General features: G+C 40.0%; 8 protein-coding genes and 1 long non-coding RNA gene across 12 annotated transcripts; 5 read left to right on the top strand and 4 right to left on the bottom strand.

Moving 5' to 3' along the window:
• Positions 1-4,075: 4,075 nt before the first annotated feature.
• On the bottom strand, positions 4,076-14,803 carry LOC131691557 (uncharacterized). 2 transcript variants are annotated; one of them, XM_058978070.1, is made up of 7 exons: positions 14,453-14,803; positions 14,320-14,397; positions 13,175-14,262; positions 12,939-13,118; positions 12,159-12,882; positions 11,939-12,099; positions 4,076-4,868 (listed from the first exon to the last, which is right to left on the bottom strand). In XM_058978070.1, the coding sequence occupies exons 2-7, from the start codon at positions 14,380-14,382 to the stop codon at positions 4,301-4,303; spliced, it is 2,784 nt and encodes a 927-aa protein (XP_058834053.1). In that variant the 5' UTR covers positions 14,383-14,397; positions 14,453-14,803; the 3' UTR covers positions 4,076-4,300. The 2 variants fall into 2 exon arrangements, with proteins under 2 accessions (XP_058834053.1, XP_058834051.1); XM_058978068.1 differs by having other exon boundaries at positions 14,320-14,803.
• A 7,481-nt stretch (positions 14,804-22,284) lies between these two features.
• On the top strand, positions 22,285-23,679 carry LOC131691567 (SAGA-associated factor 29-like). The gene is made up of 2 exons (XM_058978085.1): positions 22,285-22,490; positions 22,555-23,679. Exons 1-2 carry the CDS (start codon positions 22,452-22,454, stop codon positions 23,386-23,388), a joined length of 873 nt encoding a protein of 290 aa, XP_058834068.1. The 5' UTR covers positions 22,285-22,451; the 3' UTR covers positions 23,389-23,679.
• Positions 23,680-27,620: 3,941 nt separating this feature from the next.
• On the bottom strand, positions 27,621-44,919 carry LOC131691569 (polyadenylate-binding protein 2). The gene is made up of 5 exons (XM_058978086.1): positions 44,736-44,919; positions 44,209-44,289; positions 43,605-44,146; positions 43,316-43,471; positions 27,621-28,358 (listed from the first exon to the last, which is right to left on the bottom strand). The coding sequence occupies exons 2-4, from the start codon at positions 44,287-44,289 to the stop codon at positions 43,432-43,434; spliced, it is 663 nt and encodes a 220-aa protein (XP_058834069.1). The 5' UTR covers positions 44,736-44,919; the 3' UTR covers positions 27,621-28,358; positions 43,316-43,431.
• Positions 44,920-49,538: 4,619 nt separating this feature from the next.
• LOC131691558 (RNA polymerase II subunit A C-terminal domain phosphatase) lies at positions 49,539-52,405 on the top strand. The gene is made up of 7 exons (XM_058978071.1): positions 49,539-49,822; positions 49,953-50,238; positions 50,300-50,544; positions 50,607-50,788; positions 50,843-51,234; positions 51,293-51,659; positions 51,718-52,405. The coding sequence occupies exons 1-7, from the start codon at positions 49,602-49,604 to the stop codon at positions 52,248-52,250; spliced, it is 2,226 nt and encodes a 741-aa protein (XP_058834054.1). The 5' UTR covers positions 49,539-49,601; the 3' UTR covers positions 52,251-52,405.
• LOC131691571 (small ribosomal subunit protein uS17m) lies at positions 52,310-53,089 on the bottom strand. Its single transcript, XM_058978088.1, has 2 exons — positions 52,861-53,089; positions 52,310-52,806 (listed from the first exon to the last, which is right to left on the bottom strand). Exons 1-2 carry the CDS (start codon positions 52,966-52,968, stop codon positions 52,447-52,449), a joined length of 468 nt encoding a protein of 155 aa, XP_058834071.1. The 5' UTR covers positions 52,969-53,089; the 3' UTR covers positions 52,310-52,446.
• Positions 53,090-61,959: 8,870 nt separating this feature from the next.
• LOC131691573 (large ribosomal subunit protein eL29-like) lies at positions 61,960-62,656 on the top strand. The gene is made up of 4 exons (XM_058978090.1): positions 61,960-62,071; positions 62,200-62,255; positions 62,308-62,372; positions 62,426-62,656. Exons 2-4 carry the CDS (start codon positions 62,219-62,221, stop codon positions 62,552-62,554), a joined length of 231 nt encoding a protein of 76 aa, XP_058834073.1. The 5' UTR covers positions 61,960-62,071; positions 62,200-62,218; the 3' UTR covers positions 62,555-62,656.
• A 292-nt stretch (positions 62,657-62,948) lies between these two features.
• LOC131691561 (E3 ubiquitin-protein ligase TRAIP-like) lies at positions 62,949-64,600 on the bottom strand. Its single transcript, XM_058978076.1, has 3 exons — positions 64,345-64,600; positions 63,535-64,288; positions 62,949-63,475 (listed from the first exon to the last, which is right to left on the bottom strand). The coding sequence occupies exons 1-3, from the start codon at positions 64,455-64,457 to the stop codon at positions 63,014-63,016; spliced, it is 1,329 nt and encodes a 442-aa protein (XP_058834059.1). The 5' UTR covers positions 64,458-64,600; the 3' UTR covers positions 62,949-63,013.
• Positions 64,601-65,165: 565 nt separating this feature from the next.
• On the top strand, positions 65,166-68,462 carry LOC131691560 (selenocysteine-specific elongation factor). Of its 3 annotated transcripts, none has more exons than XM_058978074.1 (3): positions 65,166-65,187; positions 66,670-66,775; positions 66,852-68,462. In XM_058978074.1, exon 3 carries the CDS (start codon positions 66,888-66,890, stop codon positions 68,460-68,462), a length of 1,575 nt encoding a protein of 524 aa, XP_058834057.1. In that variant the 5' UTR covers positions 65,166-65,187; positions 66,670-66,775; positions 66,852-66,887. The 3 variants fall into 3 exon arrangements, with proteins under 3 accessions (XP_058834057.1, XP_058834056.1, XP_058834058.1); XM_058978073.1 differs by having other exon boundaries at positions 65,168-65,187; positions 66,847-68,462; XM_058978075.1 differs by lacking the exon at positions 65,166-65,187 and having other exon boundaries at positions 66,672-66,743.
• Positions 68,463-103,975: 35,513 nt separating this feature from the next.
• On the top strand, positions 103,976-105,129 carry LOC131691577 (uncharacterized). The gene is made up of 3 exons (XR_009305805.1): positions 103,976-104,574; positions 104,809-104,919; positions 104,992-105,129. It is a non-coding gene; the product is annotated as an uncharacterized LOC131691577 (long non-coding RNA).
• The last annotated feature ends 5,939 nt before the right edge of the window (positions 105,130-111,068 follow it).

The raw sequence follows: 111,068 nt of genomic DNA, 5'->3' as shown, positions 1-111,068 counted from the left end.
GTTCCTCAAACGGCAATACCAACACATTTAAATCTTCCCTGCGTCGCACTCATGTTTCATCAATTCCTATTCAATAAATATTATCGCGTCGGATTGTCTGGAAGTGTGTAGCACTTCGCTTGTCATTGTATTGCGCATCAAATGAAGTGAACACTATGTGGACAAAGACGAGGTTCGATTTTCTCTACACGACCTATTCCGTATTTGAAGATCGGCTCACACTCGGTTAGCTTCAAAGCACAGTCAGAAAAAAACGACTCGGAATAGTGGTGGGGTATTTCGGCTGGTGTTAAATTGAAATTTCTTTTCCATCACGGACGTTAACAGCAAGGTAGCGACTGCACAAAACATGAACAGTCCTTCCCGTCATGTACGGGAAGCAAGACCTATGGTTTGGATCCACGTATCCGAACCGAGGGTCCAGTTCCAGACACTTGTCTGGATCTAAGCACCAGGTCTGGGTCTGGTTCAGGTCCGGACTTGGTAGGGGGAAAAGGGGATGGGCTAGATCCGGGTACTGATCCGGATCCGGGTACTGGTCCAGATCCGGGGACTGCTTCGGATCTGGGCACTGATCTGGATCCGGGAGGTCCGGATCTGGCAGCTAGGCCGGATCCGGAAACCGCCTAAACTTTTTTATTCCATTATCCAACCTACCCAGTAAAAAATCCATAATTCTGGCCGGTTTCTGCCAATATTGGGGCAGATTCCAGCCTAAATTTGGTCAGAGATCCGCCAGGATTCCGGTTGGTTTGACTCGGTACTAATACTATCATAGAAATCGACCGAATTAACCTACATCCGAACAGAGCCGAGGTTGACACATACTGAAAAAGTGTTTGATTGTGTGATGCGCATACATGAACAGCAACCGAAATTCGCCATTCCACCGTTTACTACCTTTGCGGGAATATGAGTTTAATACCGCAATGCGCAATTGCGTGGTCAGTTACCGAAAAGACAATAGAATCTTACCTAAAAGTAATAAAAACATACCCGTCGGATTTTGGGTGCATTGTTCTAAAACCTGGCGACGTCCGATGGCAGAGAAGAATCATTGTTGGCAGCAATGTTGCTCTTCTTGGATGTATGAGCTCAAAAAGGTCATCACAAGAAAATAACCCATGAGACCGAAAATAAATAAAAAAATAAAATAAAGAGAAGAGTTAGTATTGTTATTGAGTATTAATAATATGCCGATTTTTTTCGAGAGTTGTCCTACTGGAACTGTAGAGCTAATTGATTTAATTAAGGCATGGACCTAGATTTCTGGAATCGGGGATAGAGACTTCCGGACGCGAACGATTCATGAATGTGCGAATGCGGGGGACTGTAGGTTCACGCTTGAGACTGCGTTTGAGTGATTACAAGTGCCGAGACGTTCATATTATCACCGGGATGTTATAATGTCTGGAAGAGCGCGAGTATAGGTTGCGTGGATGGTCGCGAAGGGCTCAAGCATTTTGATATTTTTTTTGTCGCGTGTATGTGACTTTGCATTCGATTTTTATGTAGTTTCGCGCGAACACGGGCATTTGGAGGTTCACTCTCGAGACCGGGATTGTTAATTTATAAGTGCTAAACCATTCACTTAGTCACCAGGATGTTATACTTTTTGCGAGATCGTGGGTGTAGTCGTGCGTGGATGATCGAGAAGGACTCGAGCGTTTGTATGTGGACGTTTTTGTCGTGTGTGCTAGTATGTAACTTCGCGTGGACACATTATTTTTATAAGCGTGTGGCCATTCGCATGTTCGCGTATTCTTCAACGATCGCACATGGACGTCTTGTCTAGTTTTTATTTCTATTGGTCCAACTAAAGGCATGAATTTGGGCTGCTATGATCAAGGGCGGAGACTTCCGGACGTGACCGATTCATGATTGCGCGAGCTTAGGTTCTTAGGTTCCAACGTTCACCTAATCAATCGGGGTGTTTGAATATTGGCGAGATCGCGGGCGTTCGTATTTGTGACCAGGTTTGTGTTATCGCGTAGGCCACGTTTGTACGTTTGGAATGAGGTGCCTGCAGAGAGAATTGGGCCCTAAACCCACATTGTATATTATTTGACCATGGCAGTGGATAATAAAGGTCGCCAAGTTAAGTACTAAAATTGATCACAATGTAGCTTAACTAAAAAGAAAATAATCGTATCCCAAGTTTATGTGATATAACCACTGTAATACTGCTTTGGTGGAAAAGCCCCCGGACCGCATCAAGGTACAGTATCATGCCGAGGGCTTTTCATATTTTTCCAAAAAATTATATTTGAATGCTGTTAATAAAACTGTGTAAGAACAATATTTCTAAGTGAATTGTACACAAACCGAATGAACAAAGTCTGCAACACATGTTTGGACCTAATTTGTCGGTAATAAAAAATTATAAACCTAGAATTTTCGGCAAATGGATATCTATTACTTGTAGTGATCGGTGAATGGTACTCTAGAAATGTTGGGCTTTTCGGCTATTTTGCACTGTCTGCCAATTCTTTTCCAAACTTGCGTATTTTTTTATTGATAGTTGATTAAATATTCTAGTTGAAAACGAAGATCGAATTGAAATGCCTTTAACATTGTTTTTTAAAGAGCGTTGGAAGTAGAAATCGCTGTTAATTGATCGGTAGATGGGTCTTGCACGGTACTCAACATTCGTTTCCGAGCTCTCGATCGGTGAAGTAAATAGTGGAATAGCTGAACACGCCGCTATATAAGCTAAGTTTTGTTTCATTTTCTTATCCCCCGATCGGTCGCTACTTTTTAGATCCCTTTCCCCTGAATTATTGTGGGTTTAAAATAAAAAAAATAGACTTCACCTAAATCTAGGCTGAAGTTGCCCTCAAATACAAAATGGTGCACTCACCTTAACCATACTGCAGCAGTACCTGCCGAGATCACAAAACGCGACAGGGGGATGCTGCAGATGATGCGTTTCAGATCGCCCGTGTTACACGATCACGAATGTTGGGTACCAGGTAATGCAAGACCGTGCAAGAAAGGTCACCTCCCTTCTCCTTTTCCTCCCTTCATACTTCATCGGTTCCACCTTTTAGCGTTGCGCAGTTCTCTTCTCTCGCCACAATCTTCTTTTCCGTGTTGCACTTTCTCGTCTCCCCCTTTTCCGTTTTGCACCTTTTCCAGCAAGAAACTACTTTTCAGTGCCGCACTCTTTTCCGACTCGCACATAGTTGTTTGCTCCTACAATCTTCTGTTCCGCGTTGCACTTTCCGGTTTCCCTATTTTCCGTTTCGCGCTTGACTTTTCTTGCCACAAACTATTTTTCGCCCTTCTCAGTTTCACTATTTCGGTTTCGCACTTCCTTTTTCTGCTACAATCTTCTTTTCTTACGGCGATGCCTCTAGCCCCTGCGCGGTCGGTTTCCGCGGTTCTTCAAGCCCTGGTGGGACAACAGCAATTCTATACCGGAGAGCAACTCACCGCACCTTTCGCGCTGCCTTCACCAACGCACGACTATCGAGCTAAGCAATACTCATGAAGCTCCGTTCTCCCTTTTTTTCCAATTCTGTTTATTTTCCGTCGGCCTATTTCCGCTACGAGGCCAAACACCGACGCCAGAGAGGTGACACTTCCACTATCTGGATTGGATATCGACCCATCAACTCATGGACCGGGGGACCAACGGCTTTACTTCCCTTCCGAAGGAAGGCGTGACCTCAGATTTTTCTCACATCTGAAAAATCTCAACGACCTCGATTGGGATTGAACCCAGACCAACTGGGGTGGGTGGCGGTCACGCTTACCACCCAACCATCGGCGCCGTCTCTTCTCCCTTTTGACATTTCTTCCACGCCTGGTATTTTTTGTCGGTAAATCTTTTGCTTTTCAAGCAAGCATATAGTTGGCACACCTTCATCGATAGCGTGTGCTAACGACGCTTACATCAAATACCCCAAAGAAAGTTTTTGTCAAAATCAAAGCTGACCCAAACTCTATTTTTCTGTTTGTAAACCTGTTAGAACAGACCGTAGTGAGAAATTGGAGCAGTTACTAAAATAATCCTATGGAGCAAGCATTTGTTCATTTTTTTCTTTTTGTTTCTTTAGTTACATGACTACTGTTTCAATAAATATTTATTTTATTTAATCGGATGAGTTATCCAGCTTTCAATATGTACAAACCAAAGGTTTTACAACTTCATTCTCACCCGCTTCTAAAAATTTTAATCACTATCGGAAAGCACGAGACCCTGCGTGTTTATTTTGGACCAGTCTTGTAACTGTTCCCGTAAACAAATATTAAAATCACTAGAAAAACTTTGTTCAACAATAAGATTCTGCTGGGCTCACTCGAACGAGATCTGTCGTTTTGCCTTCAGTATACTGCTAGAGGATATTGCAGCACCGACGAGCAGTTTAGTTCCTTTTGCTTGGGCGCCACCACCTTTATTGTCAGCATAGGGACTAAGGTTTTTTTGATCCTTACCAGAAAACGAAACTTGTTTCTGGGCAGATTTGTGTCGTTGTTCACTATCAATGTTTTCGCGAAGGGCTGTGTTGTCTGAAGTAGTTAGCTCACACGATGCAGCATTCGATGCCCCACTTTGGCGTAGCGATGACTGTGACAATTGGTTTAGGAACTCCGAGCTTTGCGAGAATATCGAACTCTGACTTAACAGCAGTTGTTGACTGGAGGAAGCACAGAGCGACGTATCTATTGAATTCTCGGAAATGAGAAGCGATGTCGAGGCACTTCGTTTCACCAACTGCTGGCGTTGTTCATACTCTTGCGGAGCGATGTAGCCGTGTAGTTTAGAGGTGTTCTTCACGTTCATGATGCGTGTTTTTTCTTTAAGGTAAATATCGTCAACACTGCGACCTTGAATTACATCGTACACGTGCTTGTTGGCTAACCTGAAAACATGTAGAACGCATTAGAAAATGTAGTTCTATAACTTTAACACAAAACATCGTGATTATGCATGATTGAGCTCTCCTTGAACATCAATCTACTTGGTTAAAAAATTTGTTTCTTAGTTAAAAAAGCTTTGCAAAAATTGGCCCATCAATACGGTTGATTACACTAGCTTACAAAGACATCAAAAACCCAATATATGACCTCCATTTTCGATATAAAATCGTGTCCTGAATCCGAAAAAGAACTTAAAAAAAACTTTATGATAGAACAATTTTGCAATTAAAGGAAAACCAATAAACCTGGAGTAAATCAACAAAACATAAAAAAATACTGCAAACTGGAATTTCAAACATGTTTTTCGTATCAGATCGTAGGGATCCGCAAGAACCCTGGGAGGTTTTGGAGGAGTCCGTGGTGTGATTAAAGTTGAAAACCGGTGATCTTCGCATGAGAAGAGCTGCCCGCCAACCAGATTGTGAAAAGAAAATTCCCATAAAGGAATAATACCTAGCCTTGAAAAAATGTGCAGGAAAGTGAGGTCGATGTATATTTATTTGTTGCATCTGCGCCAACATACCCCTTGGTCCCAATGGTGGTTGCTTAAAAGCGATACATATTTAGACAATATTTTAGCTTTTATCGAATTCCTCGTCAATTGGGATCTTTAATTTGGAAAAATTGTGTCAGTTTTTCATATGTACTGATAGCGGGTGTCTTAACGAGTACACTCATATTTTTTTCTTCGAAACCAGGTGGAACAGTTATAGTTAAGTCAGTCCTGGTACGGGTCAGGTGGATAGTTTGGGTAATGGCTGGGCTAATCCATGCGGACGACATGCACTCCGTAGGAGAAGAAGGGATGATGGACGGGGATGGGTATGAAAGGTTTGTTGAGCGTAATGCAGTGTTTCAAAAATCACTCCAATCAGCATGCGTTGAAAAAACCATAGTTTGACAAATCATTAAAATCCATGATTTCATCACTCATGGTTTTTTTGGCTCCTGAGGAGTGAAAACCGCCAAGGAGTGAAAACAGGTTGCTAGATTATAATTGCAGCATACAGTTTAAAAGCCCGAGCTCAATTTAGATTTTCAATTTTTATTTTATCAAGCACAAAAGCAAAACAGATCATGGCGAAGGCTTCTTTTCGATAGACCTCGAAGGTCATTTAGTGCTATTTTAGCTATAAGTCGAATTACACCAAAAGAACGCGCTGAAATCGTAGCGCTTTACATTGAAAACGATCGTTCAGTAATAGGGTTGCCACCTCTGGAGAGGTTTTGATCCGGAGATTTTCACAGACCGGCGAAGGAGGGGGGGGGCGGATTTTGGGTGGAACTAGAGAGAAATTTGGATCAAAGCGATTGCTAGCATGTTAGAGCAGTTTAATTGCTTTTTATTACTACGTTAGAGTAAAGCTGTAAATTGTTCACGTTTGAGAACGATTTTTTCGGTTTAATCAGGTGTAGTATTTCACTTCCCCGACTAAGTGTATAGAATATAAAAGCACCAGCTACTCTCGCTGTGGAGGAGTGGAACGAGCATTGCTCTTCTTCACAACTAACAGGAAAAGGCGAGCAAAGGAGGCAGGCAGCGGTATCGCATGGGAAGCGCTTTGTGGTGTCGGTTATTCATCACCAGAGGTCGCAACAAAGGGGTAAAACTCACCTTTCAAGCCAACAGTTAAGGGTCGCTGCAGGAGTAGCAACAACACCGGAAGAACTCGATGTTGCTTTAGCCAGTTGGATTGGAACAAATCTGCCATACCTTGGTGCAGCACCACTAACAGTGAAGTGATTTGGTAAAATTGCAGCAAAATAACTTTGTTACACCATTTGGAGCGACTTAGTGGGATGCAACATTTCAATTGTAGCATGTAGCGAAAAATTACTTTCCTTAATTTGGAGTAAATTTGATTTATTTTTCATTCATTGCTTTGTGAAAGAAATCAGCAATATTTGGTGAACTCATCCTCGCCACCTTGAAACGAAGAGTTAGTCGGACAAAATAAATCTGAACCAGAGTAATAGTTAACTTAGACTTATAAAATATTTTGTAAAGAATAAAATAATTCCACAAAAATTGAAATTGCGCTTCTTCTTACCAAACCCGGAGAAATTGATGTAAAACCCGGAGGCCCGGAGATCGCTTCCGAAAACCGGAGTCCCCGGGTCAAACCCGGAGGGGTGGCAACCCTATTCAGTAATGAAAACTTCACCCTTTCCGGCGGAGTAAATTAACAAAATTGTCGAATTTGGGGGAGACAAAACCCACACGTTATACATCAAACACCACTGCACGACCAGAAAGTAACTGTTTTGGCCGGAGTCTGCTCCAAAACAATCATCGGTCCTTATTTTTTCAAAGAGGGAGAGACCATCGACAACGCACGCTACCGTTGGATTTTAGCGCACTTTGTCTGTCCACAAATGCAGAAAAAAGGTCTGAAAACTTATATTTTCAACAAGACGGGGCACCTTGCACACCGCAATCAAGTTCTTGCAGAGCAAATTCCCAGGACGCGTTGTCTCAAAAAATGGTGATTTGGAATGGCCTCCTCGTTCTCCGAATACGGTGCCAGACTTTTCTGTGGGGTTACTTGAAAAGTAAAGCGTATTCTAGCAATCTTAAGTACCTTGACGAATTCAAAGCTAATATACGAGCTGAAATTGCTGCGATTAAGCCCAATTTCATGCAAAATGCCCGCAAAAGAAACGCGTATATCATATGGGGGTGGTTATTTAATCGACGTTGAATAATAAACCTTGTTTATAATAAATGTCATAAAATATCCTAAAAAAAACTTGTTTACTTCTGAAAACGGCTAAAAATGGCGGAGTTGTTCAATGTTGTAAAAGGATACATCCAGCTGCCGCACCCTGTACCTTCTGCTGGGGTAATTGAGAAATTAAACATACAAATCTTGAAGACTTTGTTAATACAAAGTTTGAAATTAAATTCGGTCTATAAGCGGCGACAGAACAAGAATCACAAACCGGAGTGGACAGGAGGAGCCAAAACCAGGAGTGAAAACCAAAGAGTCAAAACCCACTTGGATTGCTTTGATTTTTTTACTCACTCCCAGAAACGTGCACGGAAACGAAAAACTACCTAAAATTGAGTTCCTTTGACTCAATCTCGTGGTATCGTGAGGGAACTTAAAATTAGGTAAACCGTGTTGAAGGTAGTTTCCATTTAACCACGGCAAAAATTACAACTCATTGATAGGTATTTTATACTCAAATTTAAGTTGAATTTACCTAATTTTGAGTATACCCCAAACAACTCAAAAGTACCTTCCTCCACGGAAGACATCGACTGAGTCGAATCTCTCGTTCTGTTTTGACAACACTCTAATAAGTGCGAAAGCGACGCACAACTCAAAAGTAAGTTAAAAGAACTTATTCTGCAGGTTGTTTTATTTAACCGTGTGCATAACAATGATTGGTTTCCACCGCTCCTTTGGAAACAGGCTCCTTGGTGTGAAATGTGTAGTTTATTTGTAATGTTAAGTCATTTAGTATGTCCGTCCATAAGTCAGTACAGTGCTTATCTGTCTGGGTTAGCGTGGGTGTTTACTAATTGTGTAAAAGTGTGATCGCTAAAGGCTCGAGCATTTGAATGCTAGCGTGTCTCTAACTTTGCATGTATAATTTCTATTTTAGATTCGTGTGGCCATTCGCATATTCACGTGTGTTCTTGAACGATCGCGCGCGGACCGTGAATCTGATAATTAATTTTTAGTGTATGGTAGAGAGACGTGTGGTCTGGTGAATATGAGCATCATTCTTGATTGGTCCAACTGAAGGCATGAGTCCAGGCTGATCGAGAGTAGAGAATTCCGAACGTAGTCGGTCTATGATCACGCGAGTGGTGGGTTAATTCTTGAGACCGCTGTTGTAAAGTTATAGGTGCTGAAAAGTTCCCTTAAGCAGGGGAGTGTTTGAATGTTAGCGAAATTGTGAGTGTACATGGGAGAATATACAATTGATTGCGTTAGTATTAGAATGAACCTAACTTAAGATATAGTAATAAAAGGAAAAATAACATGCCGAATGTTTCTTTTTTTAGGTCACTGACCGTGCATTGAAGAATGCCCAAAAACTCTGAACTAGGCCCCGTCGACTAGTCTGTCGGGCATTTGGAGGTTCACTCTCGAGATCGGGATTGTTAATTTATAAGTGCTAAACCATCCACTTAGTCACCGGGGTGTTATGCTTTTAACGAGATCGTGGGTGTGGTCGTGCGTGGATGATCGCGAAGGACTCGAGCGTTTGTATGTGGACTTTTCTGTCGCGTGTGCTAGTATTTATGTAACTTCGCGTGGACACATTATTTTTATAAGCGTGTGGCAATTCGCATGTTCGCGTATTTTTCAATGATCGCGCGTGGACGTCTTGTCTAGTTTTTATTTCTATTGATCCAACTAAAGGCATGAATTTGGGCTGCTAGGATCAAGGGCGGAGACTTCCGGACGTGACCGATTCATGATTGCGCGAGCTTAGGTTCTTAGGTTCCAACGTTCACCTAATCAATCGGGGTGTTTAAATATTGGCGAGATCGCGGGCGTTCGTATTTGTGACCAGGTTTGTGTTCTCGAGTAGGCCACGTTTGTACGATTGGAATGAGATTTTTAGTGCATTTGAGAGAATAAGCAATTTGTGTTAGTGAGTGTTATCATGGATCTAATTGAAAATATAGCAACAAAAGAAGGGTACCTGCAGAGAAAATTGGGCCCTAAACCCACATTGTATATTATTTGACCATGGCAGTGGATAATAAAGGTCGCCAAGTTAAGTACTAAAATTGATCACAATGTAGCTTAACTAAAAAGGAAATAATCGTATCCCAAGTTTCTGTGATATAATCACTGTAATACTGCTTTGGTGGAAAAGCCCCCGGACCACAAGGTGCAGTATCATGCCGAGGGAGTAAACTCATATCATTTTTAAACCTTAATTATTCTTTTCTGATTTTTAAATTAAAAAAAAAAACAAATGAAATTCAACCAGCAAGCTGACAGTGGTCCTACGAAATGACGTATCTGCAAATATCTCGTTCGCCTCATTTTTAACCGGGACAACACCCCGCACAGCATGATCTGGTACTTTTGCGCTAGCAGCCTGCCATCCCAAATTTCATCTGCAAACTATGGTAGATCTTATGAGGCAACCTATAGAGTCGTGCAAGTCGCATGGGTTTGGATGTGTTATTGTCCTAAAAGGAAACAAACTAAAAAATATTTTTTTCAATAGTTTTGGATTTAAAAATAGAAAAAGGATTGAGACATTAACTCACGGTGCTAATCTGCATCAGAAAATGCCTTAACCCGCACACCCCTAAAGATCCCTATTGGAAGTCAAATAGCGTCGCCAGACTTCAAAATATGTTGAAGTCTGGAGACAGCGCTCTGACGGCCATAGTTCGTTCTCTTCAAAGGTAATTGCATGAGACAATTATTACGTAGAGCTCGAATGCGTGCTTGAAATTCCAGGCGTCTTGGGATTGTATAGCAATCCACTCTGGCAGACAGTATGCCCGAGATGAACAGGACTCGAGGGCAGTTCATTACTGATGCTGAGTATCAAACTGTATGAACTGACAACGGTTTTCATAGCTCGGTTTCTGGAATCTGTTTCGATTGTCTACTAACGATACGTTCGCGTGTCTTAGGTCAATCAAAATCCGAGGACGGATGTGATGGGACGATTTCACTGGCAGTCCTTGCAGATAGTAATAAGTTTGTATATACCTCTGCCTGGAAAACTGTAGGTCACTTTCGCATTGATATCGCTTCTTTAATTCGTGGTCCTTAGACTCCCGAGCCAGTTAGCTCCGCCATTTTAGAACCACCCGTATAGAATTATATTGCACCTTGAGGTAGTATGGGACCCCCTACATCCCATCTGACGATCAACTATGTGGATCTCATATGAGATATCGAAATTCGGTTTAGCCTCCATTTTATCTTGAACTGTAGTCATGACAGGGTTTAGTTTGAGTTTACTGCACGCCCACAGTGCTGTTGTTGCTTTATTAACGGCGTATGTCAGGTGCGAGTTCCAAATCAGTTTTTTGTCTAGGATAACACCTAGGTGTTTCGCTTCTTTTGCGTAGTTGATTGTAGTTCCATTGAGCGTTGGGGGAACCAACTTCAGTTTTTTTCCTATTGGAAAACGATCTTATCCAAACCAATTTTAAATAAAAGGCCTATCACCCAGAACGAACGCTATTAATTTGTTTTTGATTCTGATGTTTAGTTTCCAAGATATTAAGATATTAGTTTTAAATTTTAAAATAAAACCGTGCGAAATTATTTTTTATCCCTTTATGGGCAACTAGGGCCGAGGGTGGTGGCTAGCGGGTTTCATACATCCTTGACCTGACGGACGAAGCTATGGTGCCTTGAACACAGGCAACGCATATCTAAGGCCATCATTGAAATGATAAGTTCTGCGTTTGAGATGGACTTCTCCCGGTTGCCAGACGAATACCTGTAATTATTGCGTGTGACATTGTATGTAGTCTAATTATGAGTCATGTGGTGGTGTATGCGTGGAAGGTGTGTTTTAGCGTTCGAGTCCAGGGGTGCATATATGTCTGTTGTGGATGCTCACTAATTGTGTAATAAAGTGATCGCGAAGGGCTCGAGCGTTTGTATGTTAATGTTTTTCACTTGCGCTAGCGTGTGTAATTTTGCGTGCATAGATTCGATGTTATAATCGTGTGGTTATTAGCATATTCACATGGATTCTTGGATGATTGCGCACGGAACGTGAGTTTCATGCCTAATTTTTATGATATGATACAGATGCTAGAAGAGTAAGGGGCGACATTATGGAACCATTTCGAATCGACTTTTTCATACAAGCTTGCATACAATAAACCTTTCGTTTCGAGATGCACAATGCCACCCCAGTTTTCCCATACAAAATAGATTTTACTTCACTCCGTTTGTGTCTGTGACATTACTTACCTATTGTTTTAAAGCTATAATTTGAGTTTAATTGAACCAGGGAACTGACCAAATTGTCACACATTATCTTGAATTGTTCAAGTACATACCTCAGTAACTTTTCGCTGGTGCTCGACACCGATTGATCATTGAATTCCAGGAACAATCGCTTTACCACACGAGCCAGATTGGAAGCACACTGTTTGAACCTCTCGTGCTTCACTGTTATCTGTTTGATTTGCAATGCTTGCGACACCGCCCACAGTAGTTTCTACAATAAAACCAAATTAGCAAACGACCTTTAATTACCATAACTCTACCGAATAAAACCTTTTTGTGATTCTCCGTCAACACAGTCACCGGCCGATTGCCTGAATCCGGAAATGTAACTTCCGAGCAGGCTCTGAAAAGCGTCTTGCCGCAAAACGCAGTTTCCGAAACGCTTTTCGTATTCAGATTTTGAGAACTAACGCAAAAACTTTGACTGCGGGCAAACTTCAACGACCTGGGCGTCAAATCTTCCTCGTTAATAGTCAAATCTTTACGAGCATTTTTACTTAACCTGTCGCTGTCATCGTCATCTAACGATCGTTTCCGCTTTCCTCCCGGTTCATTCGCATCCACTGGCTCACCGCTTACCTCCTTCAGCATGTCAATGTTATTGGCGGACCCGTATCTTTGCGAGTCCATTAACGATTCCTTGGCGAATAAATTCGTTCTACCGCCCGAGACTGACGAAAATCGATGTGCTCGTTTTGGAGGCGAAAATAAAGCTCGTTTTGATTTTTGAACTCGATTAGCTACACAGGATCTTACTGAGCTAGTTGTGCAAGATTCTTGCTTAGTACTTTGACCATTCGGCGGACTTTGAAATAAAACTCTCTTTGAGGTTTCTCTGCTCACTATTGATTGTGGTTGTTTGGCCAACGGTAAAGTAAGAGTACGCTTTTTGGAAGAAGAACCAGGTGTTTTTCTGCGACTAGGAGTCCTTCGTCGGCCAGTAGCTCGACGTTTCGGAGTGCGTCCTTTGTTTTTGCGGCGGTTATCAGATTTTCTATGATAAAAGCTAGTGATAGAATTTGCATGTTTCAACAAAAAAAGCGAACTTACTTAGACTCGAGTAGAATTTGACGATTGCATAGTCGGTTTGAGCTCAGTTGACTGGACGAAGTGGACGGCGAAGCTACCGTAGCAGATCCCCCTGAGCTGTTTAGAAGATTGGCCGAGGAGAACACTGCACGACGGCGGGCCAAATGACTAAGGCGGCTTCCCGGAGACTGATTAAGCATTCTAAAAAATAAAAACGTTCCTTATACATTTGACATGTTCAACATTTGTACACTCACTTCAGCCGTAAGTTGCGTTTTTTAGCTGCGGAAGGTGAACGAGACACGTTGAAAGTTGAACTAGTCTCGGCACCGATGTAACGATCAACGAACTTCAACCCAAGTAATTCGATTTTTTCCGTAACTACCGATCGATTATAGTAAAGTCCGTGTGCTCTTGCTTTCAATAGCTCGGGCCATTCCATTTGAAATAGCTCAGAGGGCGTATGGGTTGGTTTGCTAAGACAAGAGGCAAAACGTGGCTTCGGGTCATCTGTATTAGATGATGTCGCAATGATTTCATCATTGCGATAACACAGACGCGCTTCGTGTTCCTTGTACAGGTTTAGCATCTGATTAAAATCGATCTGTGAATATGTAACAGACGGAGGAGGCAATATTCCAGACAGCGACGATTGCATACGTTTTAGCACCATCCGTTCAATGTTGTCTATTGGATCGACACAACTAATGTTGCTTAATGCCATTAATTTGAATGGTGCATCTTCTCCTTGATTAACATCTGTATCCGTTTTTGAGTCATCATCATCGCTGCTATCAGCGTTGTCATTTTCGGCAAAAAGGTCCGGCGATTTCTCGTTGTTATATATCATCAGAGAACTGTTTTCTTTTGTGAGAACCTCGAAAGATTCGTTTAATTTATCTTTACAAACTTTATCGTTACTGACAATCTCTTCAACTGCGATCCCTGATCCTGCTTGCGAAGAACTAGCTTTCAATTGAACACTAAGGCTGGCAATCTTTCCGTTAAAGGAAAGATCTTGAGTGGAAATCTCGTGTTCGTCATCTCCAGAATCACCTGACGAGATTTTGTGATCTACTGCGTTACAACTATCTTCAGCAGAAAGAATACCAACAATTCTAACCTGCTTCTGGTCCTCTGAATCAATGAAATTCTTCTCTTTGGCTGTAGTCAATGGGCATTTATCGTCGCCTTGATTGAGAAGACTTTTAATCTTGCTTTCGATGTAGTTTGAATCCAATACTACAGCTTTGGAAGGATCAGTGTTCAATACCGAAGCTGCTTGTTTATTAAATGTTTCTGAAGAATTGGTACCCGAATCTGATTGTTCACTGGTTTTATTCACCTACAACCAACACACAAACGTAATATACTTAAATCGATTGTTGTACAAAATACCTACCGCTGCAATTTCTTCGATGGACTCATTATTACTCCGATTCAAATCATTACTTTTTGTGATCATCTTTGAATTAAAATCCTAAAAGCGAGATTGGTTGTTACCCTCTACACTTTCACTAAAGGTATTATTATACGTGAAATTAAAAGTCGTAAGTTATTTTCAATGAGCGTAGTTTATCATTGCAATATGCTACAGGGGATGTTCTCCTCTAGTACCGCGGGAAAACGTCACACAAGTTATCTCTTCTTCTTGGCAGCTTTTTCAAGAATAAAGCTTTTTCGTTTCAATTCAACCACTTTTCAGAATGCATCACACGCAATATTTTAAGTAATATTCCTCTAGTTTTTAGCATAACGTTTCACTGCATAATTATTTAAGAACAAAGATGATAATTAATGTAATTTAAACTATCAGAATTAATTCAAGCGGTGCCACTAAATATTTGCGTTTGCGTTCATGATGTTGCTGCTGATGGTGTCGCCGACAGGGATGCCAGCTAACATTGTTTTGAAATCTGTGTGCGCATTATACACGGAAACGAAAAACTACCTAAAATTGAGTTCCTTTGACTCAATCTCGTGGTATCGCCCAGTTAAGCTCAGCCGGAATTGAACTGGAATTCTGGCTGGTTCCAGTTCGTACACGGGCTCCAGTGACACAACCGATTCTAACTAGAATCGGTTGTGTCACTGGAGCCGGAATACGAACTGGAACCAGCCAGAATTCCGGTTCATTTCCGGCTGAGCTTAACAGGGCGTGGGGGAACTTAAAATTAGGTAAACCGCGTTGAAGGTAGTTTCCATTTAACCACGGTAAAAATTACAACTCTCGACAACCATATGATTACGGCCTAAAAGCCAACTGTCAAAATCCACTTTTAATGGAAATTCCAGACAAACCGTTACTAGTCGAACACAGTTCACAACAGTTTATGAAAGAGAAAACTTTTCTCTTTCGTTTACTACCAACATCTGTGATTGGCGTGTAACGGTTTGTCCGGAATTTCCATTCAAAGTTGATTGTGACAGTTGGCTTTTAGGCCGTAATCATATGTTTGTCGAGAACTCATTGATAGGTTTTTTATACTCAAATTTAAGTTGAATTTACCTAATTTTGAGTATACCCCAAACAACTCAAAGTACATCCTCCACGGAAGACCTCGACTGAGTCGAATCTCTCGTTTTGTTTTTGACAACACTAATAAGTGCGAAAGCGACGCACAACTCAAAAGTAAGTTAAAAGAACTTATTCTGCAGGTTGTTTTATTTAACCGTGTATTTAAAAATCTGTTGTGGTTTTTGTTTGAGGCGAAACTGAGTCAGTTCCTAACCCCAACTGCTGTCAAAATGTATGAACTGACAGCGGTTGGGGTTAGAACCTGACTCAGTTTCAGGTTCAAGCGAAATCGCCATGTGTTAATAACGTAAACCCAGCAAAGTTCAGCCGGAAAGTAACTGGAATTCTGGCTGGTTATGGTTCGTATTCCGGCTCCAGTGACACAACAATAACTGATGATAGGAGTGACACCCTCTGGACACAATCGATTCTAACTAGAATTTTGAGTAAAAAAATCATTCCCTCTCCCTTGTTTTCTGGCAGTGAAATAAGGACAGCAAATAAAAATTACATACTGGTAGGTGGATTTTAAGTGCGTGTATTCTTACAGGTTGGATGTTGTACACGCCACCGAAATAGTGCGAAAGCGACGCACAGCTCAAAAGTATCTAAATTTAAGTTAAAATAACTTATTCTGTAGGTTATTTTATGGTTGCGCTGTGCGTCGCTTTCGCACTTATTAGTGTTGTCAAAAACAAAACGAGAGATTCGACTCAGTCGAGGTCTTCCGTCCAGTAAGGTAGTTTTAAGTTGTTTGGGGTATACTCATAATTAGGTAAATTCAAGTTAAATTTAAGTAAATTAAACCTAAGGTTGAGTTATTTTTGCCGTAGTTAAATGGAAACTACCTTCAACACGGTTTACCTAATTTTACCTTCTTGCACGATACCACGAGATTGAGTCAAAAGTACTGAATTTTAGGTAGTTTTTCGGTGACGTGTAGAGTTCAACGGGATGCTGGAGCGTTGCCAGAAAATTTCCCAGATTAAATTTTAGGAAACTTTCCAGTTAAGCTCAACCGGAATGCTGGCTGTTTCTAATTCGTATTCCGGCTCCAGTGACACAACAGATTCTAGTTAGAATCGGTTGTATCACTGGAGCCGGAATACGAATTAGAACCAGCTAGAATTCCGGCCCATATTCGGTTGAATTTTACTGAGTTCCGGTAACCATCCGATACCCTTCAGGAACCTCTGTTTAAGGGATACCATAACCGAGGCCTAGGAATGACGGTGACCGCCGTCGGAAGCGAGTGAACCTGTAATCCACTCGTTTGCCCGGCTTACTCAAACATAGGGGCTATCCCTAGTCGACGTCGGTGGTGGAATCAAAATAAAATTGGCAACGCTAGCAAAATGTAAACACAAATGAACACTCCGAATGAACCTATCGTCAATTGAATGTTTTACGGTGACGTCTCAAATGAACTGAGTGTTGTACTGTTTACATGGACTTAGAAAAAATCTTTACGATTTGCTTCGAGCGAATCTAGTCGTCCAAAAAAAATGTCCAGTACAAGTGAACTGTTGCCGCACAAACAAGTTTGTTATTCATTGTCAGCCTCGTGTAAGAAATGCATCGCGGCATCGCGTAGGGAAGGTTGATGTTGATCTTAAAATCCCGAAAATGGAATAAAAAGAACACAGAAAAGGGATCACTCCATTTACCGACCTCCCGCGCCAAATATACATAAGTGTGCCATACGCAGTCCCATTAGCTAGTTTTGGGTTTTCCTCATCACTTGCTCTGCAGTTAGGATAGTAATAAAATCTTAGCAAGCGGTACCAGGGCCAAATATATAAGTAAACAAATAGGAATTGCGCCCTTCTAAAGCCATACACTGAAAAAAATCCAAACGTTAATTCTATTTGCTTCAAACCACTTAGACTATCAGCACCGGTGCGTAAGCAAATGCGTGTGTATTTTGATTACGCTAAACGATAATATTTTATTTAGACACCCGTTTTCGCACCGGTCGTTGGTAAATAGGTTGCCAAAATAATAATCTGTTTTTACACCGGTAGTTGTTATTATAGTTACTTTACACTTTTTTGCAATCATGCAATATAATAATCGTTTTTTTTAATGATATGGACTTTATTCAGTGAAAAAAATATTGCTAGAAAGAAAATACATTTATTTATTGAATTCAATAAAACCATTTCAGTAACAAACATCGTTCTCTTTTCTAAAAATATTTTATTGCAATGATTGTAAAATTATTCAAACTGGAAATGTTTATACGAACGATCAGTTTCGAATGCGCTTTCGTTTTTATGTATTTCGAAGCCTTTGAAGAGTCGCTGCAGTCAAATATATTCGGATGGGAGAAAAATTGCGCGTTAATGTATGTGAGAATACTGCCATACCCCAGGTAATAGACGTTTACACTGATTTTTACATACATTTTGTAGCCCAAATGTCCATCAGCTGTGATCATATTGTAGACAGCATAGCCGGGTAAACATATCTGGGTTTTAAGTATATTCAAAGGCAATTTTGAATCGCAGAATAGTGGGCTTATTCATCAATACTTGGTACGCTGGACTGTAACCATTCGAAATGAAAACATTACTGTACAACTGCCAGTAAAACAAAAATAATTAAGTGAGAGTATTTTATGTGTGGCTTCAATAATAATATTAACTTGCGTAAAATGCGTTGTTTTCCTAGGTTGATACACGGAGCACGTTGTTATAGTAATCATATCTCATCTAACTAACCTAGAACTAGAATCAGGAATCAGTAGCGACTGGTTCAAATAGCACGTTCCCCATGTTGATCGGAGATTTGTGCTTAAAAGACAATTATCAAAATTCACGTTGAGAGGAAGTTCCAAACCAATATTCACCAAACACATCTAGTGCTCGTGAACAAAAGGAGTATCGTCAACTCTTTCGTGACTGCTGTGAATTGCGCTGAACCAACAATAGTTTCTCCGGAATTTCCCCTCAATGTGGATTTTGACCCATACCAAAAGTAATTTTACTTTTGCTATTAATAAATAACATCCAATTCAGATTGTATGTGTAAAACATATAATTATCATTTTTAAGCAAACAACAATTAGTGTCTGTGGTATTATAGAGTCCCGTACAGAGGAATGCGCAACGCTGCCTAAAATGATGCCATCTTCTTTGTTTCTGGCACCCATAATTTTTGCTGTAATTTTGAGTGACTTCAACCGAGTTACACAATAAATTAATATGGAGTGAATTGAAAACCCACTGTTTCGTGGCTTATAACACTTTATTCTTAATACTATTCCATGTAATTTATTTTATATTGTTACAAAAAAGCATAATAAACTGAATACAGTGTCTTGTTTCGACGATTGAAATATTTCGCCATGATAGGTAGCCATCTGACTGTTCGATAGGTAGATTTGGGTTCACTCTGTGCGAGCCTTTATAACATAAACAAGGCCTTTGGCAACAAGTAGCCACTAGCCGGTGCTACTATCGGCCAATAGGCTTCCAGTAATCGATATATGAACGTTGCGTGCACCGCTGGGTAAAGTAAAGTTCAATTGAAAATTCTGGTTGGTTCTTAATTCGTATTCGTAATTCGTATTCCGGCCGATTTCCCGAAAAAGCTTAACTGTGTAGTATTCCTGCGCCAATAAAACAACTAATTTTAATTACAATCGGTTGTATCGCTGGAGCTGAAATACTAACTACAACTACATCTACTTCAAGAAATAAACATTAAGTGCGTACCCTGGAGCAAATTGGTACACACGAATTTGTGGCAAGTTAATACAGATATATATATATATATATATATATATATATATATATATATATATATATATATATATATATATATATATATATATATATATATATATATATATATATATATATATATACATATATATATATATATATATATATATATATATATATATATATATATATATATATATATATATATATATATATATATATATATATATATATATATATATATATATATATATATATATATATATATATATATATATATATATATATATATATATATATATATATATATATATTAACTGAATTCAACATTTTGTCGTCGATACGGTAATTCCAAAGTTGGAATCAAATAATGAGTTATTGCTCAAAAAATATAAATTTGATTCCAATTTATCAGTATGGCAAATGACATAACACGGAATCTTGCTTTCAAACAACGGTCCTGCGGGGTAGTGCCAAATTTCGCTGCTTACCAAATTGGTCATCAAATCCACATCCATGTATCCACAGTTTGCATAAAATTGTCGGAGTAAGTCAAAAACTATTGCAATGAATTAACAAAAGTGGCTATTCTAGAATTATAGGACATTTCCACATTGTTCGACGCGGAATACCTCTAGTAAATTTATAATAAATGTCTTGAAACAAGCAATTTCATTGTCCAACAATAAATTATAAAGTTAATTAACATTTCGTGTTACTGTTTCTAAGAACAATATTAGAAATGTTAAAATGTATTAAAAATATCATATTTATAAGTTATGTACAACCAAATACAAATTATATATTTGTATTTGGTACAACCACCCAACCCCGTCTACTCCCGCCCTCTCCTTATTTACAGACTAAGTGAATTGAATTCCAAGTGCATTCACGTTCATGCATTTCACTATACTGCCTATGATCGCAAGTGAGTCCCATGAAGATAGGAAATCCCACAGAAAACGGGAGAAATAAGGGATTTTGGGTAGTATACAGTCGTGATTCGCTGGTTGGGCCACAGCCTTGTCCAACTAACGAATTTGATTCGCTAGTTGGACCGACTGACAAATGTCAAAAACTCTCCAAAGAAGATGTTGGCAGTGTAAATGCATCTGTTCTTATCTCTAAATATTGTCAGATTGATTGTCAAAGTAAATTTGGCACGAGATTTTGACGTTCAGATGCTTTTTAGTTGGACAATGGTCCAACTAGCGGAGGTCCAACTAAAAAGCGGTCCAGTTAAAAAGTGTCCAACCAGCGAATCACGACTGTACACCACAACACAATATTAGCCCTCGAAAATATGATGAACCACCGGATGAAATGAGAGGGTGATGATGTAACATGTGTTATCTGTGTCCTGCCATGCGTACCTATTACCAATTAAATCCAGCGTTTTTGAACTAAGCGCTGCAGAGTGTGTGATAAACCATTATCGTTGTGATCTTCTTTTTACTACTGGTCCTGAATTAAAAACTTTGCGCGAGAAAAATACACGCATTTTCTTTCTTCTCAAATCTTAGTTTCCACAGTCCCCAGAATCATCACCATTTGTTCGCAGCGATTTTCGATTTTCGTTGGACACTATCATTAGCTTTCGTATTGGCCTCCACATATAAAAATTTTCGGGCTTTTACAAGCTTCAAAGCCAATGAAATTCCGCTTCTTGCTAGCATCCCATCAATCGGATCCTGGGACACATCATACCCAGCTTGACATAATGCTACATCTTCCAGTTCAATCCAAGCTGCTTAGATGCACTAATTTTTACTTCCACGCAGAAAACATACAGCATAATCAAAACTGTGGGTAATTGAATACAAACAAATACTGTTCATTGTATCAAACGACAAAATAGTTGGTGTGAATCGAGGTTTGAAAGTATATTTTCATTAAAGTTACAATAAACTTTTAATTTCAATAATTGTTTTAATTTCTGTAAACTTTAAAAAAATGTTATTGAATTTAATCAAATAATTTATTGTCTCACAACCGATAGTTTTATTTATTGAGCTCAATCCATAATTTTATTTAAAATAAAAATCTTTCACGAGTCGAATCAAAATTCACGCATAACATTTATCGCGAGATCCTATTTTTTACATTTTCCTTTGTTTTGCCTCCTTTCTGCGAATAGCAACGTTGGCGTCGGTTGGAAGAAGTTACCAAATATAGACACTCGCTGTAAACCGAAACGATAAGTTTCCATTTCCCAACCTGTTTACCAACCGCCGGTGCGGTGTCGTGTTATGATGACGGTTAGTAAATTGCTTATACCCACGTCCGGTGCTGATAGTCTTAAAATTCATATGAAGAAGAAATGCTATTGTTATCACGCGCACACAAACCTTCTATGTGTCAACTGTATAAACTATGTATGCACACACATAAGTTATATGTGCATATTTTTATAGATTGGGGTTTTATGTGCCTAATAGTTATGATATGTGAATGTAAGATTAATATTTCTTGTTAATACACACATTAAGTTTATGTGTCAGCAAATAGTGCATATATGCCTCCGTTAATTGCAAAAATCTATGTGTAAAATCCATAGGCATAACGTTTACTTTTTTTTGAGTGTAGGAAATCTACACTGTATAACAGGAGAATAGGGAAAAACTTAAGGACTAAAAGGGACAAATTTTCCCTTAGCGATATATGAATCGCGCGGGCAACATGTAGCTTTAAGATAAATTTTGTAAATATTTTTCGAATAAATCAAGTTTCAAAGTTCTAAACTCCAGACGTAACTCACCTGGAAAGAAAAGCCCAACTCGGAAGCAGCACCAGCCCAAGGAAACGACATTAGGAAAGGTATAAAGTGTTTAAATAAGTGTATTGTTCAACAGCACGGCCTAGCTCCGGTAAGCAAAGTGTTGGGAATTGACCTCGTCGTTACATGAACTGTAAAGAAAAATGAGGTTAACTGTCTCCGTAAAGAGCCTAATTGACATTTCGACGAGTTCTGATTCGAGCCAATAATATGGGCCCATTTTAAGAAATAACCGGAATTGTTTACGTTTTGTTTATGGGCCCATTTGAAATGTTCTCGTCGAAATGTACAATTTTTACCACCTGGGCATATCTATGACATTTCAGATTCAGAAGACAGCTGTGGCAATGCAGAATCCACCTTATTGATTCCGTAAAGCTTTCGATTAATTCAGTGCTTTCCATAAATTGTTATTAAATATTAAATATTTTAAATAATAAAACAGTTGCATTTTGTGTGGGCGTTCGAATTGATTAGGAAGTTATTTTGAAAAAAGTTGGTATCCAATAAATATGCCGCTAACCGCTGAACAAGCGATGCTTCAAGTACAGGTAAGCCATGAAAACGAAAGCGAATTTCTTAATTTTTAGTATACCTAACATTTCATTTGGGTAGGAACGACTCCGTTCGCTTAAATCGGTTATTGTTGAAATAGAGAATGAGCGGAAGAGAAACGAACCCAACATCGTAAATACAATAAGACTCGCAAAAGTGTCAAGTGATGAGAAATCCTCCGCCTTGAATCATAAGCTAAAGACCCTGTACAAGATTGGACTTCAGGATGCTATTCAGGAAGAGAATTTGATCCGTCAAGCGCTGTCAAAGATTCAAGACATAAGAAACATTCGCAACGAACGCAGAATTCAGGCGAGAAATGCGGGAAATAAAGAAACAATCCGAAGAGGTGCGCTTATGAAAATGCTACAGATTTCGGCTCAAACGCTACCACTCTTTGTTAGTAAACCCGGAGAAAAAATCCCACCGCTTTGTGGTAGTGTTCCGGCTGATAGTACTTACGTTGCAAAACCGGGTGACATGGTTGCCGCTCATGTTAAGGGTCTCGAAGATGAAGAAAATTGGATACTTGCCGAAGTAGTACAATACATCTCGTCTGCCAATAAGTACGAAGTGGATGATATTGATGAAGAGCAAAAGGACCGACACATTTTGAGTAAGCGCCGTATTGTTCCGCTTCCTCTTATGAGAGCTAATCCGGAAACAGATGGACAGGCACTTTTCCCTAAAGGGACAACCGTAATGGCACTATATCCACAAACTACCTGCTTTTATAAAGCAGTTATTAATCAACTTCCGCAGACAGCCAATGAAGAATATGAAGTACTTTTTGAGGATCCTACGTACGCGGACGGTTACTCGCCACCATTATATGTTGCTCAGCGGTATGTCATTGCCATCAAACCGAACAAAAAAGTAGGAGCCAGTTCCTGACAGTCCTCCGCTCAACCGACCACGACTATTTCAAGTATCACTACTGCACTTCCGTCGGCAATGGGAAAGTCAACTTCTTCTGGGTTTACATCATCAGCAGTTATATCCAACGCCAGCGCTTGCAGTGGAAATCTTTCGCCAGCCGGTGGATTAACGCAGCCGAAAGAGGAGCATATGTTGGAGCCATTCATGATGGATGATCAGTTTTGATTAGCTTGCGCGAAAACTCAATTCATGTTATAAAATTTATTGTAATATCTCAGCATAAAATGATCTTCAACAAGAAAAAGAACCTTTTCTATATTATTTAATAAAGGGAACAGAAAGCCACTCTTACCGACAGAAAATCCGAGTCGAAAGAGGCTCAAACTGAAAGTGTCTAGGTGTACCAACTATCAATATTCGTTGGTTGGAACGTGCTTCGCCATGGTCGATGTCGAAGAGCAAAGCGTATATCGTCTATCTCGAGATAATCTAGCATTTTGTAGAGTTGTTTCTAGACATAAAACACTCGAGACTGAACGAAGCAAAAATAAGCTGACAAAATGTTCTCACACTCACACTGATGCAAATTAAATGTTCGCGTAATTTGACGCACGACCTAACTGGAAAGTCACAATGTGAATTTAAGAATATAACAATATAAAAGCATGCACACTAGACTGACCAGAAAAATGCGATCTTTTGAAAACTTAATCGACCCGTTCCTGAGTTGATTCCAAGTTCCATTGGGAGTTTCTACTCTAAATTTGAGTCAAATATTGAAATTTTGACTTAACGAACAATTGTAATCGATATTCGTTACAGTGTGCCTAATAAAATTTATACAAATCTCCTCAACCTTTATCCTGTTTTTGTTTTGATGCAATAAAATCAAATGGAATGAACGGTCTTAGGTTAGTAGGCCTTGGTTGTTGGGGCAGACAATCAAGCTTCGGTTTTTGGAAGGAAATAGTTCAGAGCAGACGCAAAAGCTCTGGTTACGACACTAACAGCACACATGGTGATGAATCAGTAGTCAATTTTTCAGGAACTTTATGTTTTTGCGAAGTAGTAATTGGGTTTAACTGAACAGTATGTAACTATATTGCTGCATGTGTGTCATTTTGCTACACAATTTTAGTTCCATATTTCACCACATAGAGGGCGTCAACACTAACTTTCAGAGGAAGAGACATTGAATAAGAACATGTTCACAAGAATTACTGGAAAGGGCTTGTTCTACATCTTTGTAGAAGACACCTAATTTCTTTCTCTTTCCGTTGAGAAGCTAATGTTGAAATGTAGAACTAAAATTTGCTAGTTGTAAGATTATTTTAACTCTTTTAAATACACTATCCAGCTAAACCCATGCATTAATTTGCAAAAAATAAAGTTTATGGGAATCGACTACTGATTTACCACCATGTGCTGAAAAGTTGACTCAGACATCACTGCTTTAATAGTGGAAGAACTTCTTCCAAGGAAGTTGGGTTGATTTGCGGTCTTGGGTAAAGTTATAGTTCTCCATAGAAATTATCGAAAGGCATAGCGTAGATGGTAAATCGATTGCCTTGTACGCATCTCACCTGCGTTCGATTCTCAACCCCGCACGTAGAGTTAGAATTTTTTTCAGAGATTTTCTATCCCGAAGAGGCGAATGATTATAAGGTTAAAGCCTCTATAATCGAAATAAAAAAATATCGAAAAATCTCATGCTTCGAACACAAAATTTGAGCCAACACTTCTCCGATTTGGCTCAAATTTTAAGCAGACGCTCCTGCTAGGACCATAAACCGACTCAGGAGTGGCTCAATGGGGATCATTCCTTTTCTTGTTACTCTAATGCACACAGCCTCAGTCCTGCCAACCCGTTTCTGGCAGTGCGGATCCCAAACAGAAGAACAATCACCCTTATTCTTGTTTACGACGAATACGAGATTCGTTCGAAAGTGGTTTGTATTCCCGTTTACGACAGCAAAATCAAATGGGCTTACTATTCGTTCGAATCGCTTTCGAACGAATATCGCATTCGTCGTAAACAAGAATAAGGGTGAATATTCTGGTTGCAGTTGAAAATCGAAATATTGAACTTGCGCCTTTCCCTAGGGTGGGCAACTAATGCGCATCTTGTGTACATGGGGGAAGCCCATTTGGCATAAAGTCATTTAGCATAACGTCTTTTGGCATAAAGTCATTTGGCATAAAGCCACTTGGCATAACCATAGCGCGATTCAAGTGGTCATTTGGCATAAAGCCATTTGGCATAAAGGTCATTTAGCATAATCGATTAAAACAAAATTGAAGATAGATTGCCATTTGGCATAAGGACCATTTCGCATAATGCCCATTTGACATAGTGGCCATTTGGCATAAAGCCATTTGGCATAAAGCCATTTGGCATAATAGACATTAAACCTAATTTCTCAGGTCTATTTGATTAACATGTAATCGAAATAATAGGATACAAAATTGGTAATTTTGTGGTATGCAGTTTCCCGAATTACCATTGCAAGATATGGACTACAGTCGTGATTCACTGGTTGGTCAATTTTTGACTGGACAACTTTTTATTTGGAGCTCCGATAGTTGGATCTGAATGTCAAAATCTCATGTCAAATTCATTTTGCCAATCAAACTGACAATAATTAGAGATTTGACCAGATGCATTTTCGGTCCAACTAGCGAATCAAATTCGTTAGTTGTACGACTGTCCAGTGGACAGTCGTCCAACTAAACACAAATTGCCTGAATTTTCCGGAAATACAATAAAACTACAGTCAACACTGAATTTGTCCTAAAAACCTGCTAGGCAGCCAACTGCGCTTTAGCTTTCCACTTTCTATTGAACATGAAAATTTGCTTGAATTTTATTCATTTTAAATGCAACTATGAATTTCTAAGAGTTTACATTATTCTGAATGTTGTCAATTCTTCGAATGTTTTTGATTTCGATAATAACTTAAAGCGTCTGAGATTTTGCCTTCTTTTACATATATGTAGTAAATTGCTTTTAACTTTTAATTTTATTGCTTTGAGCTTTTTTCTTCTTGTGAATATGAACTAGTCGAGATTTTTCCCTCTTTTCAATTTAGACAGCAAACAAAAGTAAACGTCAGAAGAACAAACATTCGGAAAGCAAGATACTATATATCTCGAATTAGATTTCATATTGTATAAAAAGTAGTTAGGTTAAAAAAAATGTAGCAATCCAAATATTCGTAAATTAAATGGTTAATACAATGGTTCTTCTTCGCTTGTTCCCTCTAATTAACATGAGATCTTTAGTTTTAAAATAGCCTATCATTAGCAGATTACAATTACAGATTTTTTGTTGCATGACATTTCAAAATTTTTTTAACTTTCATGCAAGATGACCAACATAGTTCTAAATGCAAATATTCTCAATGCACAAATTCCATACTTACTTTAGTTTTCTATGTAATCAATCTGACAAAAATATTCGTCTTACTGAAATTTATTCCTTCTTTCAAACATGAGCAGTTCTTGGAATCGTACTTATTTCAGTGAATCAAAACGCCATAAATATTTGAACGGGTATTTTCATACTTTATGCCACATGGCTCTTATGCCAAACGGCCGTTATGCCAAACGACTTTTATGCCAAAAGATCATTATACCAAACGACCGCAATAGCATTCAATATCCTGTACATTTTATGCCAAACGACCATTATGCCAAATGGCTATTATGCCAAATGACCTATCATTACTATCATTTTTTTCTTATGCCAAACGGGCATTATGCCAAACGACTTTATGCCAAACCACGTTATGCCAAATGACTTTATGCCAAACAGGTTAGCCCCGTGTACATGTTAGAGAATCAAGTCGCGCATCATCTACACCAGTTACGCTTTAGTTGCGTACGCTGAAAATAGGAGAAAACCGAAAGGCGCAAGTTCACTATTTCGATTTTTAGCTGCAACCAGAATATTCTAGAGATGAGCAAACCAACGTGCACCAAAGCAATTTAAAACACTATGCAATACTTTTTTTGCTATTTGAAATATGAACCCTAGCTGTCTTGGTACCTTATCCTCCATGTGCAATGTGTGGTTTGAACGTAAGTGCAGAATGTGAGAAATGACGCATGTCGTTTTTACTTGACCCCGAAACTGAGCTAGGTTGTCGGTTCATACATTTTGACAGCAGTTAGACAGGGTTTAGACAGACTCAGTTTCGCTTCAAGCAATAAATTTATTATGGCTTTGGTATGACTTAAGTAGGGTATTAGAATGCACAAATCGTTCAGATGGTAGTTGAACTAGATCGAATGACGTTTCCACGTGAACGTGATATTAATTGAAAAAGATGATGACGATACGATGTGCTGCTAGTGCTAGCGTAAGTTTAGTTTTATTGGCATTGGTAGTGATACATCGCTACAATACAATATTGAACTCATTTTTTCTCTTCAATATAAGTTTGGATTCTTATTATTTTATCTTTCATGATTAAAACTTTCTTCGTTTTTTTGTATTTCTTCTTCAAATATTTTTTTATAGTTGCTCCTTTTTTCGTGGTGGGCTCTCCGTGTCCTCTTTTCTCCAGATGTTTCATTACTCTTTTTTCAAAAAACATGTCTTCATTCATCTTCTCATACAGCGAAAGTGGCGGATCGCATATTTTTCCCATTTTTTACGCGCTTATTTTTTTAGTTTTTGCCATCTTTTTGTGCCGCCTATTTTTTATTTTTATTTTTTTTTTTTGATCCGCATCTTTTGCTGGTGGCTTTTTTGTGTGTATCTTTTTTAAGTTGTGGCAATAAATATTTGTTTTTCCTTTTTTGAACGGGTTCAAAAAACATTATTTATGCCAATGACAATGGCTTTTGCGATCGGTTTTCTGGGAAATTCAGCATTCACAATATTTTGCAAATAAGCGGCGTAGTGGTTCTTAATAATAGATCATTTGAAGACAAATAATGTTTTTTGAAATGATTTTATATTGACATTTTTTTGAAATAATCTGTAAAAATATCGGATAGAGTAATATATTTATTTAAAACAAAAACATAAAATATAACGTGAGATAAAGCCAATATGAGCGTAGATAAAAGCATGCATGGAGGAGTTGAAATGAGAATTTATTTAAGTAAACGATCCGGCCAGTGGCGGATCCAGTAGGAGGGTCCCGGGGGTCTGGATCCGCTCTGAATCTTTTTTCAACAATTCGATAAAAAAATTTAAATTTGTTTCAATTTTATATAAGTTTCAATTTTGAAATCATTTCAAACCAAAATTGGCCACCAAAACTAATTTTCATTAAATGAGGCTTTGACGTATAACATATTGTACAATATTCATACCAAAATCAAAATTTCGGACCCCTCCCGAAATATCTTTCTGGATCCGGCAGGAGCACAAAATCCATTAGTAAAGCCGCTAGCAATGTGTCAACACTAAATCATTTCAGTTAATTAAATAGTCAAATGAATAGCTAGCGTCCCAAACGGGCTAACCCACTTTTTTTCTTCGGCATGGTTGTTGCATGGCATACAACGCTGTATTTGATCATTTCACATTTTTGAAAACATAATCTGTATGTCAAATTTAGAACCAAAACATGCTCTATTTAGAAACACACAGGACCTACAAAGTTCACATGTTCAGGAAAAAAATATTTTCAAAATACAGTAATGTTTCGATTATATCACTATGCGTTTATATCAATACTCGTTTATATCACCCTCGATTATATCACGGCTTTATCTCGATTATATCACGCTTTTTGAAAAACAGACAAGGCACAGTACGTTTTGATCCAGTTAAGCCCCATGTTGTGTCCTGGCACTTTTAAGATATATTTACAATTGATTTGCTTATTTACATGTAGGGTAATGAGCCTATTATTGGGTTTCGGACTATTGCGTTAAGCGTTTATATATGATGAGTTCGGTCAAAAAGTCGAACTTTTTTAAAGTATAGAATATATCTGAAATTTTTATAGAGGTCTAAGCAGTAGAAGCAAAGTTATGACACTGTTCACCGTTGGCGGAGGGCGTGGCGCGAAGCATTAAACATGAATAATCTCAAAATCATGTTTTACCAAAAAGTTGTTGCAATGACTAGGATTGCAGAAATATCTTTCGGCTGATTCCAATTTTTGTTTTAAATTCTTCGTAACTTATTTGCCGTGTCCTTAAGGAGGCGTCTGGTGCAGCGGGTAAAAAATCGGCTTCTTTTTTATTCGCTTAATTGTTAGTTATCCGCAGGAAAATCTAACCAAATAATGAGAAAACCAAGATATGCAAGATATGGTAGGTAAGCCGAAATATGCATTTTCTCTCGAATTGATGTGAATACTTTTCTTTTGGAAAGACGACATCAACAATTGGATATGGGACTATTTCTATGGATGTTGAAACCCTTCGAATACACTGACTTTAATAGTCAAGATATTTGCCCAAAGCCTCAACGCACCAGATTCCTTCAAATTTAGTTGCGGGATGCGTAAAGTGAAGCTGTGCGGGGAAAAATTATCCACTGATACCACACCATTTGACCCAATGCGTTGAACAAAGATGGCGGACGCTGCTCTAACCAACGGATTCAAATGGGTAGTGTGATAATATAAACATGGCAAAAATAGGCACCCTACTATGATTTATGCTTTTTGACTAACATTCACTTTTTAATACTCTTTGTTAATAGAAATACATGGATTAATGCGTAAATCTCATTTTTTGTTTTGTTTTGAATATATCACGCTTCAAATATATCACGCTTCAAATATATCACGCTAAAATACAGAACGACCGTGATATAATCGAAACATTACTGTATATTAAAAATAATAGGACCTATAACCACCGACAAACCGACATGACAACTAGAACGATTTCGAGGAAAATTTTGGCAAATTATTTAAACTAAATTTAGTCGGAACATTAGCTCCATCTGTATAATGCGTTACACATCATTATTTAACGTGTCTCTCGTAAAAGAACACTAATGTCCTTTAGTAAAGTCGGGACAAGATAAGTTTGACATATTCAAACGAGCAGAAGTTTTTCGAATTCAAATGAGCGGAGCATCGTATATTAACGTTTCAAGCAAAAAGTATAGTGACATTGACCAACTTTGTGCTCCGGTTGACTTCATGAAAAGTAAATCGAAAAAATTGAATCAACTTAGGGATTTATTATCACATTGATTAATAAACTATTCCATTTCCGACAATGAAACGATTTACGATCGGACCGTAGATCTTTCGTCGAAAATTACACTGTCATTTGCCCTAAATCACCTGATATTTTTTCAAATATGTTTACAAAATTTAGTCGCTATTTGTCAAATGTTCAACAAAACTAGAACATATATTTATAAGGTTATAGTTTCCTTTCACCATTTCAAGTATAGCCAACTTCTTTGAGCCAAGTGCCTATTTTCTCGTTTCCAAACTTCTACTGGAGGATCTCCAAACACATAGAGTAGCTTCGATTATTATTAGAGAGTTGACTGAAAATTTCGTAACTCGTACTGTCAAACGGACGTGTTACAAAATGTTGCGTCGACTCTCCGATATCTTGCCAAATTTGAAAATACAGCGTCATGTTAGTTTGTCGGTGCTATAACTTTCTCGAAGACACCCCACTTATATCTAAAAAGTTGATAACAGCGCCGCCCTAGCGACTGAATTCCGAACTAGTATGATTCAACTAAATAAAGCGCTAGGTGCCGTACAGCACCTTTTCCGCAGATACCACAACTGACGAAAGATAATAATTGATTCCACGTTAATTTTCCGCCCACAATGTACCGTATTTCTCCTGATCCCTTATTACTCGGTCAACTTTCAATGGAGAGACAAGGCACCTTCACTGAAATTTTCGAAAAAATACGCTCAGTCATCTACATTCGTGCAAGAAATATATATTAGGGATCTTCCATAAATGACGTAGCATTATACGGGGGAGGGAAAAGTTTTGTATTTTGTGATGATGTGTGACGACAGGGGGTAGGGGGTCATGTCATGCTACGTGGCCTTTTTAAAGGGGAATAACTAACATCGTTTTTCATTTTTTTTTAAATTTTGCGGAGGCAAGGGAGGGGGAGAATTATCGTCAAGCTACGTAATTACCAGGGGGGGAGGGTATTTAGAGGTTTGTGACGAAATGCTACGATGGGGGAGGGGTGTGTTAAAAATCACTCAAAAAATGCTACGTCATTTATGGATCGTCCCTTAGATAGAAAAAAGCCATTCATAGCAAGTATGTGAGTGGCAATCACTTTCAGGAACGACTGTTTTGGGCCGAAACGTCAACGTACAGTGCAATCCAACTAAAAACAGTATTATATCGAGTGCATCGATATGTGAGCTATAACATAACATTTACTGATGGCGAATCGATTGACTACTTTTTCTTAAAACCTCGGAAAACGAACGAGAAAACGCGAATTCCCGTAAGACACAATGTGGGGTTAGTCCCTTTTGGACGCCAGCCATTCAAAAGAAGAAAAATTCAGCAATATTTTTTAATTGTTCCCCATTTTGAATTTGCCAACCAGCAGAAAATTCAGGAACATCAGGACTTTCATTGCGGGCAAACGACAAAATGAGGGGCGCGGCCCATTTGGCATAATTTTGAGAATTGATCACGCTAAAGTTCATTTAGCATAGCGCACATTTGGCATAATTTGTTATCTCCAGGATAACGGTTATTTGGCATAACGGTCATTTGGCATAATTTCAAATTTTGCGTAAAGTGAAGGTCAATTTCTCGTTTCGGTTAACTACGAGAGGCCCAGCACTTAGCGAAGTAGGACGATGTCTTGCGCGCAGAGACCGGCTGTTTTGAATTTTCGAAAAAAAAATCATCAAAAGCAGAAGTTCGTATGTCTTTTCATTTTTCCGCAAAAAAATCTGAAATATTGCTTGATTTTCCGCCGAATCCAGGAGAAGGTTCCCTTAAACCAAGTTTAAAAGTAAGAGAATTATGGGAAAAACCGACACTGTGGGTGAAACCAAATACAAATTACAAATATTTGGTAGAACCGACACCTTACAACTTTTTCTATACAGCAAATTTTTATTCATTTAATGATGACACTTTATTATTAGTACGATTATGTAGAGCATTTGAAGACAAATTGGATTTACGTTAGTACGCCGAATGTCATAAAAATTTACAAAACATACGACAGCAGCGTTCATACTCGTCTGGATGTTAGATTTTGTTGGTAGATTTTAAGGTTTTAACCGAACAAAAGCATTTCAAATCACCAATTTTTTCAGTACCTATTATCATCGGCCTTTCCTATGATCAACTGGGTGCATTGAAGACGAGTTTGAGAAATTCAATGTTGTTTATTGCTTTTTTTAAAAAAAAGTTCACTGTTGGGGTAAAACCGACACCCTTTGGTTAGGGTAAAACCAACACGCTGTTAAGATGGTTGTGTTTACTTGCGATTCAATACAAAAGGCTGGAGATATTTGTGACATTTCAATAACACTATTAGCACACTATAGTAATAGCAGAAATACACAGAAATGCTGTTAATTTTAACCAATATATTTTTGTTTATCAGATTCTACCGAAGCTTTTGTTATTTCTGCAAAAAGCTCATCAAACCGAATTTCTAGTGTTATCTTGGTTTGTCATAGATGAACTTTATCACAGTGAGACAATGATCTTTTGTATACCCCGGTAGATCGTTGATGATAAGAGTCTCGAAAAATCAAAGTCTGAACCAGGTAGTTTTGATGCGAAGTGTGTGTCACTTATAAGTGAATGAATCCTATTATCAGAATGTAAAACGCTTGCAAATCTTCTCTTACGAAATAAAATGACACTGAAGGTTGCAATGATGTGCGTAAGGATTACTTGGAAATATCCATATCAAGAAATAATCCTGTTTATAATACTACGTTTTCGAACTCTCTACCTCTCACTACATGATGAAGCTACAAAAAGCACATATTTGTATCACGCATATTCATACTTTATCACTCAGACATAGGTATATCACATTTTTAGTAAAGATAAAGATTTTAATAAATTGAAGAGAGAAAAAAATTAAAGGGGGTTTCGAGGTGTCGGTTTTACCCGCAGTACTTAGAAGAAGTCACTATGTTTTCCAAGTTTTGCAAACAATTTTTAATGAAATTAATTTTTTGAAGCGCTGACAAAATTAAGCCTTGTTAAAATTTTTCTGAAGAAGAATCCTGCGTAAAAATTATAATTTTATTGGATTTGTGTTAACCCATAAAACATGTTAAGCTTAAGGTGTCGGTTTTAACCATAATTTTCCTGCTGGTCAATCTGGGTTAAAAGTTAATCGAGGATAAAGAAATAGGTAAGGGTAGATTTTTTTCACCCTCGCTTAAATTTTAAACCAGGTTTATCGCACCGGTGAACCCTAGTTTGAGAGTTAAGTGAGAGTGAAGAGGTCTTAACGACTGCACAGTGGTTTATTTTTGCCAAAATCGTGCGAACTAATAATTACGCCTAAAACGTTAAATTTGGGTTATTGACGTCTTCGGAGGAATTTGTACACTCATTAAGCCCTTTCTTTCATATGATGTTGTTATGTTAATAATTAATCTCCCTAAAAGTGAGATATATTTAACAACTTTCTTGCATGAGCATATATTAACATTATGTCTTCGGCACCCGGAAGTTACAAGTTCTGCTCTTTTTTCCATGTCATCATATACGCCTTCTCTCTCCTGTCCTTGATACAACTGCTGCCGATGATGGAAATGAGCCCCCCCTTTGAATATCTTAACCAAGCATAAGTCTTCTTCAAAAAAATCATATTTGTGTTATATTCCTAGTTTTAAGATGGCTGTTAATTGTATTCTTCATTAAAACTATTGTCCCCCATCTTGTCAATAGAATTGTATCCCTAGATTTAAGATATCTGTGAAATTTCTCATAAATATTTTCCCCCTTTTACGTGCCATAATGGCGGTCAAAATTGTTTAGTTCGTAATACGTTTAATTGTCCTTTTTGACAATAATCGTTTACGCCAGCTTGACAGTCGGGCGTTCATTGAATATACATCAAATGCATTGGACTAACGTAGGATGACTTAATGTCACTGGGCGGTTGACGTAAACGATTATTGCCAAAAAGGGCCATTACACGTATTATGAACTGAGTAACTTAGACCGCCATTATGGAACGTAAAAAGCTGGCCACCAAAATATATATTTAGTTTTAAGATAACTGTACAATATCTTGTAAAAAACTATTTCTCCCCTTTTGAATATCAAACTGGATTCCTTGTTTTAAAATTTTTCATGAAAAATATTTTGCCCCCACTCTTGTATATAGAACTGTATTTCTAGTGTTAAGATAGCTGTAGAAATCTTTCTCTCAATATAAAAAATATCTGAACATTGTAACCTCCTAGTTTTAAGTATTTAAAATGTAAAAAACAAAAGAATTTGGCACCGCTAAGCTAACGCATTTGTGCCTATCAAATAAACGAACTGAATAAAAAAATGTCTTCGACAAAGTTGTAGTAGAACAAACTTTTGCCAACAACTTTGCTGAAGACACAAAGTATCTATATTTAATATCTTCCACATCATCACTGTTTGTTTCTGAATGACCCCTTTAAAGCCAATTTATTAACCCTCGAAAAAGCATGCGGGTTTTCCAGGCCCGACGACTATCGATTTCTTAGTTACAAAGCGTTATGCATGCAGTAAGAGCTTGAGCATGAAAATTCCATTAACTGACGCTAAAATTCATTGAAAAAGTAAGATATTACTGAAATATCACATATAATGTGCTCCATAGATTCGCATAAACTTTTTACATGCACAAAAAGGTAAGGGGGCCTAGCAGGCCCGCTAGGTATTCCGACATCAAATGATGATGCAAATAAGATTCCTGGCACGTACGTTTGCATCCAAAAATCAATTTTGATGGATTCATTTCAGTTTTTACAAATATTTTCTAAGCTTTGACGAATGTATCTTCGATTAAGTTAAAATACATTTACCATTTATTTGTGTCATGTAATTTTTCTCACGTAAACGCTTTCCAATGCACCCAGAACTGTTCACGCCTACTAGATCGTCAACTTTTTTAACTTTTTTCGGAACACTGCTAAATCAAGTGTTAATTAGCACTACAAAGCCACTTATGAGCTTTTTCTTATAGCTCTAGTTCACTCACCAGACTTTTGAAGTTTCTATGGTCAAATATATGGAAAATTGGAAACAAGAAATCAAAATTCAATAAAAATTCCCACAGTTACTCTGCATACCTCAAAACTTCAGGTGGGGTAGCTTTTTTAAGAACGCACAACTTTTTTGAAAGTTGCATAATGATTGGAGTTTACCGGAAAAAGTTATTTAACTTCGAAGATAATAAGATTTTTTGAAAATGTCCTATTCTAAGCATATGCGAGAAACATGCAGCATTTTTATAATATCTTTTTACCACAAAGTGGATCAATTTATAGTATTCTGCAGTGTTAATCCTTTCATCCTCAGCTATACATCTGAGATTTTTAGTGTACGTAAGATGATACTAACATTTTTTACTGAATTTATTGTTTCCATTGCCGATATTTCATATATTTTTGCATACAAACTTCAAAATTCTTGCCAGTAAACCAGAAGCATCCGAACAAGTTTGTATTTGGAATGGGGCGTCTGGAGCCAATAACAGTTATTTTGCCTAATTTTGCCTTTTTTTTGGTCTAAAGCATACTCATGAAGTTGTATCACTGTAACAAATGTTTGGTTCAAATAGAACCTCACAATTTTTCGTCAATGAAATATGTATCTGAGGAATATTTTGTGAAAAATCTCATTCAAGAACAGATTTTCCATTTTTGTGATTTGTATGGCAGAATAACAGTTTTTGCCATACCGTTTTATTACATAGCGTTGAAGCAAGCTGTGGATTCATAGTTTGGGTACAATAATGTCAAAATATTAGCACACGAAGCTGTTATCTCAGAGTATTCAGATTTGACAAGTTACGCTGCCTATGATTGCAAATCAGTCTTATAAAGATAGAAAAACAGGACTAATGTACACTCAAAAAAAGTAAACGTTATGCCTATTGATTTTACACATAGATTTTTGCAATTAACGGAGGTATATATTTGCTGGTACATAAACCCAATGTGTGTATTTATAAGAAATATTAATCTTACATTCACATTTCATAACTATTAGGCACATAAAACCCCATTCTATAACAATATACACATATAACTTATGTGTGTGCATACATAGTTCATACAGTTGACACATAGAAGGTATGTGTACGCGTGATAATAATAGCATTTCTTCTTCATATGAATTTTAAGCGGTTTGAAGCAAATAGAATTAACGTTTGGTTTTTTTTCAGTGTACAATCATGGGCAGTACAAAAGTTTGAGACATGCGCTTTGAAGAGCAAAATTTTGATCGGCAATTCTCGAAATTGTAAATTGCCATAATATTGATTTATTTCTTGCCAGAAAAAGGAGTGAACGAACGTTTTCCAAAGACAAAGTTCTCCATTTTTGATCAAGATATTACTCAACACATTCGAAAAGTGCTAATTATTTATTTACATATTTTAGCTTTTAGCCTCACCCAATGTTTACTCTAACTAGTCCCAAGGATGAGTATTCATCGGGGACTCAAATTTCCACGAGAATTGGATTTTATTAGCATATAGCATAGCAACTAACTACAAGCGTGAGCTTTAATTTTGAATCCTTTAAAATATTCTGAAACAATCTACCAGTCCTTCACTTTTCGCTTATGTGTTGTTTTTTCACAGTCTATTCTACATTGTCCAATACATTCGAATAGAAAAATCATTCAAGCGCTCGAAAAGTTTTTATTTCTGAATAAAATTGTTCAATATGCTTTGGATTTTTCATGTTTTTACTGTAAGAGGAGGGTATAAAATTTTACCGGGCCTGGAGGCCCGGCTTGCCTTTTACCGTTAGGAGCACTTTTTTGGTTGCATTTGGGGTCCCAAGTAACTGTGCAAAATTTGGAGTCGATTGGTTTTGACCCGGCGTAGCGCACTGCGTTTAAAATTTGTATTGAAATTAGTATGGAAAAACCTACTTTTTTGCATTTTCAATTCTACAGACTATAATTCTTCCTGCAGTATGCAACTAATTAAATAGAAGTATAGTCCAGGATATGCTGAACAACTTTGCCGAAGGATGTATGGTGTTAGAATGTCCCTGAAACAAGTTATAGTTGTTCAAAGTTCGATAGTTCGAATTAATTGCCAAAAATAATTTTCTTTGCCAACATCAAAATAACATCATATACTTTAGGTTTACCACATTGGTATGTTTGGATGAGTTATTCAAAAGCTTTAGCTCAATTCCATGGGCGTAGATAGTTGAGTATTAAGTCGTAGTGAGGGAAGAGGTGGGGGGGACTTTACTATATAGAAATTCGAACTGAAAAAGCTGAAATATTAAAATGTTCAGATGAATTATTTTAAAACATTCGCACAATGTCCTATGCATAATAGTAACGATGAAATGAAACATAATGTATCCCTCTGCATCGAAATGCAAGTAAAGTTACAGACACGAAGGAGTTCTTTGACATCATGGAAATTTCGACAGATTTCATGCGAAAACTAGCAAACGAGTGGAGTAAAAATAAGGGTTACCTCAATGCAAAACGAGTGGGTTCATTGATGGTTGTCAACGATGTCGCTGAACGTGGCGTGAAGCTAATTTCTGATTTCAACAAAAAAAAATTCAACAGGAGCCCCAGTTCAACAGCAATTTTTGCTTCAGGTGACCGAAAATAACATTCTATCAAATCATAATGCGTCTTAAACTAAAATATAATATCAATGCAATCCTCTGGCAACATCAGTTGATTCAGTTTGTAATTTTACTTCTACTGATATAAGCCAATACAGAGCGGTACAGTTTCGTTTCATCGTTACTATTATGCAAATGTTTTAAAATATTTCATCTGAATTCTCCAACTCGACAATATTTCAGTTCGAATTTATATTTATTAAAGAAACTCTCCCCTCCCCTCACTACGCCCTAATACTCAACTATCTACGCCCATGGAATTGAGCTAAGGCTTTTGAATAATTCCTCCAAACATACCAATGGGGTAAATCTAAACTATATGATGTTATTTCGGTATGCTATATGAAATATCATTGGTACACTGGCAGTGTTGGCAACGAAAAAGATTTTTGGCAATTAGTTCGAGCTATCGAACTTTGAACAACTATAACTTGTTTTAGGGACATTCTAACACTATACATCCTTCGGCAAAGTTGTTCAGCATATCCTGGACTATACTTCTGTCTAATTTGTTGCATATTGCAGGAAGAACTGTAGTCTGTAGAACTGAAAATGCAAAAAAGTAGGTTTTCCCATACTAATTTCCATACAAATTTCAAACGCAATGCGCTACGCCGGGTCAAAACCAATCGACTCCAAATTTTGCACAGTTACTTGGAACCCCAAATGGAACCAAAAAAGTGCTGTGCTGAAAAAATGATCATTTTGCCCCACCCTAATGAACAAGCATAAGGGGGATAGACCACTAGTGAAAAATTGTTCCCAAACCTGAGGGGTAACCCATCAGCAAATTAGTGTTTGGGACTGTGAATGAAAGGTGGAGCTAGTGTTTTGGCAAAATTACCGGATCGATGTTTTTGGTGGGAATTACCTCATAGTGTTATGTCTGTAAGTCTGTGGTCGGACATCAAGGCCCAAACTCGCGCAACTTCGGAACGCCGGGGTTGCCCAAGACTACGCACAGCGGCTGGAAGCAGCACTACCCACGGAAGAACAGCTGGGCGCAGCTACTCTTGAAGATGGCTGAAGGGAGATCCGTTCCGCCATAGGAAGTACTGCTATAGCGGCACTAGGTACAGCGAGTTCGAATCGAGGAAACGACTGCTTCGACGACGAATGTAAGCAGTTAATAGAGGAGAAGAATGCAGCACGGGCGAAGATGCTGCAGCACGGAACGAGACAGAATGTGGAGCGATACAACAGGCAAACCTCGGTCCTCCGGAGAAAGAAGCGCCAACAGGAGGAACGAGATCGCGGAGCGATGGAACAACTGTACCGCGTAAACGACGCACGGAAGTTCTACGAGAAGCCGAACAGTTCGCGCAAAGGCTACGTTCCGCAAGGCGATATGTGCAGGGACTTAAACGGCAACCTTCTTACGAACGAGTGTGAGGTGATTGAGAGGTGGAAGCAGTACTATGATGAGCACCCCAACGGTGAAGCAACAGAGGACGAAGGCGCTATGGCAACGGATATTGGAGCACGCGCATAAGACGATAGGCTGCCGGCCCCTGATCTCCAAGAAGTCAAGGAGTAGATCAGTCAGCTGAAAAACAACAAAGCTGCCAGTGTAGATCAACAATCCAATGAGTTATTAAAATGTGGTGGTGAAACACTGGCTGAAGCGCTGCACTGGGTAATCGTTAAAATTTGGGAGCAGCAGACTCTTCCGGAGGAGTGGGGATGGAGGGTGTCGTTTGCCCAATCTACAAAAAGGGTGACAAGTTGGATTGCTGCTACCGCGCGATCACATTACTTAGCGCTGCCTGCAAGGTCCTAGCATAGCATAGCATAGCAAAAACGACCGCACTCATCATGGGTGGCTGATACAGTGGCTTATACAAAATGTGGTATAGTCCACTGCACACCTGGCCATGTCCTTACGATCGCTAAAGGGTAGGGACTGTTAGTTGCATACCTACTTAAGAAGATGAGGGAAACCCACGCAATCTCCATAGGCATTACGGATGTTAAAATTGGTTAGTAGGGAAAATGGGAAGTGGATATGTGGGTATAATAATTATGGTATGGTATGAATTATCTAATGAACTATAAAATAACAATAAATTAGGTTGATCTCACTAGATTTTTTAAATGTCCTGCAACGGTAACAGGCTTCAGGCACCACCGTTCCACCACATTTTCCGTGACGTCTGCTGGTAGTGTTTTAACTATTACGTTCAAGGTCCTGTGTCGTCAAATACACAGGAATAAATCCGACGTTAGCAGTTCCGTGTAATTACTTGAAAGGTCCGAGCGGATATAACGGACATCGAGAATTCGCTCTTTCTTCGAAAGACACTGTGGCGTTCCCATGTCAATAATAAGTACTGATCGTGTTATTACTTAGCGCCGCCTACAAGGTCCTCTCCCAAATTCTTTGCCGTCGGTTGTCACCAATTGCAAGGGAGTTCGTGGGGCACTACCAAGCGGGATTCATGGGTTCCCGCGCCACCACGGACAAAATATTCGCGATTCGGTAGGTTATGCAGAAGTGCCGTGAATACAACGTGCCCACACATCATTTGTTCATCGATTTCAAATCGGCATATGACACAATCGATCGAGATCAGTTATGGCAGATAATGCACGAGTACGGTTTTCCGGAGAAGCCAACACGACGATGGATCAGGTGATGTGCGTTGTTCGAGTATCAGGGACACTCTCGAATCCCTTTGAATCTCGAAAAGGGTTACGGCAAGGTGATGGTCTATCGTACCTGTTAGTCAACGTTGGGCTAGAAGGTGTAATAAGGAGAGCGGGGATAGACACGAGTGGCACGATCTTCAGGAAGTCCGTCCAGCTTCTTGGCTTCACCGACGACATTGACATAATGGCACGGAACTTTAAGGCGTCTGTCGGAAGCGTACAGACTGAAAGCTGAAGTTAGCAGGATTGGACTTGCCATCAACGTTTCGAAGACAAACTACATGAGAGGAAGAGATTCTAGAGACGACAATGCGGACCTCCCATCTCGAGTTCGGATTGACGGTGACGAAATCGAGATGGTCGACAAATTCGTGTATTTGGGCTCACTGGTAACCGTCGACAATGATACCAGCAGAGAAATTCAGACGGATCTTGGCGGGAAATCGTGCCTACTTTGGACTCCGGAGGACGCTCCGGTCGAACAAAATTTGCCGCCGCACGAATTTGATTATCTACAAGACGCTGGTTGGACCGGGGGTCCTCTACGGCCACGAGACCTGGACTATGCACGTGTAGGACCAACACACCCTTGGAGTTTTCGAACGAAAGGTGTTGCGTACCATCTATGGTGGCGCGCAGATGGAAGACGGAACGTGGCGCAGGCGAATCAACCATGAGTTGCATCAGCTGCTGGAAGAACCATCCATCGCGTAAACCGCAAAAATAGGACGCTTGCGGAGGGCTGGACACGTCATAAGAATGTCGGACGACGACCCGGTGAAGATGGTTCTTGCGGGCGACCCTACAAGAACAATAAGACGGGGCGCACAACGAGCACGGTGGATCGACCAGACAGAGGACGACCTGCGGACCCTTCGAAGAGGCTGGACGGAGTGGAGATGGCTTCTGCATACAGCAAGAGACAACAAGGCTCTAGCCTGAACGGTAAGGTAAGTAACGAAGTTATTTCAATCGCCAAACACACAATTTTTGCATATGCATATTTTTTATCTCGGCCATTTTCGAAGGTATTTGACGTTTTTTGAAAAACAATACACTCAGGTTTTTTTTACGCGGGGGATACGAGCCGCGTAAATGAAAACCGCGTAAATGAAAACCGCGTAAATTTCAAAATCCGCGTAAATGAAAACCGCGTAAATTTCAAAATCCGCGTAAATGAAAACCGCGTAAATTTCAAAATCCGCGTAAATGAAGACCACTTAAATTTAAGAATCCGCGATAAAGGGAACCTCATTGATGGATACCGCGTAAATTCCAAAATCCGCGTAAATGAAAACCGCGTAAATTTCAAAAACCGCGTAAATTTCAAAATCCGCGTAAATGAAAACCGCGTAAATTTCAAAATCCGCGTAAATGAAAACCGCGTAAAAAATACCGCGCAAAAAAAAACCGCGTAAAAAAAACTTGAGTGTACTTTTATCAAATCACCTATAACTCTACTGGAGACGAGAGACAAGTGAACTCTATTGAATTTTATAGTGTTGATGTGGCATTTCTAACTGCAATTAGAGCTGGCTGTCCGTTCAAATGGTATTGATTTTAAAACTGTTGCTAATTTTACCAAAAATTACCTTCTGCAAAGATATGTATCTTGATAAGACAAACGACTTTTCGGAACATACTGAAGCTTTATCTACGATATTTAAAAAGTTATGTTGAATAAAAGCTTTCAAGGGGTCAAACATGTTCGCAAAAACAAGTTCTCTGACATTTTCAAGGAATTTATCTTATTCATACTTTGAAATAAATTGTAGCAAATATCTCACTTCAAGGGTGGGCGTAGCGTAGTTGGTAAATCGATTGCCTTGTATGCAGCGCACCTGGATTCGAGTCCCGACCCCGCACATAGGGTTAGAAATTTTTCATAAGAGATTTTTCTAAGCCGAAGAGGCGAATGACGTTAAGGTTAAAACCTCTATAATCGAAATAAAAAAAAACCGCTTCAAAGGGAATTAACCACTATATCTATATCATCAAAATAAAGGTCTTGCGTTATGATAAAACATCCCAGAAGACATCATTGCTGTACGCTTTACCATTTCCGCGTGAATAATTTTTCGGTCGTTTTCGGCGAAAAAAACCACTATGGACTGTGCAGGAGGAAACAAAGTTAATAACTTGCAGAAATATTTAGTGGAATCTTTCAGACTACAAATTGTAAACACTACCAACTTAGTAGAACCGCAGACTTATTTTGACTTTACTGCCTATAATCTCAACTCAGTGTATAGGGTATCCCTTAGAACATGGGTCCGACTTGCGATTATGGGCAGCACAACGTAAGTAGTGTTTACTATTTACATCAGAGAAATCCTATTTGATGTTTACGGCCCGTAATCGCAAATCAGTCCCACGATCTATGGGATTTCCTACCTACATGGGACTGACATGTGATTATAGAGTTTAGCTCAGTTTACTGTCGATATATGTCCATTATTGCCCAGCAGAGGACAGCATGCTTCGAGGGAAAAATATAAAACGGCACTACTTACCATAATACCACGAATAATTTGTAGTCTTATCGGCTACAATTGAACTTTAAAAAAACAAGTAAATCTTGTTTTAAAAACGGTCGAGCTTATCATCCGGGTTGAGACACAACTGATTCCTAGTACGGCGCGTAGAAGGCTCTTCCTCGGTATCCACGGCTGTAGTATGGTTGTAGCGTGTGTGAACCAGTAAAACAAAAAAGAACGGCAAAATGGAAAACAAGAAAAAACGATATATTTCAAAAAATACTAAGGCTTCTAGTGTTGATGGGGACTTTGGTAAGGTACGTACGCTGGCCGTCGAGTTCCTCGGTGACCTCCGTAGCAGCATGCTCGCGAGATCCTAGAGGTTCGTCCTCGTAAACCACGGGGAAACCGGTTAGTGACACACATCCCAGGACGATTCGTACGCTTAGGGTTGACCTTTATCTGTCGCCCACGGAAAAGCGTTTCATTCATCGCCAGCGCAGTCTCTACAAACTCTTTCGAGCCAAATTCGATGTACGCGAAGCCTTTTGGATGTCCATCGACTTTGTTACATAGAATCGTAACCCGATTAATTGTCCCACAGCCATGAAAATGAGCCTCTAGTTCCTCCGCTGTGGCCCCATAATCGACATTTCCAACGTATATTGAACGGTTATCAATTTCTGCCTTTTCTTCAGCAGTCAGAATTGGTGCAACTCCGGTGGGGGACCCTAGTGTCATCTGCTTGGTAACTTCTGACTGAAGTTGTTTAAGTTTTTCTGCTTCCTCTTCCATTTCTTTCACGCGGGCCTTGATAGCTTCCAATTCGGGATCTATTTGCATTTCAGCACCTTTGAGATAATCATCCTACAAATAGAAAATTTCAGCTATAAAATGTACTTAATTTCCAATGCAATTTCTTAACCTACCTCAACGATTAGCTCTGAGTCGTCGTCATTTGAGCCAAGAATTCCAAGATTGGAATCGTTCAGTAAACTTTCATCAGTCATCTTTGTGTCATCGTGATGTCGATATAATAAAAAAAAGCAATACATTACATTTATGATTGTGATGGTTCTCTTGAAATGATCGCCAGATCGCGGCGATTTAAACCCGATCCAGATATCAGCTCCGTCAACGGAAAAGGATGTCCCGTCACCATTTTTCAAGATAATGTCATTTTCGTTTTTGATATCACACTACACCTGTTTAATTGGTTCGTCCCCGGTACAACACGTCAATTAGTTACATGGCATTCATATACATCGAAGGCACGAAATGATTTGACGTACGGAACGTTTGAATGAGCACACGAGGAACGCATACTGCGCATCCTGACAGAACGGTGACGTGGCGTTGACGGCTAATGAATCGTCTGAATCGAGCTTAAATCGCACTTAAAGCACTAATGGCCGACTGGAAATCAAATGAACCAATTTTTTAATGCGCATTTTACCTCGATTTTTCCGCTGTCAGCTTCTATCTTTTGCTAAACACTAGTAAAACCGGCACTAAGGAACAGAATTACTATTTATATAAACGATTTAAATGATTCTGAATGCAGAAATATTCTTTTTGACGACGGAGCCCAAAAACACAGCTTTTCGCTAGAATAGTTTGCAAGCTTTCATCGAACATGGCGACGCGGCCGGCAGCAGCGATGCCACATGTTTTTTTGAAATGTCTGCAGAAGAATAACTAAAATGTCTGTAAAAGTCTGTAGATTTTTGTGTAAATCCTAGTTACACTAAAATTTTACTTTAAAAATAGATTGAAAGTAGAATTCTATTGTGAAGAAATCACTCGTATTCGAAAACCGTTATTCTAGTGCAATTTTACTAAACACTATTACCTTTTTAAAAGTCTGTAAATCTCTGGCTACGTCTGTAGGAGACATCAAAAGTCTGTAAAATACAGACATGTCTGTAAATCTGGCATCGCTGGCCGGCAGCGACAACAAAGTAACATATACACGTAACGCAACATAACGGATCCGGCATCACGCAAGAGGGGTATCCCATACGTACACTGAGAAACAGATATAAACTTCAAGCGTTAAAATCAGACAGAGATCCTCCCAGTAGGGGACCTCGGGGCAAGTCCGACACCTTAAGCGCAATATTTTTTCTAAAATTCCACAAAGCTCCTAAAATTTTATATTCTGTGCATAATCCTTGTTTAGGTGGTTCTTAACAAAATATAATTTTTTCAGCGTTTCAAAAAATTGAATTCATTAAAAATTATTGGTTGCCAAAAAATGGAGAAAAATGACATTTTAAAAACGCTGCGGGTAAGACCGACACCCCAAAGGGGCAAGAGCGACCCCCTTTTGAACTTTCTTTTTGTCAAATTTTTTCCATTAAAAATGTATTGTGTATGTGTGATAAAGTGTAATTATGTGTATATGAGTATGTGTGATGCAAACGCATGCTTTCTGTAGTTTCATCGCGTAGCAAGAGGAAGAGCATTCGTATGCGTGGTGTTATGAATAAATAGTGTTTAACGCATGGTTTATATTATGGTACGGGTTTTCTCAAGTAATTCTTTCGAGCTTAATTGCCACTTGTATAGCCATTCTAAGTAGGAAGAGCTGTTCTGCAAACAGATTATATACGCTATTACTAGGACTCATTCACTTAAAAGTGACGCACGCTTCGTAGTAAGCTATCCGGTTCGTGTTGTGATTTTTCGGAATACTGTTGATCAATAATCCGGCGGTCAATGAAAATTTTTCATCAATATCATTTCAATATCTCATATTAGATTATACTTTTCGTTTTTGTTTGTAATATAACTATGAATCACGTTCAATTTAATTTTTTTGGTCGGCTTTTAGACAATACTGATAAATAAAGACAAAAAAACATAGTTTTTGTGTATTTCAATTATTAACATGACGTAATTATAGTATAATTGAACACAACAAATATACCCAGTCGTTTGTATCGATTCAAAAACGAACCCAATCAACTAAACACCGTGTCGGTCTTACCCCACCCAAAACTGTCGGTCTTACCCCAACAGCGCACATTTTTGTTAAATGCTCAATTAACAGTATTGAAATACTCAAACTTATCTTCAATACACTCAAATAACGATATGGAGAGTAGAATAGTATGTGTGACACAAAAACTGGTCATTTTCAAAGCTTTTGTGCTATTGAAACCTTAAAATGTATCAACTAAAAATAACATCCAAGCGCGCATCAACTTTGCTTTCGCTTGTTTTGTTTATTTTGTTGACGTTTAATGAATCCATACGGCATCGATGTGTATCGAAATGCCTAAAATAATCGTACTAATAATATCTTGTCATTATTGTATGATTTAGAATTTGATAACTAGGAAAAGTCGTGGGGTGTCGGGCTTACCCAGGGTGTCGGGCTTACCCCCAGTTCCCCTAAACGGAAAGGCGGCTAGGCGGGTTAAACTAGATGTTGGCGATCGGTAGGCTATCGACACTTTGTTCTATCACGCAGAAGAATCAGCCCTTTTTGAATCAACAAAACGTTTAGTTGAATCTAAAACTTGGCGAATGACTGTTTCAAACTGAAATGGGCGTTTTTCGAAGGATGTATTTAGTTTAATTCAACACTGAAAAAACTAGACACATTAACATCAGGGCTGTGCACTAGCGATTAATTTTTGGTTCAGTATGGATTCGCCAATAAGTAACTCACGGTCCCTCGAAATGTCAAATCGAATAATGACGTTTCACTGACATGAAAACACTGGCTCTCATTTTTCTTTCGACGAATGGTATCTAAGGAAAAAATAACAAACTAAATTGTATCTATGGAAAAAACAACTGAACTAGAAATAAACAAACCATAATAAAAAAAAATGCGTTGGGCAAAGCTTTTTAGCAAAAGACTAAAAAAAATTAATGGTGACGAAAACAACAGTCGTGGAAAAATCTCAATTAAAAAGTATTCCGAAACTGCGGTTAGTGCTGAACAGACGCAGCAAATGGCCTGAAAATTTGTTACTAAAAAGTGCACAGTGGAACATGATGTACTCCGTAGAACGACAAAAGCCTCTAATTGGAACCACCTTGAAGCCCGGCTTGTTGGCCACCGTTGCTGAAGCGGAGAATATTACGACACTAAATTTGTTCGTTTCTGTTTGTCGTCCAGAACCTAATCTGAGCGCAGCTTCGTTCATCGCAATACGATAATAACAGCTAATCGGACAAATTGGCGGTTAATTGTAATAGTACCTGCGGTGTTTCGTTGGTGTTTCTGAGGAACAGTCAAATATGGGAAAGAGTATCATAGAGGAACGTCGAATAATATTCCACCAGCACAATGCAGAACTACACACTGGACCGAGTTCGATTACCAGCGGTGTACCGATTCACAATCGCATTACCCTTTTTGGTCGGACTAAATCCATTTTTGGTTCGGAAGGTCACATGGAATATTTTATGGTATCTGCATAAAAAATTACAGAAAGAACTTCTCGATACATAAATTAATAAATCCCTAAGTGATGTATTTCGAATGACGTTTTTTTTTATTTTCAGTCAAATAGTGAACATAGTAAAGCTAGGGGATTTAATTTGACAAGAATTTCGCAGCATACTGTCGCGCCTGCTGGATCCCGTACGGACTACGGACGAGTGGAATGCAAAAGAAGGTTTCACTAATGCTACACTAAGCGAACGGAAGACTTTGACATCATCAAGTAATAAATCAGTATCGTTATAGGAAACTCCACCAATAGGGATCTTTAGGGGTGCGCGGGTTAAGGCATATTCTGATGCAGATTAGTACCGTGAGTTAATATCTCAGTCCTTTTCCAATTTTTAGGCTCGAAACTATTGAAAAAAACATTTTTTTAGTTTGTTTCTTTTTAGGACAATAACACATCCAAACCCATGCGACTTGCACGACTCTATAGGTTGCCTTATCAGATCTACCATAGTTTGCAGATGAAACTTTGGAAGGCAGGCTGTTAGCGGACAAAGTACCAGATCATGCTGTGTGGGGGGCTGTCCCGATTAACAATGAGGCGAACGAGATATTTTCAGATACGCCATTTAGTCGGACAACTGTCAGTTTGTTGGTTGAATATAATTTGTTTTTTTTTAATGTAAAAATCAGAAAAGAATAATTACGGTTTAAGAATGATATGAGTGCACTCGTAAGGACACCTGTTATCAATATATATGAAAAACTGGCACAATTATTAAATCTCCCTATTTGTACATTCCCAACGTACTTTGGAGACTAAGCAACATGACATTTATGAGTATTTTGCACAACATGGTTAAATTTTACTGTTTTCGAGAAAAAAATGTATGGAGAAAAATTGATTCTTTTAATGTTAAGATACATAACCACCCTCCTTTTCACTGTAAAAGTCTATTTTACATTGAAATTTACTGTAAAAACGTTAAAGTTTATTGTTTTTGTATTGTAGCATAACACTTAAACTTACTGTAAATTATTGTAAAATTACTGTACTGTTACAATGGTCATCATGGTTTTGTTACTGTACATTTCTATTCGGGAGATCTTGAAATCGGGAGTTATCCTACCTCGAGGTGTATACAGGTGTACACATTTTTTTTCTATGTGTGCATCAGCTGTCACTTTTTTCGGGCAAACAAGAAGAAATGAAGAAGAAAACAGAAGCACGTGGTCCCATACTTCATTCTGATTGGTTAGTGATGTAAACATTTGCTCTTTTGCAATCCCGGACGCCATACTTATTTTTACCACGTGCTTACAAGCTTCGTTTCGATTGGTCGGTTTGTTGATTATGTGTTTCGCGGTCCTGGGCCGCCACGATTAATTTCACAAGCAACAAACCAACACACTCAAACATGACGAATGTGAACACCTATACTATAATGCATGTCGGTCCTACCTAATCCGGGACGTCTGAACACTTAACGTGAAACCGAAAGAATCCAGCCAAAAAAATTTTCCGTTAACGCGGTGAATATCGTTTTAGGCCTTTTAGAAAAGTTTGCCTGAAATCATCCGTCCGAAGCGTTGCCAGATGGCTATGATTGTATTTATTTTAGTCTTGGTAAACTCCGGTATGCTTGAAATAGTTACAATCTGTGATTCAAATTTATTGTTAAGATAAGTCCTTGTTGTCTAGAGCAAAATTGTTTCTGCTTCACCACATCTAACCACTATTTCAGAAACCTAGGGATAACCCTTATAGAATGTAATATTTAAAATTCTATTGTTTAATACAGTTTGACACTCATTTTATCGAATCATATGGCATCCCTGGCCGTACGTCAAAAAGGTCAAACGATTCCAAAAGATTGATCAAAATAGTGCCAGAGAAAAAGCAACATAAAAATGGCCGCAGAAAATCAAAACATCATCTACGCTCCGGCAGAATCAGCTATCAAAATTCAGAAATGGAAGGTCCGTGAAGGCTACCCGGTTACCTGTGGAAATATTATCCTGTTTTACGAATACTGCGATGGTTCCGAAAAGGATATCAAACGTTTGAAAGCAACTAAAGCGGGCGTCGTTAAAAAGCGCCTCGCCAGAGAAGGTGAAATTGTTGATAAAGGGTAAGTGTACCGGTAGCTGGCATGTTAGCTCTACTCTGCCATGTCATGCGCGGTGGTTTGTTTTGGTATATTGATTTTATTAAAGTTGGGTGTAAGTCGTGTAACGGGTGTTTTGATCTATTTCTTATAGTAAGGCATTGTTAGAGTTGGAACAATGCACGCACACAACGGTAATCAACGATATGTGCGCAGATTGTGGGGCCGATTTACGGCAAGATGATCAATGTGGTGCTTCGGAGGCTTCTGTTCCGATGATACACTCAGTCCCAGAGCTTAAGGTTACAGAAAAATTGGCTAAAAAACTAGGCAAAGCAGATACCGAACGTCTACTGCGTGACAGAAAGTTAGTGCTGCTGGTCGATCTAGATCAAACGTTGATTCACACAACGAACGACAATGTTCCGAACAATTTGAAGGTAAGCATTTCATAGTACCGCTTTTAACTAGAAATAATATTTGCTACTTTGATTTCAACAGGATGTCTATCACTTTCAATTATACGGTCCCAATTCGCCTTGGTACCATACAAGACTAAGACCGGGTGCTTTGCAGTTCTTGGATAAAATGCATCCACATTTCGAGCTTCATATTTGCACGTTCGGAGCTCGCAATTACGCTCACATGATAGCCCAATTTTTAGACGAAGATCGTAAGTTGTTTTCTCACAGAATTCTATCGCGCGATGAATGCTTCAATGCAACCAGCAAAACCGATAATTTGAAGTAAGAACCAGTTTAAAATATTTTATTTTGTTGGAATGTTAATTCAAATTTCACATTTTCAGGGCTCTTTTCCCGTGTGGAGACTCTATGGTGTGTATTATAGATGACCGAGAGGATGTATGGAATATGGCGGCCAATTTGATTCAGGTAAAGCCCTATCACTTTTTTCAACATACGGGCGACATTAATGCTCCGCCTGGACTGTCGAAAAACGAACTGGATGGAAAAGGAGTTGATTTTAAAGGTAAACTAATTCTATTTATTGGAATATTTGAAACAATCTAAATCTTTTGCTCAGATCTCATCAGCCAGTTTCCGAAAGACAGTAAAAATGAAAGCAGCCGACCACCGACACCAAAAATTGAAACCGATGATGTTAAGGATGAGGGTGAACTACCGCACGAGGAAGAGAAAGCGTCTCCAATAGACGAGCCTTCACCTACTGAAGGACAGAAACAAAAACCGCCTGAGGAGCCCGACATACACAAAACACCAGCTGAAAAAACAGAAATTAATCCATTAGAAGAGGATGCATCGCCGAGCGAAGATGAGCCAACGCAGATGGATAGTTCTAGAAAGAATACCAAACTAATAGAAATAGAAGATCCAGACGATTATTTGTTGTATTTGGAACACATATTGCTAAAAATTCATCAGACGTTCTACGAGGTGTATGACAAAACAAGAAAGGTACTAACCGAGGCAATCTTAGCGTAATCTTAGTGTTATCTTATGTTTTATGTTACAGATATCAGACCTGAAAAAGCTCATCCCTCAGGTAAAGTCACAAGTGCTGATAGGCAGCAAGCTAGTTTTCTCCGGTTTGGTACCAAATAGTATGAAGCTTGAAGAGAGCAAAGCGTACAAAATAGCGCGTAGTTTAGGTGCGGTAGTAACGCAAGATTTCAAACCAGACACGACACACCTAGTTGCAGTCACTTTTGGAACTTCAAAAGTGCATAACGCACGCAAAAATCCTAGAATTAAAATGGTTGCTCCGGAATGGCTGTGGACCTGTGCCGAACGTTGGGAGCACGTAGAGGAGCTATTGTTTCCGCTAAGGCCCTCCAAACCGTCCAAGATGCGACAACCACCTGCCCATTGTCATAGTCCTGGTATGTATCTGGATAGTATACAATTTAACTTGCCGATAAAATTTGTCTTTCGTTGTAGAGCATGTAATCAACTACGGTGAAAACAAAAACGCCGGCGGACCGTCGGGAAAATCATCGCAACCGCCAAAGTTTATCGATACTATAAACCCGCTGTTGAGTTTTTCAAACGACGATTTAAATGCGATGAACGACGATTTCGATGACTTCTTCGAGTCGGATGATAGCTCCAGTGATGACGAACCAGTAGACATTGAAAATCCGCCCATGAACAAATCTTTGCGGAAACGGAAACGAAAAGAGGAGAAAGAAAATCGTCATAACATCTTTCAACAGCGGAACAACCCAGAGGAAGATGAATCGAGCAGAACTTTAATAAGGTATGACGATGATAACAGCCAGACGAATTTGAGTTCGGAGGATGAGGATGAAAGCCCAAGCGCAAAGTTCAGGAGGGGTGGTGATTTACCGTCTGATTTGGATATGGGCTCTAACAGTGAGGGCAGCGAAGATCCGATAGATGACGTAGATGATGGTGACTGGAATATGATGGGTGCAGCACTGGAACGCGAGTTTCTCGGTTTAGATGAGTAAGATTTTTCTTAGCTCATTAAAAGACTTGTGGAAGCAGTACAAATTTGAACAGTGACCTCTTCACGGTTTCCTCATCTTGTCTTGTTTGTTTTAAACGTTCTCTTGTTACAAAAAAAGTTGTATAAAGTGATTCATTGCTAGTGCTTAAGCTTTAATTTAAAGTTTAAACTGGAATATGTATATGATGACGCAAGTCCTATACTGCAAACGGCTGATCCTGTCCATCCTCATGATATTTTATATAAGTTTCACCGTGTGTAAAGTCCCTAGTTCCCTCTAGTCGGCCCCTCGGTGGCGCCTTATCGTAGTCGAATGCTTCACTCGACTTGCCAAATAAGTTGTTTGCATCTTCAATATCGTCACGATACTTGCCGGCCGTAACTTTTTTTCCTGTTATTGGATCAGTCACATCTCCCATTGGGTACACAATATCTTCAACCGAGTGGGTTATCAATCTGGTCAACTTTTGTGGCAGCTCTTTGATTAGTACAATATCGCCAGTTTTGCAGGTCTTGTTAGGGTCGTGCACAAAATAGAACTCTTCTTTTTTAAAGTACTGAAATACAATGATTGAAGTTATGCAACATTTTCTGTTTGGGGGGTAACTTACCATATTGAGATTAGTGTCTAGATCCATTCGACGGACACGAATTTTTGACGCATTTTGCTTAACACATGGAATTACTTGACCTAGCAGCATGAATGCTCGACTAGACATCTTGTTGAAATCAATACTTTAGTACTTTTAAACAAAAAAGATAATATTAACGAAAAACAATTTGATTTGTAAACAAGTTCTCAAAGAATGTGCACCGTACTAAATCTCTTGATTACCATTTATCTGTCATTGTCATTATCTAATCGTTCAAATTCTAGACAAACATTTAAAAATGGCCAAACTGCCAGATCTAAACATTCCAGTAAAATTCAGCCGGAATTCCAGCTGTATTAAGTATTCCGGATCCAGTGACACAACCGATTCTAGTTAGAATCTACACGCTATCAGAAAATAACCTACAGAATAAGTTCTTTTAACTTAAATTTAGGTACTTTTGAGGTGTGCTGTTTTTCTCTTCGCAGTTCTCTTACTAGAGTTTTTCTACTAAAGGGCTGCTTGGAAATGCTGTCGTATTGTGATATAAAACGTAAAACGACGATTGTTTACTGTGTTGTTTTTTTTTGTTTTCTCGAGATATCGCTTCCTTTCCATAACGTCCGCCTGTAATTATGAAGTGCAAGGCATTTTCTGGCAGACGAATTCAAACATATTATCCAGAGCTGGTTCTACAGGTTCCCGGAAATCGCTTCTTGTTCTTCCTTTAGTATTATCGATACAGTTGAATTTTACAGTTTTCAACTGCATCGGTCATCGGTGTAAATAGGAGCGTGTATTTTCTACTGCTGTTTTCTCCGAAAAAAAATCACATGAAGTACTGGAACAAACCTATACACCTATACAAACTAAACAAAATGTAAACCTTGCGAAAAGGTAGTTTTATGTCGTTCTCGATTGAGAACCTAGAAACCAACCCAGGTTAGTTGTATCAAACGAACGTTTTTAATGGAACTGAGTTGGGTTCTCGCAAAACAGCGGTGGTGTGAGCGAACCCGAAATATATTTCAGGTTAGAACCCAACCCGGTTTTCAGTTCAGTGGCGCATAACCTAGGTTGAAAACTGGCTTCAAACAAACGGTTTGACAGCAGTTAGGTCCGAAACTGAGTTAGTTTCTGCCTCAAACAAAAACGACATTAGAATATTTAAACTAAATGCGAACAGAGAAGATTGATCTTCTGAATGAGGTTGCCCGACTCAGAAAGCAACTTACAAAAATGAAGAGCATGGAAATACTTTTCGTAATGGCCAACAACACATATATATTATTTTACTTTGCTGTATTCCGATGGAGAACCCGTAATGATCATTTAAATGCGAATATAAAGACTAAATCATTGATTTTCCCAGAGCGTGAAATTGGTACATAATATAGAATATTTTAATCAGAACAATTCTCGACAAACATATGATTACGGCCTAAAAGCCAACTGTCAAAACCCACTTTGAATAGAAATTCCGGACAAACCGTTACACGCCAATCACAGATGTTGATAGTAAACGAACGAGAAAAGCTTTCTCTTTCATAAACTGTTGTGAACTGTGTTCGGCTAGTAACGGTTTATCCGGAATTTCCATTCAAAGTGGATTTTGACAGTTGGCTTTTAGGTTTGGACACGACTGTAACAAAACAAATATTTTGGCAACATTGGTCGAGTGGGGGTGTGTCGTTTTCAGCAGGGATTAGCAAAATATAAGAAGAAGCCAGCTCGCGGATCCTATCCTATCCTATAGGTTAGAATCGGTTGCGTCACTGGAGTCGGAATACTAACTAGAACTAGGGGCAGATCACTCTAAGAATGTATAACAAATTTGCATCAAATTGAAAAAATGCATTTAATTTCCATTTTTGCATTAGCTTTGCACTGCCTCGCAAAAAAGCTTGTTTAACAAACGTCCTACGCTGATCCACTTTGTTCGACGTTTTGTTAAATGTCGGGCTAGTTTTTCTGTAGGGTTTTGACGTCTTACACGCAACGCAAACAACATGGCACGCAACGCAAAATACATTAAGAATTTCTATTTTGATGGAAATAAATGCATTCAATTTCGCTGATTTTTAAAAATGCATCACAAATGATCTGCCCCTAGAACTAGAACCAGCAGGAATTCCGACTCATTTTCGGTTGAACTTTACTGGGTGTATGCAATCCACCACGACCCAGTAAAGTTCAGTCGGAAATGAATTGGAATTCTGGCTGGTTCCAGTTCGCTTTCCGGCTCGGGTTCGGTCGGGTCGGTCAAACGAATCGGGTTAATGAAGTATGGTCACAGACTAACAGACATAACACTATGGGGGAATTCCCTCAAAAAACATCAATCCGACAATTTTCCCAGAACACTAGCTCCACCTTTTATTCACAGTCCCAAACAATCATTAACCACTGGGTTACCCCTCAGGTTTGGGAACAATTTTTCACTAGTGGTCTATCCTCCATATGCTTGTTCATATGTCAGTGGCGCCATAATTTCAAATGTGGCCACAGTCCCAACTACAAATATATTTAAAATGACCGTTAAAGCGGGTGAAGCTTTGTTTTTGAGTGTTATGTCTGTTAGTCTGTGCTTATGGTAAGTATTCAATGAGTGGATAGACCGAATATGTTTAATGCATAAAATTTACAGAAGAAGAAACGAGAGGTAGATAGAAAAGTATGCTATCGATGCATAAATAAAGTTCTGCGTGTTACTTGCCTCGTGTAAGGGGCCTTTTTGATTTTGCTGTCGTGAACGGGAATACAAACCAATTTCGAACAAATCTCGCATTCGTCGTAAATAAGAATAAGAGTGTTAACCTCCCTCTAAGAACGGTTGGTTTCAAAATCGTCCAATGAAGGACGTTCGTTGGACCAATTTGGACAACGTCCAAATAACCGTTCAACGAACGTCCATCGTTGGACCCGTGTTGAACGATTTTGAAACAATTTTTTGGACGTCTCAGTGGGCTCATTTGGGAAAAATCGACGACTGCATATAAAAAAACTGGCAACTCTGTCCAGAATCTGGAGACAGTAACAGCAACGCCACTTGCGGGTAAAGGTGGTACTTCCCATAGTGATGCACACACACACATATACACTTTTACATTAAGCGTCCTACCTTCCTCCAATAGAGGCGCTGTAGCCCAGTTAAACTCACTGCGGAACCGGTTCGGAATCCTGAATGGAGTCAGTATGGATCTAGTATGGATTCAAAATCAAATGCAACAACCGATTCTGAGTCGGAATCGGTTAATGCATTTGATTTGGAATCCATACTGACTCCATTCAGGATTCCGAATCAAAATCCGAATGGTTTGACCGGGAACCTCTGTCGCTTCTCGTTTGTATGGGGGAAGGAAAGCGATATCAGTCTTCTTAATATGTAGTCTTCGGAAAGATTCCACCTTCCACCCGATTTAATCGCAATCTCGCACTAACACAACTTCACATGGACCCGGTCAGCGTGGCAAGCAGAAAGTTAGCAAAAGTTGAGCGAAGCGAAATTGATGCTAGCAGAGTTTCTGCGAGCATTTTGCGCGATTTGTGCGAGAATTCTGGTAACGAAATCGCTCAAATGCAACAACCGTTTCTGACAGAAGCGGTTAAACCAACCGATGCTGCTCACTTTTATCCAGAATCCAGCCAGAAATGTACGGCCAAGATCTCTGCACACTTCCTGCCACATCTTTCTCAGATGTTTTGCTCGATTCGTGCTAAATTCTACCAGGTAGGAATTGCCAGGATCTTTGCACAATTTATGTCCGATTTATGTCAGGGTGTTGCTCGGTTCCTGTCAAGATTAGCCAGAAAACGCGAGCGAAACCGAGTTCGCCTTAGCTCAACTAACCCGGCAGGATATGCGCAGAAATCTGACAGGGCTGCCAAACCAAGACTTACAGAAATCTAGCAGAGCGGTCTCTGCCAGAAAATTTGCTCACTGGGTCAAAAGTACTCTTAGGTAGTTTTTCGGTGGCTTATATATTATATTATATATATATATTCATAGTTAGGCCGCAGTTAACAGACGTTTAGGCTAGAACAAAATTTCTTCAAAAACCTGTGTAAACTTTCAAATTGATAAACGTTGGAAATCCGTGTTTCACTATTGCCATCTGCACAACTGTTTGCTATACATAGTGATGTCTTTTTTTACTCGATTAACGCAAATAATCGATTAATTTCAAAAATAATCGAAAAATCAATAATCGATTACAAGCTTTCGGTATAATCGAGCAAATCGAGTAGCTGATATCAATTAATCGAGAGCATAATAGGGATCTTTAATTTGGAAAAATTGTGCCAGTTTTTCACATTTATTGATAGCAGGTGTCCTTACGAGTACACTCATATCATTCTTAAACCTTAATTATTATTTTCTGATATTTAAATTAAAAAAAAACCAAATTAAATTCAACCAACAAACTGACAGTTGTCCGACTAAATGACGTATCAGCAAATATCTCGTTCGCCTCATTGTTAACCGGGACAGCACCCCACACAGCATGATCTGGTACTTTGTCAATCCGCTAACAGCCTGTCATTCCAAGTTTCATCTGCAAACTATGGTAGATCTGATAACCTATAGAGTCGTGCAAGTCGCATGGGTTTGGATGTGTTATTGTACTAAAAGGAAACAAACTAAAAAAATGTTTTTTTTTTTCAATAGTTTCGGACCTAAAAATTGGAAAAGGACTGAGATATTAACTCATGGTACTAATCTGCATCAGAATATGCCTTAACCCGCACACACCTAAAGATCCCTATTAATGAAGGGTGGCATTGAAAACGAAAGTCGCAGAGCAAAAAAATATGACCAGACTTCTCCAAATTTTTCAAAATGTGTCGAGCGACCTTTTTTTTTTGGTTGACAAACTAGGATTTACTAAGTAATCGATTATTGATTTTAATCGATTATTTTTGTCGATTAATCGAATGAATTAATCAATCTCTCAAATATTATTCGATTAACGGATAATCGATTATTTGCAAAAATCAGACATCACTAGCTATACATGTTTGACAGCTGCACTCTAACTGCATCGTATCGATCACTGCGATATCTACAAACGTTTGCCAAACGTGTTTCAGGCGTCTTATTTATTCGGAATTTCAGTAGCGGGTATTTACACACGATTCAAATCGAGCCTAAACGTCTGTTATCTGTGGTTAGGCGGAGACACTTAGCGGAGCCAATTAATTAATCGATTAGTTAATTGGCTCCGCCAAGTGTCTCCGCCTAACTATGAATATACACGCCACCGAAAAAACTACCTTAAATTCAGTACTTTTGACTAAATCTCGTGGTATCGTGCAGGAAGGTAAAATTAGGTAAATCGTGTTGGAGGTACACTGAACAAAAATGATTGCAATATGGCGTATGATTTATCATATGAACGGCCTAAAAACTCGATGTTGACGATTTCGAATGGCAATCATTCAAAAAATAGTGAATTCAAGATCGAATGACTTCATATTTGAATTGGAATGAACAGGTTGTCGATTTTCAAATGATAAACATAACTGTAAAGGAATTGATTGCACTCGAAAAAGTAAACGATGGCGTTGATAATCATCATTCCAAATCACAGCAGTTCATCATTCGTATTTCATCTGTTTTCAGTGCTCGGGCTGAACCAAATGACAATCATTTGATGCGCGCAATGCGATTGGGAGAAGTTTTTCTTAGTTTTTTTTCTCTTTACTAGTAACAGAATTTACTAAAACCACATCCGTTCACGAGAGCAAAAAAATATTTGTAATTTTATTAGTGTTAACGATAACCTGGTAGTGAAAACTGTTTTTCAGGTCAAGAAAAATAACAAATATTGTTAATAGTGTTTACTGGAAAAATACATCCAGTTCAAACGATTTATTTGTGCCCATTTTCGGACAATATCACTGGCATGGGGGTCTTGAGAGCATACAGGAAATCATCCGCGACGGTCTTGGAACTGCAAAAAGCAAACAACTGTAAAAGACGAGGCGAACGAAGTATTGAATAAGGTGTCAAAAAGACAAGAGGTAAAATGTTTGGCAAAGGTTTGTACACGGTCAGTTTCACGATCTGGTTAATCATTTTAGAATAGGACAGCGTTCATCGGATGCCAACTCTCCGTTAATTGGTGCCGACATCAATTGTGACGCCGAAATGGCCATTAAGTTTTGATATCCCAGTAAGAGCACAATGGATATCGTTGGGAACTACTGGTTCCGAAATATTACGGAGGTATATGGCTTCCACAACGAGTAGTTACGTGTGGCAACCCAAAAGTCTGGAAAATTTTCACGGACCTGCTCGATTCTTGTTTTCAAGGCGGTCTCAGTCCCGCAATCAATACACTGAATTTTTGCACATTCGGGAGTTGCAGGATATGCCACATGCCACATGAGGAACCGATATGCGATCGGATTTGGTTCTATCCCGATGACCGCGCCGGCTGGACTGTTGCCGCCGCTACATACGGAACGTGCCATATGCCATATATATTTAACCCAATATATTCCGAATCACTGTCGCGAGGAGAGGGATTTAAGAAGTATAGCTCCCATGCCTCCGCATAGCTCAGTGTGGTCCTGATGTTCGTGTGCCAACAAAGTAAAAGATCATAGCATGTTCGGTGATAATAGTGAGAAAAAGAAATTGCACATGTCTCTCGAACAAGAAACTAATAATGTTCAAAGACAATCCAAAATTTAGTAAAATTACACACTATACAAGACGTCCGGATTTCCAAACAAGATTTGATTGGATATTTGAAAACAGCGCATTCCCGTGGAGACCATTTTGAATAAACCTTTAGCAACTGGCGTCTCCTGCACCAACGACATATAAGTTCTTGACTTTGAAAAGCTCTGATGAATTCGAAACCAATGAAACCCTGGCCGAAGAAGTTGGTAGACCAGTGGACAAATTATACCTACAGCTACGACTCGCTAGATGTGGCCAACTTTGTATCTATTGTTCGTGAATGGAAGCAGATATGCTCCGCTAGCATATTTCCTCTATTCAAAGAGCTTGGCGTAATAGGTTCTCCGAAACGAATGTGACTAAAACGTAGTATTGATCCAATCGAACAGCAATTTTCAAATATCAGCGGCTCGTATCAATTTGTCCATTTCTACAGAAAAAGTAACAAACCGTTGAGTTCCTATATATTAATCAACTTCCAAACGACAATGTCCTGGATTTATTTAAGCTTGAGAAGACGGATGTTTTTATTATATATACGATGGTATCAAATACGACATCATCGCACAGCCATATAGCTTTAGGTGTACCTATGAAATGCCGTCTCTTATTACCAAGAGTAATTTTCAAAAAAATATTTGTTGGAAATGAAGTAAATCCAAACTACGCTAAATCTCGACTGACTGGATGCATCCTACGGGTAGCATCTTTTTAAATTCTCGTTGAATGTGAAGATATATCCTTGTACGATTTCGACAGCTGATAATTATATGGAGTATCATTGATCAATATTAATGTTTCAAAGGTTTTCTTCCATTTAATTCCACTATGTTTAATAGTGGAGTTAAATGGAAGAAAACCTTTGAAACTAATACCTCCGTTCGCGTATATATTGTGATCAATATTGTTTCTCTTTTTTCAAAGCCGTCCATCAGGATTCTTCTAATACCACGCATCTCAATAAAATAGAGCAAATCGGACGCCGCAAACTTCCGTAACTTCTTTCCGTAATATCCTAAGAGGAGAACAAACGAACTATACTGAAGGGATCAACGGAACCGGGTATCACCTCAGACTTACTATTTAAACAGATTTGAACTAAAAATGTTGTATTTGTATACCATATCTAGCCAAACATTTGAAAAGAACCCATCTGTCAAACGTAAAAATAGAGGAAATTATAAAAGGAGTTTTGAATTTGTTTCAAATTCATTATAATCTTATTTCAAATTTTTTTACTATTTTATTTCGTTTGATTGCGTTAGATTTATCTTACATTTGATTAATAACCGACAACAAATAAGTGTAGCATAGGATTTAACTTTATGGAAATGAATAGCTAAAGGCCAGTCAGCAGCTGACTTCATTCAGTAACATAAATTATGCTAAAGCTACAAGGTGCAGTGTCGCGACTCGATTCATTATGGTTGGCAACTATACTAAGCAAAATTTGGAATGCAAAAACCATCTTTTTATAGTACGGTAGCAAGTTTTAAGCATTTGATTTGTGTTTATGGATACGAATTTGTAAAATCTAGGCTGCGATAATATGTGAGTCCTACTTAAGGGGAATTGATTAAATACAACCTCACCGAAAAGCAGCTATTAGATACTATTTAGAGATGTTTTCAAAAGTTTATTATATTAGCCAATAGTTCTTAAATAAACCAATTAAAATAATATTCGTTTGCATCAATTTCATCACGAAATATATAAAAACAAATTCCTTTGAACTGATGGTCTACCTAAAACCAAAAAACTATCAACTTGCTGTTCGAGCAACTTTCATTCAATTTTTTGATGACATGCATGCGAAAAAATATTTGGAGTAGTTCGATTTTCTTATTTGCTATATAAATTAAACATGAGACAATCTGATCGAATATGACGTTTTAGTTGTTGAAAAATAAATGATCACATTTCAAAACAGAATGATTGCTATTTCGAATTTTACAACTTTTGCTTTTATCTTTTGTATGCCTATCATTTGATGTTTGCATACAAAGACGAAAAGTTGATTGCAACAAAAATCAAATGGCACTCATCCAAAACACATCTGCCAATTGTTAAAGGGCCAGGTCAACAAGAATATCATTCGATTTAACGCTACGGTTTTGGTACAGTGTAGTTTCCATTTAACTACGGCAAAAATAATAACTCAACCTTGAGTTTAATTTACTTATATTTAAGTTGAATTTACCTAATTTTGAGTATACCCCAAGCAACTCAAAAGTGCCTTACTGCACGGAAGACCTCGACTGAGTCGAATCTCTCGTTTTGTTTTTGACAACACTAATAAGTGCGAAAGCGACGCACAGCTCAAAAGTACCTAAATTTTTAAAAGAACTTATTCTGTATGTAATTTTATGGTTGCGTGTAGGAACTATACCTTTATCTCATTTTTCGACCCCTCGTTCAAGCAGCATCCTATCCCTCTGGAAAACGTCTTGTGAAGCTTCCGTTTTTGTGACAATTCAGCTGTCGAAAACTTCTTTCCGGTTTACAACTTGTGGCAGAGAAGTTCGGCTTCAGAAGAAAGTAATTATTTTGGTGTTCTGATTGATATTTATGGCTCGATTCTGTATTTTGTTTTGTAGAAACTGACGTAGACTTTCAGATAATTCAATCGTTTCAAATAAAGTAATATTTTACTCTCGTTCCTTCAGCCAACCAACCAAACGTACGATGGCAAAATCCAAGAATCACACCAATCACAACCAAAGTAAGTTATTTATTTTTCCAAGGTAAACCAACTGACTCGTTCTATTTCGCAGATCAAAAGGCTCACAAAAACGGCATCAGCAAACCAAAACGACAGCGTAAGGAAACATCTCGTGGAGTAAGCTACTTTTATCTTGTATTTTAGCTAGATATTAAATATTATGTTTACAGATGTGTCAAAAATTTTTGCGCAACCTCCGTTTCTCGAAAAAGGGTAATCTGTCTCGTGAAGAGTCCGTGAAGCGGGCGGAGGAACGTAAGGCTAAACTGGAGGGGCAGCCTCAACCGGTCAAGCTGTAGGTTGCTGATTCGATTCGCGATTGTATTCCAAATTTTGAAAATGGTCGTGCTTTCACCTGTTAATGGAGGGAAAAGTAATTTAAATAAATACTTTTGAAAGGACATTTATTTTGTTTTCTGTTGACAAGTCAATGCTATTTAGGCTTATCCTACATTACGACGGATAGATTTTAATGCGACCCTCGTTTGATTTCACTATCACGCGATAAACCGTAATGCAGAATAAGGTAATATTGAGATATCTGACGTTTAAAATACACTGATATCACATTTTTATACTACCGCCCTCCCCTCAAGCCCAGAAGCGGTTTGTTTTCTTCCCAATTCACCGTACAATCGATTTGTTTTCCTCCCAATTCAAACGTCAAAACGACACAATACCAACGCAGCTGGATAAGTCTATATTGCTTTATTAAACAGATTTTAAATCATGGTACATGTATGATAAAGCGGTTCGTTTCAATCATCTGACGGCATGTCTATAAATTCGAACATGAGATCATTAGATGAAGCAGCGATATTTCTTGTGGAAGGATGTTTAGATAGTTTTCCCGTTTTCAAACGGGATTTGATGCTGTTGCTTTGTTTAACTTGCCCAACCGCAGTCGCTAATTTTTTCTCCTTTGGTTCTGGAAAGTTTGGAAAATTTTCTTTCTTCTCCGATCCACCCAGGCCATTATACACTAGATTTTTGTTTACTGGAAGTGTCGTTGTTCCTGTCAATCGAGGTTTGCGAAATATAGAAAACCTTTCGCTGAGGTCACTTCTAGTTTTTGACAATTGGACAGCTTCTGAAGAACTCTTTCCTGATACAGCAGTCGCTCCGAGTCCTGCTCGAAATAGTGGTGTAAGGCCTATACTACTAGATTTTATACTGAAATATGGCGAATCCGACTGAAGAATATTCTGTACTTTTTCAGACTGTAAAACAAAAAAATGTTTTAAATATCATTACAACTATTATACATATTCCGTCGTACCATTGGTGTACTCTTATCCAAGTCCTTTTCGGCCCTTTTTCTCTTAACCGGTTGCTCAGGCGTATCAAGAACAATTGAAATTGAGTCACTGCCGGAAGAAACGTCTAGCATCTTCAGCTGTTTCACCTCCTGTTCCAATCGATATATCTCGCTATCTGCAGTAGACAGCTTGTCCTCTAGTTGCTTTCGTTTGGTTCGCTCTTCCTGAAGATCGTTCTGAATTGTCTTCATACGTTCACGCATCTCATTTTTTTTAATCTCATTAGCTTTGAGTTCCCTTTTCAACGTCGTCACCAGAACCGCTAATGTGCGGGGGTTGTCATCATTGGCCAGCAATTCTTCTACCTCCTTGGCCGTGGCAGAAATAACATATTCAATTGTTGACATGAGGCTCATTTTCGCTTTAAGCTCTTTCAGTTCCTGTTGCAACTTTATCATCTGAGCTCGATCTCCTCGGAGCATCTCGGTTTCAATCTTATATGCACTGATGGTGAAATCTTTCGATTTGATCATATCTTCTAGAGCAGTCAATGTTTTTTTCATTTTCTTCCGCTCTAATTTGTAGGAAACATCTTTGTCCTCGTATTCCTTCAATTTCTTTTCCTTCTCTCGAAAGGACAGCGTTAAATTGTCAAGTTTATGAAGCAGAGTGGCACTGTCCTCTGCTGCGTCCACATTGGCAGCAACGTTGAAGTACACCTTAATTAAACTTTTCTCGTGGCACTTATTTCGGCATTGAGGACAAGTTTTGGATCTGAAATATAAAAAATAGACGTTTACTCTAAAAAAATGTTTGCCTTAATTATATACCTTTGAAGCCATTGTAATAGACAAGCGAAATGGAAGGAATGTCCACAAGAGGTCATGTGGATGTCGTCCGAAGGCATGAATAAATCCGAACATATTGCACACGTTAGATTCATTATTTAAAATTAACACTATTCGATCAGACCGTACCGCCGGTATTACCGAAATAATCTGCGATGAGCCGGATGATTGTTTATCTGAATTTTGTTAACGACGCTGAGCCCACACGGAAACGAAAAACTACCTAAAATTGAGTTCCTTTGACTCAATCTCGTGGTTCGTGGGGGAACTTAAAATTAGGTAAACCGTGTTAAAGGTAGTTTCCATTTAACCACGGCAAAAATTACAACTCATTGATAATTTTTTTATACTCAAATTTAAGTTGAATTTACCTAATTTTGAGCTCACCCCAAACAACTCAAAAGTACCTTCCTCCATGGAAGACCTCGACTGAGTCGAATCTCTCTTTTTGTTTTTGACAACACTAATAAGTGCGAAAGCGACGCACAACTCAAAAGTACGTTAAAAGAACTTATTCTGCAGGTTGTTTTATTTAACCGTGCAGGGATGTGCTGTATATGGTGATCGAAAAGTAACGCAATGTAACAGCATGCTTTAAATACAGCGGTACCATCAGAGCCCCAGAATGACATTTACTGCGCTCTGTTTACATGGCTGATCAGCTGGCTCACAGTTCTTTTTTTAAGTTCTTTTAACTTACTTTTGAGTTGTGCGTCGCTTTCGCACTTATTAGTGTTGTCAAAAAGAAAACGAGAGATTCGACTCAGTCGAGGTCTTCCGTGGAGGAACGTACTTTTGAGTTGTTTGGGGTATACTCAAAATTAGGTAAATTCAACTTAAATTTGAGTACAAAAAACCTATCAATGAGTTGTAATTTTTGCCGTGGTTAAATGGAAACTACCTTCAACACGGTTTACCAAATTTTAAGTTCCCCAACGATACCACGAGATTGAGTCAAAGGAACTCAATTTTAGGTAGTTTTTCGTTTCCGTGCAGCTGCAGCTGCTGATCAACCGTTACCCAGTTAAGCTCAGCCGAAAATGAAGTGGAATTCCGGCTGGTTCCAGTTCGTATTCCGGCTCCGGTGACTCAACCGATTCTAGTTAGAATCGCTTGTGTCACTGGAGCCGGAATACGAACTGGAACCAGCCGGAATTCCAGTTCACTTCCGGCTGAACTTCACTGTGTAAGAGCACAGCAAACGCCCCCCCCCCCCCCCTTGGGAAAAAAATTTCTGGTAGAGACCGCACTGCTACCCAGTGAGCAAATTTTCTGGCAGAGACCGCTCTGCTAGATTTCTGTAAGTCTTGGTTTGGCAGCCCTGTCAGATTTCTGCGCGTATCCTGTCGGGTTAGTTGAGCTAGGGCGAACTCGGTTTCGCTCGCGTTTTCTGGCAAATTTTGACAGGAACCAAGCAAAATCCTGGCATAACTCGGACATAAACTGTGCAAAGATCCTGGTAATTCCTACCTGGTAGAATTTAGCACGAATCGAGCAAAACATCTGACAAAGATGTGGCAGGAAGCGTGCAGAGATCTTGGCCATACATTTCTTACTGGATTCTGAATAAAAGTGAGCAGCATCGGTTGGTTTAACCGCTTCTGTCAGAAACGGTTGTTGCATTTGAGCGAATTCGTTGCCAGAATTCTCGCACAATTCGCGCAAAGTGCTCGCAGAACCTCTGCCAGCATCAATTTCGCTTTGCTCAACTTTTGCTAACTTTCTGCTTGCCACGCTGACCGGGTAGATTTCTGAAAGTCTTGGTTTGGCAGCCCTGCCAGATTTCTTCGCGTATCCTGTCGGGTTAGTTGAGCTAGGGCGAACTCGGTTTCGCTCGCGTTTTCTGGCTAATTTCGACAGGAACCGAGCAAAACCCTGGCATAACTCGGACATAAACTGTGCAAAGATCCTGGCAATTCCTACCTGGTAGAATTTAGCACGAATCGAGCAAAACATCTGACAAAGATGTGGCAGGAAGCGTGCAGAGATCTTGGCCGTACATTTCTGACTGGATTCTGGATAAAAGTGAGCAGCATCGGTTGGTTTACATGCTTCTGTCAGAAACCGTTGTTGCATTTGAGCGAATTCGTTACCAGAATTCTCGCACAAATCGCGCAAAATGCTCGTAGAAACTCTGCCAGCATCAATTTCGCTTTGCTCAACTTTTGCTAACTTTGCTTGCCACGCTGACCGGGGGCATGTGTTCGGAAAGTAACGCTAGTAACATTTTTTTTTGCTGTAATGTAACTAATGTAACAGCCTGTTGTCAGAAACTATATATAAATATAAATATTATTTACATTTCAGACCATCCAACGATTTTTGATTCATTCTAAAATGTTGTTTTTGAATAATTTGTGTAACCGTGATTTCAATTAACAGTAAATAAGTTGGAATGGATGTTGTGGCAATTGTGAGTACTATATCAGCTATATCCATTATATTTTTTTATTTACCGATATATCCACCTTATTCTATTATTAGCGCAGAAATAAACGAAAGTTTGAAATTTCTTCACCTCGAATATGCTGAATCTGAACGTTGGCTTGCTGGGTCATGTTGATTCTGGCAAAACAACACTTGCCAAGGCGCTGAGCGCCATTGCCAGTACCGCCTCATTTGATAAGAATCCACAATCACAGCAGCGAGGAATTACACTGGACTTGGGATTCAGTGCGTTACAGACGGATCTTCCGAATGAATTTCAAGATAGAGATAATTGGAACCAGCTCCAGTACACTTTTGTTGACTGTCCGGGCCACGCTAGCTTGATTCGGACGATAATTGGCGCAGCACAAATAATTGATTTAATAATTTTGGTGGTGGACATCGGAAAAGGAATTCAGACTCAGACCGCAGAATGTCTAGTGATTGGTGAGTTAACTACTCAAAAAATGATTGTTGCATTAAACAAGATCGACACGATAGAGGAGAGCAAACGTGCTAAATCGGTCGAAAAAATGAAGAAAGGACTTGGAGTAGTTCTTATGAAAACTGTTTTTGAAGGATCTCCAATAGTCGAAATTTCAGCTTTTAGTCGAATAAATTTGGACAAATTTCTACTTGCTTTGAAGTCGATATCTTTTGCACCAGTGCGGAGCTATGATATGCCATTCCTATTTGCAGTTGATCATTGTTTTGCCATCAAAGGACAAGGGACAATTTGCACTGGCACCGTGCTACAGGGGCAAATTAAACTGAACGAGGAAGTTGAAATTCCTAAATTAAAACTAGTCAAAAAGGTGAAATCTATTCAGATGTTTAGGCAAAGTCAACAAGCTGCTCAAGAAGGCGATAGAGTGGGTATCTGCATAGCACAGTTTGATCCTAAGCTGCTGGAAAGAGGGCTAATTTGTAAACCAGGATTTGTGTTGACCACGTATGCGACGATTGTTGGATTGAATCGTATCAAATACTATAAAGGTTCAATCAGAAGTAAAGCCAAATTCCATGTGCATGTCGGATACGAAACGGTTCTGGCCTGTGTAACACTATTCAAAAGTGAACAGATTAAAAATTTAAGTTTTGATTCAACTACTCCATATGAATTTATTGAAGAAGTTAATGCAGAACCTTCAAAACCGGATACTCACGTATTTGCCTTACTGGAGTTTGAACATGCAATTCAAGCAACGCCGAGAGCTCTTGTGATAGCATCCAAATTAGATACAGACATTCATAAGAATCAATGCCGACTGGCTTTTTTTGGACGCATGGAATATCACGTGTCGGACAGGAACTATAAGAGCAGTTTTCTTCCTCAGTTGAAAATATACAAGTTAAAACACAAAGTTGGGTCCGTTCAACGGGTGGTCAATGCAAATGAACTAATTGCTTCGGGAATGTTCAAGAAAGAAGGCAATAATCGGCAGGCATTTGTCGGATTCCAAATACAGCTTAGTACAGGAGAGTTGGGTGTGATTGAGGATACCTTTGGGGCAAGTTCGAAAGTGAGGCTACGGTTCATGAAACCGCTTGACGATGCGACTCTTGCACGATTACGACAAAAAACTAACTCTCAAGATCCAGTGAAGGTGGGACTTAAGTTTAAAAAGTATATTTTTGCGAAAGATGAAATGAACAATAAAGTAGTTCAGTAGCAGTGGAATTTTCTTTTCTTTTCCGAGCTTTCCTTGAGCTTCTCAGCAATTTTTATTTTAGAATTAAAACGGTAAGACCATTATGCACGGATTTTGTTCCCTCCCCCTGACGGGTTTGATGGTATTGCAAAGATCATCAAGCATATTTGAGCATCAGTTTTAAAGAATCTCTGACAGACAACTGCTTTAAGGTGGTTATTGCATTACGCCTCGATAGTGGTGCATCGAGGAGACCGATGGGCCTTTTTTATGTTTTGGGGTTTTTCATACTCTGCACCAGCCCAAACTAACAGTCAGCTAAGAGCCTGTGCACACTGGCGCTACCGATTGGCGGGTAACCGTGGATTGACTTTTTCCGTGGGCTCTGTTTGCAGACATTGTTCAACAGCTTAATGGCAGTGGTAGTCGTATGTCTATCTGTGTATGTGTTCGTCTGAGTATTTGTAGCATATGAGTAAGGGAATGGATGCAGAACTGGCTTATATGATAGAATAGTGGGTAATCCTTCTTGGGATTCGTTGGTCACTTTTTACCGGTGTTCAATTCCTGTATTCGATTCATTCGTGAAGGTTGTATTGTATAAATGAAGGTACGATTAATTTACCGACGCACGTCAATCATCCATTTCCGGTCAGCATATCATGAAAAACTTCTAACGGAATGCAATTGTCGTTAATGGTAAATATGTATCATTTTCGGGCACTGGCGCAGACGATTCCAAGTAATTTTATTGCATATTACATGTGTTTTCTTCTTTTTATTTCATTTATTTATTTTCGGTCTCATGCGTCATTCCTCTGATGATTTCTTCGAGTTCATACAACCAAAAAGGTCAACATTGCTGCCATCAATGACAATTCACTGCCATTAGACTGCAAGTAGCATATTACACATGTCTTATTTTAACATATTACATATTATTTGTATTAACATATTATTTACAGGTAAAACACACATCTCAACACCCAACACTTCCCATACACACGTAAACATTCAAACACGCAAATATACAAATGCTAGACAGGTGACTGGGCCAAGTGCATTCACTCGTAGGATCTATCATTTCGATGATCGCCTCGATTCTACGAAACCAGTGCACAAGTAAGCTGGCATAAGTTAGTCTCGTCTGGTGAATGCATCAATAGCACATTCTCCCATATACCCTCACAATCTCTCATCCAAAACGCACAAACGTCCTTAGCTTTCGCGATAACACCAACCTGGTCACAAACGTGAACTTATATTACAATTTCAATCATCCCCACACACAGCTACGCTCGCAATTTCGCCAACATTAAAACACCCCCTTACTTAAGTGAACTTTTCAGCATCTATAACTTTACAACCGCGGTCTCAAGCATTAACCCACCGCTCGAACGATCGTGGATCGGATACGTTCGGAATTCTCTACTCTCCACCAGCCTGGACTCATGCCTTCAGTTGGACCAATCAAGAATGATGATCATATTCACCAGGGTTGTACGGCTTTCCCCCGAAAACCATTCCCCAGAAACTAAAACACCGAAGTTTTTTCCCCAGAAAGAACCATTCTCCAGAAAACCATTCCGTCGAAAGTACCAATTACAAGAAAACCTTTTCCCAGAAAGTATTTTTGCCCAGAAAACCGTTACCCAGAATGAACAAATACCCAGAAGTTCATACCCCAGAAAAAACCATTTCCCAGAAATTGAGGTATTTTAACTGAAGATGACTTATTTATTAGTATTAATATTCAGGTTTGGTTTTGTAATATAAGAGCTATTGATAAAATGGTATCTTTTAATGTTGTACCATCTTCCTGGTCGGCAATTAAAACTTCTTTTAATTTTTTGTCTCCTGCATGTTTTTTTACAGCGACGCCGGTTTATCATATCTCCTTGCAGATATCGCATATATTCCGCCGACGTGGACTGCTCTTCCACTTTGAATGCTTTCACAACCGCATAAAGTTTAAGGACACTGGTACCTTTTAAGAGTGCATTTAATTGGTTGTGATACCCTTCTATTACGTTTGAGGTTATGGGTATGTCATTGAGGGTGTTGTATCGCATGGTCCATGGTGTTGTATCGCATGTGGAATTCAGGGGAAAATGTGGCCTGTGCCTGTGCGCAGTGTTTTCCAGCCCTTCGCTTCCCAAAAACGTATTTTTTATGTAATCGAAGTACGGTGACATTTATTCCGGAGCTGAAGCACGGACAATACCCAAGCCTTCAGGCACATCTTGAGGTTTCAAAAAGTCCAAGGCCTGGGTTTGTCTGAAAGAGATCTGCATTTGCACACTTTTCAAATAAATTCCAGATAATCCCAAATTTTTGGATCCGTTTCCACCAATTTTTCGTTAGGTGGAAAAAGCAACCATATCGCACAGAATTGGGAACAATCCTTGCTATAGCGTTTATCTCAGCGATTTCAAAATCTGTCAATACAATCGACGGATTAATTATAATATTGTTGTTGGCTGCTATGGTTTTTAGTAGTTCTAGAGCTTTTTTGTAGTTGGATTCTGATTTATCTGGAAGGAGCATATGTACTAAGGGTAGGAACGTTCGTTCAATGCTCAATGTTCCGATTGACCCGCGGATGGCAATTTATGTAGCAGATGAATCAATAAGGGCATGACCTGTGATCAACTCGTATGCTCGGTTTATTCAAACATAGGAGTTGACTCCTTCTTTTAAACATGAGCAATTCTTTGAATATGTATGCCAAATAGCCATCGGAATGAAACTTGTTATCTACTCGTCTGACCGGTTTTCTCAAACATAGGGTTGATTCATTCTTTCCAGCACACTATGGAATAGCTAGAGCAAAAAGTTGGCTAAAATAGGAAAAACATATTCGAACTATCATATTAAAGATTTATTATAACATTCTTCGATGTTTGTTGCACCATGTACCATCGAAATTTCAAGGGGGTCCTCTAGTCTCGAGGCCTAAAATTGAGGTTTGTTGGGAATAATTTGCGAAAGATCTACTGAATGGATCTTTATTTTATTTTTATTTTGTTTCAGCTTTTCAATTTAACTTTAAACGACAAAAACAAACATCTCTGCGACCTTGAAACGTCATTTGTGACATTGATGTTTAAATTACATGGGTCCCGCTTAAGTAAAGTTTCGGCTAATGGGGTTTTCGTCTTCAAAAATGAAATTCGAAAGCCATTACCAAAAAAATGTTTCGTTTCTTCTAAAAACTGTCCGTATGCAAATTTGCGTCGATTTTAATGGCTTTTACAGCGCTTTTTCATTAACAAGTGCACCATTTCACAAAATCCTACGTCGCTTGCCATTGTACCAAGAAATCGAGAAAAAATTAGTTTTTAGCTCTAGGCAGCCAAAGCTTTGTGCTCAATCATTAACCGTCAATGACACGCAAAGCGATAGAGATTTGAGGTGTACTACTAGGTATTTAACCTAATGGAGCTCTTTTTATGTTTCTAGATCTTCAGGTAATATTACATGTCTTTGCAACTCAAATGTATTATAGAGTTTTGGGATATTTCCGCGGCACGATGCCGCAAATATCGAAAATCGACGATTGTTGAATATTTAACAAACAATAGGGTGGGTGCTCCAATAGCCGCGGTGTACTACTAGTCGCAGTAGTAGGCTAAACGCTTGATTAAAATGCCAACCGCAGTTAATTATTTCTTGCTTTGTAGTTCGCACTAAACTCGCAAGGCAACACAAGTTTTATCATAGAAGTTTGCTAAAAAAACAACTGAAATAATGAGTTTTCCTTGATTTTTGAGCTCCTTTACAGCTATAGTGGGCCAAATGTACCTAGAGTTGCATGCTCCAAAAGTAATCAATGGGTTTTGCATATATAGGAACCGGAATTAGCAATTGCGCCACTATTGCTACATGCGGAGCAAGCGGTTTTAAATGCAAAAATTGGTTCAAAACCAATTATAATATTTTTTCTATCAAATAGGAATCGAAAGCTTTCATTTTACATATAATTATCACCCGTAGATCTTTCCATCTTTTTTAATGCGTTTAAATATAAGCACAATGCGTAAATATTAAAAAAGTACTGTGAATAGCAAACTTATAACATGTATTTAATTACACATGATCTAAATGTAACGAATTGTTTATTGAGAAAACACAAGAAAAAAAAAATTCGGTAAAATAATTTTCTGGGTTTTGGTACTTTCTGCGGAACAGTTTTCTGGGTTATGGTTCTTTCTGGGTGAAAGTTTTCTGGGCTTTGGTACTTTCTGGGGATCAGTTTTCTGGGAATTAGTACTTTCTGGAATATGTGTTTCTGGGGAAAAAGCTTCGGTATTTTTTCTTCTGGGGAATGGTTTTCGAGGGAATGTTGTACAATCATTCACCAGACAACTCGCTCCTCTACCATACACTAAAAATTAATTATCAGATTCACGGTCCGCGCGCGATCGTTAAAGAATACACGCGAATATGCGAATGGCCACACGAATGCACACAAAGTTAGAGACACGCTAGCATTCAAATGCTCGAGCCCTTCGCGATCACACTATTACACAATTAGTAAACGCCCACGCCAAGCAGTCTTCCCATGAACATCGACAAGTTTGCACCCGTGTACAAAATTTCGTGCACGCGTTCAACCTCAAACATGCTTTGCCTTTGTGTACAGGTTCGCATCGAACACCGAACCCAAGCGAACGATGTGCAAACTTAGGTTTAAGCATCGTGTACGTACACCGTGTGCGTACATAAGAAAGGCACACACAAAACAGAATGAGTCAATGCTAGTGATGATGGGTGAGAGAAAGAGAAAACTAGTATCAAGAACCTGTGTGTACGAACACCGCGTACGTACATGGGGTTCGGTTGTGCAGACGATAAACCGCAGCAGTACCAACTACTCCAAATCCAGCAACAGCCAACAACCCCTCATAGCAATTACTGCTCAAACGAACAACAGGAGTTTACGAATAATGGACACATCGGAAAACATTTCATCGGCACATTCTGCCTTAAAACTTGTCTGCCACTATTTTTACCAGCGGTTGCCTTCCTGATTTAGAGAAATCGGATTCAAGCACAAACGTCATATTCCAGCCTTGGTTCCTACCAGTTCCTTGCATGAAAATATCACTGCCTCCACAGTGCTCGTGATTCCATTCCAGCAGCAGCAAGCAATCACTATTCGAGTGCTTATCGCCAACATTTCACAGCAAGCTCAGCAGCAGAACCACCTTCAACCACAACATCAGAAAATTAAGATTTCTTCCAGACCACGACCATCATCCTAAAGGTCGGTAGCAATAACTTTCAACCGACGGTACAACCTGATCAGCAACCACAATTAGTGCAATAGATCCAAGCCAAATGTAGAAGACCATTGACCAACTGCAAAAAAGATAGCAACAGCACATTCAAACACAGTAGCAGCAGCATACTATACTGTACCATGCGGTGTGCAGGAGGACTTTTTTATTCAGTTGGTGCGGCAAGGTGAGACATTTTTATTATCTTTTTTATTTCGAAAGGATCAGTACCGTGTTTAGTACATTTGTAACCCGCCAGGGTAACAATTTTGCACTGGGTGGAAATATACCCTTTTTTTGCGTATACACTCCGTAGAGTGTATTGTTTACGTAAAATTATGCTCACCGCTGTTCGGTACCGTTCACATTTAGTTGTAAATTTTTGTTAATTTTCGCGTTTGTGAACGGTTTTATTCGTACAGATAGGTTAGATAATTTTTGTTTTACGTTGCTGTATAAATAACATAGGGCTTAGGTAGGCCACCGCTCTCCTCTTGCTGCAATAAGTGTGCTGGATATGCTGCACATAGCGATGACAGCTATGCGGCGGTACTGTTTTTTTTGGTGCTGGTTTTGGTGTTTTGTTGTGGTCGAGTGCGGAAGGCGGCCATCGTAAAAAAGGACAGAAAGTGACGGACCACAGCCAGGAACAGACGTTCCAAATTTATTCCTTTTTTTCGGGACAGTTTCCCGCCACCGTAACAAAAGTTCAGTGCGCGCGTGTGACGGTAAGTGAAATCCGTCAGTGTATCGGTGTGTGGTCCGGGCATACAAAAGTCCTGGTGTAGGGTCGCCGAGACGGGAAGCTAATCGCTAAGGAGCTACTCGCTTCCCCGGCTAAATAAAAAGGACCCAAGTGACACCAGTGCCGTTCTCACTGTGGAGGATCAGTCGAACGAGCCAAGCTCTCCTCCACAGTTAATTGCCAAGGAGAACGAAGCAGGGCGGACAAAGGTTCCCCCTGGGAAGTTTACTGCGGTAACTTCCGGGATCGTTTACGGCGAGTAGACGATCCGGCGATTCGTCGCCAACGTCGCTAGGGAGGTTCCAACAAAGGAGCCAAGCTCACCTCCCTAGCTAAAAGCCAAGGACCGCTGCCGGAGCAGCCAACGACACCAGAAGGAGAACGCGGCCGTTGTGTTCCCGGCCGGTCGGAAAAAAAACCGTCGCCTTCCCGCCGCCATCAGCAGCAGACCGTAAGGAACGACCAGCAGAGGAGAGTTTCGGGAGAATAAACGGTAAAGTTAGAATTTATTTGTTTTTTTTTTCTCTTTTTGTTTGTTATTATACGAAAATCCGAAATTCCGGTAGGAGCACCTAGGCCGCCCTGAAAAGAAGGGTTCGCCGGGCAAACAAGAACCCGAGTAGTGGGCAAACCACTACTTACATTTGGCGCACAGCGCAAAACACACTGAAAAAAATAATTTCCTTTTTTGGAAAATATTTTTTTCTTCCGGAGTGTGGGGTGCTTCTACTAAATCTAGGATTTTCGTAGAACAGTCGGTGAGGTTTCTTCCGCAATATTGTTCCGCGGTCGTAATATTTATTTATTTACATTTTTTGGTATATTTATTTGATTTTTTGTATTTTCCTTTTTGTCCAAATTTGTGGATTGAGTTGTTTGTGTATGGTCTGCCGGACGAGTTGTTTGAAAGTTATCGTCATTCATTTGGTCGTGGTGGCTAATTGCCTTGAATTCTCAATTCGATTTGATACATTTTTGGTACAATTTGATTTCCTGAAATTTTAAGGGAATCGTTAGTGGGCGAAAAATCGGAAATAATACCGTGTCAGTACTTACATGCTTTGTGTCTTGGTGATTTCTTCCAATATAGCGCAAGTTATGATGGCGTTGGAGAAATTCAACCAAGCGTGTGTGTTCATGCGCGTCGATCATTTGCATTTCGATGAGCTGGATTTTGAGTTGCTATCTCGAAGCATTTTTATCTCTCCTGATTCGGATCTTTCGGGTGTCCAGCGGCAGCGGCGTCTTCGGGGAATTTTGTCGCATGAGCGGTCGTCTCGGAGGGAATTAGTTCGCAATTTCCGGGGTGACGTGGGTGAAGAAAAGGAGATCTGCCTTGGTAAATTACTAACAATCAAGGAAGATCTCCAGTACCGGTGCCCAAACAAGGAGATTTACCGAACACGGTTGCTTCATTTGGGGTCTAGGCTCCAGGTTATCCGAAATTATGCGGCAGGGGAGGTCAACCAGGAAATTTCGGGGTTGCTGGAGGAAGTTCTAGCAGTTTATGCCAGTCATTTTAACGACGAACAGGCAGCACTTCCTCCCGACAACCAAGAAGGGGAGGATGGAGAGATTTTGGGAGATTTGCTGAGTACAGACGTACCTGCAATTCCACAGGGATCCAATCCTTCCGATAACCAAGGATCTCTTTCTAAACAGCTCGTAGGGGACGACCTGTTGCGTGTCTTGTGCGAGATGAGGGACGAGATTCGACAATTGCGACAGCAATCCGACGATAATAGAGCCATAGCGTCTCCGGGGTCTGAGGCTTTTTCAAAAGCTACTGAAACGCTAATGGGTGGGATTGCTTCACTGACAACCATTTCGTCAGTTTTAAGAAAGACGGTTCAAGAAGTTGTCTCACTTCGTGAATCCGTCAGTGAACTTCGGGCACTAGTACATAAGAAGGAAAGTGCACCCGAGATGGATCTGCAGACCGATCTGGAAGATTTGCGTTTGATGGACGTACCCGATTCATTTGATGCACCAGAGATTCCTCGCCCAACACTGGCGCCCAGTCCCGATCAATTTGTGTTGAAGCGAGGATTCTCGGGTCAACAAAATATATGCCCAACACTTCCAATCGAGAAACCGAAACAGAATACCGGATTCACAGCCCCGTACCAAACTCAGAACCAGCCTCACGTTCCTGAATGGACCGAACAGCGGACGGGGCCATCCTATCCGAACTTTTCAATATCTACCAACGCGGGAAACGGATCGATGGGAGCCCCAAGGAATTACTCGCGTAACCCGCAACGCGTCGCTGATTGGAAAATTCGGAAGTATGCTGGAACTGATGAAGGAACGGGACTAAATGAATTCTTAGACACCGTAGCGAGTTACGCTGCGTGTGAGCAAATGTGCGAAGACGAACTTTTCAATTCTGCGATGCATTTGTTCACTGGCAATGCTTTGACCTGGTATCAGGCTATGCGTACGCAAAACCGGTTGTTTAACTGGAACCATCTTGTTTGCGAGCTCAAGGTAAATTTCGTACATCCTGAACTTGATGCTACGCTCAAGATGAAGTCTCTCCAGCGCCGGCAGATGCGTAACGAATCTTTCCAGGAATATTTCCTGGAAATGGAAAAAATATTTCGTGCTATGACGGTTCCAATGGCACCGAGCGAAAAACTCGACGTGCTCAAGCGGAACCTGAAAGCCGACTATAAACAAATGCTTATCCTCAGGCCAGTGAACACGCTCTCAGAATTGATGAGTCTTGGTAAATCGATCGACGCCTCCAAGACGCCGATTTATCAGAAAGTTTTCGGTTCTTCTCGGGAAGTTGCTGCTTATTCTGATAATCCACCACAAAACAAACAAAAACAAAATAATCAAAACCAAAAGGGAGGTGGACAGAATAACGGCAACGCAAAATCCAAAACGTTTTGGAGCAAGAATGCCAAACCGGCAGGTCTTGATTCAAACAAGCCTCCTGACAACCAGAAAAAGAAACAGCAAGGGAATCAGGATGGCAAGAATCTCGAGGGAAACAATCAAAAACCTACAGAACCACCGCAGAAACCTATAATGTGTCTGGAGTATCTGGTGGAAAAGCATCGTCCTCCCGTGCTCGGCGTCTGCTACAATTGTGGAGACAAAGGACACGAACATGAGGGATGTCGGAAACCAAAGCGGGTGTTCTGCATCGTGTGTGCGTTTAAAGGTTTTGATGTTTCTCGTTGCCCTTACTGCCTAAAAAACGGGATCAGAACCAACTGAAGTCGCAGTTGGCAGTAAAGCAGCGCTCCAAAGAACAACTAACAATCCATCCCCAGATTTACGACAGTTTTCGACCGGCTCGTGATGAGGACTATGATAATTCGTTGTCTGTCGAAACCATCGTCCTTGACGACCCGTTCGATAACCGTCCATTTGCAATTGTCGCTGTGTACGGCAAATCCTTCAAAGCCTTGCTCGACAGTGGTAGTAACGCCACAATTATAACTAAAAAGCTATACCGAAAGTTTTCGAAAAGTCCCTTGAAAAGGTTGGAACGATCATTCGAACTACGTTCTGCAAATGGTCAATCCTTACCAATCATTGGACAAGCGTATCTCCCGTATACTTTTCAAAATTTGACAAAGGTCCTATGCACTCTTGTAGTAGAGCATCTGACCGTCAACTCCATTCTAGGTATGGACTTTTGGCGCGCCTTTGGGATTTCTCCTGAGATACAAAACTGTGCTCTGTTGAACTCAGGTCAGGAATCAGAAGACGATGAAGAAGATGAAGTACCGCGTGAGTCGATACTCACTTCGGAACAGTTAGCGCGCGTAGAAGAAGTAAAGAAGTGTTTCCAGGCAGTAGAGCCCGGAAAGCTAAGCCCAACCTCATTCACAGAGCACAGGATTGTCATCAAAGATGAATTCCAAGGTGCGGCACCCGTTTGCCGATATCCTTATCACATGAGCCCAAAGAAACTGTCAAAGGTCTGGGAAGAGGTTGACCGATGGCGGTCTATGGGAATTATCGAGGAGTCTGATTCGGATTGGTCGCTTAATATTGTGGCGGTCACGAAACCAGACGACTCAATCCGCCTTTGTCTAGACGCTAGGCCTCTCAATGAGCGTACTGTACGGGATGCATACCCTCTGCCCCACCCTGGGCGAATATTGGGCGGCTTACCCAAGGCGAAGTACCTGTCTACCATAGACTTGAAGGAGGCCTTTCTCCAGGTACCCCTGGCTAAGGATAGTCGCAAATATACCGCTTTCAGTGTTCCCGGCAGGGGTATGTTCCAATTTACCCGTCTACCATTTGGTCTCGTCAACAGCCCCGCTACTCTGGCGCGACTGATGGACCAGGTTCTAGGACGAGGTAAATGGGAACCTTACGTTTTCGTCTACCTAGATGACATCATCGTGGTAAGCGAAACGTTCGAGCATCACATACAGTTGCTCAAAGCAGTGGCCGATTGTCTAGCAAGAGCCAATCTAACCATCAATTTGGAAAAATCCCGTTTTGGAGTCCCCGAACTAAAGTTTCTTGGTTATTTGTTGAATCGGGACGGACTCAAGGTCAATCCTGACAAAATTCAGCCGATTCTCGACTACGAGAGACCGGTTACCGTGACGAAACTTCGTCGTTTCCTCGGGATGTGCGGTTATTACCGCCGTTTCATTGATCGGTTCAGTGAGGTCACTGCTCCCTTGACCGATCTGCTCAAAACGAAAACCAAGAGCTTAGTTTGGAACTCTGAGGCAGAACTCGCGTTCCTTAAAATTAAGGAACTTCTAGTCACTCCTCCAGTTTTAGTCCCACCAGACTTCTCCAAAGAATTCATTCTTCAGACAGACGCTAGTGACGTAGCAGTCGCTGCTGTTCTGGTGCAGGAGTATCCCGAGGATGAGAAAGTAGTTGCTTACTTTTCGCACAAACTGACCACTCCCCAAAGGAACTATCATGCAACTGAAAAGGAAGGTCTGGCGGTGATAATGGCGGTTGAACACTTTCGAGGTTACTTGGAAGGTTATCATTTTCGACTGGTCACTGATTCGTCAGCGATTACATGGATACTGAAGACTAAATGGAAAACCAGTTCACGTTTGAGTCGTTGGAGTTTAGAATTGCAACTCTACGACATGTCTATTGAGCACCGGAAAGGCAAGGACAATGTCGTTCCAGATGCGTTATCCCGGGCCGTAGCAGCCGTTTCCGCTTTGTCCACCTCAGACTGGTACTGTTCCATGAAGTCCAAAGTTATCCAAAATCCTGACGACTATGCCGATTTCAAAGTAGAAAATGATCAACTTTTCAAGTATGTCAACTCAAAAGTTGTTCCGTGCAACTCGCGGTTCAGTTGGAAACTCGTCCCAGCACCCGAGTTCCGTCAAGATTTGATCCAACGTACCCACGAAAATTTGCTTCACGTGGGATACGATAAAACGATCCACGAAGTGCAGTTGCGATATTACTGGCCTCGTATGGGATCGGAAATACGAAAGTTTATTCGAGAATGCGGGACGTGCAAGGAAATCAAAGCTCCTTTCGTCCCAGTCCAGCCCGAAATGGGTAAGTCGCGTGCGACTAATGCACCATGGCGAATGGTTTCTGTGGACTATATTGGTCCTCTTCCAAAAAGCAAACGTGGCAATCAACACTTGCTTGTCGTCCTCGACGTCTTCAGTAAGTACGTCATGTTAACCCCCGTTCGCAAAATCGCTAGTACGTCACTCTGTACGATACTGCGCGAACAGTGGTTCAATCGCCATGGCAGCCCGGAAATTCTGCTAAGCGACAATGCCTCCACTTTCACCTCGAAGGAGTTCAGTCAATTCATAAAAGAAACCAACGTCAAACATTGGCTGAACTCCCGCTATCATTCGCAGGCTAACCCAGTGGAGCGAACAAATCGCTCGATAAACACCGCAATCCGGGCATATGCTCGAACCGAGCAGCGCAACTGGGATGTCCACATCACCGATGTGGAGCGCATCCTAAATACTACCGTTCATTCCTCCACTGGGTTTAGTCCACATTTCATTATACACGGGTGTGAAATGGCATCTGCCGATGACTTCAGCAGGATTTCCGGTGAGGGTGACCTAGAAACAAGACACCAACAGATAGACAAAATCCGGGAGATTGTGGTCAAAAATTTGGCAAAGGCAAGCGAGGGCATTCAACATCAGTACAACTTGCGTCATCGAAAGTTCTCCAAACCTTTTGAAACAGGACAAATGGTATACCGTCGAAACATGAAGTTGTCGAATGCACTCGAGTCTTACAATGCTAAACTTGGACCACAATACTTACCGGCAAAAATTGTCTCAAAAAAAGGTGTATCCTCCTACGAGCTGGAGGATTTAGCAGGTAAAAATCTCGGAGTTTGGCCAGCAAATCTCCTTAAACCAGCATAAAAACTTTTCCGTGCCGTCTGTGGACTGACGGTATGCTTTTATATGGATTACTCACTTGGGAGTTTTCCAAAAGCAGCCGTCAGTTCCCGACGGCAACAACACGGACGTTGGTCCGAATAAAAAAAACAATAAACATTTCTCCGTCTTCTCTATTTTTATTGTGGAAGACCAACTCTGCCGCGAGAAGGTTCTTCAACACCTTCTTGCAATTTTTCAGAGCCACACTCTCGCAGTGTGGTAAACAAACACTCGCACGAAATATATGCTCCGGCCCCGATGACGACTACGGTAGGGTGGAATACTCTATTAAAAAAACACTAATCTTATACCGTGCCGTTCTCCCGGGCACCGGACGCATCTAAATACACTACCTGCCGTGTTCGGCAAACAAATACAAAAAAAATCTTTTGCGCCCCACTCGCACAGTGAGGTAACCAAATTATCCACTAATTTGCTTTGCTCCGGCGGTCGAGACGGTTACGGTAAACAAAACTTTCTTACCAAACCAGTACCAGTGTTTGGAAGAAACAAAACGAACCTATCGTACCGTCTTTTCACCGCCGGATGCATACACATCATTCTTCTGCCGTGTTCGGCAACATAAAATTTTTCAAGAACCCCTTTCTGTGGGGAACACTCGCACCTACGGGTGCACTAAATTATATAAAATTTCTCCTTATTTGGGTCACTATATAAAAAAAAACCACCTTTCCCCTCTTCGCCGGGGACACTTCGTTCGCGTGAGTGGTTCCACTACGCCGGGACCGACCGTAAACGGAATAATAAAAACAGTTTGCGAACCGATTTCGCGAACTGTTTTGTTTTTATTTATATTTTGAGGATGATTCATTCATCCATTCAGATGGATGAAAATATCATCATCAATTTTGACAGTTTCCCCAATGTTCGCATAAATGCTCTGCATCATGCAGGTGTAGCCCGATTTGGATCAGAGTAGTGTGAGTGGAAGAGCGAATGGGGTAAAACGATACCGCGTCTTCGATTTCGAATCAAATAATAAAATTTTATTTCGCATAATTTTGGGTTTGTGGTTAAACCTGGGATGGTTCGTTTGATTCCAGCGGGAATCATTTCGAGATTTTTAAATTATGCGAAAGACATTCTTTGGTCCCTCTCAAACGTTTCTTTTCCAATGTACGAAGCGTTTTGAGGCGAAAAGGGACGAATATACAAACTTTTGTCCGGAATGTCTGTGAGTGGGAGAAACGATGACGTGTTAAGCGGTATGGTATGTGTGAATGTATGTGTGCAGAATCGAACAGTGAATGAAAGTATGTGTGAATGATAAGATAAAATTGTTTTGGGGTTAATTCGAAGTGCTTATCGGAATGTGAATGATCGAGTAGGCCACTGATTGAGGATGAATGAATGAGATAATTGTATGAATGTATTTGGATAGAAACCCCAACACAAGTGTGTAGTACTGGTACCGTAAGGACACGTAAGACATTTCTGGACAGTCGAGGAAAAAAATTAAAGGGTTGTGTACAGGACACGACCACGGTGACATTAAAAATATAGCTTTTTTATCTATCACACATATCGACACACGTTCTTGTTCACTCGCCTGTTTTCATATGTTACAATTTGCTATATACCCTCCCCATTAAAACATAATTTATTGAAGGTCTTTTAACGGTAATCTATTAATTAATCAAGTATCTCACTAGGTGATTGGCATTATTTGGCTGATCCATCTAGTAAAATAGGCTGGTCTGTCCAGAAAATATATTCAAAAGAAAAGTTCCATATTGAGAGCTGTGATGAGGAAACCCACGCCCGCCAACGGAAATATACAGATTCTCCATAAAATATGAAATTTCATTTTCCATTTAAATTTTCAATAATGTACTAATGAACTTAAGTAAACAATCTTAAGTGTAAGTATTTCTTGATCGATTAGTGGTGGAAAAATGAAATTATTTGATAAATTACATTGTTATGCAACGTTCGCACTACCAGTTAAAACGGGTTTTTATGCTATCTTGGTGACATTTTTCTTGTTGCTAATTATTAAAACGTGTTATAACTCTGTAGTGTAAACATTGTATTATTAAACCAATTCTGCAGCGTTTTATGTTATATAGGTGTTTTATGTGGTAATAGGACTGACATAATTATATCTTCAGTACAGCGGTTTGTTTCATAATTTAAAACAGATTTATTTTAAAATTTAAATTAGTATACCCAACCGTATTTGTTGTATACCTTAAAACGCAATTAGAACTGTGTTTTAAATACATAGGGTAGGACAGATATTCTGACTGGATAAACTGGGAAAACAATTTTAAGTCCAGTAACGCTTAAGACATGGCTTGAATTTGAATCGAAAAAGAACACCAGCTTCAACTGCTGCTGGGACGGTAAGTTCTGTTTTAAAATTTTCCGTTGTGTGCACTACGAAACAAAAGTGTTTGAAATTAGAAAACAAAAAGTTCTGCTGGGAATGTGATTGTTTCCGATGCAATTACACTCAGATTTTTCACGCAGGGGATACAGGCCGTGTAAATGAAAACCGCGTAAATTTAAAAATCCGCGTAAAAAACCTGAGTGTACTCTCCTATATAAAATACTACGCTGCTGAACAGTGCAATAACTACAGAAGCACGTTGTCAGATGCCTTACTGATAAAAAACATATAACCGAAATATGAAACATGAAAACCAATTGGCTCTATACCCTACGCAGCTACAAAGCGCCGTAAACATGGATTAACAAGTTACAACGCACACGCATGCATAAAAATAAATATATTTTTTTCAAACGCAACACTCCAGCACACACCGTATTGAATTAAATCCAAACCACCCCGCCCACCCACTTTGCAAATCATTCTGTGACACCATGCTGGTACCCGACAAATCCGCACACGGCCACCGCTGCCGAAAATGCATAGCGTCTACCGCTTATTGTAGTGCCCAGACGCTGCAGCCATGATCTTACCCGTTCGACATAAGAACAAAAACTGATTCAAACGGGTACGCGTCACCTCTATTTATAAACTAACCGTATATGGTTTAGTCACTTAGGTGCGAGTGTGTGCAAATGCCAACGTTACCGAAAATCGATAGCGCTTATTGCATCGCCCGGAGACGACGTTGCTCGTGTGGGATAAGAGCAACAACTGATTTAAACGGACATGCGTTGCATCTATTTATGACTTTTCGTGTTTCATTGAGCAACTAAGCTGCCCTCTTTTGACGGCTGTGTCTGAGAAATCTGCCTCACGAATGGTATTTTTCCCGTTTTGACATTAAAAATGTCTTACTCCACTATCTGGGGCTAGGTGTCATTCTAAAATCTAAACTATCTCCCATGTAACGAAACTATGTAAGGTTTGCACGCTTATAACTCCGATATTACTAGATGGATTTTAATCATTCATACACCAACCGATTCAGAAACACCTAACTTTTTTGTGAACTTTTTAATTTTACCAATTTCCAAAAGTCTACTTTTATTGGGGAGATATTAAATTATTACCAATATTTAAGTAAGGTGTTTCTGAATCGGTTGGTGTATGAATGATTAAAATCCATCTAGTAATATCGGAGTTATAAGCGTGCAAACCTTACATAGTTTCGTTACATGGGAGATAGTTTAGATTTTAGAATGACACCTAGCCCCAGATAGTGGAGTAAGACATTTTTAATGTCAAAAACGAACAAAATAATGCCGACAACCGTTCCCCTGCAAGTTGGAAGATTGAAAATTGTCAATGTCACTTGCAGAATTTTAGGAATATCGAGTTGTTACCGATCTTGTTTTCGGATTGGATTTAGGGTTCAACCCATAGCCGAGTAATGACGATGGCTGACAACCTCTCGCTTCGCGTATGCTGTCAGTATTATCGGACCAAACACAGGCAAACTTTTCACCAATGAGGACACCCGGTCGATTATTTTTTTTTTTGATGAATTTTGATAAATTGCGGAAGAAATAATTAGGTGTAGTTAGTTTTTCTTTGTTTATTTATTTATTTATTCATTGCGTATTATTATTGTATCGGTGTTAGGTGTTAGGTTAGAAAAAAATTGTTTCCAATTTTTTTCCACCCGGTGTGGGCGAGATTGTAACCCGCCAGGGTAACAATTTTGCACTGGGTGGAAATTAGAGATGGTCGGGTTTCATTTTTTTCGAACCCGAACCCGACCCGAACCCGAGAGCTTGAAAATTGAAAAACCCGAACCCGACCCGAGCCCGAAATTATAAAATTTGAAAAACCCGCACCCGACCCGAGCCCGAAAATTTTAAAATAAGAAAACCCGGACCCGACCCGTACCCGAGAATGAAAATTTTGTAAAACCCGAACCCGACCCGACCCCGAGAATTTCAAAATTTGAGAACCCGAACCCGACCCGAACCCGAAAATTTTTAATTTGAGAAACCCGATCCAAACCCAACTTGCTAATATGGAGAATCCACCAGAGATCTCGAAGATTTTTAATTTTAGGCACCCTAGGCTCATCCTAGAATAGTAGAATCATTCGAATCTGAAGTAGCACCATACGCGTTGAGTTATATCTGCCTATGGCGAAACGAATTACTGGCGAGTAAAATCCGCATTTTTATTTGCTATTATTGAACGTCGAATATGTAATGTTATGAGAAACTTATAAATTGTCGATATATTAAACGAAATGTAGAATAAATCGGTCGCTAACTAATGGGGAAACAAAAACTTAATGGTGACAGTTTCAAACAACCTTGCCCGTCGTACTTAACCAAAATTTCTAATTTTGTATCAAAAGCGAATTCTATACATTTCTCTTCTAGGAAATGTAACACCATTCCTGCAAGGCAGTTTGGTATAATATATCACATGTTAGCTATGGTAATTTACCAGAGCAGTACCACCACATTTGTGATTTCAATATATGGGAATTGTGAAATCGTCCCCGGGGCCCGGACTACAACGTCCTTTTTAGTCAATGGTTACAGTTTATTTTCACTGCAAGCATTCTTTATCATAAATCAATTTGATTATTATTAAACTTCTATTAAAGCAGGTAAAACCTATTTGTTGCATTTGACCAACTTAACAGTGCCCGCTTAAAGTTTGTTTGGGGTACAAATGTACATCACAAAACCATTTACGTTAATGTTTTGTCATGTTTGCATAATTCCGAAGACATTATTTTATCTTTTTTTAAAAGCAAAACATCGATACACAGTAAACGAAAAACTTGTGAAAAATTGTATGTTTTAGAATAAAACTATCCAATTTAATTATAAATTTAATAAAAATTAGGCATATTAGAGCGATTTTAGTTCTTGGCTACGAATGTATCCCAAAAAACCGTTCACTTAGAAAAAAAGTCACGAAACCGTTATAGGGTTAATGGACAATTATTATTCAATATGTAGCAAAAAGTACTACCATTAACTGCACTCGCAACACCCACTGTTTGATTTCGGATCAATAGATTGGTTTTTATTGTTTCTACTTTCCGTAGATTTCTACTCGCTTTGCTTTGGACACTATTTGCTGTACGCTTTAGTTGAGTTTTATGCGTTTACTCTGACCGCGGCCTACGTATCGGTTTTAAAATACCTGTCGAAATTAATATTTTAAAACAGAAAGTTGAACCAATATTTTCCGATAAATTCCTGTTGACTTGATTTATTACTAATTATCATTAAAAATAAATCGCAAAGAGATTTTAGATGTGAGACACGTATTGTTGATTGCTCTCTCATGAATGTTCTTTTTTAACATAAAACAATTCAGTCAGTTTACGAATCTGAAGAGACAGAACTTTATACAAGAATGAAAAAATACTATATTTGAGCACCAGAAAATACGACGAATTCTAGCGATTTAAAGGTGCTACCATTTGGTACGGTTATATTTGTCTTCCATTCGTATCACGAAGTATAAAAAAGGCTGGGTTTTGTGTATAGACAGTGTCAAGAAATGGTTGGGTTGTTTTGTTCAAAACCCGAACCCGACCCGACCCCGACAATTTCTAATTTGAAAAACCCGTACCCGACCCGAACCCGAAAGTTCAAAATTTTAAAAACCCGGACCCGACCCGAGCCCGAGAATTTCAAATTTCAAAACCCGGAACCCGACCCGAACCCGAGAAGCTTAAATTTAATGAACCCGAACCCGACCCGAAACCCGTCGGGTTCGGGTCGGGTCCGGGTTTCGGGTCTAAAAACCCGAACCCGACCATCTCTAGTGGAAATATACCCTTTTTTTGCGTATACACTCCGTAGAGTGTATTGTTTACGTAAAATTATGCTCACCGCTGTTCGGTACCGTTCACATTTAGTTGTAAATTTTTGTTAATTTTCGCGTTTGTGAACGGTTTTATTCGTACAGATAGGTTAGATAATTTTTGTTTTACGTTGCTGTATAAATAACATAGGGCTTAGGTAGGCCACCGCTCTCCTCTTGCTGCAATAAGTGTGCTGGATATGCTGCACATAGCGATGACAGCTATGCGGCGGTACTGTTTTTTTTGGTGCTGGTTTTGGTGTTTTGTTGTGGTCGAGTGCGGAAGGCGGCCATCGTAAAAAAGGACAGAAAGTGACGGACCACAGCCAGGAACAGACGTTCCAAATTTATTCCTTTTTTTCGGGACAGTTTCCCGCCACCGTAACAAAAGTTCAGTGCGCGCGTGTGACGGTAAGTGAAATCCGTCAGTGTATCGGTGTGTGGTCCGGGCATACAAAAGTCCTGGTGTAGGGTCGCCGAGACGGGAAGCTAATCGCTAAGGAGCTACTCACTTCCCCGGCTAAATAAAAAGGACCCAAGTGACACCAGTGCCGTTCTCACTGTGGAGGATCAGTCGAACGAGCCAAGCTCTCCTCCACAGTTAATTGCCAAGGAGAACGAAGCAGGGCGGACAAAGGTTCCCCCTGGGAAGTTTACTGCGGTAACTTCCGGGATCGTTTACGGCGAGTAGACGATCCGGCGATTCGTCGCCAACGTCGCTAGGGAGGTTCCAACAAAGGAGCCAAGCTCACCTCCCTAGCTAAAAGCCAAGGACCGCTGCCGGAGCAGCCAACGACACCAGAAGGAGAACGCGGCCGTTGTGTTCCCGGCCGGTCGGAAAAAAAACCGTCGCCTTCCCGCCGCCATCAGCAGCAGACCGTAAGGAACGACCAGCAGAGGAGAGTTTCGGGAGAATAAACGGTAAAGTTAGAATTTATTTGTTTTTTTTTTCTCTTTTTGTTTGTTATTATACGAAAATCCGAAATTCCGGTAGGAGCACCTAGGCCGCCCTGAAAAGAAGGGTTCGCCGGGCAAACAAGAACCCGAGTAGTGGGCAAACCACTACTTACATTTGGCGCACAGCGCAAAACACACTGAAAAAAATAATTTCCTTTTTTGGAAAATATTTTTTTCTTCCGGAGTGTGGGGTGCTTCTACTAAATCTAGGATTTTCGTAGAACAGTCGGTGAGGTTTCTTCCGCAATATTGTTCCGCGGTCGTAATATTTATTTATTTACATTTTTTGGTATATTTATTTGATTTTTTGTATTTTCCTTTTTGTCCAAATTTGTGGATTGAGTTGTTTGTGTATGGTCTGCCGGACGAGTTGTTTGAAAGTTATCGTCATTCATTTGGTCGTGGTGGCTAATTGCCTTGAATTCTCAATTCGATTTGATACATTTTTGGTACAATTTGATTTCCTGAAATTTTAAGGGAATCGTTAGTGGGCGAAAAATCGGAAATAATACCGTGTCAGTACTTACATGCTTTGTGTCTTGGTGATTTCTTCCAATATAGCGCAAGTTATGATGGCGTTGGAGAAATTCAACCAAGCGTGTGTGTTCATGCGCGTCGATCATTTGCATTTCGATGAGCTGGATTTTGAGTTGCTATCTCGAAGCATTTTTATCTCTCCTGATTCGGATCTTTCGGGTGTCCAGCGGCAGCGGCGTCTTCGGGGAATTTTGTCGCATGAGCGGTCGTCTCGGAGGGAATTAGTTCGCAATTTCCGGGGTGACGTGGGTGAAGAAAAGGAGATCTGCCTTGGTAAATTACTAACAATCAAGGAAGATCTCCAGTACCGGTGCCCAAACAAGGAGATTTACCGAACACGGTTGCTTCATTTGGGGTCTAGGCTCCAGGTTATCCGAAATTATGCGGCAGGGGAGGTCAACCAGGAAATTTCGGGGTTGCTGGAGGAAGTTCTAGCAGTTTATGCCAGTCATTTTAACGACGAACAGGCAGCACTTCCTCCCGACAACCAAGAAGGGGAGGATGGAGAGATTTTGGGAGATTTGCTGAGTACAGACGTACCTGCAATTCCACAGGGATCCAATCCTTCCGATAACCAAGGATCTCTTTCTAAACAGCTCGTAGGGGACGACCTGTTGCGTGTCTTGTGCGAGATGAGGGACGAGATTCGACAATTGCGACAGCAATCCGACGATAATAGAGCCATAGCGTCTCCGGGGTCTGAGGCTTTTTCAAAAGCTACTGAAACGCTAATGGGTGGGATTGCTTCACTGACAACCATTTCGTCAGTTTTAAGAAAGACGGTTCAAGAAGTTGTCTCACTTCGTGAATCCGTCAGTGAACTTCGGGCACTAGTACATAAGAAGGAAAGTGCACCCGAGATGGATCTGCAGACCGATCTGGAAGATTTGCGTTTGATGGACGTACCCGATTCATTTGATGCACCAGAGATTCCTCGCCCAACACTGGCGCCCAGTCCCGATCAATTTGTGTTGAAGCGAGGATTCTCGGGTCAACAAAATATATGCCCATCACTTCCAATCGAGAAACCGAAACAGAATACCGGATTCACAGCCCCGTACCAAACTCAGAACCAGCCTCACGTTCCTGAATGGACCGAACAGCGGACGGGGCCATCCTATCCGAACTTTTCAATATCTACCAACGCGGGAAACGGATCGATGGGAGCCCCAAGGAATTACTCGCGTAACCCGCAACGCGTCGCTGATTGGAAAATTCGGAAGTATGCTGGAACTGATGAAGGAACGGGACTAAATGAATTCTTAGACACCGTAGCGAGTTACGCTGCGTGTGAGCAAATGTGCGAAGACGAACTTTTCAATTCTGCGATGCATTTGTTCACTGGCAATGCTTTGACCTGGTATCAGGCTATGCGTACGCAAAACCGGTTGTTTAACTGGAACCATCTTGTTTGCGAGCTCAAGGTAAATTTCGTACATCCTGAACTTGATGCTACGCTCAAGATGAAGTCTCTCCAGCGCCGGCAGATGCGTAACGAATCTTTCCAGGAATATTTCCTGGAAATGGAAAAAATATTTCGTGCTATGACGGTTCCAATGGCACCGAGCGAAAAACTCGACGTGCTCAAGCGGAACCTGAAAGCCGACTATAAACAAATGCTTATCCTCAGGCCAGTGAACACGCTCTCAGAATTGATGAGTCTTGGTAAATCGATCGACGCCTCCAAGACGCCGATTTATCAGAAAGTTTTCGGTTCTTCTCGGGAAGTTGCTGCTTATTCTGATAATCCACCACAAAACAAACAAAAACAAAATAATCAAAACCAAAAGGGAGGTGGACAGAATAACGGCAACGCAAAATCCAAAACGTTTTGGAGCAAGAATGCCAAACCGGCAGGTCTTGATTCAAACAAGCCTCCTGACAACCAGAAAAAGAAACAGCAAGGGAATCAGGATGGCAAGAATCTCGAGGGAAACAATCAAAAACCTACAGAACCACCGCAGAAACCTATAATGTGTCTGGAGTATTTGGTGGAAAAGCATCGTCCTCCCGTGCTCGGCGTCTGCTACAATTGTGGAGACAAAGGACACGAACATGAGGGATGTCGGAAACCAAAGCGGGTGTTCTGCATCGTGTGTGCGTTTAAAGGTTTTGATGTTTCTCGTTGCCCTTACTGCCTAAAAAACGGGATCAGAACCAACTGAAGTCGCAGTTGGCAGTAAAGCAGCGCTCCAAAGAACAACTAACAATCCATCCCCAGATTTACGACAGTTTTCGACCGGCTCGTGATGAGGACTATGATAATTCGTTGTCTGTCGAAACCATCGTCCTTGACGACCCGTTCGATAACCGTCCATTTGCAATTGTCGCTGTGTACGGCAAATCCTTCAAAGCCTTGCTCGACAGTGGTAGTAACGCCACAATTATAACTAAAAAGCTATACCGAAAGTTTTCGAAAAGTCCCTTGAAAAGGTTGGAACGATCATTCGAACTACGTTCTGCAAATGGTCAATCCTTACCAATCATTGGACAAGCGTATCTCCCGTATACTTTTCAAAATTTGACAAAGGTCCTATGCACTCTTGTAGTAGAGCATCTGACCGTCAACTCCATTCTAGGTATGGACTTTTGGCGCGCCTTTGGGATTTCTCCTGAGATACAAAACTGTGCTCTGTTGAACTCAGGTCAGGAATCAGAAGACGATGAAGAAGATGAAGTACCGCGTGAGTCGATACTCACTTCGGAACAGTTAGCGCGCGTAGAAGAAGTAAAGAAGTGTTTCCAGGCAGTAGAGCCCGGAAAGCTAAGCCCAACCTCATTCACAGAGCACAGGATTGTCATCAAAGATGAATTCCAAGGTGCGGCACCCGTTTGCCGATATCCTTATCACATGAGCCCAAAGAAACTGTCAAAGGTCTGGGAAGAGGTTGACCGATGGCGGTCTATGGGAATTATCGAGGAGTCTGATTCGGATTGGTCGCTTAATATTGTGGCGGTCACGAAACCAGACGACTCAATCCGCCTTTGTCTAGACGCTAGGCCTCTCAATGAGCGTACTGTACGGGATGCATACCCTCTGCCCCACCCTGGGCGAATATTGGGCGGCTTACCCAAGGCGAAGTACCTGTCTACCATAGACTTGAAGGAGGCCTTTCTCCAGGTACCCCTGGCTAAGGATAGTCGCAAATATACCGCTTTCAGTGTTCCCGGCAGGGGTATGTTCCAATTTACCCGTCTACCATTTGGTCTCGTCAACAGCCCCGCTACTCTGGCGCGACTGATGGACCAGGTTCTAGGACGAGGTAAATGGGAACCTTACGTTTTCGTCTACCTAGATGACATCATCGTGGTAAGCGAAACGTTCGAGCATCACATACAGTTGCTCAAAGCAGTGGCCGATTGTCTAGCAAGAGCCAATCTAACCATCAATTTGGAAAAATCCCGTTTTGGAGTCCCCGAACTAAAGTTTCTTGGTTATTTGTTGAATCGGGACGGACTCAAGGTCAATCCTGACAAAATTCAGCCGATTCTCGACTACGAGAGACCGGTTACCGTGACGAAACTTCGTCGTTTCCTCGGGATGTGCGGTTATTACCGCCGTTTCATTGATCGGTTCAGTGAGGTCACTGCTCCCTTGACCGATCTGCTCAAAACGAAAACCAAGAGCTTAGTTTGGAACTCTGAGGCAGAACTCGCGTTCCTTAAAATTAAGGAACTTCTAGTCACTCCTCCAGTTTTAGTCCCACCAGACTTCTCCAAAGAATTCATTCTTCAGACAGACGCTAGTGACGTAGCAGTCGCTGCTGTTCTGGTGCAGGAGTATCCCGAGGATGAGAAAGTAGTTGCTTACTTTTCGCACAAACTGACCACTCCCCAAAGGAACTATCATGCAACTGAAAAGGAAGGTCTGGCGGTGATAATGGCGGTTGAACACTTTCGAGGTTACTTGGAAGGTTATCATTTTCGACTGGTCACTGATTCGTCAGCGATTACATGGATACTGAAGACTAAATGGAAAACCAGTTCACGTTTGAGTCGTTGGAGTTTAGAATTGCAACTCTACGACATGTCTATTGAGCACCGGAAAGGCAAGGACAATGTCGTTCCAGATGCGTTATCCCGGGCCGTAGCAGCCGTTTCCGCTTTGTCCACCTCAGACTGGTACTGTTCCATGAAGTCCAAAGTTATCCAAAATCCTGACGACTATGCCGATTTCAAAGTAGAAAATGATCAACTTTTCAAGTATGTCAACTCAAAAGTTGTTCCGTGCAACTCGCGGTTCAGTTGGAAACTCGTCCCAGCACCCGAGTTCCGTCAAGATTTGATCCAACGTACCCACGAAAATTTGCTTCACGTGGGATACGATAAAACGATCCACGAAGTGCAGTTGCGATATTACTGGCCTCGTATGGGATCGGAAATACGAAAGTTTATTCGAGAATGCGGGACGTGCAAGGAAATCAAAGCTCCTTTCGTCCCAGTCCAGCCCGAAATGGGTAAGTCGCGTGCGACTAATGCACCATGGCGAATGGTTTCTGTGGACTATATTGGTCCTCTTCCAAAAAGCAAACGTGGCAATCAACACTTGCTTGTCGTCCTCGACGTCTTCAGTAAGTACGTCATGTTAACCCCCGTTCGCAAAATCGCTAGTACGTCACTCTGTACGATACTGCGCGAACAGTGGTTCAATCGCCATGGCAGCCCGGAAATTCTGCTAAGCGACAATGCCTCCACTTTCACCTCGAAGGAGTTCAGTCAATTCATAAAAGAAACCAACGTCAAACATTGGCTGAACTCCCGCTATCATTCGCAGGCTAACCCAGTGGAGCGAACAAATCGCTCGATAAACACCGCAATCCGGGCATATGCTCGAACCGAGCAGCGCAACTGGGATGTCCACATCACCGATGTGGAGCGCATCCTAAATACTACCGTTCATTCCTCCACTGGGTTTAGTCCACATTTCATTATACACGGGTGTGAAATGGCATCTGCCGATGACTTCAGCAGGATTTCCGGTGAGGGTGACCTAGAAACAAGACACCAACAGATAGACAAAATCCGGGAGATTGTGGTCAAAAATTTGGCAAAGGCAAGCGAGGGCATTCAACATCAGTACAACTTGCGTCATCGAAAGTTCTCCAAACCTTTTGAAACAGGACAAATGGTATACCGTCGAAACATGAAGTTGTCGAATGCACTCGAGTCTTACAATGCTAAACTTGGACCACAATACTTACCGGCAAAAATTGTCTCAAAAAAAGGTGTATCCTCCTACGAGCTGGAGGATTTAGCAGGTAAAAATCTCGGAGTTTGGCCAGCAAATCTCCTTAAACCAGCATAAAAACTTTTCCGTGCCGTCTGTGGACTGACGGTATGCTTTTATATGGATTACTCACTTGGGAGTTTTCCAAAAGCAGCCGTCAGTTCCCGACGGCAACAACACGGACGTTGGTCCGAATAAAAAAGATGGGTGGGTAATGTCTGCGACATAACCGGAGAGATGTAGAATACATAAGGAACACGTTCTTCAAATATGTTGATACTCATTAGGATTTTCGGACAAAAGCTGATTTGGGCGAGGAATATTTCAAATTATTCTTTACAAAAATGATGGTGGTCCTGAAAAGGACCGGTTTTGTTGGCGTTGTTGGCCTTGGTGAGGGAGATGGCTAACGATGAAATTAATTGTTAGCATGAGGAAGTCGCGTAGTACTGGCCAATGGAAGAACAGATAATAATTGATTCCTGAAAATCAATTTTTCTTTATTCATGTAAATTATACATACTTACAAATCTAATAGAAGATTCCTGATCATATTTCTGAATCATTAGTGCGAACATTGTGTAATTTGGTTAAGTACAATGAAAGTTACAAACTTTCCAAACTCGACCTTCTGTTCATTCAGAAATATTGAAATGGGGTGTCGTGGTCACAATAAAAAAAGATGGGTGGGTAATGTCTGTCACATAACCGGAGCGTCGTGATTTCAATTCGAGACGTTAATTTAAAACTAATAATATTCAACAGAATCACGTTTGAATGGGAAATTTTCAAATAATTCTCTATGGTAATAATGGTGGTTCTGAAAAGAACCTTTGGTATCGGCGTTGGTGTTGATGGTGATGCGCTGGATCGTTGGATATTTTTGGCATGATAGATACGTGCCTGGCGAACTGTTTTGTAGCCTCGAACAAAACGACAAGACTGGCTTCTTCGGGTACCATTACGGCTGAACTTTATAAGCTTAGCTCGACTTTGAAATCCTGCACAATCTCACGAATCAGACACTGGTAGGGCCATTTTGTTTACTACTAGCACGGAGCTGCACAAAAAATCATTTAATGCAGTTAGTTCACGGGGGCTGCCAAAAAGCTTGAATAGAAGCATGCGACTTCAACGTTTCTCTTAAACACATGCAACAACACATTCGTTTTGGTAATACTGATAATAACAGTAGAAAGGAATGGAAAAGCAGTGCACGAAACGAGCGAGAGGATAATTTAAATTTTTGTTCCGTGTGCAAGCTACTTCTTTCCACCCAACATATTATGTTGCTTGTTGAAAATTTGCTACACACCTTAAAATAAAAGTTTCAGTTTAACTCTCACTAGAACACAATTGATTGGTCCTGAAAAGAACCGTTGCTTTTATTGTAATTTACGCCCACTCGCACAAACCGACCAAGTAGGCATCAGTGGCTTCATTACGGCTGAGTTTTGTAAGCGTAGCTCGACTTTGAAGTAATACACAACCTTACGAACCAGACGCTGGAATGTTAGCCAGCGGATTAGTTGCTCCGTTGCCCTTTAGTTGGGGCGAAATACTAGCATGGCGACAGTTCCTGATCGGTAGTTGGTTGCGATGGGCCACCAGTAGCTGGGCACTTTTGCGGACCGTCATCATCGCCAACTGCTTTCCTCCGGTGGACTGGCTGCCAGGGTTGCCACATAGAAATCTGTATTTTTTCGTAAAAAAATCTGGAAATCTGTATCTTGGGAGAAAAATTCTGAATCAAAAATCTGTATTCAAAAATTACCTAGGAGCTTCCAAAAAAACTATATTTTGACAATGGAATATCTAAATTTGGCGTTTTTGTTCCACGCCTTAGCGGTTGCTTAAGGTCTGAACTGCATCGGATTCTTTTTAAGTGTCATTCGAAATTCTAATAGTCTGGGTACTACAAACCTACACTGAAAATCTGTAAAATCTGTATTTTAGTCTAAAATCTGTAATCTGTATATACAGAATCTGGGTCGCAATTTATCTTGAAAAATCTGTAAAATACAGAATAATCTGTATATGTGGTAACCCTGCTGGCTGCTTGCTAGTGCTTGAACGAATACGAATGATGAGAAAAACCGACCGACCAATATTCATATATGAAAACACAAGAAAGCACTACTATCGCTCTCCCGCTCGTTTTCGTGCCATTCCTGTGCCTTTCCTTTCCGTTCGGCTACCAATACTAGCATAACCAAAACGAATATTCTGTCTTTCCATCGCCTTCAATCTAGTGGCCAGTGCTAGCAAACTTGCATGTTCAGTTTTTCAATAACAACATTCCAACAATATTTTCAAAGAATGTTGCAGATTTGAAAAGAAGGAAGGAGAAGATTTTCACAAACTTAAATTCTTTTGTTTTATTTGTTAGCGCTGATAAAGGCTATTTAGTTTGCTACTAGCAAGGAGCTGCACAAACAAATCGATTTATGCAGTTAATCAACGGAGGCTGCCAAAAAGTTCGAATAAAAGCATGCGACTAGTGTACTTTGCACGTTCTATATTTTATCAATACTAGAGAGGATCAATAAAATAATTCAAATTGTAATAGCGACATGCAATTGTGGCAACACTGGTCATGAGATGGTGGGGGAACACGCACATTCGTTTTAGTTATGATGGTAGTAGCAGCAGAAAGGAATGGAAAAGCAGTGCACGAAAACGAGCGAGAGGATAATTTAAATTCTCTTTCTTTCTTTCCACACATCGTATTTCATTGCTTTCTGAAAATTATTTGTTATACACCATAAAATGTAAATTTCAGTTTAACTCTTATTAGAACACAATTAATTGGTCCTGTAAAGAACCGTTTATTGTTTTATTGCGGGAGCATAATTCAGACGCACTCCCCGCGGACACGGTGAGCTAGAAAGCACTATTTTGCATTCTCGAACAAACCGACCAAGTAGGCATCGTTGGCTTCTCGGGGCATCATTACGACTGAGCTTTGTAAGCGTAGCTCGACTTTGCAGTCCTGCACAATCTCACGACCCAGACGCTGGAACGATAGCCTACTCTGTTGCCCTTTAGTTGGGGCGAAATTCTTGCAGGGCGACAGTTTCTGATCGGGTTGCGATGAGTCACCAGTAGCTGGGGCACTTTTTCCGCCGTCGTCATCGCCGACTGCTTTTCTTCGGTGGACTGGCTGCTTGCTAGTGCTTGAACGAATACGAATGATGAGAAAAACCGACCGACAGATATTTATATAATCGCGCTAATATGCACTACTATCGCTTTCTCGCTCGTTCTCGTGCCGTGCATGAGCCTTTCCTTTCCGTCCGGCTTCTAATGGCCTAACCAAAGGAATATGCCGTCTTTCCCCCACCAAGTGCTCTCGTCAAGCAACCCAATGCGAATAACCATACGAACAAACATGTAATGGACCTATATATAAACTTTTCATTATTTTATTGTTCGGTTGGTCTACCATAACGACGGCTCTGTGCGGGATGGGCTGAAAATTTTCACTTTTCCGAGTCGTTTTCGAAAGATTTTTCAAAACACATTTTTTTTGTTATTAGTACATGTTATACATACTTCAAATTTTAATACAGCATAGAGGAACATATTTGCAACAAATTGGTCTAAAAATCAAATCATTCTGTTAAGTATGATAAAAGTTATTAACGTTCAAAATCTGACGCGGCGCCGCAGCCGATATTTTGAAACGGGACCCCTATATTGAAACCTTAAATGTATTCTACATTAAAAAACAATAAACATTTCTCCGTCTTCTCTATTTTTATTGTGGAAGACCAACTCTGCCGCGAGAAGGTTCTTCAACACCTTCTTGCAATTTTTCAGAGCCACACTCTCGCAGTGTAGTAAACAAACACTCGCACGAAATATATGCTCCGGCCCCGATGACGACTACGGTAGGGTGGAATACTCTATTAAAAAAACACTAATCTTATACCGTGCCGTTCTCCCGGGCACCGGACGCATCTAAATACACTACCTGCCGTGTTCGGCAAACAAATACAAAAAAATTCTTTTGCGTCCCACTCGCACAGTGAGGTAACCAAATTATCCACTAATTTGCTTTGCTCCGGCGGTCGAGACGGTTACGGTAAACAAAACTTTCTTACCAAACCAGTACCAGTGTTTGGAAGAAACAAAACGAACCTATCGTACCGTCTTTTCACCGCCGGATGCATACACATCATTCTTCTGCCGTGTTCGGCAACATAAAATTTTTCAAGAACCCCTTTCTGTGGGGAACACTCGCACCTACGGGTGCACTAAATTATATAAAATTTCTCCTTATTTGGGTCACTATATAAAAAAAAACCACCTTTCCCCTCTTCGCCGGGGACACTTCGTTCGCGTGAGTGGTTCCACTACGCCGGGACCGACCGTAAACGGAATAATAAAAACAGTTTGCGAACCGATTTCGCGAACTGTTTTGTTTTTATTTATATTTTGAGGATGATTCATTCATCCATTCAGATGGATGAAAATATCATCATCAATTTTGACAGTTTCCCCAATGTTCGCATAAATGCTCTGCATCATGCAGGTGTAGCCCGATTTGGATCAGAGTAGTGTGAGTGGAAGAGCGAATGGGGTAAAACGATACCGCGTCTTCGATTTCGAATCAAATAATAAAATTTTATTTCGCATAATTTTGGGTTTGTGGTTAAACCTGGGATGGTTCGTTTGATTCCAGCGGGAATCATTTCGAGATTTTTAAATTATGCGAAAGACATTCTTTGGTCCCTCTCAAACGTTTCTTTTCCAATGTACGAAGCGTTTTGAGGCGAAAAGGGACGAATATACAAACTTTTGTCCGGAATGTCTGTGAGTGGGAGAAACGATGACGTGTTAAGCGGTATGGTATGTGTGAATGTATGTGTGCAGAATCGAACAGTGAATGAAAGTATGTGTGAATGATAAGATAAAATTGTTTTGGGGTTAATTCGAAGTGCTTATCGGAATGTGAATGATCGAGTAGGCCACTGATTGAGGATGAATGAATGAGATAATTGTATGAATGTATTTGGATAGAAACCCCAACACAAGTGTGTAGTACTGGTACCGTAAGGACACGTAAGACATTTCTGGACAGTCGAGGAAAAAAATTAAAGGGTTGTGTACAGGACACGACCACGGTGACATTAAAAATATAGCTTTTTTATCTATCACACATATCGACACACGTTCTTGTTCACTCGCCTGTTTTCATATGTTACAATTTGCTATATACCCTCCCCATTAAAACATAATTTATTGAAGGTCTTTTAACGGTAATCTATTAATTAATCAAGTATCTCACTAGGTGATTGGCATTATTTGGCTGATCCATCTAGTAAAATAGGCTGGTCTGTCCAGAAAATATATTCAAAAGAAAAGTTCCATATTGAGAGCTGTGATGAGGAAACCCACGCCCGCCAACGGAAATATACAGATTCTCCATAAAATATGAAATTTCATTTTCCATTTAAATTTTCAATAATGTACTAATGAACTTAAGTAAACAATCTTAAGTGTAAGTATTTCTTGATCGATTAGTGGTGGAAAAATGAAATTATTTGATAAATTACATTGTTATGCAACGTTCGCACTACCAGTTAAAACGGGTTTTTATGCTATCTTGGTGACATTTTTCTTGTTGCTAATTATTAAAACGTGTTATAACTCTGTAGTGTAAACATTGTATTATTAAACCAATTCTGCAGCGTTTTATGTTATATAGGTGTTTTATGTGGTAATAGGACTGACATAATTATATCTTCAGTACAGCGGTTTGTTTCATAATTTAAAACAGATTTATTTTAAAATTTAAATTAGTATACCCAACCGTATTTGTTGTATACCTTAAAACGCAATTAGAACTGTGTTTTAAATACATAGGGTAGGACAGATATTCTGACTGGATAAACTGGGAAAACAATTTTAAGTCCAGTAACGCTTAAGACATGGCTTGAATTTGAATCGAAAAAGAACACCAGCTTCAACTGCTGCTGGGACGGTAAGTTCTGTTTTAAAATTTTCCGTTGTGTGCACTACGAAACAAAAGTGTTTGAAATTAGAAAACAAAAAGTTCTGCTGGGAATGTGATTGTTTCCGATGCAATTACACTCAGATTTTTCACGCAGGGGATACAGGCCGTGTAAATGAAAACCGCGTAAATTTAAAAATCCGCGTAAAAAACCTGAGTGTACTCTCCTATATAAAATACTACGCTGCTGAACAGTGCAATAACTACAGAAGCACGTTGTCAGATGCCTTACTGATAAAAAACATATAACCGAAATATGAAACATGAAAACCAATTGGCTCTATACCCTACGCAGCTACAAAGCGCCGTAAACATGGATTAACAAGTTACAACGCACACGCATGCATAAAAATAAATATATTTTTTTCAAACGCAACACTCCAGCACACACCGTATTGAATTAAATCCAAACCACCCCGCCCACCCACTTTGCAAATCATTCTGTGACACCATGCTGGTACCCGACAAATCCGCACACGGCCACCGCTGCCGAAAATGCATAGCGTCTACCACTTATTGTAGTGCCCAGACGCTGCAGCCATGATCTTACCCGTTCGACATAAGAACAAAAACTGATTCAAACGGGTACGCGTCACCTCTATTTATAAACTAACCGTATATGGTTTAGTCACTTAGGTGCGAGTGTGTGCAAATGCCAACGTTACCGAAAATCGATAGCGCTTATTGCATCGCCCGGAGACGACGTTGCTCGTGTGGGATAAGAGCAACAACTGATTTAAACGGACATGCGTTGCATCTATTTATGACTTTTCGTGTTTCATTGAGCAACTAAGCTGCCCTCTTTTGACGGCTGTGTCTGAGAAATCTGCCTCACGAATGGTATTTTTCCCGTTTTGACATTAAAAATGTCTTACTCCACTATCTGGGGCTAGGTGTCATTCTAAAATCTAAACTATCTCCCATGTAACGAAACTATGTAAGGTTTGCACGCTTATAACTCCGATATTACTAGATGGATTTTAATCATTCATACACCAACCGATTCAGAAACACCTAACTTTTTTGTGAACTTTTTAATTTTACCAATTTCCAAAAGTCTACTTTTATTGGGGAGATATTAAATTATTACCAATATTTAAGTAAGGTGTTTCTGAATCGGTTGGTGTATGAATGATTAAAATCCATCTAGTAATATCGGAGTTATAAGCGTGCAAACCTTACATAGTTTCGTTACATGGGAGATAGTTTAGATTTTAGAATGACACCTAGCCCCAGATAGTGGAGTAAGACATTTTTAATGTCAAAAACGAACAAAATAATGCCGACAACCGTTCCCCTGCAAGTTGGAAGATTGAAAATTGTCAATGTCACTTGCAGAATTTTAGGAATATCGAGTTGTTACCGATCTTGTTTTCGGATTGGATTTAGGGTTCAACCCATAGCCGAGTAATGACGATGGCTGACAACCTCTCGCTTCGCGTATGCTGTCAGTATTATCGGACCAAACACAGGCAAACTTTTCACCAATGAGGACACCCGGTCGATTATTTTTTTTTTGGATGAATTTTGATAAATTGCGGAAGAAATAATTAGGTGTAGTTAGTTTTTCTTTGTTTATTTATTTATTTATTCATTGCGTATTATTATTGTATCGGTGTTAGGTGTTAGGTTAGAAAAAAATTGTTTCCAATTTTTTTCCACCCGGTGTGGGCGAGATTGTAACCCGCCAGGGTAACAATTTTGCACTGGGTGGAAATTAGAGATGGTCGGGTTTCATTTTTTTCGAACCCGAACCCGACCCGAACCCGAGAGCTTGAAAATTGAAAAACCCGAACCCGACCCGAGCCCGAAATTATAAAATTTGAAAAACCCGCACCCGACCCGAGCCCGAAAATTTTAAAATAAGAAAACCCGGACCCGACCCGTACCCGAGAATGAAAATTTTGTAAAACCCGAACCCGACCCGACCCCGAGAATTTCAAAATTTGAGAACCCGAACCCGACCCGAACCCGAAAATTTTTAATTTGAGAAACCCGATCCAAACCCAACTTGCTAATATGGAGAATCCACCAGAGATCTCGAAGATTTTTAATTTTAGGCACCCTAGGCTCATCCTAGAATAGTAGAATCATTCGAATCTGAAGTAGCACCATACGCGTTGAGTTATATCTGCCTATGGCGAAACGAATTACTGGCGAGTAAAATCCGCATTTTTATTTGCTATTATTGAACGTCGAATATGTAATGTTATGAGAAACTTATAAATTGTCGATATATTAAACGAAATGTAGAATAAATCGGTCGCTAACTAATGGGGAAACAAAAACTTAATGGTGACAGTTTCAAACAACCTTGCCCGTCGTACTTAACCAAAATTTCTAATTTTGTATCAAAAGCGAATTCTATACATTTCTCTTCTAGGAAATGTAACACCATTCCTGCAAGGCAGTTTGGTATAATATATCACATGTTAGCTATGGTAATTTACCAGAGCAGTACCACCACATTTGTGATTTCAATATATGGGAATTGTGAAATCGTCCCCGGGGCCCGGACTACAACGTCCTTTTTAGTCAATGGTTACAGTTTATTTTCACTGCAAGCATTCTTTATCATAAATCAATTTGATTATTATTAAACTTCTATTAAAGCAGGTAAAACCTATTTGTTGCATTTGACCAACTTAACAGTGCCCGCTTAAAGTTTGTTTGGGGTACAAATGTACATCACAAAACCATTTACGTTAATGTTTTGTCATGTTTGCATAATTCCGAAGACATTATTTTATCTTTTTTTAAAAGCAAAACATCGATACACAGTAAACGAAAAACTTGTGAAAAATTGTATGTTTTAGAATAAAACTATCCAATTTAATTATAAATTTAATAAAAATTAGGCATATTAGAGCGATTTTAGTTCTTGGCTACGAATGTATCCCAAAAAACCGTTCACTTAGAAAAAAAGTCACGAAACCGTTATAGGGTTAATGGACAATTATTATTCAATATGTAGCAAAAAGTACTACCATTAACTGCACTCGCAACACCCACTGTTTGATTTCGGATCAATAGATTGGTTTTTATTGTTTCTACTTTCCGTAGATTTCTACTCGCTTTGCTTTGGACACTATTTGCTGTACGCTTTAGTTGAGTTTTATGCGTTTACTCTGACCGCGGCCTACGTATCGGTTTTAAAATACCTGTCGAAATTAATATTTTAAAACAGAAAGTTGAACCAATATTTTCCGATAAATTCCTGTTGACTTGATTTATTACTAATTATCATTAAAAATAAATCGCAAAGAGATTTTAGATGTGAGACACGTATTGTTGATTGCTCTCTCATGAATGTTCTTTTTTAACATAAAACAATTCAGTCAGTTTACGAATCTGAAGAGACAGAACTTTATACAAGAATGAAAAAATACTATATTTGAGCACCAGAAAATACGACGAATTCTAGCGATTTAAAGGTGCTACCATTTGGTACGGTTATATTTGTCTTCCATTCGTATCACGAAGTATAAAAAAGGCTGGGTTTTGTGTATAGACAGTGTCAAGAAATGGTTGGGTTGTTTTGTTCAAAACCCGAACCCGACCCGACCCCGACAATTTCTAATTTGAAAAACCCGTACCCGACCCGAACCCGAAAGTTCAAAATTTTAAAAACCCGGACCCGACCCGAGCCCGAGAATTTCAAATTTCAAAACCCGGAACCCGACCCGAACCCGAGAAGCTTAAATTTAATGAACCCGAACCCGACCCGAAACCCGTCGGGTTCGGGTCGGGTCCGGGTTTCGGGTCTAAAAACCCGAACCCGACCATCTCTAGTGGAAATATACCCTTTTTTTGCGTATACACTCCGTAGAGTGTATTGTTTACGTAAAATTATGCTCACCGCTGTTCGGTACCGTTCACATTTAGTTGTAAATTTTTGTTAATTTTCGCGTTTGTGAACGGTTTTATTCGTACAGATAGGTTAGATAATTTTTGTTTTACGTTGCTGTATAAATAACATAGGGCTTAGGTAGGCCACCGCTCTCCTCTTGCTGCAATAAGTGTGCTGGATATGCTGCACATAGCGATGACAGCTATGCGGCGGTACTGTTTTTTTTGGTGCTGGTTTTGGTGTTTTGTTGTGGTCGAGTGCGGAAGGCGGCCATCGTAAAAAAGGACAGAAAGTGACGGACCACAGCCAGGAACAGACGTTCCAAATTTATTCCTTTTTTTCGGGACAGTTTCCCGCCACCGTAACAAAAGTTCAGTGCGCGCGTGTGACGGTAAGTGAAATCCGTCAGTGTATCGGTGTGTGGTCCGGGCATACAAAAGTCCTGGTGTAGGGTCGCCGAGACGGGAAGCTAATCGCTAAGGAGCTACTCGCTTCCCCGGCTAAATAAAAAGGACCCAAGTGACACCAGTGCCGTTCTCACTGTGGAGGATCAGTCGAACGAGCCAAGCTCTCCTCCACAGTTAATTGCCAAGGAGAACGAAGCAGGGCGGACAAAGGTTCCCCCTGGGAAGTTTACTGCGGTAACTTCCGGGATCGTTTACGGCGAGTAGACGATCCGGCGATTCGTCGCCAACGTCGCTAGGGAGGTTCCAACAAAGGAGCCAAGCTCACCTCCCTAGCTAAAAGCCAAGGACCGCTGCCGGAGCAGCCAACGACACCAGAAGGAGAACGCGGCCGTTGTGTTCCCGGCCGGTCGGAAAAAAAACCGTCGCCTTCCCGCCGCCATCAGCAGCAGACCGTAAGGAACGACCAGCAGAGGAGAGTTTCGGGAGAATAAACGGTAAAGTTAGAATTTATTTGTTTTTTTTTTCTCTTTTTGTTTGTTATTATACGAAAATCCGAAATTCCGGTAGGAGCACCTAGGCCGCCCTGAAAAGAAGGGTTCGCCGGGCAAACAAGAACCCGAGTAGTGGGCAAACCACTACTTACACATTGTAATGTAATACCCTATTCTTCTTTAAAAAAAACTCGAGTTCACTCATTTACGGATATTTTTTCATTATGATTTTTTCAGATCGAACACCAACAACATAATATCATGGTAATCACCCAGCAAGAGAACGCAGTGATAATGGGCCAACAGAAAACACAACATCAAGATGCTCGGAAAGGACTTGCTCTTTCGGTATGTATTTACCAGTAGCATCCCTTCTCCAAACATTCCTTTGCATATCTAGATGTCCTTATCAATTCACAGAACAAACATAATGGCACGTCATGTTCAATCGGCTAACCGTTTGGAATAAGCGCTCATCATCGGTTTCATGGCAGGGAAGTGAGCAGGCAAAAGCAGGCATCGTTTTTTCAGCAAGGTCACTCTGGTCAAAATTTCAGCGAATTGCAAGGAATAAACCACCCGAGGGACAGTACCCGTGCTGATTCAGGACGATTTCCCATACTTTGTATCTTGCTATTGAATTTTAATACCCGATCGAAACGATGGCAAGCGCTGCCGATAACTGGGTCAAAAAGACGACGGATCAAGAAATTTCTGCACACGGTAAGTGTTTTTTTTGTTATAACCTATTTTTGAAGCGATCATTGGGATGGGATTTGAATTTTTCTTTTCAATACAAATAGGTTAGCGAACTGAGTACATATCACCAAGGATAAGGATTCAGAGCCGGCGGCTGGCAGTCCAGAGAAAGAAAAACCTAGTCCACCGGCAGTAGAACCAAAGCTGCACCTGATGTTTGGAGTTCGGTAGCTACGGAAATTCTGACTAGCAGTTCCTGAAGAAAAACAAGCTGCAAGAGAAAATGGAGAAACACCTTCCTCTGCGGAAGATGTAGAGGCATTCAACTAAGTCGAAATCTGCAGAAAATTTTGATTGGGACATAAGGAATATTGACAGCCTCTCTTTGTTTACTTTCTTTTTCGATTATGACGTCACTATAACACTTTGCACTAATTTTCCAGTACATAGCCGATGGTTTTTACTAAAATATTAGGCAAAGAGTTGAGTACTAAATATTGAAACGACCGAGTAACAAACAGAAGAGAAAGACCCCAAAGAGTTGCTTACGTCCTATTCTAAATTTTCTCCCGAAATATTTAGTATCAGCTTTAAAATTATCCGTGACTAATCTTTTAGCCCGGCGGATGCAAGTTTGCTAATGAAAGATGTTCGCTAAGGTCTAGTAGAATCAAAGCTGGATCTGAAGGTGCAGCGGAAGGATTCTTCTTCGCCGGTTGGTTGGTTAAAACTTTCGAAGCTTTGCACGTGAAGCCGGAATTACTTCAGGGAGACTATGCGATGGGTTTCAACGCCCCTTCCAAGATTCAGGAGATGGCTCTACCTACTCTGTTGGCCGGTCCGCCACGGAATATAATCGCCCATAGTCAGTTGGGAACAGGAAAAACCGCTGCCTTCGTGCTGGCAATGCTCAGTTGAGTCCATCAGTTAAAAAACTATCTGCAGGTGATTTGCCTTTCCCCCACGTATGAGCTGGCAATTCAGAAGGGGGAAGTACCTGCCAAAATGGCAAAGTTTTGTCCGGAAATCAAACTTCCTTACGCCGTTCGCGGTGAGGAGACCGTCAAAGGGGCGAAGCTGACTAATCATATTATCATCGGAACACCCGGCAAGCTGATGTACTGGGGTATAAAGTTCAGGACGTACGACCTAGTTTTCTCTTTTTGTACTGGACGAGGCGGCAGGCGCGGGAGCAAGAATCACTCGATAACATCAAACAGTACTACGTCAAGTTCCGCAACCAGGACGAGAAATTGTGTGATTACCGTCGGACAAGCGATCATTTTCTGTCATATGATGTATAGGACAGTTGTAAACTCTAATGGCGATTTCGCTTGAACCTGAAACTGAGTCAGGTTCTAACCCCAACCGCTGTCAGTTCATACATTTTGACAGCAGTTGGGGTTAGGAACTGACTCAGTTTCGCCTCAAACAAAAACCACATAAGTAAACTTATTTTCAGAACTGTTAATCGATCGAAACAGGTACGCAAAACGGCGGTAGCGTCCGGTGATCTAACGGTGGAGCAACGGTTGGAACGAACGTTTTGTCCAGGGGTAAGTTCCACCACTTGATTCTGGCTACAGCACCAGGTTACGGAGAGATTCTTCCGTCTTAGGTATCGACGTCGAACAGGTGACCATTGTCGTCAACTTCGACCTGCCGATGGATTAGCAGGGACGAGCCGATTGCGAAACGTATCTACATCGAATTAGACGCACCGGTAGATTCGGTAAGTGTGACTCATTCTTGTGATCCTATAGATTGTATTTCTTCCCACTTCTTTAACAGAACGGAATCACCATCAACCTAGTGGGCAGTGATCGAAGCATGATGATTTGCAGATCAATCGAAAAACACTTCCGGAAAAAGATTCAGTTGCTATACGCGGAGAACTCGGACGAAATTGAAAAGATCGCACCGTAAAGTGTTTTCGACCAGCTACTGGTGAAAGGCGTAGGAGCTTTTTTGGGTCATACTTGTTTTGATTCTGAATTTATAATTTTATTATATTTTTTATTTTTTTTTTCTTCCTTGACCTGACATAAGGTATACAAATGTAACCAACAGGGTATCGTAAGCTAATAAATTTACAATTATTATTGATGGCATTTAAAACTGGACTCCATAAAAGTGCGATTTTTCTTATAAAAGTGCGCTTTTACATTGAATCGTTTTCATGTATGAGGCGCACTTATTCCTCGTTGGCTAATACATAAGTGCGTAATAGACACCAGGACGATTCAATGTAAAAGCGCAATTTTATTTACGTTTCCGCACTTTTAGTCGCACTTATTATGTGCGCAATGCGCTATACAATTACAATTTATCTCTACCCAGTTCTATCCAAACATTTGAAAAGGGCCTAACTGCAAAATGTAACAAATTGAAATTTCATGTTTTCCATTAACAAATATCTACCCGAGCACGTACATAACGCAACATTTGATTATGAAGAATTTTGATAGCGATTTTACAACAATTTATAAATATTAATTCATCTAACTTTCGGTGTAATATCAGACTTGAACAGCATTTTTTGTGTGAGGTATTCTGCCGCTAGAAGCAAAACTGTCCCATGTGCTACGGGAATCCCTATACACATGGCACAATTATGCTTCTTGCGGCAGTAATACAAGTAGTAGCAATATGCGCAATTCCTTAAACCTCTCTAGTGTTTCATGCAATAAGAATTACCACGAATTACTTATGGCAATAAATTTGAATTACGATTCTCACAATTGTTATACCAAAAATAGGTTTGTATCCGTACTGATTATTGGTAGCATTCCCTGAGACTTCCAGAACCTTTACTAGTAGCCATTGTTATCATAATCGATTTTTAACGTCAGCCAAAGTTTAAAGCCTAGGGTTTGGTTCGACCTGAAACCGATCGAGTCGGAGTCGGTTGTTATATTTGCGTTATATTTCCGGATTCCGAAACGTGTTTCGAAAGGTAGTTTTCTCGAGACTTGTGAAAGCGGTAAATGCGGCCAAGGCAATCAGATTTGCTTTTTAATGGTCAAACGCCGATTTAGAGTTACGATTCGGACAATTACAATAGATTTGGTTTGAGCGAATTTCGATCATTTCCCTGGGTCTTCTAGAACCGGTAGAAGCAGCCAATTTAGATAGAAAATGGCCAGCCAATGATTTAAATTTCCGATTGCAGGAATTGTGCTGTCTAAATTGGTCAGGCTGAACTTCCCCGAGACATCCGGAACCGTCACAAATAAGCATTATGATTAATCATGCTCGAAATATGATTCACGCTGAGTACGTCACTTCCCTGAGAGCTTCATGAATGGCAAATACGTTTACAATTGTTACCGATTTCATACACATCCGTGATGAATTAATAAAATACATCATTTAACCCTTAAATGCGCAATGTTGTTTTAAAACAACATTGCGAAAACCATATCAAAATTATCATAGTAACGTATTAAAACTGTTAGACAATTTTCAGAAAATTTGAAAAAAATTGCTTTGCGCCTTTAAGGGTTAAAACATTTAAATGACAACAGAAATATAAAAAAGAAATAAACAAACAACAGCTGATGTCGTTTTCCAGTTATCAAAAGCGACATCTAACAGCAAACACACAGACTAGTTTTCGCGAGCAAATGTCAAAATTCCGCACAGAAGAAGGAAAAATATTTCGCGACCTCATTTCGCAAGAGGTGCATACTAAGCTTTATCAATCAGCGACGACACATAGCTCATGAGGTTAGTGGTTGTAGAACGTTTTTTCACAAAACCATGCTGATCGGAACCGATGATGTGTTTTACGGCGGGATAGATAACATCTAACAACATGCTCTCGAAGATTGAAAAGTATAGACACAGACTAACAGACATAACACTCGAAAACAATGCGTCGCCTGCTTTAACGGTCATTTTAAATATATTTTTAGTTGGGACTGTGACCACATTTGCAATTATAGCGCCACTGACATATGCACAAGCATATGGGGGATAGACCACCAGTGAAAAATTGTTCCCAAACCTGAGGGGTAACCCACCAGCAAATGAGTGTCTGGGACTGTGAATAAAAGGTGGAGCTAGTGTTCTAGGAAAATTGCTGGATCGATGTTTTTGGAGGGGATTCCCTCATAGTGTTATGTCTGTTAGTCTGTGGTATAGATTCCAATAGAGCAAGCGATAAAGAGCATTCCTTGATAAGCGATGGTTAAAGTCCGTCCGACCCCGGTCTTTTCGAACTATCAATACCGCGTAGCTTAATTTATACCTCTTGTTCGGAGAATGATGTTGCAGGCAAATTCAACGTGAACATCGGCAAACTACTCAAGTATGATTCAGACCAAAGAGAATAGGGAAAGAGACGAAGAGTGAAATCAGTCAAAACGGCAACACTCCCTTTATGATGATTTCAACACTAGAATTTTGGCAACCGCTTCTACAGGCAGCACTTTAAATGACTCCTATTATATTTTGAAAACAAACCGTATGTCGATCGATGGATTTGTTTATCAAACGATGTGCATTTCGAAATAAAGAGATGAAATAATTCTAAAGCTTATTTTTACTCATACATATACTCTAGAATGCACCTTACAATCACGATTGAACTAAATTCAGACGAAAATTCAAATTTCTTTTTTGATAGAAGTACAATATTTATCTCCTCCAACTCAGGCATGAGTAATGTTTATTTACATTGCACGATTGGTCTGCTCAATAAGGTATTTTTGGCTTCACACTATTCGTCTCTTTCCCTATTCTCTTTGATTCAGACAAAGGTGGTGAGTTATTAAAGGGCGAACACGAAATTATTGCGATACATTCAACAGGGCATAACTTTTTTTACCATTGGGTAAAAATCAACCAAATTTTGCACACTTTCGCGTTGATGTGTATTGGATACCACCAGTCCTAAATAAGTGTATTGTTTACATGCTGTCAAACTCGAAGTCGTGTTTTTCGATTCAACGAAAATGGAGGTGAACCAACGCGAGTCGAGTGCTTACCCCGAGGGGCAAGCACTGGCTGGTTTGAGTGCGTCGTATTGAAAATAGCAGCATATTATGAATATAATTTAAGTAAATAAGGAAAGTATTTAAAATATTCTGCTGTTGTACTCAATAAGGTACTTAATGTAATTAATATCGATGTGTACGTACTTAAAGTATTTAAAGTACATGTTGATGGTAATTAAAATATTTTGCGTATTTAAAGTACGAAGGTGCTGTACTTAAAATCGTTTCAGTAATTCAAGTACAATGAATTTGACACGTACTTTTTGGAATCTTTGCGGTACTTAATGTACTTTATGGTACTTAAAGTAATTAATTATGTAAGACTTTTGGTACTGCGTCGTATTGAAGATTTAGTGCTTGCCCCTCGGCATATACTATAGTATTGCCTATCCCGAGATAAACTAGCGTTTCGATGTCACGATGTGGATTTTAGAAAAGATTCGCAATATTACCATAACGCGGCAAATACCCTTGCCTTGTTTAATTGCCCTTTTTTGACAATAATCGTTTACGTGCACCGCCCAGTGAGATTAAGTCATCCTACGTTAGTCCAACGCGTTGAATGTTTATTTAATGAACGCCCTACATCTTCAACTGTGCTTTTCTGTCAAGCTGGCGTAAACGATTATTGTCAAAAAAGGGCAATTAAACGTATTACGCACTGAACAATTTAAACCGCCATTATGGCACGTAAAAAGCTGGATAGTAATTTTAAGCATCTACCAATTTTCAAAAGCACCATGTTTATGATAATTCTGATCATTGGATGAAAATGCAGACATTGTAAAAATTAGTATT

The sequence above is a fragment of the Topomyia yanbarensis genome, chromosome 3 (genome assembly GCF_030247195.1).
Source record: "Topomyia yanbarensis strain Yona2022 chromosome 3, ASM3024719v1, whole genome shotgun sequence".
In the NCBI taxonomy this organism is placed as follows: domain Eukaryota; kingdom Metazoa; phylum Arthropoda; class Insecta; order Diptera; family Culicidae; genus Topomyia; species Topomyia yanbarensis.
Note: the sequence above shows the minus strand (reverse complement) of the source record. Positions and strands in the feature narration are given on the sequence as shown.

Coding starts and splice junctions, on each gene's coding strand:
- LOC131691557 (XM_058978068.1), bottom strand. CDS start 14,382: ATGATCACAAAAAGTAATGATTTGAATCGGAGTAATAATGAGTCCATC. Junction 13,119..13,174: donor AAACGCAACTTACGGCTGAA/GTGAGTGTACAA, acceptor TTTATTTTTTAG/AATGCTTAATCAGTCTCCGG. Junction 12,100..12,158: donor TGACGGAGAATCACAAAAAG/GTTTTATTCGGT, acceptor GTTTTATTGTAG/AAACTACTGTGGGCGGTGTC.
- LOC131691567 (XM_058978085.1), top strand. CDS start 22,452: ATGCCGCTAACCGCTGAACAAGCGATGCTTCAAGTACAG. Junction 22,491..22,554: donor AAGCGATGCTTCAAGTACAG/GTAAGCCATGAA, acceptor TCATTTGGGTAG/GAACGACTCCGTTCGCTTAA.
- LOC131691569 (XM_058978086.1), bottom strand. CDS start 44,289: ATGACTGATGAAAGTTTACTGAACGATTCCAATCTTGGAATTCTTGGC. Junction 44,147..44,208: donor ACTCAGAGCTAATCGTTGAG/GTAGGTTAAGAA, acceptor TTCTATTTGTAG/GATGATTATCTCAAAGGTGC. Junction 43,472..43,604: donor CGAGGAACTCGACGGCCAGC/GTACGTACCTTA, acceptor ACCATACTACAG/CCGTGGATACCGAGGAAGAG.
- LOC131691558 (XM_058978071.1), top strand. CDS start 49,602: ATGGCCGCAGAAAATCAAAACATCATCTACGCTCCGGCAGAATCAGCT. Junction 49,823..49,952: donor GGTGAAATTGTTGATAAAGG/GTAAGTGTACCG, acceptor TATTTCTTATAG/TAAGGCATTGTTAGAGTTGG. Junction 51,235..51,292: donor TGTATGACAAAACAAGAAAG/GTACTAACCGAG, acceptor TTTATGTTACAG/ATATCAGACCTGAAAAAGCT.
- LOC131691571 (XM_058978088.1), bottom strand. CDS start 52,968: ATGTCTAGTCGAGCATTCATGCTGCTAGGTCAAGTAATTCCATGTGTT. Junction 52,807..52,860: donor TAGACACTAATCTCAATATG/GTAAGTTACCCC, acceptor ATTGTATTTCAG/TACTTTAAAAAAGAAGAGTT.
- LOC131691573 (XM_058978090.1), top strand. CDS start 62,219: ATGGCAAAATCCAAGAATCACACCAATCACAACCAAA. Junction 62,256..62,307: donor TCACACCAATCACAACCAAA/GTAAGTTATTTA, acceptor TCTATTTCGCAG/ATCAAAAGGCTCACAAAAAC. Junction 62,373..62,425: donor GTAAGGAAACATCTCGTGGA/GTAAGCTACTTT, acceptor TTATGTTTACAG/ATGTGTCAAAAATTTTTGCG.
- LOC131691561 (XM_058978076.1), bottom strand. CDS start 64,457: ATGAATCTAACGTGTGCAATATGTTCGGATTTATTCATGCCTTCGGAC. Junction 64,289..64,344: donor CTATTACAATGGCTTCAAAG/GTATATAATTAA, acceptor TTTATATTTCAG/ATCCAAAACTTGTCCTCAAT. Junction 63,476..63,534: donor TGGATAAGAGTACACCAATG/GTACGACGGAAT, acceptor TTTGTTTTACAG/TCTGAAAAAGTACAGAATAT.
- LOC131691560 (XM_058978074.1), top strand. CDS start 66,888: ATGCTGAATCTGAACGTTGGCTTGCTGGGTCATGTTGATTCTGGCAAA.